This window comes from Haemaphysalis longicornis, unplaced genomic scaffold, assembly GCF_048455015.1.
Source record: "Haemaphysalis longicornis isolate Haplotype H1 unplaced genomic scaffold, Haemaphysalis longicornis Haplotype H1 scaffold_2, whole genome shotgun sequence".
Classification (NCBI taxonomy): domain Eukaryota; kingdom Metazoa; phylum Arthropoda; class Arachnida; order Ixodida; family Ixodidae; genus Haemaphysalis; species Haemaphysalis longicornis.
The window spans coordinates 133,770,054-133,911,445 of NW_027526295.1; the positions used below are offsets into that span (position 1 = coordinate 133,770,054).

The 141,392-nt window shown below is 48.3% G+C and overlaps 1 protein-coding gene and 1 pseudogene across 1 annotated transcript; one reads left to right on the forward strand and one right to left on the reverse strand.

Moving 5' to 3' along the window:
- Positions 1 to 8,325: 8,325 nt before the first annotated feature.
- Positions 8,326 to 9,657, forward strand: LOC144167393 (legumain pseudogene; annotated as a pseudogene).
- A 36,555-nt stretch (positions 9,658 to 46,212) lies between these two features.
- On the reverse strand, positions 46,213 to 107,776 carry LOC144167395 (4-pyridoxate dehydrogenase-like). Its single transcript, XM_077696667.1, has 11 exons — positions 107,463 to 107,776; positions 70,421 to 70,623; positions 69,143 to 69,329; positions 66,011 to 66,142; positions 65,734 to 65,858; positions 64,086 to 64,253; positions 61,479 to 61,626; positions 60,602 to 60,765; positions 56,477 to 56,654; positions 51,398 to 51,620; positions 46,213 to 47,198 (listed from the first exon to the last, which is right to left on the reverse strand). The coding sequence occupies exons 1-11, from the start codon at positions 107,647 to 107,649 to the stop codon at positions 46,943 to 46,945; spliced, it is 1,971 nt and encodes a 656-aa protein (XP_077552793.1). The 5' UTR covers positions 107,650 to 107,776; the 3' UTR covers positions 46,213 to 46,942.
- Positions 107,777 to 141,392: the final 33,616 nt, after the last annotated feature.

Below are 141,392 nucleotides of genomic sequence, written 5' to 3' on the forward strand. Positions count from 1 at the left end.
GTAGCGGAGGGCAAGGGGAGAGGATGAGCGCGTCGGCGTGTGAGGGCGCTCGCATCGCGGAGCTCGGGCGGAGTAGCGGAGAGTGAGTGGAGAGGAGGAGCGCGCTCGGCGTGTGAGGGCGCTCGCATCGCGGAGCTCGGGCGGAGTAGCGGAGAGTGAGTGGAGAGGAGGAGCGCGCTCGGCGTGTGAGGGCGCTCGCATCGCGGAGCTCGGGCGGAGTAGCGGAGAGTGAGTGGAGAGGAGGAGCGCGTTCGGCGTGTGAGGGCGCTCGCATCGCGGAGCTCGGGGCGGAGAGAGAGCTCGCGCGCGGGCTGGCGCGGGTCTCTCTCTCCTCTCCGCGTACCCCTCTCCGCTCGCTGCGCGTATAAATGCAGAGAGTGCGCGCCTCTCTCCGTGACTGCTTGCCGACTGGCGCCTTGATAGCGATGGAAGTCGGTGAAGTCGAATCCCTCGCAGCAACGATACCGCAAAGAAGAATTCGGTGCACCCGATGCATTCACATTTCCGCACGATCCCCTTCGGGGAGGTGGGGGGATTTTTTTTATTGCACCCTCACATCAAGAAATGGTGTTGTTGCTGTTGAAATAAACATTTTGGGTTTTTTTCTGTTAAGATGTTATTCGGGGGCACTCTTTTTATTTCTTGGGGATTTAAACTCCATCGACATATGCTCGGCGCATTTTTGTTCCAAACCAACGGACCAATGTTTCAAACAAAATACCATTTAAGGCTCTTTCTGATAGCAGCGCTATGACTAAAAGGGTTGTGTTAATTGTAGCTGCATAAGGAAAGAACCTATTCTAAGTTAGCACATGTCATCGCGCCAATATAAAGAAGGGGTGGAAAATCAAACAAGTCCCCGTCCAGGACTCCCGGCGGTTGGTCCGTTGGTTTGGAATAAAAATGGGCCGAGCATATGTCGATGGAATTTAAAGGGACACTGAAGTGATTTGTAAACAATGCGGGATAACGAGCGCAAATTGTAGTCCGGAGTCCCTAGGTCCTGTTTCGACCACTCTGAGCACGTTTACGCGAATTTATTTAGTAGAAAAATCAATTCGAAAATGCTGTCCTCCTCTCTGCACTGTCGCCTATTTTCTGTGGCGTTTTCGTGTGACGTCAGCAGGAGAGGAGCTGGCAATCGCCTGCGCTACTGCATGGCTCGCCGACCTTCCGCGACCGAGTCAGTCGGCCCAACGTTTAGTCCGCCGGCCGCCGACGGGTCGTCGCAATTCGCTCGATCAGTTGAAACTAAGCCACAACACGTTTGGGAATGGAAGAATGTGCCTTTCTTTACTTCGTTAGTTTGTACACTGTATCCAACTCCAAGTCAAGGTCGCTTCACACAAGCGCTGCACAAGCGCACATGCGACGCTTCGCTGACTGGTACGCCAGTAGGAAAATATAATGCCCCTTGAAGGGGGAGAAAAGTCAGCGAAGTCAATATAGGTACTAAGGAAATAAAATCAACTGATATTTTTACCGTACAGCGTAAACCTAGGGTGCGGGAAGCACTTTTTTGCGCTGGGCGAACAAGCACAGCGGTCAGCAGCACGACTACGCATCTGCGAACGCTTTTCCGTCTACGAAATGCAATTGCTAGACGTGAGATATTGTGGAAACTTGGGGGATGCTTACTGCACGAGCGCAATACAACAAATAGTCACCGAAGCTGCTTGAAATACTAAAACTAAATAAAAGTGTAAACTGGTTATACATTATATACCTTATATTTCAACCGTCCGGCAGCCCCAGCGCGTGGCCTAGTGGTTTTGAGCTCTAGGTGTGTCATGACAAGTGTTTTGCCAGTCGCAAGTTCGAATCCTCGCGGGTACATGCTTTTTTTTTATAAGTTACCTTTTTCTTTTTTCGCCGATGTTTTCTATACTGAGTTCATCTTTTTTTGGGCCGCAACGTTCATTGCTCCACTAACTAGTCCACAGAACTCGCGCAGGCTGGCACTGGCGCGCTAGCGAGTTCTCGTTGGCGTGCTGTTGCATAAGCACCGACTGCTTGCGGGCAGCGGGCACAGGCAAGAATCAAGAGACCCTTGGCCTGGTGCGAACAAGCTTTTTACGATAGAGGCATGAGTGAGGAAAGCTCCAAATATGGGGGAAAGCCGCATGTATTTGAGCGTCTGCGGGGATACGGAGGGCGTTCATGCACTGCGTAGGCCTCGGCTAATGAATGCTACGATTCCATGCCGTCCTTGGAGGCTTATCTTATGCGTTTTACAGCCGACAGCATGGCAGAAGTGCGGTACTACGATTACTGGGATATTGAGAATGCCCATCCATCGACGCCATCGGATGTCAAACATGTTGTTTTACAGAACCGAAACCAAAACCGAAACTTGTTTGATTGCTAACCTTGGGCATCGCCAATCACGGTGCCCCCTCCTCCCAACGTCACAGCTTAGTTGGTGCGGCCGGCCCAAACCGCTCATGGCAGTTTTTCTTCTTTCGCGCTTTGTAAAATAATTACCGATTTGTCAACCGGATAAACGATGAAAAGTGTGCCAATTTGAGCCAGTCTACGCAGTGCAAGCAAACACGGGAGCTTGACAAATTCACTTCAGTGTCCCTTTAAATCCCCAAGAAATAAAAAGAGTGCTCCCGAATAACATTTTAACAGAAAAAACCCAAAATGTTTATTTCAACAGCAACAACACCATTTCTTAATGTGAGGGTACAATAAAAAGCTGTTGATCTGCTTGGGAAGGAACGTACCGCGTGCGCAAGCTAGTGTAGTTGTAGCGAGTGCACGAGACATACGAATGCATATCGGTTGCAGTAACATACAAGTCACATGCTCGCGTAAAAAATTCACATGAATATACATATGCAGCCCGTATATACGTCCTATGCGCAGAAACAAGGAAACTCTTTATAATATTCGTGCCTGATTTGTACACAAATTGACCAGTCCTAAAAATTGAATGTAAGATTTCTGTTCGTGTTTTTAACCGAAAAATAAAATATAAGAAAACATGGCGAACCACGGAGAATGGTTGTCGACGACCAATCGTTTATCCATGCTTTAAAGGAGTACTGACACCAATTTTCGGCGTTAGTATTATTGCACAGTTCGCTTCCTTCACTCATCAGAATACCCTGGCTGAAATATGAACGGACTGCGACGCGAAGAACATACTTTAATTGGATCTAATTTATCGCGCCATCGGAGCAGCGCACGAAGCGGTGCTCAGGAAATGGACATCAGCGTGACATCATCCCGTGCAAGCCACACTGGCCACACTCGTCAAAAACTCGTGACGTCACTTCACGCGCGCGGCCCCGCGAGGGGCGAGCGGGTGTCGGCGCATTCACAAGCCAGTGCACGTAGCCAGAACTAGAGGCATAACCGCTGCCCAGAAAGGCACTGTTGGCAAAAATAAAGTACCACACACGGGAAATGAAGCGATAATATAGCCCAGAATCGCAATAGAAGTCGCCATCAGGACTTTTATTGAAAGCGGTTATCGAATTTCCGCCGCAATGGTAGGCCTAGCATCTTCAGGCAGCTCAGCCGTTCAGCCCCGGCGGCGGAGCGGTCGATATATCGCCTCCACCGGCCTCCCCTGTGTTTTGACGTCCGCACAAAGTGGTCAGGTCATGCCGGGATTCTGTCAAATGCGCCTTCCGCAATTAAAGCGCAGGAATTCAAAACAAACGATTTTCAGTCCGTTCACTGTAATTAACTATCGCGCGCTGAAATATTTAAGGTGTTGTTTCGGGTTAGCCAGACCATTAGGCATAGATAAAAGCAATAAAAGTGGAAAACGAAAGTTTCGTGTAGTACTCTTTCAAAGGAGTCAAAATTTAAACTGGTCACACAGCTCTACCGGGGTCAAAATAAGCTATGAACCCAGAACGTGAATAAAAACAGCTAAAAGATATGAAAATCAATATCCAAAAAGACGGAAGAAACAGGGATGGACAACAAAGAGGAGGACATACAAACAGAAAAAAGAAAAAAAGCATAGAAAAATCAGATTTCCGGCTTTTAGTATTTCGTTTAATGATCGATATAAAGGCTAAGCTAATTTTCGAGCCTATCTTTCTTACCTCTACGCTGTATCCATGCATCCTATAGCACACCGTGCATTTCTTTGTCTTGTTCAATGGAAATGGAATGGTGTGGCGGAGGATTTACGAAATAATTTTGGAAGGGCACATTTAAACTGCAGGAACAAATAGCTTGATACTGACAGTAAAACTAACTTATTGTTCAACGTGAAAAACGTTCATTGACTGAAATGTAGATAGACTGATATTGAAGCTTTTTTATCTTCGATTTTCCGTAACATGTATATTCAGTACGCTCACACCCTCTGCATGCCCCTCTACCAATTTTCGCCTGGTATGGCAATACACACGTTATATTTTACCATTTCTGTAGAGGCGCCGTGACATTTAGGAACATCGCTGTGAAAGGTAAGCGATACAATAATTCGGTACACCTGCTTCAAATTAGCGCACGAGTTAGCGAGTTTGGGCCGTTGTGACATCGATGATAAATCATGTTTATAGAATTTTCTGCGGGTGGATTTGATTAATCTTTGATATTCGTTGTCGCATGCTTTGTACCGTTGCCAGGATTCAGATGATTTATTTTTGTCAGCTGGGTTCGATTCCCGGCCGCGGCGGCCGCTTTTCGAACAAAGAAGAATTAATCCCCGAACGTACTGGGGTATAGACGCAAGCGACTGCGTAAGCTCAGTGTCCATTCGCAGAAATGCCTAAGGTAAAGCTAAACAAAACGCTCCTCATATTAGGAAGAGGCGGGTGCTCCTGAAATATCTATTGTTTATACTACGCGAATGAGAGGAGGAGAATGCGAAGGAAGGAGGCAAGTGGTTTTATTTTGCCAAAAACAACCACAAAGAAAGGTGGTTGGCATCCTCAGTTGAAGAAGCCGCAAAAAAATCCTTATTTGGGCACGCGAGAACGAACCATTCCTCCTCCCCTGTTTTTTACCCCCCCCCCCCCCCCCGCCCTTCAAAGGCAAAAAATATTCCTACAGTTTTCCACAATGACATCGACAAGCAATGAACGACATGCAAAACATGCACCGACAAGATCTGGAAGTCGCGTCACTCTGGCCAAGCGCTTCATCTTCGCTAGGGCTCAGAGTTGAATAATAAAAACAACTAAACGGCATTACTACGCAGACAAGCCCGCATTGGGTGAAAAGCAAAATATACACCGATTCGACCTACGCCATCGGTCTATCCTTATTATTCCACGCAAGTTGAGAAGCGTGTAACCTGAGAACGTGGTGTCCCGGATATCGTCAAAGAATGATGAAAACTGGATGGTGTTCCCACGAGTTCGCTCAGCACCCCCCACACTCATGTCAAGCAAGACGGAATAAAAGCCAAGACACACACAACAACCACAAAAAAAAACAAGCAGAAGACCACCAATAAATGAGCCCTCGGAGGTTACAATGATTTCAATCAGTAATATATTTATGCATTTAAAATGGTGTCAAGCCCACAAAGGCATTATAGAGGTTGACTGGTTACAAAAAAGGAAGTTTTACAGGCTGCAGGTATGCGTTGCGTATTAAGTAGAAGTTGCTAATTATCAATTACTGGCTGATTTGATTCACCGAAAAATCATAACTAGAGCGACCGTAAAAAAAGAAGAACGAAATAAACAGTTTTACAAGAACAATTTAAGTAATAGAATCGTTTGGTTACTGGTTGCTAGAATAGGATTTGGTTGGTTGGCGTACAGGAAAGCTCGCATTGCTCGGGAAAAGACATACGTTTTGATTCCTTCTTTATTGGCCTCCGCAACTCTGAGTTTTGAAATTATTTCCAGCAGCGGGGTACGGCTTTGCGAGACAAAATTTAACTTGAGACTTTACTCATAACAAGTAACAAACTTTTTATAGTACAAAATTAAAAAAAAAATTGTTGCCTTCCTATGTGAACACATCGTCGCGTTTTTTTTTTCTCTAAATCTTGCCAAGTATTTCGTCCTTAAGAAAAAATAACTTTTGAATGTGAATCGCTTACGTCTTCTCAAAAACGGCATCCTAGATGGTTATATCTGCCGACTACTAATAAAATCCAGGTTGAAATGAACGGTATGCAAGAAATAATAAATAAGCAACTACATTTTAACACGGCAATCCTACCGGAGTACTTGAATTAACCAGAGTTCGCTACTGGATTTTTCCGGGCAATCCTATGGGGCATTTGCTCTTGCCTCTAACCAAAAAATCGTTGGAACGCCGTACACCTGGCGGTAAATAAAGTTGACATTAAAATATTCACCATTTGTATGTCTGCAACGACTAATACGTTAACTTCCCAAGAGGGAGAAGCGCCGTTAAACTTTCTCATAACACCAAGCGCATTGCGTCATTTGCTGCAGCAATCCATTTTGGACCCCCTTTATTTCTTTGCGTAATTTCACGGTCTGCTAAAGCAATGATAAGTGAGCGTTAATTGTAGCGATGATATGAAATGACATGCTCATACTCATGGTTGGGAACAGCTGCACACCAAAGAATGAAACAATGGGTCGAGTGCGGTGTTCTGCTGAGCTGTGTCCCCGTATTGACTGGTGAAATGAGCCCAGAGAATAATAGGCTGTCAAGCACCGATGTTGATTCAGAAGTGCGCTTCTAAAAAGCGGACGAACAGGACACTAGGGGCAAAGTACGATGAGTTTTTCGCCAAGTACAATCACGCAAAACGCCAACTATTGGATTACTCATTGCGGAACGTGGCAGCTGAGTAGCTGGTTATCAAGCACGGAAGAATATTTTAACACATCATTACCCTGCTAATAGAGTTTCTCATTGAGGGTGCCATCCGCGGGTGTTTTCCGGCTTAGGTAAGAGCTGGAGATACGATGCCATACAAAAGCGGTATATTGCGTTTCAAATCATATTTAATTGGTACAATTTAGTGATGATTTATTTATCCTTGCCAGCAGCCGTTTTTGTTTATTTAAAATCAATCACCAGGATAGCTTGAAGAAATGTTGGTTAGTATTGGGAATCACCTACCGATCTTTGCAAGTACCACTTGAGCGCCGAACACATGTGCGGCGGCTACACGTCACCCTACGCCTTTTTCGCTCTCTAAAAGCGATTAGGCATTCCAAATTTTTTTTCGTCATCGCTGCCTGACTGATTTTCAGAGAAGAAAAACGCGATCGGAATCTCGTCGCTGTATTGTGTGGCCCTTTGCTGTTGGAAACATTCCTCACCTGTTACAGAAAAGAACCGTGTAAGTTTTTCCAGAGTATCTGCCCACCTTTGCAATGGCGAACTTAAAATACTCGCCTCGGAATGCGGCCTTCAGTGTGCAATGTATCAAAATTGGGTAGTAGAGACTAGACAGGTTCAGCATTTACCATGTCAGAAGTCTCGCTGGCACACTGTGCCAGAAATCATCTTTCCTTAAAAGAAAATGCCTTGTCAGCAGATACGACCATGGGTTAAAACGCGGTAATGTAACGACGGTTGACGAAATGTCGGTACAAATGAAACAAAAGAACGTTACCGGGTATTCTTGTTAGAAGTAGAAACAGGATGTCTGTAAAATCTGAGACAGCAAATAAAACAAAGTCACCACGGTATCCCTCAAAATGATAGAAGATAACCTAGCGTGCCTCGTAGAAGTCTGTCAGCACTTCCAAACCATATGCGACATCTCGTTGTTAGAAATAACATAGAACGGATAAAAAGGATATTCCAATCGCAACATTTGGCGGTATTCGGGATGAGTTATTACTTTTGAATGAACCGGTAGCAAACTAGTGTGAAGTACTCTAACGGTTTATGGGTATAATATAAAAGTGATGGTTTGGGATTATCACAACGTAAAATATTACTGACTGTATTGGTTTCATGTATGAAAACCAATAAAGCGTTCAATATAATCAAAAGCTATATTGATTCTAGAAATGGCGATAACAAAACGACCACAGAACACTAATTGGTTTTTGACCGCCCTCACAGAGCATCGGTATTTTTTGGTCCCTTTTTAAATCTTTTTTTGAAAACATTTACCAATGGTATTAAGCTCGAACTGAACGAAGCCGAAAGCAGCACGTAGGAAGGCATGGCAAGAATTATCGGCAACCCTTGAAATAGATCTCTCATATATAGCGGCCATTTGTATTAAAAACAATGTTATCCATTCCAAACAATTGAATCCACCCTCGCCGCGGCCGTACTTTTTCAAGCTATATCTCTTGCGTTATCGCTACCAAGCGGAGGCACCGTTCCAAGTAATGTGATATAGCTGATAAACGCATCGTATATAAGGACAGCAGAAACGGCCCTCTCTTGCTCACAATGTTGCTAAGGTCGTCAATGTCCACCGCAGCGCTGCTGTTTTTCGGGCTCGCTGTTGCCTCCACGTCGGGAAAGTTCGCTGTCGCCAACGATGGCCAAGACGACGAACCAAAGCTGTGGGCACTGCTAGTCGCTGGCTCCAAGGGGTACGACAACTACAGACACCAGGCAGATATATGCCACGCGTACCATGTTCTTCACAACCACGGCATCCCCGACGAGCAAATCGTAGTGATGATGTATGATGACATCGCCAACAACCCCAAAAACCCAACACCCTCTGTCATCCTCAACCACCCTAACGGAAGCAACGTGTATCCAGGAGTTCCCAAGGACTACACGGGAGAACTGGTCACGCCACAGAACTTCTTGAACATCCTTCAGGGAAAGCGAGTAAGCGGGGGCAGCGGAAAAGTAATTGCAAGCGGACCCAATGATCATGTTTTTGTCAACTTCGCCGACCATGGAGCTCCTGGCTTAATTGCATTCCCAGACGACCAGCTGCATGCCAGACAGTTTGTGAACGTCATAAAAAAGATGCACCAGCAAAAGAAGTTCGCCAAAATGGTCATCTATATCGAGGCCTGTGAATCGGGTTCCATGTTTGACGGCCTGCTACCCAACAATATCAACGTGTACGCCACAACCGCCGCCAATCCTGTTGAGTCGTCTTACGGCTGCTACTACGATGATTTCAGACAGACGTGCCTCGGCGATGTCTACAGCGTGAACTGGATGGAGGACTCGGACAAAGAAGACCTGCACAAGGAAACCCTTATCGACCAGTATAAGCTTGTGAGGGAAGAGACGAGCTCCTTTAGTCACGTGATGGAATATGGCGACATGAGCCTTGGAAAGCTTCCGGTGAGCGAATTTCAGGGAGAGAAGGATGCACAACCGATTGTGGTTCCAGACGCGCCTCTTGGTGCTGTCCCGAGCCGTGACGTCCCCATCGCGATCTTGCGGCACAAGCTACGAAAGGCTTCCAGCCCAGCAGCCAAACGTTCCGTTAGGCGTAAGCTTCAGCTAGCCCTTCGCAAGCGGTCTTTTCTTGATGACAAAGTGTCTAAGATTGCCAGTATAATCTCCCAAGACAGCGAAGGAAGCACAAATGCATTACTGAGGGACAAACGGCCCTTGAGGCACTTCGACTGCTACGAACGTGCTGTGCGCCACTTCAACGCCAACTGCTTCAATCTCTCTAAGAACCCCTACGCCCTGGGACACCTTCGCGTACTGGTTAACATGTGCGAAGAGGAGTACGACATTGAGGACATTACTGATGCAATGGATGTGGCTTGCACGCACAAAACTGTAGCGGGAATTGTATAAAAAATAATTCTTTTGTTAGATTGATAGACTTTGAAACTATACGTTGATTTTTGTTAGTCTTTTGTGTTTTTTTTTCAATACTTGCAACGCGCGGCATGAAGTGACGTGCTACTCGTGTGTTATCCTCATGTGATACAGAATTTCCTTCGTGCGTTTTTGTAAATGACTGAGATATTACACAACTTTGTCATTGTTTGTATTGGAACGGTGAACTTTCTGGGGTAAATTATCACTGTTCACCACTGTCGCCCTTCCAGAACATTTAGACTGTAATTAGTAAGAAAACTACCTTATTGCGAAAGCACTTCTAGGCTATCGATTTCGATGTTGCCCTTTTCTGTATAAAGTTTTTCTGCTAGTGAAAATCGAAAAAGTTCCTCCTTATCTTCGTGCTTTTATGCACATTTTGTCGAAAGACGATGGACTGTTCCCTGCCCTGCCGCTCAACGCCCTCTCCTATCTCGTCCATACCTCCACTGATTCTGTTCCGCCCTCTCCTTCCTTCTACAATGGATGCAGTTTGCTCAGTTAGATATAATTATACCGCGTTCTCAGTGCTCGGGTGAAATCATATGAAAACGTTTGTTTATATTATTCCGGGAACAGCTCTTACAGACACTTTTGTTTTATGATTTACTAACCTGTGACTTTTATTGACACCGGGTTTATCGCGTGTTTTTTTCGATTTGCAACAGCAAAAACCAGTCCAACACGCAATTTCAGTCTGCATAATGCTGCTGCGACGAGCTATATGCAGTGATCATATGCCTCAGATATGCGGAATTTTTTTTTGCGGGAAAAATCCACACATTTATGATGCATTCCACCAGTTTTCGTATTCTGGAAAGCTTTTGCTTCTGTTGAGCTGCTGACCATGCCTTCGTTCGAACTTGAAGAGCACACAAGAGGTTATACGGTACGGACGCGTGCAAATCTTTTTATTTTTAACAGAGGGAACAGGTGCAGTCACTGTCGTTAATGCAACGCAGGAACAAATCAACTGAGAGATTAGGGGGAAAATCAAATAATCGGACTAAGTTTTTATGGTGATTTCACAACAGGGTGCGTATTATAAATGCGTCAGCAGGCATGTTATCATATTGACTTTCCAGGAATACCATCTTTTTCAGTACGAAACACTGACTAATATACGTTATTTTCGACGACAATTCTTTAGAGGAATTCCGGGACTCTTGAGACGTCGAATTCAGTAGATGTCGTTAAGAGTGCATTAGCATCAGCTGTTCTACGGTAGGTATGTGCTCTAGAGTGAGTGCCCTTGTCGGGAACAGCGGAGTGCCGGGGTCGTAGCGCAGCAACAGAGGAAAAGCACCAGCGTGGCAGTCTTTCTTCACCAAGCTGCCTGTGCTGTGCTGGCCCACAAAGCTCACGGTGCTCGTGACATTATTTTGCTCGTATTTCGTAGCCGTCGCCAAGGCGTCGTCTTGCAGTGCTGATGAAAGGGCACTACAAGTTTCCCCGCCGAGACGAAATGTTGAATTTCGCAAGACGGCGAGGCAGATAATTCCTTCACTTTGGATGTTATCAGATGAGGCGTGAGGCCTATGATTTTTCAACGGAGTTCGTTGGGTTGCGTAGCGAGGTACGCTTGTTTATAGCGGTCTAAGGAGACGACTTATTAAAGGCCATTCGATAGGATGGTGGTGGCCGTCGGCGTCTTGTTTAAATCCCGTCAGAGGCCATTGTAGGAGGGTGTAAGAGGCAGAGTTACATAGTCTCCCCTGAAGAAACCTTGTGTCGAAGAAGAAACGTTGCGATGCAGAAAGATGCTGTGGTCAGACGTTCGAGGCGGTACTGGGCACAAGTTCCGAATGCAGTCCTGTAGGAAATGGAGGTGCTGCAGCGGCTGCAATGAAGTGCCCTAGGGGATAACCAAGTTACCAGGAAGCCGCAGGGGCTGCAGACAAAAGATCCGCCGTTTAACGGCGAGGTCCCGATGTGGGACGGCCCGGAGTGCATGAAGCACTATATAACGGTGATACACCCAGCGTTGGCGATACAGGAACGTATACAGTCTTAAAGGAGCCATGAAGAGAAAATACAACTTCGTTTAATTTGAAAGAACTAGGATTCAGTATCTCACTCAGCTCCATTACAGCCACAAAAGATGTTTTTTAACGAAAAAAAAGCAAGAAGTATTTAAAAACTTTCAAATTTTGCGCCACAGTGACGTGTTATGAGCAAGAATGACGTCATACGGGCCAACAATAAAACATAATTTTCCGTGCGTTAACTGCACGTTAGCATTCAAGTGATGCGGTCAAATGGAACTAGAGGCCCCATTACAGACGTCCAGTCATGTGTCGTCGCGACAGGTGAGTTAGGCGGACGCCAATCGCACAAACAAGGTTCCGTGACGTCATAGAAAAGTTGCGGGAAATTGGCTAGGGGGTCGCGTCTGCTTCAAACGTTTCCTTTAATATCTCCGTTATTTGTTCGAAGATAGCGATGATATCGGTATCATTGTTACCGGGACTAAGCAGTCTTTCTAATAAACCCAACTTGTATTTTGTCTTCATGGCTCCTTTAAGCTGGCCGTGGAACCGCCCAACGATGCCGTTGTCATAGGGAGTTTTTGCCATGGTGCGGCAGTGTTTAGTGCCCAGCAGGCGCCTGAGGAAAGTGCCGGAATACATTTGAAGTTGCCTGGCTTGATACGTGGCAACAGTGCCACGGCAACCGAAGCAGAATACCAGTGTTGAAAAGGCTTTGGCGACGTTTCTGCAGCGATCTCCGGAATGGGCACAGCTTCGGGGCCTACGTGTGACGCGGTCAATCACTGTCAGAATGAACCGGCATTTATAAGAGAAACGAAGTGGCTGAAGTAGGAACGAAGTGGCCGAAGTAGAAACGAAGTAGGAGCGACAGCTAACTGGTAAAAAGCCTGCGTGGGAGTATGTGACGGGTCATTTTGGTGGCCTGACAAGTGAGGCACTTGTAGGCCTACACACGAATTTTTTTTCACCCTTAGCAAGCGTTAGTGTCGATAATTTTTTGCATGCTTTTCCCCAGCGTGATGGGCTTTCGCGCTGAAAAATCACGCTTCATAAGCATGACTAGCGGGATGCGTAACGCTTTGGAAGAGTGAGTTTTTGCACGCCTGTATTAGTAGTGGTCAACTAGCATGCTAAGCGCTGACGCTTACCATCCCTGACTGGTGGCGTTACTAGCGCTTAGTGAATGTGAAAAAGAATATTTGTATTTACCTTAGGCGGCGTCCTCAAACTGTGAATAAGAAGCCTCTCTGTCTGCCAGAAATTATCTGAAAAGAAAGCTTAAAGACACAATAGTTGCTGTGCCGTACATTTATGGTCAGGGTAGCTTGGAGCACCCACCAAACCCATAAACACTACAAAGCAAGCATTATCGCATTTTAGCTTCTTTTATCTGATTTGCGACGGTCGGAGATGCGTCTTATAGCGCTTTCCATTGGGCGAACAGGAGCACTTCTAACTGCACCCAAAGTGCTCTCGCGAGTTCTGGCGTCTTCCAGTGGTCGGGCAGCAGCAGGGGCGTTGTGTTCCATTGGTCGATGAGGAGCACTTTTTTGGCGCCGAGAGCAGCCGAGAGCAGTTCTCGGTGCTCCGTCGCCAGCGGTGGAGTAACAGGGAACGCCGAGGAAGTCACATGACCTTTTTTGCGTCATTTCTGGTTTTATCCCCGGGTGGTGTAGGAAAAATGACGGAATCCAGCACCCGCGATAGTCGCTCAGTGCGTACGGCAGCAGCTAAGCGCGGCCGTCTGGACAAGGAATTGCTGCTACTTTTAGGTGATGAAAGCACCACAGATTCAATTCGCAAGCTTATCATCGGACAGCAGCAGCAGCGACGACGACGACAATTTGACATTGCATGAGTTTATGTTCGAGCCACTGTTCACCCCGCCGGAGCAGCGACCGAAGGAAGAGTCGTATCTGGAAAAGACGGCGGACGCTGTTATCGTTCGCAGCTAATTTTTGGGAGACACGATGGTGACCCCTTTATCATGAACATGAACATCCGCTCGGCTTCTTCATCCGTCGCCATGCGGAAGGCAGACACAAAACCACCGGCACGTATCTGGCAAAACTGGCGAGGAATAACTGCGTGCGGACATAACGAGCGCGCGAAATGCTCCGGGAAGCGGGCGCGGGAAACGTTTGGTCACATGACTCTTGACATCTCGCCCTCCCCCTCTTTTCACTGCTCCCGGAGCAGCGGGAATGTTTCATTCGCGGAACGAAAGCACACGTCCCCGTTACTCCCGTGTGCTGCTCTGGCTGCTCGCTCCACTTGCTCCTGTTCGCCCAATGGAATTCGCCATTATACACAGCTCCAGGGTGCCGCATCAGGTAAGTAGAAATCCTCTTTTTCGCCTTTACTAAGCGCTAGGACGGTCGCCAGTCGCGCAAAGAATGTTGCTGCGTAGAGATTTCTGCGAGAAAGGTTCTGCGATTTCCTTTGCAGCGCTGTGCCGTTTAGTTTTCCTAGGCCTTGGAAGGAATCGTGACTGATGATTGATGCGGCCCAGGAGAAGCTTCCCTCTATCGCAGTTTCGGAAGGGGAACTTGTCCGATTTTGATATCTCCCGGCTTGCGGCACAATCGCGAATGCTGCCGTCACTTTCAAGTTGCAAGTGCGACTTCATCCAAGACTTTCGTATCTTTGTGAAGAATGAAGCTCAAAACGGAAACTAATTTTTAATAAAGTTTTCAAAGAAATGGGTTTTTTTCTTAAATCGTTTATTTCGCCACAGGGACGAGATAAGGCGTGTGAGTTGATGATGAGGAAAGTTGATGAAATGAACATGAAAATGTTCGCTTCGCGAATTAAGTCTAGGAGGGAACGATGATGGGGCCCATATATATATTCATGCGTTGTATGCGGGTACGGCATCTACACGGGGGCCCGTCGCAGCAAGATGTCGCAGGCTCGTGGGACAAAAAAAATTCCCCGCATTTCCCCGTGGGGAAGAATGTGAAAGTGCGAATGCATGAGTTGAATTTGCGCGGTTCGGTAACGTTCGCGAAAGAGAGATCACACACACACACACAACTACAAAGAAAGAGAGATGCATTTATTCACAGACACCTATTTGTGTTGTCGTTGTACTTGATTGCTAGAGCGGATCTCAGCTTTGAAATTTCGTGTCAGTACTCCTTTAAGCGGGTGCATTAGCCCTTCTCACGCCCGATTGCTGGCCAATCCCCCACGTGGGTATGTGCCATGTCAGCGGCCAGGCAGCGCGGGGTGCATTAGCCCTTCTCACGCCCGATTCCTGGCCAATCCCCCACGTGGGTATGTGCCATGTCAGCGGCCAGGCAGCGCGCGCCCATCTCCCCCCGTTGCCAAAGAAGACGAGGAGATTCCTGGCCAATCCCCCACGTGGGTATGTGCCATGTCAGCGGCCAGGCAGCGCGCGCCCATCTCCCCCCGTTGCCAAGGAAGACGAGGAGCGCGCGCACCCGCAGCTGTTGCTATGCGGACGGCGGCGGACGCTTCAGGCTCGCTTAAGAAGTGCATTCGCACTTAAAAAGCGAGGCAAGACCATAGCAAGTGGTATACATCGGGTATTGCATCGCTGCGGTGGCAAACTGGGCAGCCGGGGTGTTATATTCGCGCACCTGACTTAAATAATTAGCACCACTCGGCAACTAGATATCGTTCACATGGGATAGCGTGTTTGCAGGTATTGCGTTTGTTTTCGCGCCAGCCGAGATGACTTGGGCGCGAGGGGCGGGTGGGGAGAAACCGCGGCAGCTTCTTATTTGTTCACCGCGCTATTGTGTTCACCCGACGAGCGGGCCCGGACAGGACTTATACAAATGCGTCGGTCACACCAAAATAGTTTAACGCGATGCTAGCTTTCGAAGAAGGATTTCCTTTCGTTCGTTTGGTAAAGCGGCGGCGAGGGACCATTGACATCCTAACGACCGCGATCACCCTCATGAGGAAGGCCGAAGCAGACGGGAACGGCAGGTCAGTCAAGGGGTCCAAGGTAGGAAGATGGCACCAGACGTTATCTCTACCACGGTTACTGTGCTCAAAGCTACTGGGCGAAGTTTTCATTCGCTCCATGTCTGGCACTGGCGACTCGGCGGCTGGGATGCGTCATTGGGTGGGCAATAAGGCTTTGTTTGGGGCTCCACGTGTGTAGAAAGCAAAGGAATTTTTCCGGCGCGGGGCACAATTATAGGCGCCCACGGTATGGACAATTCTTTAAGATGAGCCGCCCAAGAGCCGATGGCCGTCGTTAGGTTTTCTTGTAGTTGGTTGGTTTTTAGGGGCAAAGCTCCTCTTGCTCGGGCCCTGTCCCCTCCCTCGTAGCGCCGTGTACATACCGCTGATGATGATTGTGACAGGATGCCCCTAGGGATTGGCCAACCAAAGATTGCAAGAAGAGGTCAAAACGTTCAACGCGTTCGTTGCTACCGAACAAGGAGGAGAGGAAGAAGAAGAGGTTGTCGTTCGTCGTCTGCGAGCTCAAGACACGTACCTGGGGTACGCGACACAAGACACTCTGCAGAAGGCGACGGCAAAGGTGGCTAAAATGTCACACACCAAATTTGCCAACTTACCCATCGTCCCAAACAAGCCCTACATGATCACCACAAACATCGACGTCGTCGACGGGCTTGTCAATGGAGCGGTGGGAAGTCTCAAGCTTTGCCGGCGAGGAGGGGTGGTCTTGACGCGGCGGCGCCCGGTTTCGATTCCACGACTCTGCCGCGACGGGAGGTAGGTGGCGCTCTTCCCACTGCGCTACAAACCGAGACGCGAGCATGGCTACGAACGCGCCTTATATGTCCTTCACTCATTCACATGGTGCGCGCCATCAAGAGGACCTATAACAATGTGTCGAGTCCTTGTATGATGTGTGGGCGAATGTTTCACGGTTTTACCGATAAGCATTTTAGCTTCGCCCCTCTCATCATCATTCACTTCGTGGGGATGGCGGGATTTTTTATTTGTGTTATGTTTGCATTTTACTGAACACCTCCGGGTTACTGTATGAGAGTGAGAGAGGTGGGTCACGTGGCTATATTTTTCCCACCTCGGTCTGTTTGTCACAGTGGCCAATCAGTGGCCTAGTGTGGGTTAATCAATGAGCCATCCTCACTCTAAAATTGTGACGTCCTATTTGTGGGTGGTTTTTGGCGGTAAAACCGAGGAGTTGGATGTTTTTGGCTAGAGGAGAGAGGACAGCCGCCTTGGATGCGGGCATTGCCCGACCACGTTTCTGCGATAATGAGCCTTGAGAATTGTAAATGCCTACGGTAAATAAAGTGCACATATTGTAAATCTAGTTTGCTTGGAGTAGACTGTCTTCGGCTAGGTGCCGTCGGCCAACGAGCCAGCCAGTCGTCGTTTCATCGGATCATCGCTTTGTTCCTCGGGCGACCGATCCACCTGTTTTATCTCGGGATTTGCACAACTCTCTCGGAAGTGAGGCCATTGGCGCTTCACGGCGGGATGTAAGGCCACCCCCACCAGGATCCTCCTAAGCGCAACCTCCTCGGCATACGTAAGACCGAGAGGGGGGGGGGGGGGCAGCACACTGTGGAATTTGAGCACGCGACCGGCACCGGAGGTGTTCCTTTCTAGTCATCAGGAGAATCGCAGCATTGAGCTCTAAGGGAGGAAGTCGGAGGTGGAATAGAGACTGCTAGCCGAGCTGCTACGTGTGCCTTGCAGTGGACTATCAGTAGGTCACGCGGAACCCATTCAATCAGAAACCTGTGAGCACTTCATTCGGCAACGTGGTGAAGGCTTTAGGCCAGCATAGAGCTACAGCGAACTATCCGTAGTAAGGCGACTGCTTGAAGGGCATCGGTGGGAATTGCGATTGGAGCCCCGGGTTGCAAAGTGATTCCCGTTACAGCCAGCAGAGACTCTCTAATGGCTACAAGTTCCGCACAGAACGATGACAGAGGCTCCGGGACCTTAAATCTGGATGGCTTACGGGGGCTGGATGGCTGGTGCATTGAATGGCAGTGACAAAATCATAGTTCCTTCAATACTGGCATCTATATATAATACGGTGGAGCCGGGTGGAAGTTGGCTAGCCGTGTCATATATGCGTTGTTGAAGGGCAGTCGCCGAATTGTTCGACTTTGGGCGACGAAGGTCAGTTGGCTTGTTGCCAACCGGCCTTTCTTATGTTGGAGGGCACTGAAGGATCCTTTGGATGTTGCAGACGACGCGGGGACCGTGAAAATAAAAACCCTTTGCGATACGCAAACGTATCGCAAATGGTTATTATTTTCACGGTCCCCGCGTCGTCTGCAACATCGGAATAATCCTCCAGTGCCCTGGGACGTATGCAAAGTTGCTTTCCAAGCCCGTTTATGGTGCACTGATAGCCCCTTTGAGCTCGGCCTCCTTAATTGAGATGTTTCTTGCACGCACGTTATGCAGGTACGTCTTGCACGCACGTACGTTTAGCACAAAAGGACAGTATTGACCACTTCCAACGTCACTGAAGAGTGGATGCTCAAACTGTAGACTTAATACGTGTCATTGTTGAGTTCCAAGAATATTGATGGCTAAATAGAGTATCGTTTACAAAACCTAAAGAAAACGTCGCGAGAAGCACCGACGTTTGTCCCTCCTTTTCAATAATTTGTCTCGCATGGCGAGCCAGGTTGTATCCCGTTAATATTACAACATATTAATGAGTCCGTCCCATACTCATCGCTCGCAGAAAAGGAGTTCTTTAATATACTGGCATAAGTGATCATGAGAACTATTCCTTACATATGATTCGTTTTGCAAACCATGTACTCGAACTAATTATAAAAGTACACGCTTGAGTTTCAGATTCCTGAACTGAAACGGAACACTACACATCGATCTCACATGTGGTATATTTTTACATAGCGTAACTTTATTTCAAATGATCTGTGTATTTACTCGTTTTCTTTGTCGATATTTTTTGGGGGGCTTTCATTTGACGCCAAGGATGTGCAGATGTACTTTCATGGTAAGTAGGCGTGTTGAAAGATGAACTGCCGGTTTGTACGACCCTTGTTCCCTGTTACTGTTTTCATATATTTGCAAAGCGTGCAGTGCTCTTTTTACATTGATAAAGAAAATGTATAAGGCCTGGCATGCCTCCGCTGCCTTGCATATAGGATGCACAGTTGACATAAAAACATGAGCTGGCTTTTTGACTGCTCTCCAGCGCTTGCGATGTTGAAAAAAACTTTAATTGGATATTTTAGTTTTATGTCGGTGATTGGGGGGATTTTGTCGGTCTGTCAGTCTGTCCTGCACACGCATGATTGCTAAAAAATAATGATGATGACGATATCTACGGTACGATTTTTTTGCTGCCCCAGTAGAAAAATAGTTCCGACGCCTCTGCTTACACCAGCAGTACCAAGCACCATCTGCGTTTTCAACGGGACGAATAGGAGCAGGTGTTTGACGAGGATACACGCACCACGCTGTCATTTTCAGGCCTGTATTGACTGCGAACGACCAGTATTGCTGACATATGTCTATATAACGTAACAATAGTACAAGCATACCCCCTCTGTTCCAAGCGGTGAAACGTGAGTAACCACCCTCAGCTAGATCGGCTTAATATTCCTTTTGTTACGTTTAAGTGTTCAACTCCTCTTAATACCTTTATGCAGCCGGCTCAATATCATTCTGGGAGTGCGTGATGCGTGTCCGATTAGACTTGGGGGCAAGGACCTGGAATAACTGTGAACGAACGACTTGTTGACCCAGATTGCGTTAGCGGCTGCAACCGCGTAGGGGCTTCTTTTTCGGCGACCATCACAATGGGAGGCGGACAAGCTTCGAACGTTGCGTTGTTAATTTCCTCACACGAGGCGATGGTTTGTGTAGAAGAAAGAGAGGAAGATGCACCGACCATAGATCAGTTGAAACGTCTCTTTTGTGGATTCGCAGGGGCGCAGTCCTCTTTTTTTATTACTTTTCTTTTTTCTCCCTTGTTTCTCTTTCTTTTGTTTTAGATGCAACGCATCTCTTTCACCCGCCTTGTCCTTCCGGCGTAGTCCGGCGTAGTCCGCATCCCTCCCTCATTCTCCTCGCCGCGCGAGCTGCGCGCTAGCGCCGCTCTCACCGCAGCGCTATCTGCGTGTTAGCGCTCGGCTGCGCTCGCTCCGTCGCCGTGCCAGCTGTGCGTGGGTAGGGGTTAACACATGCGCATGCGCTGCTCTGCGCTGCTCTGCGCTGCTCTCTCTCATTCCCCTCACCGTACATATACACACGGTAACTGCGCCGCTCCGCTCAGTCATTCCGCCGGCGCTCCTCCGGTGACATCCTCCGGTGACCGCCGATGATTTGAAATGGAGACTAACAGGCCTGATATCGCGATGGTCGGCGCAACCGTAAAATTTACACCATCTTCCCGCGAGGGGAACCATGGGGTAGATGCGACGCATCGGGGGTGAACATGCTGCGTAAATAGGACGCACAACAACAGCAATCCACACGCTAACATAAAGGAAACGCAACGGCAACCCCCGATGCGTGGCATCTACCCCATGGTTCCCCTCGCGGGAAGATGTTGTAAATTTTTGTTTCTTTTGTTTTATTTCTTTTGATTGTTTCTTCTTTTTTCTTTCTTTGTTTTCCTTTTATCCTGTTTCTTCTGTTTTCCTCTCCGGCAACCAGAGCAAAACTGCTGCAGGTGCGGGCTGATGCCTGCTCCGGAAGAAAGCATCACCCCGACCAATGAGGGTAAACTAGATAGGTGCAACAACTCTAGGAAGACTCCTTGGTACACACAGCACTTCTTCACCAGAGAAGGATCTGGCCACCCTGGTGTAGTAGCTGGCCCCCCACCTAAAATGATTGAACAACCTCACTCTTGGCCATCAGCCCCCAGCAGCTGTAAAGCAAGAGACCACGGCGGCGGTCAGGCCGGCAATGTAGCAGAGGGGGTTAAGAATCCCTGGGTCCGGCTCTTGAACTTGAACCTAGCAACGTTCAGTGCGCGATCCCTGTATAGGGAGTGTATTTAAGCTGTAGTACTAGAGGAGCTCTAGGATTCAGGGAGGATATCATAGGGTTAAGTGAAAATGGAAAAACAGAAGAAGGCTTTATGGAGCTTACTGGCGCACACACCCTCTCCTACCGAAGACCCCAAGGAAGGAAAGAGCGCAGAATGGGTTGTCTAATCCAGAGGAAAATGGCAAAAAACTTATAGGAATTATTCTGCATTAACCGAAGTATAGCAGTCATTGGGATCAAGCTAAACAGTACACGTTAACGATAGTACAAGCCTACAAGCCAGCAACTAACTACGATGACAATGCCCTAGAAAGTTTCTACGAGGAAGCCTAATTACCAGTGAAAAATAAAACAACACAGTTCATTTTTTGATGGGATACTTTGACGCATAAGTAGATAAGAAGGAGGTAGGAGAAAGTTCAGTGGGAAGCTTTAGAATAGGAAGTCGCAACAGTCGAGGACATGCAGTGGTGGAATTTGCGGAAAGGAATAAGCTGAAGGTAATCACCACATTCTTCAGCAAACGAAAAAACAGGAAATAGACTTGGAAGAGCCTCTATGGTTCAACAAAAAATGAAATTGACTTCATTTGCAGTTCATTTCAGGAATGGTGCAGGACTTAGAGGTGCTAGGCCACATTCGGAGCGGCAATCATAAGATGGTTAGATGCAAAGTAAGGCTGAACCTCAAAAGAGAAAGAGGGAAACTCGTAAAAAGTAACCAATCCAGCATCAGGTCAGTCAGAGATAGGACGGAGGAATATAAAATAAGCCTCCAACACAAATTTCCCTTTCTAAACACGGACAAAGAGGATAGGGCAGACAGGCTAAAGAAGAACCTAACAACGGCTATAGCAGAATGTGCAGCAGATGTAGGAGAAGCTTGAATATATAGGAAATAAACCAGAAAACTAACTCAGAAAACGAAGGAACGAATTGCGAAACGTCCATATATACAGTACAGTGTCGAGTAATGTGGAACCTACGGCATTAGCACAGCTCTCGAAATTGGTTTCCAGATGCAAAACTAACGAAGTTCTTGCGTAGAACATGACAGTGATCGAGGAAATGCTGGAAACAAGATAAAACAAAAAACAACTAAGAGAAAGATAGATATTGGCAAAGAAGAATGTACACACTCAGAGACAAATGAGGAAACATAACACACACCATGAACGAGATAAAAAAAAGTCGCAGAACTATTCTACATCATTTTTAACGCCAGCGACGTTAGACCAGAAGCACAAACTGAGGGTACAAGTTTAGCTCGCGAAGACCCACTAATAACCAAAGACGAAGCTGAAAATACTCTCAAGGGAATGAAAAGAAGAAAAGCTGCAGATGGCGATGGCAGAACCGTAGTACTCGAAAAGCTTGCTGCATTATTCTCGGAATGCTTAAACTCAATAAAAGTGCCCTTTTCCTTCAAGGACGCCCACATAATTTTGATTCACAAACAGGGAAATAACAAAAAACCTTAGAGTTGCAGGACCATCAGTCTGTTCTCTGTTGTACAAAAACCCTCAAAGTACACCAAACCCCTTTTTCATGGGATTTACAGACTATGAAAAAGAGTGTGATTCAATAAACACCGTAGCAGTGCTCACAGCATTAAAAGACCAGGTAGTAGAGGAAGCGTATATAAGATTGTAGTGCGGAATACTGCTGTTGGGCCAGGGTTACATATATTCTCTTCGGGGAAAAATGTGGTTCCACGCATCCAGGTGTTACATAGTGGCCGTTTTGCGCGCGTGGGGAATACAGGTTTCTTTATATTTGGTTTGTTTGGTCCAAAAAATTAGTTTGCTTGGATAGATACATTATGTTGCTTCCTTGTAATGCGTAGCATTCTTTGCCGAGTACCCTCCCAAACAGAACCATGCAACGCCCTGCATTTCTACAGAAAACTGCCTCCACCTCCCCGAAGGGGATCGTGCGGAAATGCGAATGCATTGGGTGCACCGATGAGTGCGCTGCGGCAAGCAGTAACGGAGAGAGGCGTGCGCTCCACTGCATTTATATACATTTTCGAGCGCAGCGAGCGGAGAAAAGTTACGCGGAGAGGAGAGAGAGACCCGCGCAACACGCCCGCCCCGCGCGCGAGCTGTCTCTCCCGCCGAGCTCCGCGATGCGAGCTCCCTCACACGCCCGAGCGCGCTCCTCCTCTGCACTCACTCTCCGCTACTCCGCTCGAGCTCCGCGATGCGAGCGCCCTCACACGCCCGAGCGCGCTCCTCCTCTCCCCTTGCCCTCCGCTACTCCCACCCGAGCTACCACCTGCTCCGGTTGCTAGGCGCGCCACAGCTGTTGCTAGGGGCGAGGAGGAGCGCGGAGAGATAACACCTGCGGGCGCACGCCGACGGAGCACGACAACCCCCGACTAAGAAATGCATTCGCATTTACGACGACGACGACGACGAAGGCAGAACTACGAGGCGCGCGCTCACGTGCGCTTGCGCTGGAGGAATGCAGGCGCACGCCGACGGAGCACGACAACCCCCGACTAAGAAATGCATTCGCATTTAAAATGCAGATTACGTGGAACTAACACCTTTCATATTTGTAATAGCATAAATGCCCTTAAATGGTGCAACATAATTTTGAAGAACGAGAAAGAAATAGAAAATGGGATTTTAAGAAAAAATACTGACACAATCAAAAATATGGAAGCACTTCCACTGCACGTGAAGGCTGTCGAGAAGTATGGAGCCCACCAAGAGGGCTGTGGTGCCCTCTCTTGTGTAGTTTCCCTATCAGCCTGGCGTCGATTCTAAAAGTAGTCAAGAGAGGACATGACACTTTCTGAAATGGCTTACGAAGATAAAATGAATTACATTGCATTACTTTGGGGTAATTACTACATAAAGGCATGTTTGGGCATTGGAAGTGTGCTGCTCTGATATTTATCAGTGGAAGCGACAGCATCATGTCTGTATGCAGTGTGTGAGAAAGCGGATCAATCTTCCTGTTTCTTCTACCCATCCAAACCCATTGCAACTATCCCCTGTGAATAATCATCATCACGACCGGGAGTTTCGTTTCTTCGGTGGCCTGTGTCCAGCACCCGAAATAAAGTGGTCCTTTAGCATCTCGGAACACGGTCTCGCAAGTGGTGGATTCCTCCGCTCGATTCCTTCGTCTACATCTTCCGGCCGCAACACTGGAGCTTCGATCAGGTCGGCGATTGACAGTGGCAGACATCGCCATACAGCACAAAAGCAGCCGTTCTGCTGCCAACGCAGCAGTTTCTGTTCAGCCCGCATTCACTATAATCAGTCGCCAGCGTGATCCACCGCAATTCGCTGGCCTACGTGACGATGATGTTGAAGAATGGCCCGACCACTGCAATGGAGTGAGTTCGTACAACCGGCGGGATGACACACTCAAACTGAAGACCGTTTCTTTTTCCTAACCTAAGTAGCGAAAACATGGTTCCTTAACAATGAGGGCGCCATCGACGATTGACCGAGTTTCATCCAAGGGTTACGCAAGATTTTTGGTACATCCTCCGCTCGCTCGGAGGCAAGCAAAAGGAAACTTGGAAACTCTTGCTGCCACTCTCAGTTTTGACGTAACACCAAACCAGACAAAACTATTGCTTGATCTTATGTCCAAACACCGTGCTTCGTATGACGTGCGTTCGCCCGGCCGCACACAGACCATTTAAGCAGAGCCTGGAATCGAAACAGATGGATCCGCTGTGATTCGACGCAGACCGTATCGTGTCCTCGTCTGAGCTCTGAGCCCAGGATAATTTCATCTCCTGGGTTTCATCTCAGGATAACTTCATCTCTTTCGGCTCATGAATGGAGTGTTATGCCGCGGAAACCACCACCCTACCGGCTACAATTGGGTTACTGTACTTTCCCGTCAACTTCGCCGTCGCATACTCGGGGGGGGGGGGGGGGGAGGGGGGGGCTTCACGATGATGCCTCTTCTGGACATCTTGGGATAGAGAATACATACGATCGCGTTGGTAGTTGGTTTTTCTGGCCCGAACTTTCTACCAGTGTCGCACAGTACGTGGCGTCTTGCGTTTTATGCCAGCACGCCAAGCAATCAACGTCACTCCGTGCAGATTTGCTTCAGCCAGTTCCGTGCCCCTATGCTACGTTCGAAGCGGGTTGTTTAGGCTTGTACGGGCCCTTACTACCAAGAAGTAATGGTTTTCGCTGGATTGTGACGGCTGTTGATCATTTGACCCGATACGCTGATTCCGCTCCCCTACAATGTGGTAGTGCTCAAGAAGTCCACACTTTTTTTTCCACATCCTTGCGGAAGTACTTCGGGCTGCCGATACCTTCAATAAACCCTCTTCTAGTTAACATACCCAGAAAAACGGGCTAACCGAGTGTTTCCACCGCACTTTGTCTGATATGATCTGCATGTACATCAGCTGGGACCACAGCAACTGGGACATCATCCTACCCTTGTGACATTCGAGTATAATTTAGCGGTCCAGCGTACCAGCCGTTATTTGCCCTTCTTTCTTGTTTACGACCATCCACCCTCTTTTGCTCTATAGACACCCCCTTTTCCTCGGTTTCGCTCCCTGCTATTTCACCCTTTCACGAACGGTTCGCCCTACTGATCGCTCACTGTCTACACGTGGCCAGAGACTGCACCGAAAACAGCCAGCAAGAACGGAAGGCCCGGTACGACTAAACACACCGCCCTGTTCAATTCTCCAAAGGGTACGAGGTCCTTCTTTGGACCCCTGTTCGTACTCCAGGACTTTGTGAAAAGTTTCTTCGCCGCTATTTGGGCCCCTATCTTATCATCAAACAGACATCACCAGTTAATTATCGCGTGTCACCAGTGGATATTTCAGGAGAACATTGGCGCTGCGAAACCGAAATAGTGCACGTGTCATGGTTGAAACCCTTCACCCATCGGCAGCTCTAACCGCGTACGGCCAGGCGCGTGCCTTCAGCCATGGGGAGAAAATGCGTGGGCATTGGGGGTGTGCTAGTCTGATATTTATGCGCTGAAACGACATCATCATGGCTATATACAGTGTGACAGACATCGGATCAACCTCCCTGTTACTTCTACCCATCCAACCCCATCGCCACTATCATATGTGAATACTCGTCATCATCCCCGGGGGGATTCGTTCCTTCGGTGACCTCTGCTCGGCAGATTAATGAAAGTGGTCCTTAAGCATCTCTGAACACTGTCTCTCTCATGATATTTTATTTTATTTTGCTGTATACTTACCTTCCGTTTAGCAACGGCGGCGTTCGTGGCAACAGCACAGCGCAAAGACCACCCCTAACCTTTGGCGTATGAGTAGCGGGTGTCTATGTGCCGACATGCACAGATACACCCATTTGGCGAAAGTAACCCCTTTTTTCGTTATAATAGCGTAAATGGAGATACATAGTTTAGGAGAATTTCAAGAAAACCAAATAATAAGAAACAGAATAAGATTTTCACAAAAAGTATCTCAGAAAACAAAAAATATGCACCTTACACATCTTTCCGAAAAACCCAAAACCCATCAAAAAGGTCTGTAAAAGAACGTTGGAAATAAGAATACAAAATAGCGACAACGGATCAACCCTGCATGACGCCTTGCATCTTCGCAAAAAAAAAAAAACGCTTAGCGAAGTAAATCAGTTCAAATCAAAACAAATTTGCGTATTATTTCACCAAAGTACAAATACATTGGGGTAATACAGTAAGAGGTCCCAAAGTGAAGCACTGCCGAGTAGACTTCATATTATTGAATGTGTCACAAGTGATAAAAAGTAGCGGCTTAGCTTATTATAAGCGTAAAATTTATAAGCAGATGCACCAAACTGGCAGACATACAACCAAAGATTTTACAAACCAGTGTTAATTTTGTGGTTATAATTGAAAATATTCGCATCATTGGCGAGACAAAACAAATTTTAATCTGAAAAGAATTCATGGCGTCGATACAAGGACCACATCATGGCCCCCTGCTCCAATTCCTTCTGGAATCCGGGGTGTATCTGTACCGTTAATTTCCCCTTGTGCTGAATAGCAAACTTCCGCAATAAATAAAAGAATATAATCATACAACGCTTTTCGCTACCCATAAGGATAGTTGCCTGTCAAGAAAGCACACTCTCCGCAAGCGGCATAAGAATGCTGCTGTGCATCAGTAGACCATTCTGTGAATTTATGCACATTTTGAACATTTATTGAATTAGGTTGCGAAAGTTTGGTATTGTGATTAAGGAAACAGCAAGAATGTCGCTTATTAGCAAAATCATTTTTAAAGGGGCACTGACACAATTTTGCAACTTCGTTTTTTTTTGTTACGACAAGTAACTAATGACCTACTTATCAGGTGTGGATAACTCATTTGCTTCAGTGTGCGGCGGTTGTTTATTAGAGACGTTTTTATTGCGGTCAGTCGCAGTTCCGGTTTCAGCGGGTGGCGCAAAACGTGGGATTTTGTGTAGACAAACAAAAGGCTATCACCACCCTCCATAGAGGAGTAGCGGTAGGCATTCTTTCGTACGGAGGGACACATAACGACCTCAACTGCGCCCAACGACGCACGCTACAAGTTCTTCACAATTCCACCCTACGCACCATCACTGGCCTCCCACGTCATACAAAAATTGCAAACCTCCAACAAGAAGCGACCTTCCGACCAATTGACCCCACCATTCAGGAACAAACGGATCAATACCATTTTAAAGGACAACTCACCCACCAAGGCGCACTCCTCACCATGTGGGATGAACGAAGTCATATTCCCCTACCTAATTTTGCAACCCCCCCACCCCCTGGCAACGGCACCTCTTCACTCAATCCGTCACCTCGCAACCCGTCGAGCGCAGGAAGCTCGAGCTTTGACAGCAACGCTGCCGACGTCTTGCCTCCACTAAACGACCGGGTGAAAATGACGTCTACACAGACGCTAGCCACATAAACCTACACGTCGGCACAGCATGGATCAGCCGAGACAATTTATCCATTATGGGGGCCCAATATCACCGTATTCCCAATATTACTTCAACGGACGCGGAGCGCATGGCTATCCACGATCCTCTCGACTACTTCATGTACGATTACCATCTCCCTATTCCCTCCAACCTTCCCATCCTAACGGACTTATATGGAGCTCTCGAAGAACTTTGTCATCCCAGGTCCGCATACCCTTCTGTCCACTACATTATTCATCAAATCACTGCGCTCCAAACATCAGGCTGCCAAGTCCGAATCGACTGGACCGCAGTCAGGAACCAGCCGCTCCTGGGAACCAAGCAGCTCACGTGGCTGCACAGGAGGCCCTTCTCACAATAGCCTCTGATGGACCCCTGGTGCCGTTCTTCTCGGACCACCCCTGGCCCAACTGCCCTGACGATCACCTCACTTTCGCTCCAGCAATGAGGCTCCGTAGATTCAGGCAACTGTAACAACAACGCGTCAACGCACCCCCCCCTTCAGGCCACCTCGCCTCCTTCCCCACCCTGACCCGAGCACAAGAAATCTTCTTGAACAAGTTCCTCACCAACACCTGTACGGCACCAGAGACCATTAAGCAATGGTATCCACAGCACGCCCCCTTTGTCCCTACTGCCACCACTCCTTGACAGCCGATCTCCACCGCCTCATCTCGTACTGCCCCAAGTTTTCTCGCTTTCATACATTCACTACCCCTCACCACGACACCTCAACTTACATCGACCCAACATCCCTCTCATACGACATGCTCTTCTAAATCCTCATTTATGCAACAAAAAGCGGCCTAGTACGGGCAATTTAGCAGGGGCATGCACGACTTCTGAAGGTATTTCTTGAAGACGACGTCATAATAACTGTTCTCCGCCCTCCTCATTCTCTTCCTCCCCCCACCCTGGCCTTTGCCCTTCCTTTTTAATGAAGTTACCACCAACACCAACAGATAAAGCTGTCCACGTGACCGTCCGATGGATATCACATAACAGAGCTGCCGTAGCACTGTCGAAACCACGTCGCCGGGAGTTTGTGAGAATTCCCCTACGTATTGGTCGCGTCAGGCGCCTAATTAAAAAGCGACTGCAGACATTTTTAAAAAGGGACCTGCGCACGAAGGTGCTGCGAGTGCAAGTTGCTGCCGCGGCTAGACAACGATGCGTGACGCTCGAGACAATGGGTGGGCGCACGCGTGCTCGGAGCAGCCGGCCAGTCTGCCTACAGGTCTGCCTACAGATGCGTGAGGCTTGACACTGCGGTGGATATTCGATGGCCGCTCTCGTAAGCGGTGCAGATGACGATTTTAACATGGAAGTGTTTTATGCCGGGGCACAAAAACCTGACCGACGTCATATCAGTCACGGAAATGAGTCATCAACAAAAGAAAAAGCTGCATTGGCGCTAGGTTTCGAGGTCATGATCACTGCGGCCGCAAAGGAAGGTGTGAAAAGCTCTTCCGACTGAGCCATGAATTCACGCCCCGGGTAGCTATTTGCGGTGAGCGCGACCACGGGCGGCGCTGCGAAGCGCGCCTCCGTGACGTCAGCTTAGGCATTCTCATTTTGTCGTCTGCTTCACTCGGGCTCGCTCTCCCTGCGGTTTCTTTGCGCTTGATTGACGTCTGATGCCTTTGCACCAGATTTTGCGCGTGCGTAACTTTTTATTATATTAATAAACTTAAAATCGAATACACTAGCTTATAGCGTGACTTGAAGTATAGTTTTGGATACCGCTACGGAAGAAAGGTTGCCGGCGTCACCACATTCCTTGCGAAGTCGGTCCTAAATGAATGAAACCACGTTTATTCCACATTATAATGGGCCGAGGGAAATGCGGTGTAAAGGACTACGGGCGTGTGCGGAGCGCGAAGCGTCGGAGCAAGCCGGCAGCTTCTGTATTAAGCAATCTTTCGAACAAAGGTAGCAGCCAGCTGCTAGTAACCGACCACGGCGAAAATGCAAGACCAAAAAGTCCCCCGCATTTCCCCGAGGGGGAGAATGTGAAAGTGCGAATGCACGGTTGTCGGCCCGCTTGCGGCGCTTGCGCTCGGCACCCGCAGCCCACCGCCTCGCCGCCTTCTCTTCCATCTCTTCCATCGGGTTTGTAGTATCACGTGTACACCACGCAGTTATCAAGCCGCTATAACGCCGCTGAGTCGCCAACGCAACGCCGCTGACGACGTAGTTTGAATGCGTTAAAGATATAAGGAGCGTTCCTAACCCTGAAATCAGCGTGCATGTTTTGTACCAGGTTTCGTTGTTGGTACTTTTTCTTGTCTGTACCGTGAGTGGTTATTTATAAATGACCGGCAATAAAGAAAAAAAAAAGAAAGCTTCCGTGGCTTAGTCGGTAGAGCGTCGCGCTGCGGCCGCAATGTCCTCGGATCGAAACCGGGTGCCGGAGGCTGTTATTTTTTTATATAGTGCCTGGCTGGCGCGCCTAGAGAAGGTGTTGCGAGCTGGAGAGTAGGCGAGGGGGGATGGGAGGCGCTACGCGAGCGCCCTCACCGTTGGCGCTCGCGTAGCGCCTCTGAGGGCGTGAGCGTTGGCGCTCACGCCCTCACCGTTGGCGCTCGCCGTTGCTAGGCATGCTAGCTAGCTCCGTTGCTAGGCTGCGGACGGACGGACGGCGGTGGACGCGTGATTCAGGGTCGCTTAAGAAGTGCATTCGCACTTAAAAGAAATTCCAGGCCTTCGGGGCTGTCAGTTTTGGGACAAGGCATTACGATTCCCGGTTCTAATTTGTAAGGTAAAACTGTTTTTGCAACCTTGACGAACGCTCCAAAGTATTATATCCAATTACTTTAAGTTTTCATGGCATGTAAGTATGCCGACATGCACTATGGGCCGCAAAAAGTGTAGGTTGAGTACCGAAATGAGTTCCAAATTGAGGTTGAGTTCAGTGGGCATGGTAGCAGCACATCGAACGCAATGACAAACCCGTTTTGTCTTATCGTGCGGGTCCTCGCTGTTTTGCTTCAAGTGCAACCACTGCACGCATGCGCCCGGTTTGGACTGATCGGACAAGTGCTTCATCTGGACGACAACTCATCCGCCCCACATGACCACTGTGCCATCAGCGACGTCTTCTTGCCGCACATCACCTCTTCTGCGCTTGCGCCCTCATCGGCGACGTCAGACAACGTGGCTTCACTGGCGCTTATAAAGAGCCGCCTTTCGACGGACATTATCAGTGGGCTTGGCACCAGCACATCGGATGCAATGGCAAAACCGTTTTGTCTTATCGTGCAGGTTAGTACTTACTTGCCTGCAAAATGTATTCGTAGCGACAATCGTTTTTTAGTGTTGCTGCTTTGCCCACTTGATGTCGGAAGTGTTTTACTCGATGTCCTGTATTTCAAAATAAGTCTTTTAACTTGTGGCGAGAGAGAGAGAGATAAACTTTATTTTGAGGAAGTGTCTCGAGGAGAATCGAAGTCCGAATGGTGGCAGGTAACGGGCCGAAGGCCCGCCCCGTCCTGTACGTCTTCTCCTTGGCTTAGGTTGGGTGTCCCGTGGTGGCCATAGGCTGGCGCCTTCTGGCGACCTCTTCCGCCCTCTTGACCAGGCGGACCTGTAGGTCCGGGTCGGGGCTGCGAAGCGAGGCCTCCCACCTCTCCTCAGAGGGTATTTCGGGGAAGGGGTCCTGGGGGCATGCCCACATAATGTGGGCCAGGTTGGCATGGGCGCCACATAAGGGGCACGCCGAGGTTGGATAGAGGCTGGGGTCGACATGGGTCATGGTGGCCGGATTGGGAAAGACTCCCGTCTGGAGTTGGCGCCAGACGTGGCTTTGCTCTAAGGTCAGGGATTTGTCCGCCCGAGGATAGATCCGGCGGGAGAGGAGGTAGTAGGTGGTAATATCGTGAAAATTAACTTGTGGCGACGTTGGGGCAAATCCGGGTCCTGCAGAGAATGAACTTTTCCTTCAGCTTCTTGCAGGCCAAGCCACCATGACTGCCTCAATAAACAACGTACTGGAAAAACAGGGAAAGGTAGAAGCAGATATCGCAGGAATAACTGATTGATTGAATGCTCTTGGCGCCCAAATGGCGGCCCTTAATGCCCTGAAAATAGAAGTAAATAACGTAGGATCGACGGTCGCCAAACTTGAAGGGCACATGACAGCTTTCGCCAACAAAGTTGACGAACTAGAGAATAGGAGCAGGAGAAACAACTTGATTGTGTTCGGTTTAGAGGAAGAAAGTAACGAAAAACCTAAAGACCTTATCACTGCCATTAAAGATACATTGTTTAAAGAAAAACTCGAAATGACCACAGACAGCACTGAAAGCTGCCCCAGATTGGGTAAAAAGAGCGGCAATAGCCGCCCTGTAATTGTTAAGTTCTTCGACTTCCGTTAAAAATTGGCACTGTTAATGGCTTGCCCCAAACTCAAAGGAACTACTTTCTCGATATCGGAGGATTTTTCTTACAATATTCCAGAAATTAGAAAAAAGCTATGGCAAACTTCATCCGAAGAGCGCGAACGGCGCAAAGGTCAAACTAGTCTTTAACAAATTAAGCGTGGACGGGACTATGTTCATTTGGGATGCTAAAAAGAACAAGCGGTGCAAAATCTCCAAGACTGTTAAATTACCTTCAAAACAAAACAGGCGAACCAAAGAAGCCCTTTCCATTTTAAATATCAATACCCGAAGTGTACTTAATAAAACAGCCCAGCTAGAAAGTGTGCTACTTTCCCACCGTCCTGACATAGCAGTGTGCTCACAGAAACATGGTTATATGAGGATATATACGACAGTGAATTTGTGCCAAAGTATTACAATGTTTTTCGTAGAGATCTGGGAGACGAGGAGGAGGGGTCGCCATTCTTTTAAAAAAATCCGAAAATCCGTAAAGGTCTTGAGATTGCCTGATGTGGAAGAGATGGAAAGTGTGTTTTGCAAAGTGTTTATAAATAATGTTGCATGTGTTCTTGGAGCCATTGATAGGCCTCCAAATTCTTCAAATGATATTTTAAAACATTTAAAAGATTACCTAAGTTGCAACGTAAAACAGGACGATAGACTTATTCTCACGGGGGATTTCAACTTGCCAAACATAAATTGGGCCGCGCTGTCATCCCGCTCAGACAGAGTTGTAGAAAAAGAAATCCTGAACATTGCGTTTAGCTTTGATCTATTGCAGATTCTGAACGACCCTACCAGAATACAAAATGATTCAGAGTCTGTTCTGGAACTGTTTTTAGTGAGCGGCAGTATAAAATAACATGTTTTATGCGAAATGGTGCCAGGTATCTCTGATCACAAAGCAGTTGTACTAACTTTAACCGCCGTCACAATAACTCGGAGCAATGCCATTCATAATTTCCCAATTTTTTCCCGTGCCGATCACGAATCCATCATTGATATGTTACATTTACACTACGAGAATTTTAACGATAACACTTGCAGTGTCGACGCATTATGGCATATATTTAAAGGCATTGTTCGTGAGTGTATTCAGCGATTTGTCCCTATGATAGGAAGAAAAACCACGAAACACAATTCCTGGGTTACTCGGGATACATTCCACCTCAAACGAAAGTTGAAGAGACTGAAGAAAAAGTCGAGAAAGAAAGATGGTAATGAATTAAAATCAACTATTGAAAAAAAAATATCCCTAAAATTAAAACAGCAAGTTACGCAAAACAAAGAAAAGTACTTTAGCACTCAGCTTCCATCTTTTCTTAAATCCTCCCCAGAAAAGTTCTGGAGAGCTATTAGCCCCCGCAGCAGCTCTTCTGATTCCTTTTTAATCGATGGAAAGCTTGGGAATGACCAAACCATAGCTTGCTCGGCTTTTAACAGTCATTTCAAAGCAGTGTTTACGAAGGACAATGCCCGACTCTCGCATTTCCATATTTCCATTTCTGATATTCTGACCCGATATTTCCATTTCTGAGCATGGTGTATTTAATTTGTTACTGAAACTTCATGTTAAAAAATCCACGGGACCTAATGGTATTTTCAATGCCTCCTTGAAGTAATATGCTGAGTGGTGCGCAAATTATTTATGCATCCTGTATACCAGATCTCTTAATGAAGGTGTTCCACAGGAAAACTGGAAAACCACTAAAATAAACCCTTGCATAAAAATGGGGACAAAGCATGCATTTATAACTACCGCCCTAGTTCCCTGACATCAACAACGTGCAAATTACTGGACCATATTATTCATAAACACCTGATTCAATTTCTCGACGAACATATTGTCTTGACGAATGCACAACATGGTTTTCGGCGCGGGTATTCCACTACGACACAATTAGTTGAAACTGTTCATGATTTTTCACAGGCAATAAATGAAGGTAAACAGATCGATGTTATATTTATGGATTTCGGTAAAGCATTTGACAAAGTCTCGCATACTAAATTACTGCACAAATTAGGCTGTATAAATCATAAACGAAAAAATACTAACATGGATCAAAGCCTACTTGTCGAACCGTAACCAATTTGTTGTTCTGAATGAAGTTTGTTCAGGCAAAGTAACAGTTGATTCCGGTGACCCTCAGGGATCGGTTCTAGGCCCGCTCTTATTTTTGCTGTTTATAAATGACATTGTCACAGAACTGTCAGTTCCAGTTAAACTATACGCTGATGATTGTGTATTATATAAGAAAATTAGTTCCGTTGAAGTTCAGGCCAGGCTAAACGAATTCTTTACGAAAGTAATTTCTTGGTGCGATAAGTGGCGAATGTCAATAAACTTTGAAAAATACGGTATTTATGAGAATAAGACATAAAAAGCGACTGCTTTTCTTTTGTTACACAGCAAACAACGTTTTATTATCAGAAGTACATGAGTACAAATATCTCGGTGTTTCGATTTCAAATGACCTCTCTTGGACGAAGCATATTGATGTTGTAACCGCAAAATGTCTTCGGAAACTTTTTTTCTTAAGGCGTTCGTTAAAGTCCGACACACCCGATATACGCCTTCTTGCCTACAATTCAATAATTTGCCCGATAATGGAGTACGCAGTCGTCATTTGGGACCCTTTCACTAGGAATAATATAGAAAAATTAGAAAGAATACAAAAGAAAGCAGTTCGATTTATATATCACTCATATGGTCGCTCCTCCATTACTGAACTCCTAAACAGAAGTGGGTTCCAATCAATTTCCGAGAGAAATCGCATCTGTCGCTTAAAATTTCTTTTTCAGTTAGTCAAAGGGCACTACCGTGTAGATACGTCGCACATTTTATCCTTTCTTCAGGTCATGCTACCAGAAAACGGCACTCCCTTATGATTACACCACTTGTTCCGCGAAATAACTGTTTTAAATATTATTTTTTCATACGTACCATTGTCGATTGGAATTACCTGGCGAATGATGTTGTTTCACTAAGTTCATTATCTTTATTCGAGTCGTACTTGCTTTGATTGTTGTTGTTGTCTTTTGTTTCTATTACCTGCCATTGACTATGTTTCTGTATAACTTTGTGTCATGTTATGTACTCGTTACAAAAATGTAACCCACCCAGCTAAGGTCTCGTTACGAAATCGCAGTATCTACAAATAAATAAATAAAAATAAATAAAAACCAACTGTGCGCATAGGCGCGTGCTCGTTTTATACCAGGCTTCTGACCAGTACGGAGGTTTATTATTCAAAACTAGTTACGTCTACGCTAGATGTACGGTAACACAGTGTTTGCTCGGACCTGGGGAGATATTTCGGTTTCATTTCTCACAGCCGCCTCGCCCCAATATTGCAGACGTGTTATAGGAAAACTGTACTGAAGAGGAGGAGAGGAAGGAGGAGAAAACTTTTTTAACAGTAAAGTCGAGCTGATTAGTGGGCCGGGTCCTCACTCCAGGACGAGAGAGTAAGACTAATTTTCTTCATTTCATAGAACGCCATCCCAAGCAGACCAGGATTTGTTCTTTACGCCTGGAAGGATTGCAAAATAATAGCTCTACTTGGAAATATTCATCGGTTTCGATTATTGTAATATTTGCACGTATATTTACTGCCTTCGTTACTGAGTGTGTCAAGGTTTCAACACCATAATCATTTCATTATTGTTCGGGTTTAGTCACTAGTTTATGATATAGATGGTTACGACAGAAATTCGGAGCACAAAAGCAGCCTTCGACTACTCTGGGCAGCGTTTTCTGTGGCGCGACGGCGGTGGCGTAGCACAAACATTCTCATTGTATTTGCATGTGAATAAACAACGCACGCTGCGGATATGCATCTTCTTGCACGCAGCCATAGCGAAAGCCACTTCGTGAAGAAGGGAATGTATGCCATACAGCCTGAAGAAAATATCGCTATCTTCGTAAGCATCGAAACATCCCCAAACCTACTATTAAGACGTTTGTGACGGTGCAGAAAAATTAATGCGTTGGGCACAGAAAAAAAAAACATTCTTCTGGTACAAGTTAACAACAAGAAAGAAATAGAAGACAGCTGCTTTATTTCCTGCTGTGCGATGCGCGTGAAGGGCCCCGCTGCTTGGTACGTAGCATTATACCGTTGAGTCATCATAAGAGCATCTCATAAATTCTGAAGGAAGCCTGCGTATTTTGAACACCTATCGTGGAGCTCTGAACGCTGAACCTCGTAAATAAGCTAGAATGAACGACTTACACAAGATCTTCTGACTGATGCTCTGAAGAAAATTGTTCTCTCTCTCATCTTGTGTTGCAAACTTGTGAAGGATACATCTTGAAATTATTCAGATGTGTCAGAAGCAGGCACAAACAACCGAATTGCTAAAATACGATTTTTAATGCACTAAAGCATCAAAGCGGGCGATTTCTCACAAGCTTAGTGCAGCAGACGACAGCGGCGCGAGTCTCTAAGCCGAAGTCAAAGCCAGAGGGCGCCACTCAAACCATAGAGTTTCTCAGTATAACCAGGGTCCGTGAATGCGCTAGCGTCAACGTGATTCAGCGAAGGGGCTCTACGCCTCCATGAGTGCCGCCACAATGTGTAGTTCGGCCGGAAGTTCGGCGTGGCATGGCCGGCAACGACTTTGTGGCTACGCAAATTGAGTTTTAGATGCGACTGCATCTCTTTCACTCGCTTTGTCCCTGCATCCGGCGTCGGCGTTGCTGTCGGCGTCCACCCCTCCCCCATTCTCCTCGCCGCGTGAGCTGCGCTCTCCGCCGTTCACCCCCTCTCCTCTCCAATAGCGAACACTCTCTCGCTAGGGGCGTTGGATTGGATTCGAATGGATTTGCTTGGCTTGGCTTGGCTTGGCTTGGCTTGGATTGGATTGGATTTGGATTGGATTGGATTAAAGTGGATTGTGTTGGATTGTGTTGCGTCATAGCCGAGGCAGGCGCACTGGCGCCGGCGCGTCTCCTCACCGTTATGCGCGCTATAAAACGCAGTGGCTGCGCCGCTCCGCTCCATCGTTCCAGCGCCGTTCCTCCGCCGTCCAACGCTGCAACGTGAACCCCCATGCGTCGCATCTACACAGGGGTTCCCGCGAGGGAAGGTGGGAGTTTTTAAGTGCGAATGCACTTCTTAAGCGAGCCTGAAGCGTCCGCCGCCGTCCGCATAGCAACAGCTGCGGGTGCGCGCGCTCCTCGTCTTCCTTGGCAACGGGGGGAGATGGGCGGGCGCTGCCTGGCCGCTGACATGGCACATACCCACGTGGGGGATTGGCCAGGAATCTCCTCGTCTTCGTTGGCAACGGGGGGAGATGGGCGCGCGCTGCCTGGCCGCTGACATGGCACATACCCACGTGGGGGATTGGCCAGGAATCGGGCGTGAGAAGGGCTAATGCACCCGCTTAAAGGAGTACTGACACGAAATTTCAAAGCTGAGATCCGCTCTAGCAATCAAGTACAACGACAACACAAATAGGTGTCTGTGAATAAATGCATCTTTCTTTCTTTGTAGTTGTGCGTGTGTGTGTGTGATCTCTCGTTCGCGAACATTACCGAACCGCGCAAATTCAACTCGTGCATTCGCACTTTCACATTCTTCCCCTCGGAGAAATGCGGGGAATTTTTTTTGCTTAGAAAATTGCTGCCAAAAGTGCCGCAGTTGACAAATTTTATTTTGTTTAAGACACTGTGTCAGATGGCTTATGTTTCAAAACAAATTTGGGGGTTACAAAGAAAAAAAAAGCAGAAGTTCTGCCTTTGGCTCACGCCGCCAGATACAGCGGGCCGTACCTGATTTATTTTTAAAATATTACATACTCCAAACTGGGTGAGGTTTTCTTTTATTTGTTGTAATATTTAGCTGAAAAGAATTATTTAGATTGTCTTAAACTGTGTTCTTGCCTCCTCCTAATACAGTATTATTATCGTATGCTAGGCGCTTTGGCAGGCGGAGCAGATGCAACATAGAGATGCAGGAATGATGTAATTCATTCTGTGTTGGCGGCTGACGGCTTTCGGTTCGATTTTCGTAATTACTGGGCCAATAGGTATTCTTTACAGCATAAAAACTGAAAGCGAGAAATTTAGTGTCAGTGCTCCTTTAAGTGCTAATCACGCTGTTATTTAGACATATCTGTGATAGCCATTGAATGCCAGAAAGTGGCATCCCGAAAACGAAAAAGCACGCCTAAAACAGAACTAACAAGCACTTCAGAGCCGAGAATCCTAATTCATAGCCCTCTGTACTAGCCACTTGCTGCCAATCCGATTCCCACACTGCCCACAATTCCCATGGCGGCGTGCGATCGCAGCGACACATTCCGCTCTAGGTGATATTGAGAAACTCTATGACTCAAATATCTCACCGCCAATACGAACGCACCTTACGACCCTTGCTCTAACTTGTCCATTCAGATGGTGCTGCCGTCTAGGGGAGTTGAAGCGAAGTTGTGCGTCATGACGCTAATAATGAGCGCCGATAGTTGGCGCCGTGATAGGCCAGCGTGTAGCAGCGTGTAGCTGCTGTGTTTACGCGACCGCCGCCTATGTTACAGTGTACTAGAACAGAGAGGCGCGTCTTTCGGGGCCGATTGGGGGGTCCCTTTTGCGATGAAACTTGCTGCTCAGAAACTCATGTTGTAAGCAGTGCCCCTGGCGGCCGGTGATTACTGGTTAGTTTCGGCAGCTTTGTTTCGTAAATTGGTCGCTATTTATTGCTCTATATTGTGTTATTTCTTTCTTTTATGGTGCAAGGTTTTATGAAACCCGTCAAATAACTGTTGAGTTTGATTTAGAAACTTACAGGGGGCGCTGGCTGAAACAGGAGGTTTTTGGGGAACGCCTGCCCTCCACACATTTTTTTCATTGCAAAAGGGACCCTCGCGCTCCATTGGTTTTTTTTCCCCGAACGACACACCTTAACTTCTAGTACACTGTACCTATGTGAAACGACGCTCACCTTGTCCAACGCCGCCCCGCCACGTTCCACAAGCTGAGCTCGCCACAACGCAAGCGTCTGGCGTAGACGCCACGGAGCAGGACCAATGTGGTCGCACGTTTGCCTAAGTGACCCGTCAGCAGGACGTCGCTCGCTAAGCACACCCACAAGACTGCTGCCCACCCGCAAATCATGCTCTTTTCGCTGTAGCGTACTCTGACTTCACCAAACGATTCGCTGATAACTCATTCGGTTTCGTTCCCACGGTTTGCGAGCGCCTGGGGTTTCAATCGGATTTCCGCAATGCTCCGGTGCGTGTAATCCAGTGTCAACTGTTGATGCGTCTAACGGTGCCATACCGACGAAATATAAATAGCGATATGCAAGTTTATACCGATGCACAATAAGCATTCAAATGCTCCTGTGAAGGTACATTTGACTTTCGTATTTTACCGATTTCTATGAAAGAAGGATTAACCACATGTTTTGTACAATCCCCTATCGCATCATTAACTCCTACCTCGTATGTGCTGCCTTGTTTGCCACTCGAGACCCATTTCGTGCAGCGATAACAAGCTATGGCTCGGGATACCTGCGCCACTACGCGGCCGTGGACGCCGCCTGTGCGGCGAACGTGCTGCTCGCTCAGTGCGCTTTTCGTGCCCCCGGCGCGTTTTCGCGTGCAGTGTAATAAAAAGCAATGAAAGAAGACCGTCTGGAATCGCAGTAAAACTTAGGTCGCGGCCTGATGCCCTATGAGCCAACGAAATCCCGGTTCCTCCGCCGCCAACGATCGGAACGTTCGTTAATCGGCACTACGGAAGCGGCCGGCAGTGCGAAAGCGGCCAACACAAACTCGTGACGTGTTTGGATGTTGTTTATTTACCCCACAAGCAGGGAATGTCGTTTGCGCGAGGTCCTCCGCTGGCTGCTGGGTTGCGTTTTTTCCACTTTAAAATTGATTTTAAATATGTCCTAGGCGGTATTTTCCGCTGATATTTTGCCAACGATGTATGTTATTACGAATCAACCCGCCACTCTTCATCACGCTTTGCGCAGCACTCCTCGACTGTGTGGCGAAGCCTCGACTACGTGCGCCTTCCAAGCACGCCCTCCCTGTCGGTGACTCACGCTTGCAGCTGACGGATTCAAACACGCCGCTACATGCCTGGAAAAGTGGGATCGCTTGCGCCTCGCAACCGGCGTGATTCAAACTTCGGTGGCGGCCAACGGAAAACGCAGACTTCTCCGAAGGACGCGGAAGTTGTTGAGGAGACCTCCTTTGTTCCCTCTCTCGGACTCAGCGTGCACCGCTACTACCGGCCGCTCACGAACTCTGCAAAGATTTTTGTGTGTGTCTGTGCCGTTCGCGTCGTGTACACGATCCGAAGGGAACGCTTGTTTGACCGTTAGAGCTTTGGGTATAAAGACCGCCCAAGCGCTGTAGTTCATTCCTGTTTGAGCAGTGGATCAACACTGTCACTCTGCTCGAGTCCTGTACTGTAACCTTGCCCGTCGGGGCATTGTTCTTGCCTGGCTTTGGCTCATCTCTCGCCATGCAGTAAACAAGTTATGTTTGCCTTCCGCTTCCGGTCTTCTTCAAGGCAGCAAGATTGGCTGGCCGCTCGCTTCACCACGCTACCGCACTCATGTTGCAGGCGACGGAGCTCGGCTCGAGTACGCCTTTCCGTATGCAACAATGTGTGTTCACTCCAATCTATCTCCGAAGGTATCTTGCCTTCAAAATTTCATATTAAATTCGGTGGTCTGGTTGGTCAGCCAAAATGCGAATATTTCTTTCTCTCCGTCAGTCGCTCAATTCAACAGAGCCGCCAAACAACACTTCAACAAATTCTTGAATACAAATTTTACATAGAAAAGGCTGTTAAAAACTACTTAAAATACTGGCATGGCTCATATTTGTCCCCAGGACGGACAGTCAGAAATCGTAAACGACAAGGTTCCTTTCGGAAATAAATTTTAGTGGGACCAATTTTTTTCTTCGCAATAAGCAAGAAAAAACACTATAACATAGGAAGCTCAAGTTCTAGTTTAAGTTTATTTCACTTTCTTGGATAACATAAGCGGGTACAGAAACAAAAGAGGTCCCAAAGTTACGTACAGTCGGTGGGACCAGGTAGGAAGTGTTCAACACAGGGACGTGGGCAGTCTAGCGTCGGATAATGGACTTCTGGGCGGAATTATTTATTTATTTTTATTTATTTATTTATTTTTAATGAATAAAAGGCCCCATAAGTCGGTATAAATGGGTGCATTCATTTTGAAGAGCTCTGTTTTTTCAGAAATATCCAGTTAAAGGAATAACACAGAATATTAATCCAGGGCAGTCTAATTTTATAACACATTTTTTCGCAGAGATTCTCTATCTACGTTATTGTCACATTCTCTGAAAGAGACAACGAATGACGGCGAAAATGGATTTTCTTGTTTAATCATACGCCATACAAGTTAGCTACGAAGGAGAAATTTTATGCAAAGCCACCCCCTGTTGCAACGGGGCGGGGGCACCCGATCCGTTCTCCGTGGCCTCCGACATACCAGGGGTAGCGTGTATGATGCGAGCGGCCAGCCGCTGTTGCAGCTGTGAAGAAGTCCAGAGCAGTAGGATAACGTAACTGTTTACTTCATAGCGAGAGGTGAGCCGAAGCCAAAAAAACATACAATGCCCCGATGGGCGAGGTTATAATACAGGACTCGAACAGAGCGACCGCATGGATTCGCTGCTCAGACAGGAATGAATTCAGCGTTTGGGCTGCTTCTATTTATACCCAAAAGAAATAATGGACAAATGCGAACAAGTAGTCACACGCCACGAACATCACAGACACACACAACGCTCTTTCCACAGTTCGTGAGTCATTGATGGCTTCGTTGCACGTGGAGTCCGAGAGAGGGGAGAGAGTGTCCTTGAAACGTGCCGGGGCGCGCTGTCGAATGTTGATCGCGCCGATAGCGAAACGTCTGAGCCGGGCATGTCAAGGCGTGACTCACCGACGCGCTGGCACCTGACGGCGGAGGGGCGCACGTCCGTGAAGAATGCCTGGGCGTGCCGCTGGCAACCGCCGGAGGCGCGTTGCAACGCGAGATGTCTGACCTTTCATGTCGAGACATGAAAGTATGGTTCACCGACACGCGGGCGCACGTGGTGGCTTCGCACGTCGAGGCTGATGCGGGAAAATACGGCGGCGTTGGCCGATTCGTAACACCCGTCAAGCCATAAAACTCCCCTTGAGCTCCGGTAATATGATGGTGTGAATGGATGAATATGCCAGAGCCCTTCATGAAAGAAGTAATATCTGTAATACAGAAATACGCTGATTAGCCTTATAACCACCGATCATTATTTCATGCGTCTCAGTGGTTTTGTCACCTTCTCGACCGAGGCGATGCCCCGTTCTTCTTGAAAGCGCCTCCGAAAGCTATGGATTGCTATGCATAAGATGGCCTTGTTAGCGTTTGTTTTGTAGCTTTACAGCAACAATTTTGCAAGAACACGCAAACGGGTTTTGTAGGTTAAATCCGCCATCCGCTCTGATATACGACGAACGCCTTGAAGCAGTCTTAACTATTACACACCAATGCGTCACAGGAAAAGGATTTTTTCAGGCAGTTTAATACTAATGTAGGACTGGTGTATAGCTTTACATAAAATGGTTTGAGAAAACGTCACTTTCAGTAATTAAGCGCAGTAAAACGAGCCCCTTGATGTAGGCTACACTGCATACACGAAAGTGTTGCTGGATTGACATATAGGAGCCCTTAACCACACATTTTAACCGCGATGTGGAGACGTATTTTCGCGTAGCGTAGAGTTTAAAGCACGTAGCCGCACGGCTCACTGCCATGGTTGCCAGAACTCGTTTTGGCAGAATACGCAAGGTTGGCTGGTCTAAAACTTCCGCTTTCCGATGTACTAAGCCATTGTCAGGGAAAACATTTTGGTTCAAGGTGCAGTAGACATTCGATAAACGGCACATCAAGGGACAGAAGAAAATAGCTTCGTTTAGCAGGAGTTCCGTTAACTGAGATAGATGTGTGAAAGTGCAAATTTATGTGCGTACTAATACCATTTCATGAAACTGTAAGCACCAGAAGGTGAATGTAGCTGATGGTTTCGCAGAGAGCAAAAAAAACTACGAGAGGTTCAGGCACAGCATTCACAAAATTGATTTGGCTACATTGAGTCGCTTTGTACTACAAAAAGCATCATTTTTTTGTTTATGTCCTTGCAACTGCATCTTCACGGAGGCTAGAGGCCTCAACTTCGTGAGTGCTTAGGAGCTACCGAATTTAGAAGATGCTCACGCGGTAATAAAGCGCGAATAGCTCCACGATGGCACGAACGAGGTGGCAGGAGCTGATCACTGTTACCTAGGCGTCTTGAATCAAGACCGAACGACTGGAACAAGAACTGCAATGTTGCATTCGTTGGGCTAACACGGCTGACCACTAACGAGACCAGGCTTACGAGGCCAACGATGCTAAAAAAACATGGAGGAAGAAGAAGAAAAAACGAAACAGCTGGAACCCTGAAAAGGTGATTCTCATGCCAATGGGTTTCACAAGAAGTTCCATTTATGGTTCCGTTTACACGGTGATGTGGAAATTTTAGTTCCGATTACCGAGAGTTTTTTTTACGTTATCTGAATACAGAACCAACCAACTTACTGGCTACTGTTCGGTTTAAGCGGCAATTCCGTTTAAGCGATTTTCGTTTATCGAGATTTTACTGCAGTTTAATCGATGCCTTTGCATTTGGATTAGAGAGCGTATACTCCACAACAATCGGTTGTCTGTTCTTTTATGCGTTGCTGCAGGTAATGGGAGATTTAGTAACCGTTACGATGTTGCAGATGCCGACCGTATACGCCGAGCTATTTAAGCTTCGATGTTCATACCAAAATATTCCAATAACAGCAAGGATTGCTGGCTTCGCCCACACCGCCGCATCACCATGCAGTGTTCTTTCAGTCGAACCTAATCAACAGCACACCGCCTTAACCACCTTGAATCCAATGAGAGCTTTCGCGTCTGCTGCAGTTCATGGCGGTGAGATACGTCAGTGGGCCCATTGGGACGACCCCTCGTTTTCCCTAACGATCTGAAAGCTATTGATCTTCTTGTACATTAGTAGCTGCAGATTTGAGAACTCTAGCTGTCATAGCACACGTAGTATGTGGTACCCTCACGATGGTACACTCCTTAGCTCATTTATGCGTGCGAGGCGGATAGAGGTATATTAAAAAATTCCCCGCATTTCCCCAAGGGGAAGAATGTGAAAGTGCGAATGCACGAGTTGAATTTGCGCGGTTCGGTAATGTTCGCGAAAGAGAGATCACACACACACACACACACACACAACTACAAAGAAAGAAAGATGCATTTATTCACAGACACCTATTTGTGTTGTCGTTGTACTTGATTGCTAGAGCGGATCTCAGCTTTGAAATTTCGTGTCAGTACTCCTTTAAGCGGGTGCATTAGCCCTTCTCACGCCCGATTCCTGGCCCATCCCCCACGTGGGTATGTCTCCACGTGCTCCACGTGCGCGAGGTATCTTCACGTGCGCGGACATCGCCGGTGGACGCAGGTTCAGGGTCGCTTAAGAAGTGCATTGCACTTAAAACAATATGTCATACATCCATATTGTATCGTTTTGCCATAGGCAAAGACGGGTTTCTTTGCTTAGAGACTACGAAATAAACAACAAAGTTTCCATGACTCCCAATCGTTCGTGGCACGGCCCTCCTGAGAAACGGCAGTGCAATTCACACAATGGCGAAAATACAAAAACGTTTTGACAAACTGGGTCACAGTGTAAAGTACCTAAACAGGGGAAGTGTAGGAGTCAAAGATGAAGACGTGGGAGAGAAAAGAAAACAAGAGAACTGTCGTAAGACTGCTACTGTTTATTAGACAATGCTAAAGTACAAAACCTTTTTTTTCTGCGATAGATTATTGGCGTTTTCGCGTTCAAAATGCTTCCGCGACATTGCTAGTCCAGTTATTGAAATTCTTTTGAATGAACTTCCTTCTCGAGTAATAACCGCGTGCAATGGCACTGTGTGCAGTAAGAGGTTTAGGGAGAGAACTACGTTACTTGCAGGTGATCCGAATGCTGAACCCGGAGCCGAATATTCGGACGTCGGCCCGCTTTGCCAATATAACAGCACCCACACAAACTTCTTTGAATACAGAAAATTAGGCTTGACACCACGCATTTCCTCTCCCATTTTTACCGGTCGATTTTTTTTTCACGGCCGTTAGAACGTATAATCGACGAACTATATGTAGCCCTAGAACAAGCAATAAGAAAGTGCAACGGCATATACATACTAAAGATATTTCAAAAAAAAGTTTTAGCGTGAAAGGTTTGGCTAACCTTTTAAAAGCAAAGCTTTCTATCTCTACCAGCCAACGGTTCTTTCGTGAAGTGCGGGACATCAAACTCCTAACACGGCGGAGGCGGCGGCGTGGGGAAGGGGGTACGGAGGGTGGCGGAGGGTTTCACTCAGGGAGCACAATCTAGATGGCGCGACGAATTTACCCAGCGTTCCCCGCGCGGAAGTGCCTGCTCGCCTGCGGCGGCGTCTGCGGTACGGCTTTGTCGTCTGCTTTAGCGACGGGTGTTTTGGGCCTGTTTTGGCGCAGCTTCGCGTCCATTGCGCGCTTCCTTCGCACGGCTTGGTTAACTTGTTCTATAGCGCCTCCAGGGTAACCCTCAACCTACGGAATTAAGTGGTCGAACGGCAAGCTACGATAATGATTGGTTTGCAGGGCAGGAAAGCAAATTGTATACAAACCATATGCAGACATCTGGCCGCTAGAGAAACGCTCTTTTGCGAACTGCTTTCCAAGAATGGGACTTCGTTTTCTAAATTGGTAAATAGCGATTCGGTCGTGTTTTAAGAGGTATTAAAAAAGGCTAAAGTAGCAACTGGTTTTGATGAATAGCGATTATAAGAGTTCCATTAGCTTTCTCGCAATTCTCAAACTTACTAAACCAACTAGTTTATACCGGTGTAAATGAGAATCACTAAGCTCACATGCTGAATTCTTTCGGTGGCTGCGCCTGTGTCGCGCGGTGGTGTAGCCTTCAGCTAGCACATCACGATGGCTAGGTTCCGCTGCATCACCCTTCGAAAGACGCTCCGCTCCGTTTTCTTTCTCCGGACTCACGGCGGGGCTACAGCGGCGGCGTTCGCCGCTCTTGCCCGGGTGTAGCCGACGCTGCTGCTGGGTTCGGAACGCCCCTTACCACCCCCGCCCCCCCCCCCCCCCTCCGAATTCCAGGTAACGGCTGGCAGCATCTCTGGTTTCACTCTTTGTAGAACCACGTGTGTGAATTCAAGTGATGTCACATGGGCAATTCTTGTGGGTGTCATTTAAAGCTTCGCTTTCCAACCACCTTCACTACGTGGATTGGAGCCAATCTTTTTCGAAATTGCCTCCTTTTTGCGCTGTGTACGACGGTGATATGGTTCTGTGATTACTGATTAGTGTTTTTACTTATTTTCTTCCTAATGACACTGGACAGCAGTCATTACGTTAGTGTTAATCAAGTGCACTTTCAAGATTTTCTAAAAAAAATATCATTTCGGTGCTGCATTGGCTTCCAACCTTAAAACCTCGCTCCTAACAGTTGGCACTGACGCAGAAAGCATAGACTCCTACTTGGGCAAAACAGTACTATAATATTGGCCGCAGTACCATGACAAGTAGAGCGAGTGAAAAAAAATTACGCAAGAAACTCTTACAAACCGAGAGTATTACCAACTACCTACATGCATGGCGAAGATACAACACAGCAAGGAACGGCGACTCACTATGGCAACATCCTAAGCCATCATCCCAAGTGCCTATTATGTCTTGTTTTTGTTGTTTTCAGATTTTGATAGCACGCTACATCCTCTAGGCACGAAATCAAGTTCAGAAAATTAGCAGGACTGCTAAAAATGGGCTTGAACATCAGGTACGATCAGAGAAGATTGTAAGAAGACGTTCCCATGTTATCGGTGGTCCGCATTGTTTCCACCCTCGCAAATGTCACAACTCCGTACGCAATTGTCCCATCCCCGCTTCGGCGTGTGCCGAAACGTCGACTTTCGTAGGTTTTGTCGACGGCTTTGCCTCCCGAGCAAGAACACCACTATCTCCGTGCTCGGTCCGGCCGTTGTCCTCCAGTATCATTTCCGCCGCCTTGCTCCCGATCATCATGCAGGGCGCATGCGTGGTTCCACTCGGGATATCTGGCATCACGGAGGCGTCGGCCACTCTGAGGCCAGTCACGTTACCACGGACCCTGCAGATACGTATGCGAAGACAGGGGCGTTAGGCCAAATTTGGTAAAAGATGGTTTCCCTGCCTCAGTTGGGCGGCTTCAGCGAGTGCCAACATTTCAGGATAGAACCCTAAGATATCGAGTGCGCAGGTGGCCGCGTGAACAAACGGCCACGCTTCGATCGCGAGCACGGTTTGGTGTGCACTTAACGTCTCACAAGCGGAGCGCATAATCATCGACGTCAATGAGAATGGTTTTGTCCGTTGCATTTTTAATGTTTGATTGAAAAGCAATTCTTATGTCATTGTTTCACTGGGAGAGTGAAATCTTCGCGGGGTTATGTTTTACATGTGTTTCAATCTAATCATCATCATCATCGTAATCCGTCTACGCCCACTGCATGGCAAAGGCCTCTCCCATGCATTGCAAATTATCGCGATCCTGTGCTAACTGCGCCGAATTTATCCCCGCAAACTTCCTCATCTCATCTGCCAACGGAATTTCTGCCGCCCCCTGCCATGGTTGCCTTATCTCGAGGGATCCACTCTGTGACCCTTAATTACCAACGGTTATCTTGCGTTAGCATTACATGCTTTGTCCACGCCCATTTCTTCTTCTTGATTTATACTAACATGTCCTCAATTTCATATGGTCTCCGAATTACGGACGCAACATTGTAAAGCAATGCGATTGAATACCCGGTGTGAGACAAGGCACTGCAAGTAAATAAATATTTTGTGCTGTTAAAGACACCGGTGTAAAAACCAGCCACCCCGCAAGATGCAGGGTTCATGGGTATTACCAAACTGTCAGGAGGTTCGAATAGGTCGTAAAGATGGCATTACAACTCTCATCGTATCTGATCTACACCAACGCAACAGGCTGCGATATATAAGCCTATGGAAAAAATTGCAAAGATAAACCAGAGATAAGCGGGCTTACTTCCTACAGCAGCCACAGGCAGAGCGAAAAGGAGTCGTGGCAGAATAAACATCACGTTCCGACAGGCAGTCGCTGTTCATCACTCGACTCCGCTTTTAGACAAATGCCAATTTTGTTTCTTGCGCTCCTTTCCCCCCACTTTAATTTATTCCCATGAATTACGGGTTAAGAAGGGCTTCTTCGGCATTTTTATACTGCTTTAAATGCCTGTTTGGCTAAATGCCTGTTTGGTTTTCGTGCCTAAATGCCTATAAATGCAGATTTTAACAATCAGCGCCCATACCAACACTATTTAACCTCAAGTTTGCAGATACGACTGCATCTCATTCACTCGCCTTGTCCATGCAGCGTCGTCGGCGTTGTTGTCGTCCGCCCCTCCCCCATTCTCCTCGCCGCGCGAGCTGCGCTCTCCGCAACTCACCCCCTCTCCTCTGATGCCCCTCTCTCGCGAGGGGCATTGGATTGGATTCAAATGGCTTGGCTTGGCTTGGCTTGGCTTGGCGTGGATTGGTTTGGATTTGGATTGGATTAAAGTGGATTGTGTTGGATTGTGTTGCGTCATAGCCGTGGCAGACACACTGGCGCCGGCGCATGTGCAGTACTCTCCCTTCCGCGGTCTCCTCTCCTTCGGGCGCGCTGCGCATATAACCGGTGTGCCGCTCACCGGCGGCCTTTCGGTCGACGGTTGCTCTTTCCCGTAAAACCTACTCTTCGTCACACAAATCGCTACCGAGAGATCAGGAAAGTTTATTGCGTGCCCGGCAGGTCAACACCTTCCCGCATCCCACCAGATTACACCTCTTTGACCGGACACACGTTTCTCCCCTTTGCCGCTTCTGTGGAGAGCCCGGGACTCTCAGACACATAGTGGGCGGCTGCGACAAGTCCACCCTAGACCCCCCTAACATCCACCTTTCCACAGAGCTTTGGGAGAGAGCCTTGGCCAGCTCCGGCCTCGAAGATCAGCTGCGCCTGATCGAAAGGGCTGTCGACGCGGCCCGAGCTCAAGGCATCCTGGAATGAGGACGCCTCTCTCAAGCAGTTTCTGGATTAATTAAAGTTTATTCTCTCTCTCTCTCTCCGCTTGCGCTTGAACCCCCCTCAGCGCCGCATCACACCAGGGTTCCCGCGAGGGGAGGTGGGCGTAATTTTTATTTTGAGAACAGTTTGAGATCGTTGTTCATGTTACCGGGCAGCATTTACTCGTATGGCACTCCATAAGGTTAAACTTCGACGCCTAGTTCAGCACACTCCCAGAAAAAAATCCCTAGCTTCATTTGAGTGGCAAGCTGATTTTCAATGACAAGAGACGCAATTTTGAATCCAGAAACCAGGAGACGGTGGGAGTTTGCCATTGTTTTAACAATTTTTGCGCTGATTCTTATGGCCGTACTCAGCGTCTATCCTCCACTCCATGTGCTTCCTCGCCTCGGCTAGTTGGAAGATTCCGCAATGTTTTTACGTGTGAAAATCGCTTTGACGGATCTTCACGAATGTAGGATGGAGTAGAGGAGGGATTCAGAATACCGGAGTTAGACAACCATACGCGCGCTGTACGAACAGGCTTCTTCAAAACATGTGCAGTCGCATCCTCATTTCTAGAAGCATTCTCAAATCTAACTGCATTTCCCCACAACGGTTCAGCATTGAGCACGCCTTTGTTAGCAGATTATTCTTATTTGAAGAGGCAACGCCGAAACATCATTCAGCAGCTGCGTTTCCTTACGCATTAACATTTGCACACCCGACGGGTTCTAAAACACGCCTTTCGATGAAAAATTTGTTCGGCTGCCAAACATGTTTTCAAAAATGCTCTTCAAATGTGTAGAAGTGTCTTTGCCCGTGTCGGGATGTGTTGCCTTAAGAATGCGGATAATGTCACGGCGCATAAGAAAAGTCCAAGAGTTGTACCTAACAGACGTCATGGAAGGTCATCTTAACTTCTTGAAAAATCGTCGGCTCTCTTGTAGTTATTATTTAGGTCTGTTTGTTTGTGTCGTTATTAGATTTCCTCATCAGACATAAATAAGTGATTTTTAATTACTATTCTCGGCCCTCAAGTACGATATTCTGTGCATGTTTCATTATATGCGATGTTCGCGCAATCGACGGTGGTCATTGAACATGATTAGGAATGGTGCGTCTGTTGAATTGAGCCAGTGAATCCAGAAGTTTTGTGGGCAGTTGAACGGCTATATTCTACAGTTGGCACCTTTGTGCCTTCATAAACAGTAACGTTATTTTCTTTTCCAGTCGTAGATACAGGTCGCGCATGTCGTCTTTTAAAATTATTGGTATTTAAGTAAGAAGTTATAGTGCCCACATTTACAACGTTAGGGGCCTAGAACGTTGTTTTGCCTGTCTGTTTCCGGCACCTCAAACGCCCTTTTTAATGCTTAGAAAACCCGCCTCTATTCATCATAATAGATATAGGAGTATGTTCTCATTTCTTGCAATATATGATTTCTTGTAATATATGATGCAATATACGATTTTTTCCCTGCAACAATGCAGTGCACAATGAGAAAGACCTTGAAGAACCGGGCCATGTTTAAAAATCCACCAGCAGAACTTAAAAGTTCACGGTGACATGTAATTGGCATATTCGGCATGTAATTGTCGTGGCGAGGTGTGAACAGCCAGATGTTCTCTAATGGTTGTGATCATTATGAGGGTGGGGGTGCAGCGACCGTGAAATGTTACAGTGTGTAAACTGGAACATAAAATACGATGAATATAAATGAGATAACGTGATAGGTTGGCGAATAGTAAAGCAAGGACATGTTTGATTAATATCAGGGAGCTGTGAAGCAAGGCACACGAGGTAGAGGTCGGGAGGTCTGAATTACGGGCACTTTCTTAATCCCAACGGAAGAAAACGGGGCAAGGAAATAGCAGCACAGCAAGGGAGCGCGAAATTTCAATGGAACGGGGAAGTAAGAAAAATTTATGGGATGGTGCGACGTTACGCATCTAGCCTTCCCAGATGCCGCTACCACTAGTTTTTCCCTTTACACGTTACCTAAACAGGCTTAACGGCGTCTTGAGCCAATTTTAGCTGTACTTTTTATGATTAGACGTAGAACTTGGACCGCGACGCCATCTCCTCAAACCTTTTCATAGAATTGGACATCTGCTCTCCATGAAGACCCTCCTGGAACGCCTCCACACTGTCTCCGCACCAACTCTTGCCTTCAATTGCGCCTACAATGAACGCATCCGTCCAACTCACAAGCAAGATGTACCAATGTCTTGGAAGACCCGAGCAGAAGACTTGCCTGAGACGTTCGTCAACTACCGCTTCCGGGTGGGAGCCCATCGGCGCCGTGCAGCACGTGTGCCAAGACATGTGCGCCACGTGCCGGTACAAGCACTCGATGTACTCCATGCTCCACACGGCTCCCGCATGGGTACACGCTGGAAACGGGACGTGCGAGGCCTGGGCGCCGATGCTCCGCATGGCGTCCGTGCTCAGCATGCTCTCCACAAATTTCTTGGTACCTGCAATGCACAGGCAGCCCTTTCAACTTTCGCCCACGCACCTTTCGTTGAGTTTATTTTGTTTACTCAAATACATACGTTCTTTTTATACCTGAAATTACTGCACGCCTCGAGGATTGCTGGAACAAGGCATTCCTGAAATTTTTGCATGTAACCGCCTTTGTGGCATTCTATAGTTCGGTCTTTAGCGTTCAATGCTAACAAATCGGCCAACTGTATAATGACGCGGGCGTATCTTTGCGTAACCAAAGTGACACGAATACACCGCCGTTCTTATTTGTATCCTCATCTGGATACGTATCAGCTAAATGTAGTATGAAAGCCTTGTACAACGCAGTCAATTTAACATGCCAAGTGAGGTAAGGATATTTCAAGAAATAAAGTATAAGTGTAGGCCACATCCTAGCAACCTTTTGGGCAGCTACAGCAACTGGCGCCTTTCATACTGTCGCAGAAAATCTGAACGCAGCATTGCTATCATGTCCCGGCGTACTGCATGCATTATAATCTCCACGTGGGCGGTGATACGTTATCTGATGCAAGTGACCCCATACCGTGAACATGGTGTACGCAGAGAATATTCAGCGTCGTGGGTACACTTGGCGGCTTGGCAGCCACCGGGATGTGCGAGGCCTGTGCGAGTTCACCCGGCTTGCACGGGAAATCGCCTCTATGGAATGGGGCGGCTGCAAAATCGCAGCAACTTTTTGACTGCAGCGATGGCTCAGAGGTACAGCACTCGCCTCGTATGCGGAAGGTACTGGGTTCGAATGCTGGTGCCGCCGGGCACCCACCGGTTTCTTTAATGGGTACAGGCGTCCCTGGTCGAGTGCGGACCCTTGAAAGGGGAATCCACGCCTGGAAAGCTGCCTTTACCCTATCGAGGGGCCCCTGACCCTTGTCCATCTGGCGGGGCCCCCGGCCATCATGCCGCGTTGCGCCATTGCCGGGGGTGAAAGAGTCTGGCGGCTTGTCCTGCCACAGGCGGTTGCGAGTTGAGCGTCCATCGTGGCTGTGGAAGGCACCATGTGAATTCGTGTTCCTTGGTGGCGCCGGGCACCTACCGGTAAAATAGGTACAAGCGACTCCCCGGCCTGGCGCTCGGCCCTTGTGTGGGACTACAACGCTTGGGAAGTTCACCCGGCTTGCACGGGAAATCGCCCCTATGGAATGGGGCGGCTGCAAAATCGCAGGAACTTTTTTTTTTTGAACTTTTTTGTTCCGCGGGCGCACTCCTATGGTTTCTCAATTAAAGTGGGCCTTCTGCGAAGTGGTCAAATGTCGGGCAGAAGAAGCACAGGGGACGGAAAGAATACACAAGGACGAGCGCTCGTCCGTGTGTATTCATTCCGTCCCGTGTGCTTCTTCTGCGATACATTTCGCCACTATGAAGTACCAACTATCCCAGCCTTCTGCGCCTTTTGCAAAACATCGCAGCCTTGTCTTGATAGGACAAATAAAGTAGCACGCGAGGTGGCGCTACTGCGGCCTATGAGGGTGGAAAGGTGTCTGGAGGGGTCATGGTACCAGGATTAACTTTCGCTAATTCGGTTCTGTGCATGAAGCCAGAGACCCAAGTGGGCCTGGAAGTAAATCAGAGGGCGGTAGGCAGATTGACCCTAGGGACCCACAGTAAAACTACAAATGAAGCGGTACAAGGGGATATGGGCTGGTCGTCTTTCGAGGCGAGGGAGGCGCAGAGCAAGATAAAGTTTGAGGAGCGACTTCGTGACACGGAGGACGAAAAATGAGCCGCGAGGGTGTTTAAGTTCCTGTATTTGAGGAGCGTGGACACGTGGTGGAGACGGAGGACCAGACAGCTGACCAAGCGGTACGGAAAGTCGGTAGGGGACAGCGGGGTTTACACAACAGTTAAAAAGCAGGTAAAGGCAGCAGAGACGACGAAGTGGGCAGAGAGAATGGAAGCGAAAAAAACCCTGGAGACTTATAGGGCAGAGAAACGGGAAATTAGGAAGAAGGGATTCTATGGCAATACGAGAGGCAGTGCGTTGCTTTTCGAGGCACGGGCAGGGTGCCTGAGAACCCGGGCATACACGGGTAGCTACAGGCAGCAGGATGAAACGTGTGCATGCTGCGGCAGTGATCGGGAAACTATAGACCATATTGTCAGGAGCTGCACAGAGATACCGCCACCGCGGGGTGAGGGGGAAACGACGCTGGCGGAGGCTTTGGGGTTTGGGGCGAGGGGGAACCTCAACTTCAAGGCCATAGAGGTGACGAAGAGGCGACTGGAGTGGTGGTGAAGGAAAAATAGGGAAGGGATGGGTACTTAGGCGGAGTAATCATGCGGGCGAGAATTTAGAACAGCGAGGGGAGAAAAAAAAGGGGGGTGGGAGCGATGAGTTTAAAACAGAAAAGAGGCAGAGATGGGAGGGAGGAAGCAAATCTATAGGTTAGCTGGGAGTAGGGCAAGTAAACGTAATAAAACAGGCAAGTCGGTTGCTGACAACCGACGCCCCGATTCAAAGGGAAAGCCACTAAGCATCATCATCATCATCAGGGTTTCTTTTCATAGCCCGCTCACTTAAATACATAGGATCGTCGCAATTCTTACTTTTGAGTGGAGATCCACAGCAGTGTCATGTGCTAGAGCCCTGGTTTCCCAACTCCTCAGTCAAACAAGAACTTTCCAGTGACCTGATTCACGAAATGGAACTTCAATCGTTGAGGCTTCTGATGTACTTCGAGCTACGGAGATGGTCATCCCACATTGCGCCGCTCCAATTGGTGAGGGTTTGCCATGGAACGAACGGCCACAGTTGACACCTCTCCCCTCCCTCCAGCCATACCTACCTGTAACCTGCTTCCAATGTGCCGACGAACAACCAACGTCAGCCGTACCCCCCCCCCCCCCCACCCTCCCCCGCTCGAGATCCGAGGGCCACAGCAATCTGTATGCGAAAGACACAGCCGGGGCGAACATGACACTTCCGCCACGTTGGCGGGGCCCATTAATTTTTCACAGCGAAGCGGTTGACCTCTTGTTGGTGGGAAAAGTTAGTGTCGTAGACAAAAAACCTAGGCAGGACTCAGCAAATCTCGCCCGAGACGCTGAGAGCATGTGTAACCCAAGGCAGGAGCCAGCATGTGCCACCAAAGCCCAACGCGATATTTCTTTGCAATCAGGCGTACAGCATAGACTTCAGTATTCATTCATAAAACAATAAAACAACCATCGAAACCGCACGATGGATGATAATGCGCCTGTGAACAATGGGACCCCCCATGTGCTCCTGGTAAATACAAGGTTTGCAGCTGCTCGCGAAAACGGGGGCTGAAGCTATTCGAGGGAGAGCGCATAATTCAGGCTCTGCCGCCAGAGAAGCCGAGTGCAATTGACGAACCCGACGAGATTACAAGGAACATTTCATACCCTTCTACAACAGCATGTGTACTGGTTTAGAAAAGCTTCGCTGGAAATCCATTTTCGCCGGGCGGGGTGGCGGCCATTTTTTTTATCTTGCCCAATCACAAAACGCTTTATGACTGCGTAAGCTCGGATGCGAGATTCAGGTGAGAGATTTAAGTCTGTCCCTCCGCCCATCCATCATCCGGGTCCTTCCTTCCTTCCTTCCTTCCTTCCTTCCTTCCTTCCTTCCTTCCTTCCTTCCTTCTTCCCTCAGTTTTTCATAGCTTTTTCCTCATTTTTCCTTCTTCTCTCTATTGCTTTGTTTCACGTCTTTAATTTAAGTAGCGGGAAAGCTTTTGGCAGACAAACTATTTGCATTTGCGCATCGTAATGCTTTCGGGTTCAGCGTAGAAAAGTGAAGCTAATCCAGTTGAAATAGTTCTTCGCCAAAAAAAAAAGCTCTATACCACTTCTATAACCATAATTTAAATTATCTCTGCTGCACTGACTAAGGTTTGCCAGGGTCTCAAATGACTATTGCGTATGTGACGTATATTGCTGTTACGCAGATATGTGGATATATTATTAATCGGGCATGTAGAACATAACTGTGATTTTTTACAGGATAGCACGAATGGGGGTAAAACGAGAGGGGACGCAATACCATCCCTATTCTCGTCTGCCCGTTTGGTACTCGTGCGGTATTTTTACGCTGCTTTTTTTTTACGCCCCGCACCACCTTGTTATGGTTACCACCCTTCGACAGTGCATGCATGTCGTTTGAATGCGTGTCCGAAAAGGTTATTCCTCACATCATGGCGGGCGCTCCCACAGCAGAAATAATGAAGATACTTGCGATTTCTGTCTACCAGGACTAATTGTCTGGTGTGACATCGATATTATGCTAGGCCGTGGTACTGGTATCTTTCGCGCAAAGCGAATAAACTTGATGGGGTGGCGTTCTGTTTTTATTGTGCCGCATTTTTTGCGTTTCGTTTGTTTGGACCAGATGGTAGGGTGTATAAAGGCCAGTCTATGAAAATAAATATTCAGTTGGAAGTCACCGCTTGTCCCGTCATCTTCTTTGCCCACGAGTGGTAATTACATTCTGGGACCCACTAAATCGCTAACCAATACACATTGCATGTTATGTTGCGATCATCAATACCGAGGACGAATGTTGGGATTACGATCTAGCATGCAGAAAAGCATAAAGTACAGCAATCTTTTTTTTATTTTCCCGCGCCATAAGATTTTCGTCCGTATGGGCAGCGCACTGCGGCGTATTTTTTGTCGGAAAGGAATAAAAAGTGCCGGATCGCTGCAGCATAGCAAACTGTTATCACGCCTGTTTCCGCTGATGTGTTATTGGTGATTCTTCAGTGCTAGCCACTTCTTGCATACGAAATCAAAATCAGTAAACCATGGAAAGTAAAATTTGAAAAAAAAAATGAAAATGTGTATGTACTGCAAAACAACTACACACCCCAAGCCATGGCCTTGATGTCGTCAGGGTGCTCGAGTAGATGCGGGTCTATGAGTGGGGAGTTGTTCGGATCTCTACTTTGCAGAGTGATTCGACCTCGGGACTTTGGCCGGTCGAGGATGAGTCCCGCTCGGAAACCCGGCTGATCCGTTAGCGGCCCCAGGTAGCTGTCGTAAGCCTGCAGTCAATCAATTCGAGCACATTCAAAGTGACGGCGACGGCAAATAAGTGGGAGGTCTTTAGGCAAGAGCCGCTCTCTACACCTGACTGCCCTATTTGCCAGTAAATGATTTCAAAAGTGGATTAGCTTACCCGGACATGGCGGGGTTTCACGGGCCTGGCTTGCCTAGGTCCCTGTCAGATACTTTAAGACCGCACTGCACCCTCAGCGACCTTTTCAGTTAACTCATCGCTGTCATTGTCTTTTACAACCCGTCATCGCCGCTCGGCAGAAGACAGAGAAAAGAAAATAGACGTTTCCGAACATCTTTTAATCCCTGCTTTTTATCACTACCCTCACCAGTGGCCCCACGGTAGTCCTTCCCGTTTACTTATGTACATGAACCTTCATAAAATTTACCGAATTCATCTCGTTTTCAATACAAAACTTGAGTGCGTCAACAAATGTTTCCACACACGCAAACACTGCACAGATTTCGAATATTTGTTCTGCCGCAAGAGTGCGCGCTCCACTCTAAAAACGAGAAATAAGGATTTCTTTAAGCACTTCTAATGCACATAACAAAGTTTGAAAAATTTATCATGGTGTTGGTTCCACCTCTACGTAGTAAAAACGAACAGGCCGATCGTGCCGTATGTTACGATTAGTAGATGAAAATAATTATGAAAGCAGAATAGAAGCTGGCGATCCCGCTACTACTGTGTGGACTTTGCACATTTGTCGCCTAACCGAAGCCTGATTGGCAGTAGCAAGCAATAAAAAGCAAAATGGGGTGAAGGGCTTCAATAGAAAACTGTGCTTGCTAATCAAAACAGTGCTTATGCGCCAAGCAAACGAACGGATGAATGCTGGACTTATGTTTGTGCGAATCTGGGGATGGTTAGACGGTGATGTCTGTTAACGGCAACCCCTTAGCACATGCTGCATCTCCCCTCAACTTTAGGGAAGCTAAACTCTCGGCGGCCGTTTATCTGTTGAGAAAATCCTGCGCTACTTGCCTTCTTCGTCATCTACGCGCAAGGCGAAAAAAACACTCCTGTGCTTCCTAAAAACAAGGAACTTGTACAGAAGACTCTAGCACAAAAGGCTACTCTCTACGAGCTCACTGACCTTCATCGTCTATAGCGTCGTAACGCTGGGCCCAACTCTTTGCGCTCTGTTCTTACCTTTCCCCTTCTATTTCTGTTTTCTTCTTTGCCACCAATTGTTCCCCTTTCCCACATGTAGGATAGTGAACTAGGCCATAGCCCGGTTGCTTCATTCGATTAAATCAAAACAGAAAATCAGTTTAGCGTGCTGGAACGTGGCTGCCTCCTAAATGCACCTCCCAGTTTGGTTAGAACATTAAAGGGACCCTGCAACACTTTCGATTAATGCTTTCGCTCTTTCCTTCGCGTATGGAAGCACTGCAATACCTACAGTTATCGCTACCATAGAGCAGCACTGCGCGGTTATCTTGTCGCACCAGATACGCGTTCCGTTTCCGCTTTGTTTTTGCGGCTTGATTTTTAAAGTTGCTATCGAAAAGCGTTCATTGCTGCAACTGAAGTAAAAGCGGCCAATAGCGGCTACATGGCCTCAGGGACGGAATTCGGGGCTTCGAATAACGTCAAAACTGGTAAAGAGAGAAAAGTCTTTTGAACGAGTTTCCAAGTTATCTGATGAGCATGGAGCAGTAATTTTTGGCTGAGGTACTTTGCGACCCCCTAATCGAAGTACTGGGTGTCTTGGGTGACTACGTTCTGCAAGCATTTAAGATTTCAAAAAGACTAGAAAAAAGCGTTGCAGGGTCGCTTTAACTAATTGTTTGTGTGAAATTGTTGCATCTCAGGTTATTATGTAAATATATCGAGAGCTACCGTGTTTAAACACAAACAACACCCGATGCCACCCCGTTACACAAGTCATCGGTGTTACCACGTTTTAGTAAATTTAAACAAGTTGCAGACTATGTTCCAGTTGCTCTTGACTGCATTGTTGGGTGGGCAACCAGAGTAATGACTATCAATTCACAGTGACGCCATTATTTCTACTTAATTTCACTCGTTCCTTCAGGCGCTTCTCAACTGCAACGATGGCTGTTGGCTTTGAAATCGATGCAATCAAAAAATGCCTTATGTCTCTACAATAGTTATCTCCACTTCGTTATCGCGCAATATGTGCACTCAGGGTTAAGATAATGCTGCAGGCGCTGAAGAAGATTGCTCATCAACTGGCCTCATATGCTCAAGGTGCTGCGTCTGCTTTCTATAGATTTCTGCCAGCTTCATTTCTGTCAGTACTGCACGTTGTTTCTGAAGTAGGCCAAATGACGTTCGATGTAGCAGGTAGTTTACAAGCCACGTCGCAATCTGGCACGACAAGGCGCTCGCAGCTTGATATTGTGCTAATTTAAATGTAGGTACGTAGGCAGGGCAGGTTAACTCGAGAAAGAAGAAAATTTTCGTCACGTTTACGAAAGGCGGCACCGTTGGATGACGTTTCTAGTGTTTGTGGGTAGTTGTTTAGGTATGATAGTTGCGGATATTCTTTGCAAGCTGACTCTTTCAAGGGAACTTTGCAAATCTGTTTGTGGCTTCCTTTTTTGGACAATGTTTGAAGTGTGGTGGCTAACTGTCGAACCACATAAATTGAACATTATTGCTGTTGTGGAGTTCTCTCTGCGTTTGTCGACTGTTAGTATGATTCTGAATACCACCAATTCCGCGACCATTACGCTACTCGTGAAATCCTGCGTGTTGTGGATCGCGTATTGAGTTCTATTTTTGAAGAGCGATCGTTTTTGCGGCTTCAGTCGCTTGGCATGAAACCTGATGTTACACGCAATTACGTCTTACTTTTAGAGGCACTTTTGAGTCCTGTAGCTCGTGCGTCGAGAACTCGCTATTGCTGCCGACTCCAAACCCGATTCACGGAAACGTAGGCTAAGGGGAGGTTTTCTTTCCCTGGGTGCACTTGGCGTGTAAAACTGCTAAGTTATAATCGAGGAAAAGGATGCTGTCTTCGAAAAAACCTATTCTCGAAACTGAGTGGCCCTTGTTTCCTTTATTTTAAATGCAGAGCATTTCAGTAACTCACGATGTCACCCGCGTTGACGACCGTAGTCCGCGCCGCACCCCTCCCTACTATATAAAAAAAAATACTATCCGGCGCCCGGTTTCGATCCCTCGACCCTGCGGGTGGAAAGCAATGTACATGGTGCTCTACCCACTGCGCCACAAAGCTGACACAGATCTGGACGCTACGAACGCGCCTTATATCGTTGACTCATTCAAATTACTGCTGACGAGCGCTCTCTGTCAGCAGTTGCCACAAGTGCAACACCATTAACATAACGCAAACTACTTAACGTCGTGCGCCCCCGGAAATGCTCTGAATTTGATCGTGCCCCTCGCGAGGGGGATGTTTCACTGCGTCTTCTCTCGGTCGCGGGACCCGTGGCGCCATCTGGCGGAGGCGCTGCACAACTCGTAGCACTTTCTTTGAAAAAGCGCCTCGAAAGCGCGGCAAATATGAAATAGGGATGACGCGCTTTCGAGGCAATCCGCCGACGCGGCTTCTTTGTGTACAGACTCGGCGCCGAGCGTCCCGGGATTCTGTTTAAGGCGAGCGCTCTTGCTTCGCGTGCCAAGGGTGCTGCTGAACTGCTGTTATAGGGGAACGGCCGGCGGGTCGGCCGCCGAGTCCGACGCACCTGGCCGAGGCGAGGAAAGAGCGCCGTCCTGGCCTTGGCTTTCGTCCATGGCGTGACTGAACGTGGAGTCGTACTAGGAACGCCGCTCGAGCTCTTCCAGCGTTAACTCTTCTGTGTCCACACCGCCACTTTCGAGTGTCGTCGCGACATCATGCCTACGCAGTGTGGCGGGACAAGCGCTCGCTTTTTTAAAACTTTTCGTATTAATTTGCGTTGAAGGAGTTGTTTCTATTTACGCTGCGTTTCCCACCTGCGGTAAGAAGCCTGTGTTGAGCATTTCTGCCCTTGCGAGATCATTAGCCGGGGTTGACGAGATGATGCCGACCAAGATGTCGGGGGAGTCCGGCTTCGTCTGAGTGTAGTCAGAGTTCAGGAACTGCAGGACCTCAACGCCTGCTGGGATCGAGATGGGCCCTTGCACAAAGAGTGGTGGGAAAAAATGCGATGTTAGAGGGGTCTAAAACTAGCTATATAGTGGTGTTCATCCTTAGCGGCGTCGTGTGTGGAAGTTTATTTAACGTTTTTGAATACTGCCACTGTCTAATGCATCGAGGTGCCTTTTAATTGTTTATCACAGTAGGCTGTATTCTCGAGTGAAAGCAAAAACCTGTCTGCGCGTGCGTATGCGCACTAGAAAAGACCGATAGCCCTTGTCAGATTCATCATAGCCAGGAGCGACTCTTCGTAACAAGAGCAACAGACCAAACAGCAAAAGTTCAATCCTACGCTCTATTCCCCCTGCCACTCTTTCTCTCTCTCCTCTTCATAAAGTTAGGACACGCGTGACAGGGTGTGGCGAATGTAGAAAGTAAGGTAGTAAGACCGGCCATTGCCTTCCTGAAGAGTGCAATCATCATCATTGTCCAAGAGTCATTTATTTGACAGCCAACGATGTAAGGCGCGGCTTCTTTTCAGAAAGAAAGCGAGATAGGATTGCTGCCTTCACAACTGCCGTCAGTCGATGTGCATACGGCACAATGCTCCTTCCGTAAGCTTCAACCTTGAAAGCTTCAACCTTGAACTCAATCCTCGAATGGTCTGTAAACCGTACTTCCGTTTTCCATCAGCCAAATTGTAATCTGAGATTAAAAGTCACTTACAAGAATACCAGAAAGCCATTCTCTTACCAGCTCTGTCACGAGCGAACCGCTCGATGTCCTGCCGACTGACTGGCGGTATGACGACGTACTGGTCGGTGGTGATGGGCACCGCGTTAAGAGAAATGACGTGGTCCTGCAAGCTTCGGCCCACAGGGAGGTCGGCCACCACTGGAATCTGTCATGTGAAAGATCAAAGTTAGCATGAAGAGGAATTCAGGCGGTAATTAAAGGTTTGATGTTCTGTCTGAAACATCACCTCTCCAATCTCAAACATCAGCTCCCTCATAATAAATGTAGGGGATTTGAACTTGTACATTTCGAAAAAAGACAACTGCTGGTTTCACACATTCTTTTCTGGAGGCCTTGAGCGGCCGCAACAAACATGTCTCTCTTTAGGAACCATAAAAAGAAAATAACTATGAAACCTTCCCTTACACGCAAGGTCTACGTAACAAGCTATAATGAATCAATGTTCGCGAAACGCGCATTATTATTTCTAATGTTTTGTAAGTTTCTCAACCACCAGTATGCACTAACTTCTGTTCTTTTCTCCAGAAAGGCGTACCACACCGATTCTGTGTTTAATCCCTCTCCAAAGAGTGCAAGATAAGTAGGTAGGGAATATATGTATTGTTCCTAATTTTCATAGTGTTACTGCTGGTTTTTTCCGGTTTATGGTGTCTTTTCGCCTATAACGGCTTATGCTGAAGTTTAGGTATTAGTAATAATGTTTGGAAGCATTAGCCCATACCCTGCTTTCTATTTCGTACAGGACATGTCTTACTATTCTAAAGAGTTATATAATGCGATATCGTACTCATGCATTTATGATGCCGCGTGGGCCACTTGAAAGATATTGGGCGATATTTTGTTTAGCTTGACGACAGCGTGCCATGGTTTGATGTTGCGTTCAGCACTTACGCATCGAGCAAAAGAGGTGACACTTTAGCATTCGTTGTACTGATGTGCTTGTCGAGTTCTTATGTCAGATTGAGCCGTACCAGTAAATTCCCATGTTTGGCAGCGGGTACAAAAGGGTTAAATGACCTTTCTTCTATTGGCATGGCCTATGTTGATGTATATCATTTACCTCTGCAAACGTCGTGATGGTGCGATGTAACGATCTCATGAATGATTGACTGGGGGGGGGGGGGAAGTGAGTGAGTGAGTGAGTGAGTGAGTGAGTGAGTGAGTGAGTGAGTGAGTGAGTGAGTGAGTGAGTGAGTGAGTGAGTGAGTGAGTGAGTGAGTGAGTGAGTGAGTGAGTGAGTGAGTGAGTGAGTGAGTGAGTTAATAAACTTGATAAAACAGCAAGCGCCATCTCCCGGTGACAGGCGTCCTGAGTCCAGAATACCTTGGTGCTTGCGAGACGGGATCTCTATCGACATGCGGTGGACGGCTAGGGCCGAGCTCGTCAGCAGCTCCCCCCACTACTGTGGCGTAATGTTTGGAAGGCGGAAGTTTGTGTGTGTGTGTGCGCATGGAACAGCTATGCGGAAGAAAGTACCTAACTGGGGCCAGTGACATACGGCTGAGTATTGTGTGGGAAATGGCGTGAAATGGGTCTTGTAACGATATGTCTAGGTCCCCAGTTTTGGGAGGGTGGCAGCCTTGAGTCGAGAGAGCTGTGGGAAGATATGTGGTGGGATGGTGGGAAGATATGCCGGGGCACTCGGTAGTGGACGAGAAATATGTATAGGTGAGAAAGGAAGCAGTGGGTGAGGGTGAGGGAAAAGATTTGTTGTCATTAGTTGGAGGGTCAACTGCCAGATGTACGTTATCTCGGGCCGTACCATGAATGCTTCTTTATCACGCAGGCCCGTGGGCGACTGGCGACTGGCGACTGGGAGTTGGGTTGTCGTCTTAGAATGGAAGTGCTTTAGTTGAGTCGCGGCATAAGAGGTAACATTAGAGGTAACGGCATAAGAGTGGAGTGGGTCAGGGAGCAAACTGGTGTTAAAGACATACTAGTAGAAGTTAAGAAGAAGAAATGGACGTGGGCAGGGCATGTAATGCGAAGGCAAGATAACCGCTGGTCATTAAGGGTAACAGAGTGGATCCCTAGAGAAGGCAAGCGTTGCAGGGGGCGGCAGAAAGTTAGATGGGCAGATGAGATCAAGAAGTTTGCGGGGGTAAATTGGTCACAGTTGGCACAGGACCGAGGTAATTGGAGAATAATGGGAGAGGCCTTTGCCCTGCAGTGGGCGTAGATAGGCTGGTGGTCATGATGATATATGAGGTAAGGCGGGCTGTTCGACAGTCCGTAAAAATTGTGTTGTACCCTTCACGTGTGCTGAGAGCAAAGGCTATGGCGGCTTCTTCTGTTGTTTTGGATATCGTAGTTAGGATGATAACAGCAGTGACTTTTCTTTCCGCATTGTCAGTCACGGTGGCGACGTTGCGCTGTGTAGACTACAGGAGAGGCAAAAACAATTTTTTCTCGTACCCGTTGCTAACTCTGTGGAACCAGAACCCCTGAAGACTACTGAAGATCACAGCACTACTTTTGTGTTGAGCTACAGTGCACTGTAACGTCACTAATTTTTGTATTGGGCTACAGTGTGGATGGTAGTTTAAATCGGAGCAATATTAAACACTGTGGGGAAAGCTAGAAAAATTCTCAAGAACATCTCACCTCAAGTTTCTCGAGGTCCTCTTTGGGACCTATACCGGAGAGCAGCAGGAGCTGCGCAGAACCCACGGCCCCCGCTGACAGGATCACCTCGCGTCTGGCCTTCACGATTTGAGGCTCTCCAAACCGAGTGAAGGAAACACCCACGGCGTGTCGTCCTTCGAAGTTCACCTGCGCAGGAAGCGCCGTGGAAAAGTAAACTTACATGTATATCTCGGCATAGAATATATCAGACCGAATCTCTCGCTCAGCGCGGTTACTCTACATCAATTAAACGCTCCCCATTTCCCATCCGTGTGTATGAAAAACATGATGTTGTTCTTCAGCTGTGCAAAGCTATTCAAGGTCGAAGCCCTCATTTTGTTGGGACTTGCAGAGGCATCATTGTAGAGGCTTCCTACGCAGTTTTGAAAAAATCGCGGTCAATATTTTTTTTTTACTTTTTCACAGTCAACGATTTTTGACACCCGAAGTGAAATGCATTTGGAGGCCCAAAAATGTCTCAGGAGAAGCTTGTCAATGATGGCAAAAGGCGCATAAAACAATGTTTGTTGTCGGATTCCGGGCACGTCCTGCAGCTGTCGTGTTCTTTGAGCATACAGTGGTCCTGGAGCGGAGCAAGATCTTCGCACACACCACGGGGGCCCCTATTCTCCATCACATGGACAAAAAATGTAACCCCACCTAACATCTACTTTGTGCGCAATGCTGGACCACGAACACCGGGTGAACTAGTGATAGGTGCCGTGTGTTCAGTGAGGGGGCATTTTTCGAATTCCTTCGTTCCCTCGCTCCCACCAATTGAAGAGGCACTGACTACTCCCTCACTCTGCCATGCGATTCCTTGTGTGAAGCTGAATCTCTCCATCACCTTTTCTGTCAGTGACAATTCTTACCTGCATTCGCGCCACCCAAGTCTGTAGGAACTCGAATTCGACAGATCACCACCTAGCATCACTTAGTCCGCACTCTCAGCAGACATCAATGTTAAGGTACATTTCTTACATTGAGGACATGGTCGCACACAGATTGCAGGGAATGAGAGCGGTTATCGGCGTGTCTGAGAAATTCGTTCTGGAATCTCAAGACGCCCGCGGCACAGATTCTCCCCTTTCCACTATAGCTGTCATTCTCAGCTTACATAGCATCTTCCCTACTCTCCATGCCGGCTTGCACGTTACGAGAAAACGTTCTCTTGAGGGGAACAATCCAGTTCAACACACGCGTTCAGCCATCTCTATTTGTTTCTCTAAGCGCAGAGACCCCCCTCCCACACTGCCTGTTGCTCTGCCCTTTCCACCTAAGCACATCTGCTCCTAAACTCACCCCGCTACCCGGTGCAACCGCAGAATTATACCTGCGCATGGCCGAAAGGAGCGACATGCATCCAGAAGCGACTGAAACTGGAGGCGCACATCAGGGCTGTGCACGGCTGCCTAGACTGACACAGCTAGCTCATCCTCACCAGCCGGGGTTAAATTAACCTTCGGTCTAGTTGTCTATCTACCAAACGGGAATTTCGCTGTCGCCATCTCGGCCGGGACCCCTGTAAGCTCGGCGCTGGTCACGAGTTGTCGTTTGTCACTCTTGCACCATCCCTGCTCCCGTAGGCAAAGCTATGGCGAAGAATGATCTTAGAGTATGCACTTACCTTTGTGGCATGGCTGTACACGGCTACATGGAGGTTCCTGCGAGTCTTAAGGATGGGCTGAATGAAGGCTTTGCTTGCGCTAACACGAACTCCATTTCTCATGTTGGTCTGCAGCCGGGAACAGCCTGCGTTTTGTTTCAAGGAATGTTGCGTGCACTGCTCGCAGTTCACACAACGTCATCATGGGAAAAAATGAACAGCAAAAATTCCAAATACTTTTTTCAGGTCATTAAGGGGAAAGCGTACTATTTACTGGTCAAACCTAATGAGAACTAACCTGACTGCGTGTGTCCGTTGTAGTCCACGTTGCTATAACCAGCCTGCTCGCATGCATGCAGGAAAAGCTCGCTTAGCGGAGTCGTGGTATTCGCGTACTCCACTGGCACCTCTCCGGTAGCTCCATGATAGTCTGTTGGAAGAAACAAGAATAGAAAATGAATGCAGAACAGATGCTGATAATACTGTCCTTAGTGGGAGCAGCGCTTCAGGCGTAACGGTCAACAACACAAGAATGTAACCGGCTGTGTACAAGCAGGGAACTGGCTCTAGTGCAGGTCGATATCTTCAAACACAAGCTATCTCATCAAGAAGCAGAACATCCCAAGCAGCTGACCGGAAGTGCCCTGGTGTCTTAGAAACAAATCCGTAGGTCCAAGGCTTAGTGACCGCTGACTACCAACGGTAGCCGGTCAGCATGTGTCTGCAACATCATCAAATTCCTCCACCGCAGCATCTCACTCCGTAGCAAACTATCTAAAAGACCGACATGACCTGAGGTCCATAGAGGTGTCTCTGAAGTGCTCACTTTAAAAAGGCATTGTTGGCCGATTCCATGACATAGGTTACATTAGACGCGTTGCGAAAGATGCCTAAGATGAACCCGCATGCTCATTGGAGAAGTCACCTTCTGTGGACACCGATAGGGAACACGCTTTGGGGTAGAGCAGGCTAACAACTGAATGTGTTGTAAGAAAACTTGCCTTCCCAGTTTTCCTAATATTTAGAGGTTTAAGAGGTTTCTGACGTTAAGACGATGCAAAGTTAAGGTGCTAGCCATATAAAACGTACTTTACGCCATCTCTCTTCTGGACGTTAAAGAACAAAATGTCAATAAAAGTGTGATTATGTAGGCTACTAACTGCTATACCCGTTGCGCCTGGTTTGCTATACAACGAAGCATACGAGCGAAGCTGCAACTGGCGATCCGACGATTGGCGTGATACCTGAAAAATTGTGAACTGGTTCTTTCTCCTGAAAAATGCGCTGCGATGGCATTTACAAGACGCGACATGACTCGTTATGCCCTGACTGTAGCAGGCTCCACCATACCATATGAGCGATGTCATCGATTCTTAGGCATTGTATTTGACAGGTCAATGTCATGGACTTATCCTATTCGATGCCTCAAAGACAAACTACAATCTTTCGTGCACATCCTACGGATGCTTGCAGGCACTGCATGGGGTTGCTCGGTTGCTTCACTCCTACGACTCTACAGGGCATTCTTTATTGGTCTGCTTCGCTACAGCCTGCCTACCTTCGGTTCCCTGTCCAAGAGCAACGTCATAGAGCTAGAGGCACTACAGGCGCAAGCTCTGCGTATTTGCCTGGGACTCCCTAAGTGCACTTCAACGACCAGGACAATTTGTGAAGCGAGATGCCTCTCAGCCAGGGTACTATTAAGACAAGAAAATATCTATGTCTGTCTCCGCCATGTTAGCGGTTCATTTGCCCATCCTTTGGCAGATAGCTCCAGAAGTAATGTGCAGGAATTCCTGCCGGTTTACTATCAACGTCCAATTAGACCCGAGTTACCACCTTGGCTATTTTCTACGTGGTCAATAACAACACCAGTGCCTGGAATCGGGAAAAAGTCAGCGATGCCTCCACCGGCCTTGACCTACTACACACTTCAGCATATATCTCGCTGTTATGGCGGGTATACCCACGTATATGCTGATGGGTCTATGACTTCTGAATCTTCCGCCATAGGTGTATGGGTGCGATCTTCGGGGGTCTCTGTGAGCCAAAAGCTCAGCCACAAGAAATCGGCTACAAAAACCGAGCTGGCAGCAGTAAGAGCTGCGCTGCAGATTGACAGGGACTGCCCTCCAAAACCTTGGGTAATTTTCCTGGACTCCCGCTCTGCGCTACAAACGCTTCTCAAGCGAGGAAGTAATCAAGTACGATTGATGCAAGAAATCAACGTCATACAAACTGAGGTGCTCCGCAACGGGCACACTATTTCTTTGCAGTGGCTGCCAGGACACTGCGGCATCACGGACAATGTGAAATCGGATGGGCTCGCACGCGAGGGCCATTCCACGAGCTCACCAGTACAACTCGCTTTATCCAAGCAGGACATCAACGGAATAGCCACAACTCTTGGATGGCGCATGCAATTGCAGCACTGGCGGAACTCGAACCTGCAGTACGCCCCCCTTTCTGCTATCGACCCGCAGTGTACTTTTCGTATACCTCACGGTTTATTGAGGCAAACAGAGTGTGCTATACATCGCCTGGGCCTCAAAGTAGCCTCTACAAAAACCTTTCTTAACAAAATCAGTCTGATGGCATCACCTCTGTGTACGCTTTGCGGTGTACGAGAAGACACTGAACACCTGTTCTGCGTTTGTCCACGTCTTAACTCGGCGCGAACGATAGCGGGAGGTTTATTACGGGCGAGAACTGTCAGCATGGAGGACTTTTTCGGCCCCTGGAACAGCGAAGACAGGGCGGTGCGGGGTCTTAAAGCTCTTGCGCGTTTTCTCAGAGACTCTGGATTCGACTCCAGTCTGTGACTGCCTCTGACTCATTTTTTTATGTGTGTTCATGTGTCTGTCTAGTAGAGTTTCTTTCGTTTTTTTTTCTTTTTCTTATCTGTAATATTCATGTAAGCATATAACCCTTATCCCATGTTCACCAACCATCTGAAGTAGCAAGCCCAGCATTATGCAGGGCTGACCTCTTCGGTCTCATTAAAGAATTTTCTCTCTCTCTCTCGCAGCCTATGGACTCGTTTATTCCAGTTTTCACTGTTCAGGAAATTGCGAATGAGATATTTCCGGGTGCTATGATTCGTCGAAAACACCGAGGGTATTGAATTGTCTTATGAGAATAATTTTAAACTAACAGACCAAATTTGGGGAAAGTGGTTTCGTATCAAATGAATTTTCCTCAGCGGTGCGGAGTAAAAGTTCTGCGTTCATAATCACGCGATAGAGCAAGGCCAGAATAGTGTTCATAACCACGGTTTTTGAACGGGTACCGGCTCTCAGCGATATACTAAGACATTGCTACAAGCATTCTGCTGTATAAAAGGTATGTGCAATTTGACGTTACGGCTGGGCATTACTGAGCCGAGAGTGCAAGAACCCTGGTTTACAACAGGCGTGATAAATGTACTCACCGTCCGGCGTTCGCCCATGAAAGGCCTCGATGTCTTTGAAGTGTGGTAGCACGTCTTCGTATGCCCATCCCCTGGCTCCGTACTCCGTGGCCCAGCGGTCGTAATCGTGGCGGTTGCCACGCACGTATACCATGTAGTTTAACACACTGGTGCCTCCAAGCACTTTGCCTCGTGGCAAAGGAGATCGCTGCGCATATGATCCTTTAATGGCGGTGAGCATGAAGCCTTCGCTGTGAGGTTGCTACCGGATTCACAAAAAATGGCAGCCCGATATCCTTCCTGTAGTGTTTGCCCCCTGCCAGATTATTTCCACACTGAAGGAATAGCAACTCTCCATGCCTGCGAGCACTTTCATGTTGTTCCCCTTCCTAAAACTGTTTATAAGTTACTTGAGTAGGAGTGGCCATTAAAAAGCTTTATACAAGTTACTTTCCGTATAGTAAGATCTGGGTCGGTGGTGCCCAAAACGCAGCTGGTTTAGCAATAAAGCTAAATAGCATTCTGTTGTGTGGACCACCGAGTCATAGGCTTACAAGAAGGCCCCGCTGCAAGCATTTAATACCTAGTTACAGTGCAGGAACACCTTTTTTTCCGTTCAACATCACCGGTACCCGTCTAGGCACTCCTAGGCTGCAGCGAAGAGTCTGGCCTTCTAGACGAATCACATCACCAAGGATAAGTGCAGTCTAGACGGTGTTGTGAATGTATACACAGTATATCATAAGGTGATCTCATGGCATACTTATCGTTTTATGCCTTTCCTAAGAATAAAGTATCGTCACGCGCCCCATTACGCGCGCACTGGGAGCGCCTTTAGTCGGCCAAAACAAAGGAGAAGTAGAAGCGTCATTCCATCGCGTTTCTCTCGCGCCCGGGAAGCCGGCGTTCAATTCCCCCTAACAACTGAACCATATTTTCTTTCCAGAGCCTAAATATTCTTTCTTTACAAGAACCTTCCTGAGAAATCTGACGTCATTACGAGCTTTCTAGGCAAGTTTTTTGCGCCGTCGACCATCTTTTGGGCAACCCATTCACACCGTCTAACGTTTTGACTCATGACCCATACTTTGATTGCGCATTTATAATGCTTCTCCTTCACGCAGAGAAGACCCCACCTACATTGCCGCTCATTGCACCGGGCTTCTTCCAACTTCTAAATAGAACGCGCATGGTCACATTTCGCCTTCCTAATAGACATAAATTGTCCGTGAGGTATGAAGTATAGAAAATTGGTGTTAGACTCCCAGCGACCACTGCTAAGGGATGGGTATGACTCACCTGTTCCCTGAAGGACAGGCAGGCGTTACGCTGGGGCACCGACCAGTAGGCCCAGTCGTCCAGCCCGCCGAGGTTGTAGGGTGCCAAGAGGGGAATCTGTCGCGAGGCCGCCTCTGGTCCCCCAGCTTCCAGGAGCAGAACGCTCACTCTGGGATCGGCCGACAGGCGGTTGGCGATCACGCTCCCCGCTGAGCCGCCGCCAACTGCACAGAATGCACGGACATGGGCATCATACACACAGGACGCGTAGAGCACTTGAGGTGCGTTTGTAACCGCTATATTCTCAGAAACTGTACTGGGTGAACGATCAAGCGTTGCAGAACATTGATATAATTTTAAAGCAAACCTTTACTACTTTCGTACAGTGGCATCACGGAGGATGCGCAAGTTAACCTTTTCCTCGAAACGCATCGCGGGATTCACCGGGCCCGCTGTCGGCGCTCCACTCAAGGCCCCGTTTTAAGTCGTTCTGCTCACGTAGCGGCTGCGGCCGGGACGGAAGCGGCCGCTCAGCTGATCGGCTGCCGACCAAACTCGCAGCCTCCTTCGCATGCACCGCTTAGTCATGCTGGGCTATGTGACGCATCTGGGCTATGTGAACGCCGCGTTCGCCGAGAATGAAAGCAATGCCGGGCCTCCTTCTGTGAGCATTGCACGGAACTTAACGTCTTTGGGGCGTGGTGGGCAATACAGCTACATCAAAAAATAACCAAGCGAAACCAAGACTCAACCAGATTAAGACAACCTTTTGTTTTTCATATCCAAGGTTAGCTGAGCTAAACCCAATTCATTTTTTTTCTCTTTGATTCTGCGAGACTGCATGCGGCCACTTAGTGGGTAGGGTTGGGTGGAGGCATCTACACTGATGCAGCGGATCATACTGTAAACGTTACGTGTTGCTCGTCTAGTGCACAAACTAAAACTCTTCCGATGGCTTTTGAACGGCCGCGTCCATCTTGTGCTAATCCGCGCAGCCGGCTTGGCTTGAAACATTGTCACGCCGCCCGTTTCGTTTACGTTGGCGTCCTTCTGCTTTTCACCTGACATTCGGCGCAAATTGTGTTTCCCCTGTCCGCCACGTGTTCTTCGTTGCATTACACGTCGTGTTCGACCCGGTCTCTCTACGGTTCCTATGGGCTTCGAAATGACACTCCGGTTCCAGCTCCCGCGCTTTTTCAACACGTTTGGAATAACAGACTGGACCTGTATTCCGGAAAAATGGCAGCAGTCTCAAATTATGCTAGACCCTGATCGAGGGAGCTTTGCGCTGACTGGAATATTTGTCTCCATGCCCCCATCCTATTTAAGTAGCAACCAGACAGTAAAATGTTAGGTAGGTTTTATTGTGACACGGCAGTGAGAGGTATGGCGCGATCTTCTGGGGTTCCACTATGTGTTTTTTGGGGTAGAATCAGAGCGACATAGGGGCCGGGCATCGAGCGTACGTGCTTGTGGTTGTGTAGGTGCCAATACAATATGTGCTCATTTTCCAAGTGTTAACACATGTAGAAGTGGAGAACCCTGCTCCATTGCAGTATTTTGTCACATCGAAAACATGAACATTTTTTTTATTTCTTTACGCTACGCACCTCCAGTTTCTGCGCATGGGGCCCACAAAAAAATGAAATAAATCCCGTATCTCTACAACAACCCGACGCTTCCGTTTTATATAGAAGTGTAGTCGCTGTTAGTAAATGCAACTGCAATTATTCCATAGGGACAAAATCTCCTATGACCAGAAAATATAGTTCATATGCACTGCAGTGAGCTTTGCTGTCCCCGCACATCTCTTTGAAACGAAGGTAGAGCTGAAAGCCTCAGTAATATGTTCTTGCTTGACTCAAGCTCCGTGCTGTACCTCCTACCTAACTATGTACGAATCCGCAAAGCACAAGCTCTGGAAGGTATTTGGTGCTGTGGGAACGGTGGCTTGCAAAAAGTTCGCTCTTGAAACTTGTGGTCTGGTTTCGAACGGGCCCGAGAATTTAAGGGCCGTTTGCGCCGATGGTGAAATTCAAGAGATTAACTTGAAGTAAAATACCCTCGCTGTTCTTGCTCTTATTAAGATGCCAAAGAAGGTTTCTAGGGGTGAAGCCCCTTAGGGGATGGGGCTGTTGGCGTCTCCTATCGTCGTCATCGTCGTAGTCGTCGTCGTCGTAATTGTCGTTTAATGTGTTCACGGGACTAAAACACCGCAAAACTCGTCTACGCCTTCCGCTAGAACGTAGCGCGTACTAAAAAAACCCAGGGACACTTGTCTACGCTTCGCGCTGGAGCGCTTCGAAACACGTAGTAAAAAAACGCCGGGACAGACGTTTACGCGTCGCGCTAGAGAGCTTCGTGGTTCAAATACAAGAGACTTTTCCAGCAATGCTGTATACCTATCCCACCAACGGTTTCATCTCCGTTAGCAAAAACGCCAAGGCGCCAAGAATACACTTATACACTGCATGCTTCGCCCTTTCCAGGTTTCACGTTAGTGGATATGGGCCGGGATTTTGTCAGACAGCTCACGGCTAACATTCCAATCAAGCCAGCCTGCCTCGAGCTGCTTCGGTGTAGTCAGAGTGGTTACCAAGTGTGCCGTGAGCTGCGGAAATTCTGCAGCAATAAATGGCCTTTCCAGCGAGACCTACACCAAGAGGTAGGGCCATTCTAGCAGTTTCTCCATCAAGTAAACGTTGAAAATCACATCTTCTAGCGCGTAACAAGAGCAGTAGTTTCGGGCGCCTGCAACCCTCACACCTTGCGCGTACTGCATCAATGAAATTTCGAAATTTCAAAACGCTTGAAAAGCCCAATGATGAAGCTTGGTGGCGGGGCTAGTCAAAGGACGTCGAACAGACTGTCCGCAGTGGTCCGAAATGCGTGGAGACAGCGATAAACAGAGAAATTCCCCGTCAGCCGACAGCTTTCCCGGAAAAGTCCTGAGAGCAGTTGGCTATAAACCCGTTATATCAAAGCAACAGGGGGCGGTTGATCATTGTTGACTGCTATCCCACATACGCCGAAATCACGCAGCTGGAAAAACTCACTGCAGCTGGCGTGGTCAACCACGCCAAGTAAGTCTTTGCACACCATGGTATAGCTGAAGTAATCGTTTTGGACAACGGCCCGTAGTTTTTGTGCTTGTATGGTTCCCTACCCTGTAGCGTGCTGGGTCCAGGATCCTGGTGAAGCACTTTTTTTAAGTGGGGCGTTCGCGACATTTATCTCAAGGAGCATACCTCTCATGATGATGATGTTTGGATATTAATGGCGCAATGCCGACTAATGGCAAAGAGCGCCATACAAAAAGCAGCATACCTCCCCTTGCGAAAAAGGGTGGATGGTAGAAAATTACAGGCAAAAATAACAAACACAAAGCCAAACAATGCACCCAACCCGGATTAAAAAAAATAACTTTGGGCACCCGCGAGCGCCTTCCACATAATCTTGTGGTTGTTTTTTATTTTTATTTTTCTCGTAACTGTTAAGAAATGGGGGATTCTGGCGGTAGATATCGAAGGTGCTGAAGGCATAACACAATGCCTCCGAAAATAAAGACATTTATGCGTTATCTAAACTCTAATATAGGCACAGCCAATTTCCCCGCCCACTCTTACTTTGTTTTCTTTGAACCTGAAAACTTAGGTGAAGAGGGTGAGAAACGCGTCCCCCGAGACCCTTACTCGGTGCGCTTTGATGTATGGAAGCCGTGTTTCCAGACATGGTCTTTCATGGGGTAAATCTTTTTATTTGTTTGACTTCTTGTTCCCTAAGTCCCCGTAGGGGGTGTTCACCACAACGCCTCATAATTACAAATAATATAGCCTAGTGCAAGAAATCGGCGTGTAACCAAGCACAACATATTCGAACAAAAAAGGCGCGTGCGCAGGGGCGATACGCAAGACGTGCAAGGCGTTTTGCATAGAGCAATGTGCCTGGGCAGATACCATTTGCCACTCAAATTATATTATCGACATCGTTAATTGCCGAATTTCCCCACTAGACCACTCCAATTGGTCATTGTGGAGTATTGAGACGAAGACGCCCTACGGGGTATTTAATTTAAAGTGTACGCTTGCGAACATGTCTTCGCAACAATAGTCGAGCATTGTTGCCCGCATTGCAAGTTTCCACGTGAACCCCGTGACTTCTTTCTCATTGCTACAAAGACGGAGTATCAGTGCTTAAAAATTGAATTTGGAGGATATTCACCTCCAGAAATGTGTCCCTTGTGTAAGTGAGCTCTATGAAGAACCGGCTCTCGGCCAGCCATTAGGCATGCAGTGACTTTTTTACTCATGAAGAAAACGTGAAATTCTTGAATCAAGTCAAATACACGCCGGGAAGGTTTCCTCGTTACAGTCCCCGAAGGTCGCAGCAGGAGACCGGCGTTTTTGGCTCAACGCCTATCTCACAGAGTGGCAAGGAATTTCTCTTTCAGTGGCCTCACTTTGACGTCATACACCACGATGGTGACGAGCGACGACAAAGAAATTAGTGTAGTGGACACGTCTTTGAAGCGAGTGCGTCATGAAATATCGTGCGCGGAGTAGAACCCACCAAGGGCCTTTTCTCAACAAGTGCTTGACAACCTTCAAAGTTCTCCGACATATATTTTCCTCCATCTGCACATACTGCCACACAGTCGCTGTACCTGATGCAACTAGCTTGCTCCAATTTGGAACAGATGTTGAGCAGCCGGTTTGGTGACAATTTTTTTGCCACAAAAAAGGTCGTCGCATCCGCCTGTCTGCGACACAGCACTACATGCAGTGCCGCTAACAAGCGGACAACAATTTTTAAAAGAAAAAAATTGGCGCAGCCTGCACTAGTGGTGCAAGGCTGGAAAAACAGTAAAACTGGGGGTCGCCCCAGTTTCACCCCACACTGACAGCGGATCTGAAGAGAGAGGGAGCAGCCGGACCCCCCCGGTGCAAAGCCGTTTCGGACAGCACTGTAAAGGGAAGACCATTAAATTATGTACAGTGTTTTAATCAGTAGCAATCGTCACCATCCCTTTCGTCGTCGTCTTCTGACGGCCCAGCGTCGCAGGACAAAGCCTCTTGTAGCCAGTAGTCGACTTGGGAGGCCTCCAGTGCTTCATGAGCTGGTCTGGTGGCCGTCTCCACGTGTGGATCGTGAATGGATGGCTTGGCAGATTCATTGTGATCGTCTTCGGCACGTAGTGCCCGTGGCGCGCCTGTTGCTACATGACGACGACGAATGCGGGTGCTCCTTATGTGGCGTAAGCCCACGTGCAAGCCTGGACGACACAGAGCGGACGCCGCGAGGCACGAGATCATGTGGGCTTGGGGTTTTCTGTGTACGCCGGGCGGAGTTGTGGCGCCATAAACAGCTCTCCTATTAAAACAGACTGAGTCCCGAAGTTATTGCGCTGTTGAGAAAAACAGTTCTCATACCGTTTTGAAGAATCTGGTGCTCAGTAGCCTCACACGTATGATAGGTGTGACGGAAAACAGCGCTCTTCGAACAGCAACATTTTGGAGTTTTACTGCACTTGCTTCTTTAAATATGTTTATAGGGAATGGATGCTGTTTGACGACATTACCTTCTCACCAGAATTGGTGGAATTTAAAGTTAAGCCGGACGGGCCTCAACTACAATATCTCTGAGAGGCCGCTGCTGCGCAGAAATGTCAGCACAGCTTTAAATGCCTTGTGGGAACGCTTGGCGTCTGGCCAAGGTCCCAGCAGCACTTCCTCCGACACCACACGACAGTCCAAACGGGCCAATGTTCTCGCTAATTGTTCTCGAGGATGCGCATAGCGTGGACCGTGGGAGATAACATGCGAAATAATCTCTGGTACATGGCATGTCTCACAGTCAGGGTCACTCGTAAAGCCAATGAGGTGCTTCTAGGTACGGGTAAATGCACAGTATCTGTATATGCATCTTCTATACATAGCCATTTAATTTTTTTCTCCGCCATCTTCATCTCTCTCGTCCTCTATCCACGCTATTTCCTCCCCTTTCCCTTCCCACACACAGAATAGCTGGCCAGATATACTACCATCAGGCCGACCTTTTTGTAGAAAATCAGAAACTCAGAAAATTCGCTACTAATGCGCAGAGTTCTCCTGCCGCTCGTCTTCATTGCTATTTTTAATGCCAGCCATAGTATGAGCCACCAAATACTTTAGGTTGTCAAATTGTTTTTTTAGTTTTCGTTTGGTTCTTTTCCCAAACGGTGTACATTTACGCAGTTATGGCGATATAGCACCTCAGCTTCGCTAGTTGCGTATTTTTGTGCAGGTACAAGGCGCGGTGCACACGCTTTTCACAGTTTTTCAGCCAAGGTTCTATGGCTGTGATAAGACACGTCCACGCGCATGGAAAATGAAAAAATGAAGCAAGCTGACGCTATCGCCCGAGACTTGAAGATGGGGAAGCTGTACGCAACCTTCACGACCATCACGAAGGTTTAAGTCCACGAATGCAGCCGGTTCGCTCCTTTTTCGCTTTACTCCATCATTGTTGCTATGAGTGTGAGCTTGTCTTTTTTGCAAGTGACAATCATTGGACATCATCTTGGAGACATGTACTTTATGAAGTATCTTTCTCGTTCTGGGCAAGTGTTGCCCGATTGCGGAGAATGCTGGAGCCTTTTTCGTTCCGATCACGTGTTGCCACGATTAGGGTGAATGCTGGAGTTGTTTGCTTATCTTGGCCAATCTCCCTAAGTAGATATGCTTGCTTCGACAAACATGCGCCGGTGACGCTGGTCAGTCCCCGCGAGCCACGCACGCACGAGGGCTAGACATTTCCTCGGTTTTTTAACTGCTGGGCGGTCGCCGCAATCTTCGCCTATCTCCCTAAGTCGGTAGGCTTGGCTCGACAAACGTGCACACATGACGCTGGGCGGCCGTCGCGAGGCACGCACACACGAGTGCTAGGCATTTTCTTGGTTTTGTTAATGGCCTTGCGGTCGCCGCGGGTCCCGCGATCACGTGTGTGTGCTCGGCAATTTCTTGGTATTTTTAACTGCGGACACGAAAAATTACGATTTCCTGAACAGCGTCGCTGTTACAATAATAACCAAAGCAAAGGCGTATCGCCGCTCGCGTCGGACCGATGTGTCTCTGTGAAGGCATGACGTAGTGCGGCACGTAGTGCGCCCCTCATAAGACGACCAAGTGCAGTGCATTGGAAAACCCACATGCCTGTGTGTCCGCTTTAGAAAACTTTAACCACCAAACTCGCACACCGTTGAAAACACGATTTCGATTTCAAGCTTACACTTTTTATCACCTGATATGCATTTGGAGTACGTTCCTCATCGTTGATAGGCACCATTTCCAAGATCAGTAAGTCAACATAAAAGTTCCTGTGGTCACGTATGTGTCCTTTTTAGTGATGAGCGCCCTCAATGCTCGAGAGAAGTCAAATTTTCTCGCACCTTCCAACTAAATTCTGCGTCATCTCTATGTCGTTATCTAATAGAGCTTCGCTGGTCATTCTATTTTCCAAAGCTGAAATGCCGAATTAATTTTTTCTTTGGGTTTCCGTCCTTCCCTTCATGAATTTTTATTTCTTTTACGATGAAGCAATATATGTCTAAGACCCCCAGGTTTCGTCCCGGTGAAGCCGATTTACGCGGCGCCGCTGCGGCCCCCCTCCTCGCCACCGCTAACATCACTTTCACGACTGTTATCCCCCTCGCCACCCCCGATGTCTCCTTCAAAAGCTGCGAATTCAGCTGACAACCGCGATAGTGCCCTTATCAGGCGTTACCAAAGGAACTTGCCCGCTTTGAACGCCGACGTGAGCCCATAATTCTTTTTCATGAAGAAAGGCTTTCCGCACAAGATTTCCGCCCGTTTATTTCACGCCTAAGCACGCGCAATCACCGGTTGCCCGTTTGAGCATTCACTGGTTGGGGGTGGAAGCAGGGGTCGTGCAAGCACAGCTAGTCTACTTGCCGCTACCGATCACACGCGCGTTGTACTGGCGGAAAATGTAAACGTGGAAGTCTGACGGCTCAATGCGACCTCTCAGTTGTCCTCAATGGTTGAGCGGTTTGGGTTTGGGAGGTGTGTTACACAGACAGTCACATGCCTACGATGCGGGACTGAAACGGATAGCCACATGTTTGCCCGCTAGAATAAAGCTCGAGATCTTCAGGGTGTTTTGGAGGAAGAACAGCGGGAATCAAAGGAGCGGCTGCAGGAACGAACTCGCAAATGGTGGAGAAAACAACCAAAAGCCCCTGTCACCGCCGTTTTCACCGCAAGTTCCAGTTCGTTGAGTAGCTGGGAATCTCTGCCGCCTGAACAGCAACGTCGACCTGAGCTAATATTTCTTGCTCAGCTTGAAGGGCCTTCAGGGTGACAATATTGGCGCTGTCTTTCACTTCTAAGCACGCGCCCATAAATGGTTGACAGTTTATCAGGCACCAGTTGAGAGTAGAGGAAAGGGGGGGGGGGGGCGTACACGCAGATGTAGGTTTCATGCCTTCACACGTAACATGTCCGTTGTGCTGGCAGGAGGTTTAAACGTATACGTCCACCGCCCCAAGGCGAACTTTCCCGTGTCCCCAGGGGTCGAGCGGATTTGGTTGGTATGTTGGGCAGGGAGTAAGATGCTGACGACGCCGAAGGGAAACCGACAGCTTCATGTTTGTCCTGACCTTAACACGTCAAGAAGACATGAATACAAGTTTAGGCAGATAATATACACACAACCTAGAAACCCGCACAAACTAGTCACCAAAAATTGAGCTACCAGATTCCTGACTTCTCAAACAATCAACCCGCAATTCTAACCATTCGAACAACCATGTAAAAAGAAATAGGGCATGTACTTTTTAGAACTACAGTAAAAACGTGTATTGTGATTGGTTATTTCCTGCTGAAAACTTAGGGGTAATTTTTAGATGCGGAGCATCTCATGCTCGGTGCTGTGTCCCTCCCTCCCTTGTCGTCGTTGTCCGCCGTCCGCACACCCACTGTGCATACCTGGCCAGGCACCGCTGATGATGATTGTGGCAGGATGCCCTAGGAATTGGATTAGGTGCGAAGCAACTCATGCTTGGGGCTGTGTCCCCCCCTCCCTTGTCGTTGGCCGCCGTCCGCACACCCACTGCGCATGCCTGGCCAGGCACCGCTGATGATGATTGTGGCAGGATGCCCCTAGGGATTGGCCAACCAAATAATCCATCACGAGATAGCTTCGCGTTCAACCACCGTCGTCATCTTCCCTTAGGGGAACCCTGAGTACCACACCCCTACTGCGCATGCCTGGCCAGACACTGATGATGATGATTGTGGCAGGATGCCCCTAGGGATTGGAGTAGATGCGAAGCAGCACATGCTCGGGGCTGTGTCCCTCCCTCCCTTGTCGTTGTCGTTGTCCGCCGTCCGCACACCCACTGCGCATGCCTGGCCTGGCACCGCTGATGATGATTGTGGCAGGATGCCACTAGAGATTGGCTAACCAAAGAATCCATCACGAGATAGCTTCTCGTTCAACCACCATCGTCATCTTCCCGTAGGGGAACCGTGAGACTCTGAGTAGTATGCAAGGCATTCCTCCTTTTCTCTCCTACGCTCCTCTTATCTCCGGGATTGCGCAACGAATGGCAACAGCGTCGGCTCTGCGCGCGATAATGCGAAGCAGCTTAGGGTTACAGACGCGACGGTAGCCGCGGCATACTCCTCTGGGGGCGCCACTGTAGCTCCGCGGTATAAATGACGCGCGCACGCTTCCGCTCCCCTCATTCTCCTCCCGTAACGCCGAGATCGAACTGAAAACTAATGGGAACTTGAGTCGACCCCATGGCTGCTTCGCATACTACTCAGGGTTCCCCTACGGGAAGATGGTGAAATTTTTTGGCACTATAAAATCTTGTATTGCAATTACTCTTTCTTTGAGAAAACTGAGAACTGCTTTCTTTTCTTTCTTACTGTGAAATATTTAATACTACTATTGTTTTCTACAATCTGACATCTTATGAGTTTTTTTTCTTGTGATGTTTTTATTGTAATGATTGTTTCTTTCTGAAAACTAAAAGCTGATTTTCTACGTGTATAATTGCGTACATTCTTCTGTTATTTTATATAGACATAAAGGACATGGCATTTCCGCAGAGTCGTGCCAAAACGGGGAGGGGGAGGAGTAAGAGACGTCGCCTGGTCAGGCTTTTTTTACTTTTTGTGACCTTTTTGGCCGTTCCCCTCGAAAACTATGTAGTCATTCCCTCACATGTTTCAACTAGAATAAATCTCAAGTCCTTCAAAATGTCTTTCGGCTAAGTTCTAATTGATTGTTCGCAAATTTCAAACAAGCGTGTTTTGTTTCGTGCATTTCGTATACTGCGTCAAGCTTTGAAGGTCATCCTTCTTTACAGACTGGAAGGGCGCTACTTTTTTGCGTTCGTTTTGTGAAGAAGATGTATTAAACGCATATTGCCGCAAACCATGTATGGGTTTGTTTATTTATTGTTTGTTTTTACTGCCGGGCCACGCCCGGCTGTTTTATCTGCGTTCCAAACGAAGTGCGTCTTACATCTTTACTTTATGCCGCACGGGCTATCACATTCAGATAACCAGACTGTTTGCCCTAACGTCACTAGCCCAGAATAATCTTCTGTGATCTACAATGTTGTGGATGTGAATCGAAGTTTCCAGAAACACTTGCGCCGAAAGATAAAAGCCTGCAGAGCAGACGCCGCGGCATTCATTCGACGACACTCGCCTGTGCTAGTCACTTTGTTGACCGCTGCTTCGCCGCCTCTGTATTCTTTTGAGTTGTTAGGGGAGCACAAGTTCACTCCCATAAACTTGTTTCTCCTTCAAGACAACTGCGTCGTCCTTGGCTTCGTGACATCTGGTGGAGGTGCGGGTTACTATGCCTTTATGCTCTCTACGACATCTGGAAGCCGCCAAGCCAGCCCAACCAGAGAAAGCCGCCGACTGCAAGGATTGCTACCCGAGTTCCGTCTTCTGCCAGAAGGGCCCAAGAGAAGGAACGCTGCAACCAACACAATGGTGCAAGAAACAACGTCGGCAATCATCCTGCAGCAGCCCCGAGAACCGCCATCGTTCCGGGGAGCCCCCGCTGAAGACCCCGAAGAATGGTTGGAGAAGCTAGAGCGCGTCCGCATCTTCAACAGGTGGGACGACGAAGAAACTTTCCGGCATGTCTTCTTTTACTTAGAAGATGCTGCTCGAACTTGGTTCGAGAACCATGAGAGCTCTTTGACCGACTGGACTCAATTCAAAAGGGAGTTTCTTAAGATCTTCACTACCGTGGTGAGAAAAGGACGAGCTGCCCTTTTGCTTGAAACTCGAACTCAGCACCCCAACGAAGGGGTCGCGATTTTCGTTGAAGAGATGAAGCGACTTTTAAATGCGAATGCATTTCTTAGTCGAGCCATGTCATGCGCCGTGCGGCGTCCACGCGCCCGCAGGTGTTATCTCTCCGCTCTCACCCCCTCTCCCATAGCAATAGCTGCGAGCGCGCGCGCTCCTCCTCTCCCTTAGCAACCGGAGCAGGTGGTGCGGGCGGATCAGCGGCGAGTGAGTGGAGAGGAGGAGGAGCGCGCTCGGGCGTGTGACGGCGCTCGCATCGCGGGAGCTCGCCAGAGCTCCCGCGTGTGTGGGAGAGTGTAGGCGAGGGTAGGCGCGGTGCTTCGGTGCTTCTCCTCTCGACGCTCGCCCCACTCTCCCACGCCCACATGCTTCTCAAAGACCCTTTGACTGTGCACTTTACCGACCACAAGGCAGTGATCGTGGCCGTCAAGTACAACGACAACACAAACAGGTGTTAAATAAATGGTTACGCTACAAATCACCGTCTCCTCATTAATTATGAATTCCGCGCAATCTCGCGCAAAAGAAATGCATTCGCATTTCCTCACGATTCCCTTCGGGGAGGTGGGGTGAATTTTTTTTTGCCGTGCCGACCCTGAAATGACTGAAGAAAAGAAGCTCAGGTTTCTAATGCGAGGAGTGAAGCAAGAGCTTTTTGCTTGTCTAGTCCGTAACTCTCCGAAGACAGTGGCGGAATTCGCGTCTGAGGCGGCCGCGATGGAGAAGACGCTAGAAATTCGAACGAGGCAGTACGACCGCCCTGTCAACGCACTGTTCTCGGACACCATCGGTGCCGCAACTGTAAGCTCCGATACATTGCGGGAGACCATCCGAGCAGTGGTCGAGGAGGAGCTTCAGACGCTTTTTCCAACGACGCGGCAACCTCAAGTGGCTTCCCTGACTGACGTCATCCGAGAAGAGGTTCAACAGGCGCTGGGGACTTCTACGCCTTCAGAAGCACCCCGTCAGCCCCAAGCGATGACCTACTCCACAGTTCTTCGTCAACCCCGCCCTGCTCCAACCTGTCGTCAAGAGGTTGAGCCATTCCGCCGTCCAATGCCGCCCGCCCGACGCCCTGTAGACCAATACCAGACGCAAAGGAAGACCGACGTGTGGCGAACGCCCGATAATCGCCCGCTGTGCTACCACTGAGGAGAGCCCGACCACATCTACCGTCGCTGTCGCTACAAGAGGCTCGGTTTGCGAGGGTTCTCCGTCGACGCCCCACGCCCCCGATACGGCCAGCGCCCTGCTGAGATCGAAGACTACCTCTCCAACACCAACCGAGGACCAGTAGGCTTCAACCGTTCACCGTCGCCCTACCCGTATCAGTCACCGAACCGCCGCAGCACTGCTGACTTCTCACGTGGAAGGTCCCCCAGCCCACGCGGGGGAAACTAAAAGCAGCAACTTCGGGGGGTAAAGTTGCACAACAGCGGCAAAATGAAAATCCTCCAACGACGCAGCGACTCGCTGAAGACCGTGATTCAAGACATGCCCCGACCCCGACGACCCAATCTAACCTGACGTGACTCCCGACGACGACGACAGCAAAACGGCGCGACGTGTACCTGACATGACCGAACCTGCCGATGAGAATACCACGAAGACCACGACGCACAGTGCCCTACCGTCAACACGCAGAAGCCGAGATACGAAGCCAGGACGCACCCGGAACTCGAAGAAGGCAGCGTCCGACGTTCAGCCGTCCATCGACGGCTTTGAAGTAGCCGCCATCATAGACACGGGCGCCGACTACTCGGTCATGAGCGGGGCTTTTTCGTCTAAGCTGAAGAAAGTTATGACCAGATGGGACGGTCCGTATATTCGCACAGCAGGAGGCCACCTCGTGACGCCAAGTGGAACGTGCACATCGCGCGTCACCATAGACGGCACAACGTACCCTGCGGCGTTCGTCATTTTGCCTAACTGCTCCCGGGACGTAATTCTTGGAATGGACTTTTTGACGGACAACGGTGCAGTAATTGATGTACAGACATAGTCCTTAACATTTTCCTCCGATCACTCCATGACGCCAGAACCGAACCCCGAACACCGTGCTGCTTTAAGGATCGCCGATGATCATGTCACACTTTCCCCCCTGCGCAAGCTTGATGATCACCGTTTACTGTGAAGATGCTGTTCTTGACGTCGACTCTATCGTGGAGAGTTACCAAAGGTTGCTCTTCGACCGTGGTGTCTCCGTTGCAAGAGGCATTGCACGCTTTACGCAACGCCAATCCCAAGTTTTGGTCACTCATTTCAGCGAGGAATACCAGCATTTAAACAGGGGCGCTGCAATTGCATAACTCGAAGAAACGCAAGAAGCAAGTGACGTGATCGCGGTTGCCGACTTTGAACGCGCACCCGAAGAGACCTTCAAGCTTCCGAATCTCTTCGACGTGAATCCGGCGTTACCGCAAGAACAGAAGAAATTATTGGATTTGTTGTATCGCTACAGAGAGTGTTTTTCGTAGAACTCAATACTACGTCAGACACCTCTGGCGAAGCACCGAATAATAACCGAAGATGGAGCCCGACCTACCCGACAGTCACCGTACCGCGTCTCTTCACACGAGCGGGAAGCCATCCGGACTCAAGTCGGCGACATGCTCAGCGACATTATACAGCCATCGAAAAGTCCCTGGGCTGCCCCGGTCGTACTCGTGAAGAAAAAAGAGGGCACATAAAGGTTTTGCGTTGACTACCGGCGACTGAACAAAATCACCAAAAAGGACGTGTACCCCCTCCCCCGAATCGACGACGCCCTCGACCACCTCTGCCACGCGAAGTACTTCTCATCGATGCATCTGAAGACCGGCTACTGGCAAATTGAAGTGGACGAGAGAGACCGAGAGAAGACTGCATTTATAACCCCGGATGGTCTGTACGAGTTCAAGGTGATGCCGTTCGGGTTGTGCACGGCGCCAGCAACGTTTCCACGAGTCATGGACACGGTGCTAGCTGGCCTGAAATGGCACACCTGCCTCGTATACCTCGACGATGTTGTGGTATTTTCCCGGACTTTCGACGAACACCTTGGAAGGTTGCAGTCTGTACTCGATGCCATCCGTGCGTGGGGGTTAACGCTGAAGCCTGAAAAGTGCCGCTTCGCGTACGAGGAACTCAAGTTTTTGGGCCATGTCGTCAACGCCGCGGGAGTCCGGCCTGATCCGGCTAAAACTTCCGCCATAGCGAACTTCCCAAGACCGAAAGATACGAAGGGCGTGCGGAGATTTCGCGGACTATGCGCATACTACAGGCGCTTCCTCGCAAACTTCGCCCGCATTGCAGAACCACTCACGCGCTTGACGAAAAATAGCACCCCTTTCAGCTGAGAAAATGCCCAAGAAACATCCTTCTGCGAGCTGCAACAATGCCTGCAAAGCCCGCCTGTGCTCGCGCATTTCGACGAAAATGCCAAAACGGAAATGCACACGGACGCCAGTGATATAGGCTTGGGTGCCGTCCTCGTACAAAAGCAAAGCGGGTGCGAGAAAGTAATCGCTTATGCCAGCCGTGGTCTGTCCAAGGAAGAAAGAAACTATCCAGCCTCTGAGAAAGAGTGCCTCGGGATTATATGGGCCATTTCAAAATTTCGCCCATACGTGTATGGAAGACCATTCAAGGTTGTGACAGACCACCATGCGCTGTGTTGGCTCGCCAATTTGAAGGACCCCTCTGGCCGTCTTGGTAGGTGGAGCTTGCGCCTGCAAGAATTCGACGTTACAGTAGTCTATAAATCCGGGAGGAAACACTCCGACGCCGACTGCCTGTCCCGTGCCCCCATCGACCCACCACCACAAGACTCCGATGAAGACAGCGCGTTCTTCGGATTCGTGACTGAGAGTGACCTGGCCGCCCAGCAGCGTGCCGACCCCGATCTACACGTCATGATCGACTACTTCCAAGGATGCAACGTCGCCGTGCCCAGGGCGTTCAAACGCAACTTACCTGCATTCAGACTGAAAGGAGCCATGAAGAGAAAACACAAGTTTGGTTCATTCAAAAGATTGTCTCGTTAGAATCATACTGATACCACTTTTAACGTAAACTTCGCTCAAATAAGCTACATAATTAGGAAAAACGGGAATGGTCATGCGACCCACCAGCTCATTTCCCGCCACAGAACCTGTGATGTCACATGGGCTAAGCTCTGCGATTGGCGGAGGCTGGCAGAAGCAGACGCAAATTAGGTAGAGCTTACAAACTAGACGAACGAGCGATTTGCGCTTAAATTTAGGGCACATTATTTACAAAGCAATAAGAATGATGGGACAAACAGTGGAAGTTACGAAAGCACATGTAAACATAGAAGTACTGATGCGTTCTGCTGTTCGTAGTGCGCACAGCATGCTTTGGTTTAGCTGCACAGCACTACGGGGCTTGGGGTTGTCTCAGACGACACTGGCCGATTGACGCAAGCAACGGTGGCTTACGTGACCCATTTGTCGAGCGAGCACTGTTTCAGGGAACGAATATTTTCTCCCAGAACAAAAACAAGCCAGGTTTAAATGCGGGCAAAAACAAACCAAACGCTTGCCACGGTATGGTGGCGCCATCTAGGTTACGGAACGTAAAGAAACGCGGGAACAAACCAACACCGCTTTACAGGGTGGAGACAACCTTTGAACGGTCCCGTGCCGCCGCAATTGGGCCAACGGGCTCAACGCGTTTTTCTTTTCGTTTCCCACGAGACCTAGCAACGCGAAACAGACAATATGATTCAAACTTCTTCAGTAAACCGCGTTGCGGCGATAATTTTAGCGCGGTTTTGACACAATGACTTGCTTCGGCGGCGAGCGAGCAACCGAACATGGCGGCGCCAGCGTTACGTGTCTCTACCCTGTACGGCGGATGCGTGAATGAAGGTACTCTAGGCTGCAGAGCGGTCGGTTCCCGTGATGTCACTTGGGACCACGAAAACGCACGATTGAGCGGGAAAATCAAAATTTTAACCTAAATTGTTTAATTTCTCAGTGAATAAAGCACCGTTTGTATCCGGACAAGCGCTGGGGGCACTATAAAACACGAAATCTTTCGAATAAAACCAACTTGCATTTTCTCTTCATGGCTCCTTGAAAAACTCCGTCCTCGTGAAGAAGAATTTCAGCCCCGGAACGAGAGCAAATTATCTTCTTGTGAAACAGGAAGATCTTCGTGACGAAATTTTGGAAGCGTGCCACGACGACCCGTCTTCCGGACATCTCGGCACAGCTCGCACAATTGCGAAAATCAAGGCGAAGTACTACTGGCCCCGCCTTGCATCCGACGTCACCCACTACGTCCGGAGCTGCCGTGACTGCCAGCGACGGAAAACGCCACCGACGAGACCCGCCGGACTTCTGCAACCGATCGGTGTCCCATCTAGGCCGTTCCAACAGATTGGAATGGACCTTCTGGGCCGTTTCCTACATCCCGATCCGAGAACAAGTGGATTGTTGAAGCGACAGACTACATGACGCGCTACGCAGAGACCGCCGCGCATCCGAGGGAGACTCCACAAGAAGTCGCCAAGTTCTTCATAAGCCAAGTTGTGCTGCGACATGCAGCCCCGGAAGTCCTAATCACGGACCGCGGAACGGCCTTTACTGCGGAGCTGATGCAAGGGATATTACGCTACAGCAACATGGATAACCGAAGAACGACGGCGTACCACCCCCAAACGAACGGACTAACGGACCGCCTGAACAAGACAATCGCGGATATGCTGTCAATGTAGGTCGACGTTGAACATAAGACTTGGGACGAAGTGCTAACGTACGTCACCTTTGAGTAGAACAAGGCTATCCAGGAAACTACGCAGATGACTCCGTTCGAGCTTGTCTACGGAAGACGGCCTACTACGATGCTCGACGACATGCTTCTGCACGTAGAAGACGACGACATCAACGCCGACGTCCAAGGATACCTTCAGCGTGCGGAGGAGGCCCGCCAGCTGGCTCGAGTTCGTACAACGGACCAGCAGCTGGTGGATGCCGGGCGGTACAACCTCCGACGCCGAGACGCTGAGTACCACCCTGGGGATCGTGTGTGGGTTTGGACTCCCATCCGTCGACGCGGACTGAGTGAGAAGCTTCTGCGACAGTATTTCGGCCCCGACCAGATTCTACGACGTGTCGGCCAACGTACCTACGAGGTGATCCCCGATGGTGATTCCGGAACATCACGACGACGCACGCGGCCCGAAGTCCTCCACGTAGTTCGCTTGAAACCTTACTATGCAAGATGACGGACTTTATTTTGTTGTTCGTTCGGACTGTGTTTTATTTTAGCATCGGGTCGATGTACTCTTAGAGGGGGGTAATGCCGCGAACCATGTCTGAGTTTATTTATTGTTTGTTTTTACTGCCTGGCCACGCCCGGCTGTGTTATCTGCGTTCCAAACGAAGCGCGTCTTACATTCTTTACTTTTATGACGCACGGGCTATCACATTCAGATAAGCAGACTGTTTCGCCCTAACGTCACTAGCCCAGAATAATCTTCTGTGATCTACAATGTTCTGGATGTGAATCGAAGTTTCCAGAAACACTTGCGCGGAAAGATAAAAGCCTGCAGAGCACACGCCGCGGCATTCATTTGACGACATTCGCCTGTGGTAGTCACTTTGTTGACCGCTGCTTCGTCGCCTCTGTATTCTTTTGAGTTGTTAGGGGAGCACAAGTTCGCTCCAATAAACTTGTTTCTCTTTCAAGACAACTGCGTCGTCCTTGGCTTCGTGACAATATTTTTGGTATGGTTATTTCACTTTAACGTTATTTATTTCTTTACTTTTGTTATTCTACTGTTCTTTATTATGTCTTTTGACGAATCCACTCCATTTCCGCTACTACAACGATAAAATGTCTTAACTCCAGCAATTATATATTTTAAGTGCGAATGCACTTTATAAGCGACCCCGAACCTTCCGCCGTCCGCATAGCAACAGCTGCGGGTGCGCGCGCTTTTCGTCTTCCTTAGCAACGGGGGGAGATGGGCGCGCGCTGCCTGGCCGCTGACATGGCACATACCCACGTGGGAGATTGGCCTGGAATAAGTGCGAATGCACTTCTTAAGCGAGCCTGAATCGTCGCGCTCGCATAGCGCCTCCTCTCCCCCCTCGCCTACTCTCCTAAAGCCCCTTTACTACTCTCCAGCTCGCAACACCCTCTCTCGGCGCGCCAGCCAGGCCACTACACTATATAAAAAAAAGAACAGCATCCGGCGCCAGGTTTCCATCTGCGGACTTTGCGGCCGCAGCGCGACGCTCTACCGACTAAGCCACGGACGCTTTTTTTTTCTCTATTGCCGGGTTTCAACTCAAACCATAACAGAAGCCACACAACACAGTATTCACTACATTACAATGCTAAATTGCCAGCCCACGGCTCGTTAGTGCTGGCGGGTTAAAATCTCTTGAGATTCACCAAGGCTTCTAGGGCCCATAACCATTCAGGTTGTTCGGTCTGGGCTTTATATACATCTCTAACAAATACAATGCTCTCAATAAAGTACTCTCTCGCAGGGCGTGCATTGGGGTCTGCATGCCGTACAGCCATTCGAGTCTTCCACACACTATGCAGGCTTAAAGCCATAAACATGTCATATGGCACCCCTTCAGCGTTGTCAGTCGGCAAGAATCGTATGCCGTAAGGCGTGACAGGTAGGGACTTTTTTAAAGTGCGTTGGAGAATGTCCCAGTGAAATACAGCATCTTCACAATCTAAAAAAATGTGCTCCACCGTCTCCGGTTTTCTACACACGCGACAGTTAATACCTGAAGGGACAAAAAAACCTTTTTCTTCCAGCCAAGGCATCACAGTCAATGTGTTAGTGTGGAGCTGAAAAAAGAACGTTTTTACCGATGACCGTACTGGCATAGCCTTGACTCTTTTCAATACGTCTTTGCCGGACCCTGAAGAGTACATTGATCGGTACATAGGCGTCGGCATTGTAATATCGACGAAGTCTTTGTACAATTTCTTACGTGTTACAGCCGTCAAATAGTCCTTCGAGAACCGTACTTTTAGAAAATTAAAAGCCCAGACCACCTCCGGCAGGAATCCTCGCACACTTGCTCCTCTTGTGTGATCCGCCGACACGACAAAGTCCGGCAAGGCATCTCGAAGTCGCACTTGCAACACTGTACGCAGAAAATGGTCACGTTGATCTCTCAAGAAAATAAACCTTGAGACGACTTGTCTCAAGAAAAGATGAGTGAGACCAACCCCGCCAGTCCTAACTGAGCGAAACAAGTTTGTGCGGCTCGTCCGTTCACGCGACGTTGATATCAGTGTTAGTAACGCGCCTTATATCTTTACCGCATTCAAACTACGTCGTCAGCGGCGTGCGTTGGCGACTCAGCGGCGTTATAGCGGCTTGATAACTGCGTGGTGTACACGTGATACTACAAACCCGCTAGTTCTGCATTCTCTCACGTGACTGCGCCTCCTCTCCCTTCACTCCGGTCGGCGCTTCGCAGCTGCGGTGCGCTGGGGTGCGGTGCGCTCCTCCTCTCGAACATACACGTTTATTGACCAAGATTTCCGCAGAGGGACAAACGAGGCGTGTTAAGCCGAACGTGATCACGAGGGGGTGTTAATGTAACTAACGGGCAAAATGCCACCAAACTTCAACAAACTCCCCCTCATAGCATCACCCCGTGCTTCGCACTTCCTCATACTCCCCTTCGGGGAAATGCGGGGGAATTTTTCCGAACGTCCTCGGAGTCGCACAGGGCTCCACACCCAGACTTGGTCACCGGGTCGGAAAGTTACTTGTCGGTGCCGTAAGTTGTAGCGGCGGGCATCAATCGTTTGTTGGTGACGGATGCGTTGTTGCGCAAGTTGTCGGGCAGCTTCGGCGCGGCTAGCGTATTCCGTGGCGTCTGGAGTAACCACATGGATTTCATCCGGAAGCAGCATCGCATCCAACATAGTTGTCACTTCGCGGCCGTGGACCAATCGGAAAGGAGTGAAGTTTGTCGTTTCTTGAACTGCCGTATTATATGCAAAGGTCACGTACGGCAGTATGTCATCCCCGTTTTTGTGGTCAACATCAACGTACATCGAAATCATGTCGGGGATGGTCTTGTTCAGCCTTTCGGTCAGCCCGTTTGTCTGGGGGTGATATGCAGTGGTTTTGCGATGGTCGGTATGACACAGTTTCATGACGTCTTGAGTAAGTGCTGCGGTGAACGCTGTGCCTCTATCGGTTATGATGACTGATGGGGCGCCGTGACGGAGCACAATATTATGGACGAAAAATCGGGCAACTTCAGCCGACGTTCCTTTGGGCAATGCCTTGGTTTCGCAATAACGGGTAAGATAATCAGTAGCGACTACAATCCACCGATTCCCAGCTGATGACGCAGGGAATGGCCCCAGTAAATCCATGCCGACCTGCCTAAATGGCCTGTTCGGTGGATCAACAGGCTGAAGGAAACCAGCTGGTTTAGTGGGCGGTGTCTTTCGTCGCTGACAGTCACGGCATGTTTTGACGTGGCGCTTGACTGTCGGAGCCAACTTTGGCCAGTAGTACTTCTGACGAAGCCTTGCGAGTGTGCGGGTGAAACCCAGATGCCCCGACGAAGGGTCGTCGTGGGAGGCGTGAAGGATGTCGTCACGTAGCGCTGCTGGCACAACAAGAAGGTGGGTTGCTCCTGTAGGGTCAAATCCTTTTTTGAAAAGGACTCCGTTGTGCAGCAAAAATGATGACAGCGAGCGCTGGAAGAGCCGTGGAGGACGCGAGCTGTGACCTTCGAGGTACTCAATGAGCGGCAGAAGTTCTGGGTCCTTCTTCTGTTCTTCCGCGAGGGCTGATGGTCCCAACGCTCCGAGAAAGGGTGTATCATCTTCCTGGTCAGCAGTAACTCGCTCCAGGGGGGCTCGTGATAGGCAATCAGCGTCGGTGTGGCGTCTTCCGGACTTATATACGACCGTCACGTCAAACTCTTGGAGTCGCAGGCTCCACCTCGCGAGACGTCCTGACGGATCTTTTAGGTTGGCAAGCCAACACAGACAGTGGTGGTCGCTGACCACTCGAAACGCCCTGCCGTGTAAGTACGGGCGGAATTTTGTGACTGCCCATATCACGGCCAAGCACTCCTTTTCGGTCGTGGAGTAGTTTGCCTCAGCGCGTGATAACGTGCGACTTGCGTAAGCAATGACGCGTTCAGCACCATCCTGCCACTGGACTAGGACTGCACCGAGACCCACGTTACTCGCGTCGGTGTGAAGTTCGGTGTCGGCGTCTTCGTCAAAATGTCCTAAAATAGGGGTACTTTGCAGGCGCGCCTTCAACTCATCGAAAGCATTGGTCTGCTCAGGGCCCCAAACAAATGGCACGTCGTCCTTTGTCAGACGAGTGAGTGGCTCAGCTATCTTGGAGAAATTGGCCACGAAGCGCCGGTAGTAAGCGCAGAGACCCAGAAATCGGCGCACGGCGCGCTTGTCAGCGGGCGTCGGGAATGCGCTCACCGCCGCCGTCTTGTCAGGGTCGGGGCTGACACCCTCAGGACTAACCACGTGGCCAAGGAACTTGAGCTGTTGAAATGCGAAGTGACATTTTTCCGGTTTGAGCGAGAGTCCCGCTGAACGGATCGCGTTCAACACGGCATGCAGGCGATCGAGATGTTCGTCGAAGGTCCGGGAAAAAATGACAACATCATCCAGGTAAACTAGGCAGGACTGCCATTTCATTTCAGGTCCGACAGCACACTGTCCATCATTCTTTGGAAAGTCGCAGGGGCAGAGCAGAGACCGAATGGGAGCACCTTGAATTCGTATAACCAATCTGGGGTGATAAATGCAGTCTTTTCGCGGTCGCGCTCATCCACTTCGATCTGCCAATACCCGCTGCGTAAGTCGATGGAGGAGAAGTACCTGGCATGGCGTAGTCGGTCTAAGGAGTCGTCAATCCGAGGGAGAGGGTAAACGTCTTTCTTCGTAATTTTGTTCAACCTCCTATAGTCCACGCAAAATCGAAGAGTGCCGTCTTTTTTTGTCACCAGAACCACGGGTGACGCCCATGGACTCGTCGACGGTTGTATAACGTCGTCTTGCAACATTTCTTTGACTTGGTGACGTATTGCATCTCGCTCTTTTGGGGAGACCCTGTACGGATGTTGACGAACAGGTCTTTCCCCTTCCTCTGTCACTATGCGGTGCTTAGTGACCGCTGTCTGCCGTACCTTCGACGAAGGAGCAAAACAGTCAGCAAAAGAAGAGATGACGCTGTGGAGTCGGCGCTTTTGGTCTGCCGATAGGTCCGGGTTAACCTCAACATTAATGCCTAAGTTGGAAGCGGCCTGAGGGGCTGCCGTTGTCGACGTGTGCTGCTGATCGTTTTCCTCCATCGCAAAGAGCGAAGGTTGTCCGGTACAGTCATACTCTTCATCCAGATAGGCCACGGCAGTCTTCTTCACTAGACGTTGGTGTGCGTTACCGAAGTTGGTTATCAGAACTTCGGTCCGGTGGTCGCGGAGCTGCACAACTCCTCGAACTACGCAAACTTGCCGGTCTAGTAAGAGGGACACGTTGCCTTCAGCGATCCCGCAGGTGGCGTCGCTTTCACATTCTACCATGACGAACAGGCTAGCTCGGGGCGGTACTGTTACGTACTCGTCGCAAATGCGTAACGCCGCCTTGGGTAGTTCTCCTTCGTTTCGGACAGCTCCCTGTGTCGAGAACGTTACGAGTAGCTCTCGAAGGTCAACAATCGCACCGTACTCATGGAGGAAGTCTAATCCCAATATTAGCTGCTTGGAACATTCCCGCAGCACTAGGAAGCAGCCAGGGAAATGTACGCCACGTATCTGGATCCTGGCGGCACATACACCGATCGGCGTTACCAGATGACCACCAGCCGTACGGATCTGTGGACCGTCCCATGGTGTTGTTACCTTCTTCAGTTTGGTGGCTAGCTCGCTACTCATCACGGAAAAATCGGCGCCGGTATCCACCAAAGCCGTCGCGTGATGACTATCGACCATAACTGCAATATCGGCCGAAACTCTTTTACTGTCGTGATGGCGCGCCGACGGAGCTGGTGCGGTCAAGTTGTCAGTGAGGACCGCTGAGGTCGAGTCGGGTTCTGAACAGGCTCCGGTGAAGTCGTCGGTATGGATTGTTGGTGTCAAGTCGGGTGAGCGGGTTCGTGGGAGACGTGGAGGATGTTGACCTTTCTGAGCGGCGGCGGTCCCACCTCCGGAGGACGCCGTCTTTAGTTTCCCCGGTTAGGACTGGGGGTCCGGCCGCTGGTCGTCCCCGAAGAGAATGGACGTCTAGGTGACGTGAAGCGTCGGGGCGAGGGCGACCGAGACTCACGGCGTTGTGCGGGCGGAGAAGAGCGCAGGTGGGCGGCCAGGTACTCTTGGATGTCGTGGGGACGTTCACCGTAGCGCGGTCGTGGAGCATCAGGCGAGAACCCCCGTAGGCCCATCTTGCGATATGGGCAATGGCGAAGAACATGTCCGGCTTCTCCGCAGTGATAACATAGAGGCCTGTTGTCCGCCGTGCGCCAAATGGTAGCCTTCCTTGCGTAATGGCCTGGTTCAGTTCGCGGAGCACCGTCGGAATACCGCTGAAATAGCGGCCTAGGCTGGGGTTGTATGGGCCGGACCGTGGGGGCGGTTGGTCGTGGCATGTCCGTGTACGCTATGACGGGAGGGGCTGCTTCATAATACGGAGCAGGAGTGCTCTGCGATGAAGTAGAGGTTTGCATCGCCTGGCGAATTTCGTCGCGGACAACGTCGGAAATGGCGTCGACGTTTCGCTGGTGAGCGGCGACGTGGAGCTTCTGCAGCTCCTCCCGCACGATGCTTCTGATAATCTCTCGGAGATCTGCTGTGCTGCAATTACTCGTGGACAGCGAATGGCAGTTCGAAGTTGCCGGTTCAGTCTGCCGAACGTATTGGCGAAAGCGCTGCTCCAGTGCGTGCTCCATCGTGGTCGCTTCCCTGGTGAAGTCAGCTACGGTGGCCGGGGGATCACGCACAAGCCCCGCAAACAGCTGTTCCTTTACGCCGCGCATTAAATGGCGCACCTTCCTTTCTTCGGGCATGTTAGGATCGGCTCGCTTAAAGAGCCAACACATGTCCTCAACGAACATGGCAACCGACTCATTGGGCTTCTGCACTCTCACCTGGAGAGCGAGCTCAGCCTTCTCCTTCCGCTCGCTGTCACCGTAGGTGGCGAGCAGCTTCCGCCGAAATTCTGGCCACGTTTTCCTAGAAGCTTCATTGTTTTCGAACCACGTCCTGGCGTTCTCTTCGAGAGCGTAATACACATGCTTGAGCTTCCGCACCTCGTCCCACTCGTTGAACGCCGCCACACGTTCGAAGCTGTCCAACCAATCTTCGGCGTCCTCAAACCTCTCACCGTAGAATGGTCTCGGAGTGCGCGGGGTATGGAGCACCACTGGCGGGGCTTGCATACTTGTCTGGCTCGCCGTTGAAACCATCGCGACCCTGCTCGGCGCGGCCCTGGTTGGCGTAGCAAGGCGGCCGAACTCAGGCTGAAGGCCACGCAGGCGCCGGCTGGTCTTGTGGACGGGTGTTGTGTCCACCGAGGCCGAACCAGTAGCGAAGCAATCGTCCGGGTCAAAGTGCATGGACAGCTACCCAGCAGCTCCACCAAAATGTCACGTCACAAAGCCAAGTCCAGGTGGAAGGGGGGTTTTAATGATGGAAGAGCGGCGATCAGAACAGCCAGCAGCCGCAGGCCAGAAGAGAGAAGAAGAAGAAGAACACAGAGCAACCAGGCCGATCTCCTCGCTCATAAAGCCGTGCAGCCGCTTGGCGGCGGCAGCAGCTTGCTAAAAATGTGAGCCCCCGTATACCATGTCATCGTGGCAATATTATGAAAGGGAATTAAAAAACAAACATACCAACTGAAAAGGTAAAATGAAATAATCAAACAAAATTTTACGCTACCCGCACACGCTCTAAAATACAAATTAAAACTTCCGACATTACAAAGGCAAATAAGACAAACATTGTGAAAACAGCCACAGTAAATTGTTAATATACGCAACAATGCATCATTGATAGAATTGACACATTTGTTATAATACTGTGCACGTATATTATATGAAAGTGGAAATTTTCAAATTCAATAAAGATACAATAATCATGAAATACAAGCGTTCCAGCGAAATAAAACAGGGAAGTTTATAAGCCGCCATCACACACTTAAGGCCAAGATAAAAACCACGTAAAAGAAACAAGCAACCAAAACAATATTGAAAAATCAGTGCTCAGACCCTAAAGCCTTGCATCTGCCAAAAATTTTATGTTTGTGCCCTACACATTTATTCGTGATATCACAAATAATGTTTCTTGGTACCTTCACTTGCTTACCCTCGAATTGTTATCGCTATCAAAAAGCAATAAATTCAAGCCCAAATAGCTGAGCGTAATCACTGTTCAATTTGCGCTAAATTTTTTGTGATTTCAGGAAATCGTAACGGGCGGCTCTTTCATTGACGAATGCCTCCAAGGAGAAACCTCCGTCATGTCAACGTAGCGTAGTGGCGAGCGGCCTGCAAGAGATTTGCCTCCGTTTCGACAAAACAGAGCCAAGAGCAAAACTTAACTTGCATAATGCATTGCGAGTAGACAATAGCGACGACACAGGAAGCAGCGCACCAACGTGCTACCAAACATGACAACTTCAATGGGCAGAGAAACGTCTCCACGGTGTCCCAGCACGCATTGTTCGGCGATCACGGGAAGCGTCTATTCATAACCAGAATGGTGACTCGCGCGCGGCCCGACTGGCGCCGCCAGCTAGTCTCCGGCCTGTCGAAATGTTATGACAAGCTAGCTTCACCGTCATACACGACACTTCCCAGCAATGCACAAAACTTGGCCGGCGTATCACGCCCGTGCAAGGTAACGACGAAGCGCATCGTGCCAAATCGTAACACAGCCCATAATCTATACCTATAAAAAGAAGTGCCCGACTGACTGACTGACTGACTGACTGACTCATCAACGCCCAGCCAAAACTGTTAGGTCTACAGACTTGAAATTTCACGAGTTAATTTGCGTCATTGAGGAGGTGCTCACTAAGGCGGGTTTTTCAGAAATTGCCCTCCTAACCGAAGGAAAGGGCGAAATTGTGGTTTCGCGAATTCGTGATTTTCTCGGTCACCCATTCAGATGTCGAAGCGCTTTTTGCTGATATAATTAGCTCCTAGGAATACCTAAAAAGTAGTTTTTGGATTTTGCACTAACCTACACCAGCGAGGTGATTCCGCATTTCGGAACTAAAACGGTGTTCCTAAAGATTCTGAAATAAATCTTTCACCGATTCAGTGATCGAACTGATTTTTGCTAGAATATGTTACTCATACAAATGCACAGAACCGTTTTTAAGGATTTCGCTCTGCGACGCCGCTAAAAGGGTCAAATTGTTTTTTTACAGATGACACGGCTGATGAGCCAAAAAGGCCTGACAGGTTATGTACACGCCTAGCCAAACTGCTCTTTCAGACGGCTACAGATTGCAAGGGCACATTCTGATTACGGTGTTGGAGGTCAATATTTCTTAAAATTTTAAAAATTCCACCATGAAGAGAATGAAAAGCGGTAAAATAGTTTTTCAGATATTAATTTTTTTACCGCCCGCCATCTGAGATATCGAACTGGTCTTTGTTGAGATAGGCAACTTACTCACGTATCTCAACACTGTCATACAACATTTTTCAATGACACCCTCCTAATAGAGGCAAGCGGGATTTCGGGAGAACACTGTGCTTTTACACTTTCGTAAATAACCACCCAGCCAGTTGATATCTCCCATTCGTTTTTTCTTGAAAATGCTGCCCATTTAATTGCCCAAAACCCCCTTTCAGGATTTTTTCCTAACATGCGGATAAGAAGTCCAGCGAGATGTTTTAATCTGCATCCTTTTGGACGTAAAATTCAGTTGAGTTTTCCCGCGTTCGCTTAGCGGTCACCATCTGTTGACACCTTCGGCAACTACGCGTCTCCCGTAGGAGAAGGTGTCATCTATACGTTTAAAAAGAAGTGCCCGACTGACTGACTGACTGACTGACTGACTGACTGACTGACTGACTGACTGACTGACTGACTCATCAACGCCCAGCCATAACTGTTAGACCTAGAGACTTGAAATTTCACGAGTTTATTTGCGTCATTGAGTAGGTGCTCACTAAGGCGGGTTTTTCAGAAATTGCACTCCTACCGCGGAAAAGGGAGAATTTGTGGTTTCGCGAATTCGTGATTTTCTCGGTAACCCATTCACATATGGAAGTGTTTTTTGCTGATATATGTAGCCCTTGAAAATATCTAAAAAGTAGTTCTTGGATTTCGCCCTAACCAACACTAGCGAGGTGATTCCACATTCCTGAAACAAAATGGTGTTCCTAATGATTCTCAAATTAACCTTTCGGCGATTCAGTTATCCAACTACTTTTGGCAGCATACGTTAGTCATACAATTGCACAGAACCATTTTTAAGGATTTCACCCTGGGACGCCGCTAAAAGGGCCAAATTGTTTTTTACAAATTACACGGCTGACGAGCCAAAAAGGCCTAACAAGTTATTTACAGTCGAACCTCGTTATATCGAACACGGGTATATCGAATAATTGCTTATATTGAACTATTGTTAGTTTTTTTAAAAGAATTACATGCATTTTTAATTTTCTGTATCGAACTCGGTCGGTTAAGAAATGGATATATCGAACTCAGCGCCGGCCGAAAGCGCGCGCTCCGGAGACAGGTGGCAGGCTTTCCCGCAACGCAGGGGAGAATAGCGGTGGCGCAGCAGGCGTTTGCGACTCAAACGCATCCCTGAGGCGCCGGTAGCGCCATTTAGGCTAGGCGGCATACGCAGTTGGCTGACTCAGGCTCAGCCGGTTCACCAGTTGGTTCAGTCGTTGTTCATCAGCTTCAGTCATCGTCTTGTCTTGTTTCAGTCGATAAGCTCAAGCCTCAACGCCTTAACGAACTCTTCAGCGTCGTGCGTGGTTTAAACTAGCGGACACTGTTCGCGCAGTTACGTGACTGTGTTTGCAAGGCGCTGTGTCAGCCGCGTGCGGCGTGGTAATGGCGGCAAACGTGAAGAAACGAACGTCACTAACGTTTGCGACCAAGCTGGAAATCATCCGCCGCGTCGAAAAGGAGAGCAGAAGTGCAGCGTAGCCGCAGCGTACAATATACCGCGGAGTACGTTGAGCACGCTGCTCAAGACGAAAGGTGACATCAAGGCGAAAGCGGGACAAAGCCAGCACTACGGTGCACGCCGTGTTCGGAAACCAGCCTTCCAAGACGTCGAAAGATCGCTCCACAGGTGGTTCCTGGACGCCAGAGCCAGAAACATTCCCGTGTCGGGGCCTATGCCCCAGCACAAAGCGAAGGAGTTCGCATTCATCCACCAAGCCGAAGGCTTTGCCGCAAGCAGTGGATGGCTGCAACGGTTTAAAGCTCGCTACCAGATCGTCGGCAAGACGGTTTCTGGCGTAAGCGAGGACGCCAACGACGATAGCATTAAGAAATGGCTAGACGAAGAATGGCCGGGCGTTCTCGCAAAATACGACCCAAAGAAAATATTCAATGCAGACGAGACAGGTTTGTTCTGGCAGATGCTCCCACGACAAACGCTCGACACCCGAAGGGAAAAGTGTCATGGCGACAAACACAACAAAGCCCGCATAACAGTCCTCTTGGGCGCCAACATGGAAGGCAGCACAAAACTGCGGCCCTTTGTCATCGGCAAGTTGAAGACGGCGCACTGCATGCGCAACCGCTCCGACATTCCTGTCACGTACGCGTGGAACAGGAAGTCGTGGATGATGCGCGACGTCTTCGAAAAATGGCTCAAGGATTGGGACACGCAGCTTGTGGAACAGAGGCGCAAGGCGTGCCTCCTCGTCGACAATTGCTCGGCACACCACACGGACGTGCCGCTCAAGAACATAGAGCTCAAGTTCTTGCCGCCGAACACTACATCAAAACTACAGCCATTGGACCAGGGTATAATTCGGGCGTTCAAGGCGATCTACAAGCGAAGACTGCTCCAAAAGTTGCTCCTCAAGCTGGGAATGGGCCAAGACCTCAAGATCGACCTTTTAACTGCCATTTAAATGCTCACAGGTGCGTGGGATGACGTAAAGTAGGAGACAATCATCAGCTGCTTTAGGCACGCTCGGTTCGTCGTCGGTGCCGAGGAATCATCCGAGGAAGATGAAACGTCTGAGGATTTCGAAGAACCTGTGCTCGAAGAGACGTGGAGCGACTTCTCACGTTTTGTGGGTGCTGTGCCAGAGAGCATGACCATCAACGATTTCGTCGGCGATGATGAAACGGGGACAACGGGTGAACTAACCGACGTGGAAATCGCCGCGGAGGTCACCTGCGAGCTGACTTCAGAGGCGGTGAATGGCGAACCTGGCCCTTCGACCACTGAGGACTCCGCTCCGCTCCCAACTGCGGGCGAAGCTGTGGCCGCTGTGGAACTTTTACGCCGCTACTTCGGCGGAATGGAAGGTAGTGGTCTCGCGTTCGTGGACTCTGGAAACCATGGAGCAGGCTGTGGTACGACATGCAGTCAACTCGAAGAAACAGTCAATGCTGCTGCAGTTTTTTTCCCCTGGGAATAAACAGTTCACTTTAACGCTTCATGTGAGTAGTCATTCTTGTCGTTGCCTTTTTAGGGATTGAATCGCGCTGCATTTTGACGCGTTTCTGATCAAATTTTATATATCGAATTTCGGTTATATCGAACTATTTCACGGTTCGCGCACTGTTCGATATAACGAGGTTTGACACGTCTAGCCAAGCTGCTCTTTCAAACGGCTACAGATTTTAAGGGCACATTGTGATTACGGTGTTGGAGGTCACTATTTCTGAAAATTTGAAAAATGCCACCATGGGGAGAGTGAAAAGCGGTAAAATAGGATTTCAGATATTAATTTTTTACCACCCGCCATTTGAGATATGGAACTGGTTTTTGTTGAGATAGGCAACTTACTCACGTATCTCAACATTGTTCTACACCACGTTTCAATTACACCCTCCCAATAGAGGCAAGTAGGATTTCGGGAAAACACTGTGTTTTTACACATTTGTAAATAACTACACAGCCAGTTGATATCTCTCATTCGTTTTTTCTGGAAAATGCTGCCCATTTAATTGCCCAAAAATCAATTTCAGGATTTTGTCCTAACGTGCGGACAAGAAGCTCAGCGAGATTTTTCAATCTGCATGCCTTTGGACGTAAAATTCACTTGAGTTTTCCCGCGATCGCATACCGCTCGCCATCTGTTGGCACCTTCGGCAACTACGCGCCTCCAGTAGGAGCCGGTGTCATCTATACCTATAAAAAGAAGTGCCCGACTGACTAACTGACTGACTGACTGACTGACTCATCAACGCCCAGCCAAAACTGTTAGACCTAGAGACTTGAAATTTCACGAGTTTATTTGCGTCATTGCGTAGGTGTTCACTAAGGCGGGTTTTTTTTACAAATTGCCCTCCTAACCGAAGAAAAGGGCAAAATTGTGGTTTCGCGAATTCGTGATTTTCTCGGTTCCCCATTCAGATATCCAAGCGCTTTTTGCTGATATAAGTAGTGTAAAAGGAAGAGGAAGAGGTCGACGAGGAGCCGGGCAGCAGCCAGAGGAGGAGGAAGAAGAGGAGGTGAAAGGACGAGAATCCGACTGTTGTTTGTCTACTTAGTGAACTCGACCCAATAAAGGGAAACGTTACATTTGGCGCAGCCGACTATTCCGCACAATGTGGGTGTTGTTCAATCTGACCCAGCGTGAAGATGGTCTTCTGGTGGTCAACGGTTACCAAGAGGACGGGGATGATGCGACCGTGATCCTCCCAGAAAAGGTCAGCACACCTGACTTCATAACTTTCCTTGCCACGAAAGCTAAACTGACGCAAGAAGAGTTAGCGTTGAAGAGTAACATCAAGGTGAACATGCGCATCGCTGATTTTAAAGCTTGGATGATTAAGCCAAGTGAATCAGTGAACGCAAGGTCAGACCATCCAGAGGGACTCACGCGTATCATGGAACACCTTGTGCGTTTGCAAGAACAACAACTTCAGCAGCAACAGCAATTTATGTCTTTCATGGAATTGAGTCGTTATCCGTCCCGGTACAGACAGGAAGTTAAGCCTGATTGTTTTGATGGTACCACCTCAAGTTCAGCGGCATGGATTCAGTTCTACGAATACGCGTGCTCCAACAATTACTGGATAACAGACTCTGCTCGGATAAATAACCTACGAGTATACCTTTCGGGGAACGCGAAGAAGTGGTATGAATGGCGGATGGCAGGGAACGCTGACAAGCCCTGGGCCGACTGGCGAGCCAGCTTCATCCACGCATTTGACTTGAACCCCGTTGAGCGTTGGGATCAGGCCATTTTCTTCAAACATAAGGAGGGGACGTTGGTGGATTACTTCTACGAGAAGCGAAGACTCCTGCAGCTTGCCGATCCTAATCTCCCCGAGTCGTTTATTGTACCACTCATCATCCATGGTATGACGAAAGCCGTTCAACGCCAGGTTCTTCCAAGGGCTCCTACCACAGCGGAAGGACTCCTCCATGCGGTGAGGGACGTCTGTGTCGACCTTCTGCCACCAATAGGCAAGACCCGACAGTACGACACTGCTCGGAATGCCCTACCATCGCTCGGCACGCCTAGTGGTGGTCATCAGCCAAAAAACGAATAAAAGAGTGTGATCGGTCCCACCCAAAGACCCCAAGCGAGACTGTATACTTAATTAAATCTGAATCCATTTTGCTGTATGCACCAATGTATGTCAGCGGGCGAGTAGAAAACGTTTTAGTGGACACAGGAGCATCAGCATCATGAGTACAGGACGTGCCTCGCCAGATGACATATTTCCTGGTAGGGTTGTCCAGGTACATGGCTACGATTGCACTGCTAGGGTGCTTGATACATGGACGCGCGTCGAAGTCAAGTGCCAAGGAAGTAAAGTGCTCATAGAAGCATTACAATAGACGACGCGAAGTTTAATTTCATCCTAACCCGTCCTGACATGAAGAGATTGAGGCTCAACCTTTCTTGGAAGGATGAGGTGCTTGTTGACCATCCCACTGAGACGATATGCGCGGAGACAAAGCCGTCCATCAGGCTGGTCACGAATAGCGAGAACGTCTGTTCACAATATGCGGAACTTTTGTGTGTAGGCACTTATCCGCCAGCCGCAGCAGTCATGGAAGTGCCGTTTCAACTGCGCGTTATAACGGCTGTACGAAAAAAGTATATGGCATGTCCTACAAAAAAAGGAGGTGGCTAAAAACTGAACTGCAAAGTCTGCTGGAGTATCGTATTATCCGACCTTCCGTATCAACATTTGCGTCACCTATCACAACGGTTCTCAAGGACGATGGTACATATAGACTGTGCACAGACTACAGGCTTGTGAATCGCCAGACTGACCTGTTCCCGTACCCAATGCCAAGAATAGACGACATCATCAATGAAACCGGTGGTTGCTCTTGGTTCTCTCGAGTCGATCTGTGTAAAGGGTATTGGCAAGTACCACTTCAGGAGGAATAGAAGCACTTCACTGCATTCGTGACTACTTTTGGTACATATGAGTACAACAGACTCCCCTTCGGATGGAAGAATTCTGGAGCATGGTTCCAGAAAATGATGGACACCATCCTACAAGAGCTCATTGGACAATTTCGTGGAGTGTACGTCGACGACATAATAATCTATTCCAGGAGCAGAGATGAGCACATATCACATCTCTCACAGGTGCTAGACGCCCTTAGTAAAGCTAAACTGAAGATTAATTTCAAGAACAATGAGTTTGTTAAAAATTCTGTCGTCTTTCTGGGAAGAGTTTTTGATGGCAATACAAAAAGCACGAAAGTGGAATCCGTCAAGCGAACTTTATAGCTATGCAAGCCCCATGATGTGCATTCTCTACGCGTCTTCCTAGGACTCGCCGGCAACTTCAGGGCATTCATCAAGGATTGCGCCACTAAGTCGAAATGCGTCACAGCATTGACGCAGAAGGATGTTCCCTTTGAATGGACCAAGGAATGCGGCAGCGCATATCACGAGCTTACAAATATAATATCGTCGGACCCAGTGTTGACCCTCCCAGTATTCACCAAACCGTTCGAACTGACCACAGATGCATCGCATTACGGAGCAGGGGCGATTTTGTACCAAAGGGATGATAAGGAATCACCGAAAAGACAGCTCAGGGCCGTTGGTTATTATTCTTACACATTTACCAAGGCAGAGATTAATTACTCTATGACGGAAAAAGAGGCCCTGGTGGTAGTAATGGCGCTACGTTACTTCTGAACGTACTTGGAGGGCCGACGCTTCAGATTATTCACAGACAATCAAGCCTTGACCTATATACTGAATTTGTCCCATCCAAAAGGGCGGCTGGCCAGGTGGGTAAGTGAACTGCAGCAGTTCGCATTTGACATTGCCCACAGACCAGGTGACAAGCTACTGGACGCCGATGCCATGCCACGACTCTACATACCTGCCCCACGTGATGATCACCATGTGAGCGCGCTCTTATGGGATGGCACAGAGGCGATGGCGCTGAAAGATGGTCGTTTACAGGTACCGAAGAGTAGTATACCAAACCTCTTGGCTCTTTACCATGATTCACCTCACTCTGGTGGACATGACGGATTTTGGCGCACATACTATAAAATCAAGCAAAGATGTCATTGGAATACCATGAAGCAAGACATCTCTGAATACGTACGGACCTGTCACCAGTGTCAAATCAGCAAGGCCAAGTTCAAACCCAGAGGTAGTGCAATGATCATCGCAGAACATTCCAAAGAACCATTCGCCACGATCCACCTTAATTTCGCAGAGCTCAGAAAAAAAGGCGAGGGAAGAGGCAGCACGCAAGCGTTCTACTGGCAATGGATCAGCGCACGCGGATGGTCGCGTGTAAAGCCGGAAAAGAAGATGCAAGTAGCGTCATCTCTCTTTTGAACTGGGATATGTTTAAGGACACCAAAACAATTGTGGCCGACAACGAACCAGCCTTTCGGAGCGAGCAGTTGAAGAATTGGGCTCTCCAGCGCAATGTGAAGCCGTGTTTCTCAGCGCCGTACCACCCTGAAGCCAACGGGTTAGCTGAGAGAGCTATACGTGACATCAAGCAGTTCATTTCCCTCTATCCAGATTTCAAAGGGGGCTGTAACTGTGCTCTAGAAGCCGCTGTTGCACACCACAACCACTCGCACACAGAAGCTTTAGTATGCAGTCCATACTTTGCATATCATGGGAAATCTGAGTGGCTGCATGCCGATCACCTCCTAGAGATTACCGATTCAGTAGTACTCCGTGAACAAGAAAGGTGCAAGAGAGAAAATGAAAGATACCGGATCACAATGAAGAAGCATTACGACCGTCTTCACACGGGCAAGGTTCCGGAAATTAACGTTGGGGATTATGTCCTTGTCCGGAAAGGCCTGCAGGGTTCAAAGGCCCATTTCTCAGGGCCCTACATGGTTGTGAAGACTGCTCGCAAACAAGGAATTTTGAAGTACATCTGCTACAATGGACCAAATAACATCGTGGAAGCTGTGTCTATGTGCAACGTAGTGCCGTATCAGCCCAGGAGGGTTGACAACAGAGGGGCGACCTGTGTAACAGGGAGAGGAATAGGTCGACGAGGAGCCGGGCAGCAGCCAGAGGGGGAGGAAGAAGAGGAGGTGAAATGACGAGAACCGGACTGTTGTTTGTCTACTTAGTGAACTCGACCCAATAAAGGGGAACGTTACAAGTAGCCCTTAAAAATACCTAAAAAGTAATTTTGGATTTCGCCCTAACCTACACCAGCGAGTTGATTCCACATTCCGGAACTAAAATGGTGTTTCTAAAGATTCTCTAATAAATCTTTCACCGATTCAGTAATCGAACTGATTTTTGCTAGAATACGTTACTCATTCACATGCACAGAACTGTTTTGAAGGATTTCGCTCTGCGACGCCGCTAAAAGGGTCAAATTGTTTTTTTCAGATCTATGACACGGCTGATGAGCCAGAAAGGCCTGACAGGTTATGTACACGCCTAGCAAAACTGTTCTATCAAACGGCTACAGATTGCAAGGGCACATTCTGATTACGGTGTTGGAGGTCAATATATCTTAAAATTTTAAAAATTGCACCATGGAGAGAGTGAAAAGCGGTAAAATAGTTTCTCAGATATTAATTTTTTTTACCGCGTGCTATCTGAGATATAGAACTGGTTTTTGTTGAGATAGGCAACTTACTCACGTATCTCAACAGTGTTATACAACATTTTTCAATGACACCCTCCTAATAGAGGCAAGCGGGATTTCGGGAACACACTGTGGTTTTACACTTTCGTAAATAACCACACAGCCAGTTGATATCTCCCATTCGTTTTTTCGTGAAAATGCTGCACTTTTAGTTGCCCAAAACACCCTTTCAGGATTTTTTCCTAACATGCGGATAAGAAGGCCAGCGAGATTTTTTAATCTGCATCCTTTTGGACGTAAAATTCAGTTGAGTTTTCCCGCGTTCGCTTAGCGGTCGCCATCTGTTGACACCTTCGCCAACTACGCGTCTCCCGTAGGAGCAGGTGTCATATGTCATAAATGTAAAAGGGAAGATGTACCACTAAAAAGCGCAAAAGTTAGCCGTCGGTCGGCATCTGCTGGGACTTCGTACAACCTCGCGCCTCTCGTAGGGAGCCCTTGTTACTTATAATAAAACTTTACCGATGAGCATCGTTCATATTTCTGGGATAGCTCTTCCTACGAGGAAGAATACCCCTCACTCAGCCGGCCTCCATCATGTGTTCCCAGCGCAATCTCATGCCGAATTCAAGTTGTGTTTACAACCTGGCACTCTTCCTCATATCATATTAAGAGTGCAAGCAGACCAAGCTCCTCCTTCTTCCATCCACTTTTCCAAACCTTGAGCTAACTAACCTTGTGACTAACAGTGATCTGGATGTCCAGACAATACTTCCTCCAGAGCGAAGGCTGCCCACTCATCACATGGCTTTCTGAAATTGGGAACCACTCTCACTTCGCCGGCTGAATAAAACCTTTTTCACTCACTGACCCATTCGCTCAAACGCGCCATCTTGGTGTAATTTGTTAAGCGAGAGTTGGAGTAAAACACGAGTACCAGTCGTTTCACATTACCACGACGCGCCTGCAGTAGGAGCCTATGTACTGACAGCAGGCAGGCGCTCCCGAGTGTGTACCACTTCCCAATGAAGTAGCCTAATATGGCGACTAACAAATGCCAATTGCTGTCCTTTTTATAATGGCCCACCCGGGCACCGCCGGGTACTACTGCTAGTATGTCATAAGTCATAGCTGGTAAGTCTCCTGTCCATTTTCTGTTTTCATCGTTATATAGCTTATTTGAGTGAGCTTTACGTTAAAATTGGTGACGGCGTCGCTCTAACAACAAAATTTTCCGAATGAACCAAACAGGTCTTTTGTCTTCATGGCCCCTTTAAGCGAAGCACCATCAGTAAATTGAACATTCAATGGTAAGGTCCTTTTGCTCCACGTCTTTCTCGGTACTTACGGAGATCTGGGGATGGGCAAGAATAAGGTGTGGGACGGTTGCACTGGGACTGAACTTTGACAAGTGAGCGTAACATGACCATCAAAAACTGCAGAGGGTGTCCTAGCTTTCTCAGCGCCATTTCCCGGTGGGCCATCTCGGCTAAGTATTCCTCCAAAGCCTAGGACCCTCATCGACAACGTAGTCGTACTCGTGCCGCAGATCTCCCAGCTCCAAGTCCAGGGGAGAAGGCAAGTCCGTGAAGGGAACGTGCACCAACAGGTTTATCAGAGCCGTCAGGATTGCGATCACGTTCAGCGGTGCTGCTCCCTGACCCCATGGCGCCGGCCTGAGAGCGTCGATTTCGAAGCTCATAATTTGCTTGCTCGGACTTGTTTGCTCCCAAACTTGAAATTGCTCTCGTGTGACAAAGGATTCCCAGGCTGTTCAAAAGCTATGATAAGTATCCGGGACACGAACAGAGGTAGACAAAGGCCGGCTCTTTAAGCGCTGCTGCTGCATCAGTAGTGTGCTCGTAAAATGTTCTCTCTCTCTCTCTCGCTCTTTGTCTCTCTCTTCTCACAGCAACCAGCGAAGGTTCAGGGGAAAGAGTGTGTGCGATAACTGAATAAAAAAACAAGCTGAATCGACAGAAAAACAGCAAAACCAAGGCAGTCCGGAAACACGCAGCGATCTAGTCTCTAAAACAAGAGAAAAAAATGACAGCAACCATTCCGACCGATGCCATTCGCCTACGCTAGGTGTGCGACAACTATTGCACAAGCTATTTGCGCCGGCAAGAGCTCCCTCCCTCTCTTTCAGGCTTCCGCTCGCATATCCACCTTTACAGCCCCATTCGCGAGTAGGTTAAGGGATTGACATTTCTAATATTTTTATTCCTTTTTTAGCGTGTTGCCTTTATGGCGGGAGTGATTTCCACGATGCGACGAAAGTGATTATATTTCACCATACAATGTTCGGCTGTGCTGTTGGCAGAATATCAGTGTAACAAACGTTCATACTTAAATCATTGATTAAAGTTGCTCACGAAAAAAACTTCTATTTAAAATTCTACGCATGACTCGCAATGCGTTACATTCCAAATGCTTGTATACGAGCTTCAAGGAACTCCGCAGGAGCTACAAGACAGCTACTCAATGGATAGGTTTTATCCTATCCGCTATCCGGCAGCTTCAGAGGCGGTAAATTCTTCGGTGCCTAGAGGGATGGCACTACCTGTGAACGAAGAATATACCGCAGTTTTTTGGACAAGTAGGACGAGGAGGTGGAGGAGGAGGAAGAGGAGAAGGAGAAGGAGGAGGACGAGGATATGGACGAAAAGAAAGACTGAGAGGTTCTGGTTGGTCCAGGCGTAAAGCCCGTTTTTCTAGTCGGCACTGGGGAAGGAGTATTGAGGGGATGAAGAGAGGGCAGGCGAAATGGGGGGATGAGAGCGGGGACGCGCACGCATTTTAGTCCCTTCGTGCGCACTATAGTCGTTCATCTAAACTTGTGTCCTTGAAAGAACGTAGAAGGGCCTTTGTTGCGTTCTGCGAAGTCGATGGATGGGATCGACGTCCTATGATGGTGTCCGCTGTGGAAGGTTGGTTGTCCAATCGGCTGAGTTCAACGGCCAACACGTGTCTCTACGATGAATACTGCCGGCAACGACAAAGAACATTCTCGATTGCCTTTTCAAAACCACAGACGTCACCGTGGGGGCTGCTGGATATCCCGATGATGAAGGAGTAGGCGTTCAGGAACACCACTCCCAAGCACAGTCTACAAAGTATATTAGGCTGTGATCGAGACAGCCCACAAGGAAGACGGCGCTAAAGTAGAGGGTGCTGGTTGTGGAGGCGCGGGAGCGCAAAGTCCAGTGTATCCCACTGACTAATGACGGCCTTGCGAGTGAACTGATGAAGCAGCCAAGCGGCATCGGTCCTTGAGAGCGGACGCAAGATGGGGCCGTCACGGTCATGGCCTGCCCGGACAGCTGCATCCACCAAAAAATTGCCGGTGACTCCACAGGGACTTGGAAAGCCGCTGAAACAAAATATTATGGCCCATTATGATAATCTGGTGAAATAATTCTTCAATTTCTCTCACCAGTTGGTGGAAAGGACCGTAGCGCAGGGCTGCTCGTACAATTTGCAGTGCGCCTTCGCAATAAAACAAAAATAGACAACTTTATTGGGAGCAGCTGCAATGATGTATGGCAGAGCCCCACGAATGGCTGTAAGTTCAGTAGCCGTCGGGCTTGTGGTATCGGCAACAAGGAATCGAATTTTGGTCAATTCCCGTGGTATGAGCACCGCACCTGCCGAGCTCGAGGATGCGACAGAATCATCTGTGTAGGCATATGCTTCCGGTCATTTTGTTGCTCGCGCACTGACTGCAATGAAAGGTGTTTGAGGGCCAGCGGTGGCACGTGGGCCTTCTTTCCAATGCAAGGAATTTGGAGACGAATCTTGATGGTTGCCAGGTACCACAATGGAGATAACGGTGGGACCTCAAACGTGTACTTCCATGGCACTTTTGTCCTGTGCTCTGGGATAATCGCTGTAAATGAATGAAATCTGGAAATGCGGGCAATGACGGTGAGTTTCTTGTGAGAAAGTCACATGTGCGCTCCATGACATATCCCTGTCGATGACCACGCCAAAGAATTTGTGATTCCCGGAGTGAGGTACCCAGGTCCCATTGATTGTTATGGGATATCTGGACATGTGTTTGCGGATAAATGCAAGCACCTTGCACTTGTCCTTCGAAATTCTCAGTCCTTGCTCAAACATTGGCTGCTTTTCGAAGTCGAGCTCGCTGCTGAGGTCGATTGACAACTGAAGCCCCGAGGCAGATGTCATTGGAATAAATGGATACACGGTCATTTTTCGGGAAAGCGTGTACATGCCCGATTGAAGTTTGGAGTCGATTACGTAAAACGCAGCAGCCGACCAACTCTGCAACTTACACGTTACTTCTATACTCGTGCAAACCATGCTGGTCTAGGATTTTCTTGTTGGCAGAAGCTGCGACACGCAGGTACATCTGCATCTACATCTTGTGATCTGGTATCGCTCCTACCTCACACCGTTAGCATCTTTAGCCCTATCTGTCTTCTTCAGTATCCATCTCTGGTGCCAAGCTCAATTCCTTCGGCGCTACTCCTCTTACCCGAATTTCACCTGGGGTAAGACACACAGGGAAAAGCGCGATGATGATAATAAGAAGACACTAAGGCTACCGCATTTACTACATCTCAAGAGGTGCTTAGGTGTCATCGTACTTTTTTGTGTGTGAAGTAGGAGAATAGGAATGTATGGGTCCTCCCTGAGAAATTTACGCACCTTAAAGAGGGTCGTAAACAGAAAATGTATTTGCCTTTTTTTTAATTTTAGCTGATTGAGCAACCTTCTAAGAACATAAATCCAAAATCGTTTCACAATTCATCGCTTCTGGAATTTAGGAGACGCCTTCAAAATGTTTGTTTGAGGCGCATCGCAAGCGACCATACGATATGGTCGGTGGGCAGCGCAACTAGCGGTGACGCCATTTTAAGAACATTTAAAAGCTGACTGGCAGTTCGGCCATGTCGGCTAGTCGTATCAGTGGTCAGACATCTCCCGTTCAGTTGCGGCTGAATTTCATCATGGCGACGATATTGTAGCTGTATCTGATTCTTTGCGAGCTCGCTCTACGCTGACGTGTTGTGCAGACCATAGCGTTTAATACTATTATATACTAGAGAGCAATCTGGCGCCACTGTCTAGGGGAGCCATGCTTCAGCGAGCATTCCGTCATGTACCTGGCAGGCGCGTTCCAATTGTCCTTAGCATGGCACATAAACAGGCTGAAGCGTTGGCTCTGGCTGCTAAAAAGCAACAATATTACTGTAAAAGGCTCATTACATTTGTTTTGTTATAAGAAACGTGATCCTCCAAAAAGATATAATTCGTCATTGATTATTTTCAAGCTTCATATACGATGAACAAGAAAAAACTGTTACCCTTTTTCGTTGATTTTGGCTTTGAGACAAACAAGAAGCCATATCCCTAGCTTAGCCAAGTAGGCGAGGAATGTCGCTAGCGGCAATGGCGTCGCCCACGGCGCCCCGCGACTGCAGCTACAAATTTCCCTCTAATATATATTAGTATGAAACTCTATGGTGCAGACAAGGGTGAGCTATGATTGGCTTCACTTGAGGAGGAAACTTCGGTGAAACCGTAACTGCATTTTTTACCTATTTTCCGATATCGTGCAACGAATCCACTATGTTTGTTTGTTCATAGTTTGTTTATCAAGGTTCCACAGTTCTAAATACCGATACGACACGCTTTTTTTCGAAATCTCTTCACGACCCCTCTAAAGAATCACAGGTTGAATAAGTTAAGTTTAAGTTAGATGACTTGACCATCATGCTCTTTGTGTCGCTGAGGTGACCACGATAATCCCTTAAGCGAGGTGTAGCCTTCAGCGAATAAAGAACAACTGCTGGGTGACTAGTATGAATCTTAACACAACAACACATTGATAGGTGTACTAAACGTTAATATTTCAGAGTGATGTTTTTATACTCAACCCTCGTGAGCATTAATTGCGATTTTCTCTGATCATTTACTCGTCACTGCTTTTGGTTTTTCTTGAAGCCAAATACAATTGTGGCTTAGATCTCGCAGAGTTTGACCTCCCTTTCGGAGGTACTTGCACGTGGGACGCAGAATTTCGTATTTTAAATGGTATTTATCCGCTGCCTGTTCTGTAAACACGTGGTGTTTTTAAAGCACCACGTATCCGCGCGAAACCAATGCGGACTCAAAGCAGAAAAGAAACTAATTTGTACAATTCAAAGGGCATTCCACGCTGCACATACGCAATTGTTACGAGCTAGGCGCTTTGTGCACGAGACAGGTGGGCAAATTCTTATCGTCACCGCTGTCGGTGTAAAAGGGCGAAGGCCGGCGCAGAATGCACGACGTCGAAGGAATAAAATGCTGTTTTGGATCAAGGTAGCGGTCGAGCCAACTGCCGTACTGTCAGCAAATTCTAACACGCGTACACGTACCGCTATGCACTTATTTGGGGCGGTAGTTGGTCTGTTAATTTCGCTTTAAAATATTCTCCAAATGTTGGCAAAGTAAACGAGAGCCTATGTGGTCTACTGGTGACCTTTTCACTATTACGCAATAGTTCTGCCGCGACCTCGTGTAGGTGGGTATTTGCATTCCAAGGTGCCGTTATACTCGCAGTTTCCAACTCAGCGGTTTCCAGGCCACCACTAAAAGAGAAAATTCACCTTTATTTACCTCATTCGGGTTCACTTTCTTTTCATGGCACAGACTGCCAGCATTTGTTGCTTGCTGCTTCAACATGATAGATGTACCATTTCATTCTTCCTCTGAAGAAATAAAGACGAATAATGAACAAGTTACAAGTTTATTCTTTCAATTCTAGCAGCAAACAGGCGTATTAAAAACGAAATGAAATCAAACTCGCTTAATTGCAACATTGCTGCTGCTTATGAGTCGGAACGCGATAAAAAGGCCTATTATTGGCTTTACGGGCAATGTTTTCCCGCATTTTGCAGAAAATCTAGAGAAATCATTTAAACCGTGCAGTCAACGGGAATACTACTCGCTGTTTTACATGCGGTGTTTAGATTTCGAGGCCACGCCGGCCTCATTTTTCCCCCGTGCTGTGCACATGCTCCCCCGGTGACCTAGATCGGTTCGCAGAAAAATGCTTGTTAACAAATTGGCTTCATGCTACCTTCGAAGGCACAAACGCGAAAGAACGAGCACAGGCGCTCACACACGCGCCCACAGACACGCACACGCATCGGTTTGTTGCGGCCGTCATGTTATTTAGAGGCAGGTGAAACGCCGGTGTTTATCTTGCAGCAAAATCTCAGACTACGTCTCTTCACTGCACCACCTCACTCTGCCTTTTTATCACTCCTTAGCTCCTCCCTGTTTAAATTAATTATGTTTATCCACTGCGCATTTATCCCATTATATTTTTTACAAACTCAATACTGACAAATCATTCTACATTGATTTAGATTAGGCGCCGTTTGACCTTACATTTTCTTGGGCCATAAGCTTTCACATACTACAAGGGCTACTACAGTCAAAGTCAAGTCAACGGGGACCACAAGACAAAGTCAATGGGGACCACAAGAAACTTCGAGGTAACCGAACTTACGATTAAACAAAGAGCCCGAGGACAGAATTCTTGCACGTCCACAGCACGTCTCCGTTCTCCATTTTGTTCAGAATATTGACTATCACTTTTAAGTCGAGAAAGAGATAGAGTAAACTTCATTCAGGATCAGGCGGTGCTGATCTGAACAGCCCTGCAGGGTTCAAGCGCCGTCTTGGTGTGGTTTACCAGAAGGGGCTGGTCAGAAAAGGAGGCAGCCTGAGTCAGTCACGTGGGACCCAGAAAGATGCGCCGCTTTCTTTCTGGTATAGACTGCGGCTATTTCGGAAAAAGCACCGGTGCGTCCGCAAAGTTCGTGGTTGGCCCTGGAAAAGCTTCCTCAGCAGTTGCAAGGTGGTGGTTCAGTCCTATCTAAGTTAAGGGATGTGTAATCTGTACAGGACGTGTAGGGTGTCTGGGTGTGCCAGACGAAGTAGTGTGCCTTGACTGTTAGGTCATGGTAAGGAATAAGAAACTCTCTTGCATTCAGTTTTAACTGCTTAAGTATTTTCGGAATAGGCTAGATCTCCGCATGAGGAATGCCAGGTGCGAGGATTTTCACCTTACGGGCGAGCCACTTGGCGCTTTCATTTCCATGTATTCCGGTGCTCATATGATGTCGTATGTATGTTTATAACTTCTTTGTCCTTTGTTACTGTGATTTGCATAATTTTCCTGCACGCTTCCTTTTAGTTCATGAATACGATAACTTGCATAGCCTGTGTGCTTGAATGTTGTGGAAATTTTTCGTTGCGGAAACATATGGCTCTGGCCATAGCCTGATCCTACATGTCTGCTGCTGTGGAGAAGGTGTCCATATTACGAGCAGCTAGAACGGATCGGCGTAGATTCCGATTCCCGACCACTATGCTTCAGGTGACCCCGCCTCTTTCCGCTTACGCTCACATCAACATAATGCATTGCCTGTCTAGGGCCCGTTCGTTCACATAACTTATTATTGAAGGTTGTGTGTTGCCTCCTCTCATTATTTTGTTGAGGGCCATGTTTCTAGGCAATGGTACAAGTCTTACGTTTTGTCTTGTCCCAGTGGTCACGTGGGTTCACGTAGCCATGAAAGGGCCGAGGCAAGGCTTAGAGAGAGCTGTATACAATCCATCTGCCTTCTGAGGATGCATGGAGGCTTTGAGACTTGTAAGATTAACAGTTGTTTTTTCGTCTATGGTGTGACACGTGCCTGTTTTCTCTAACGAGCGTACCACACGGGTTCCATGATAGTTGAGAATTATCCCTAAAATCGAAGCCTGCAGCGTCCACGACCCCAACGGCACGCATGGCGCTGTGCGCTGCAAAGAAGGTTCAGCAGTTCAGAGAGGTCCGTCAGCGAGGTGGGCACCCGCTGCGTGATACAGCCGCTTTATCAACTGTGGCCGTGCCTCAGCCGTGATGGCGCTGGCATCAGTAGAAGACACGATAGTATTTTCGCGTTAGAAAATTTGGAACTTTATCACGAAATGACGGTCATCGAGATGATTTTATGAAGAAATAACTTTCCGCCAACCGATATAATGAGTTTCGGCTCCAAATTATTGAGCAGTTACTTCCATTGGAAAAAATGCAGAATTACCGGTACCAGGATATCACTTCTAAGCGACCAAAAATTGCCCCAACTTCAATGACCGAACGTCGAAAACGCTGATATTCAAAGCGAAGCTGTCTGGCGTTTCCCAACCGCAATGTTAAGCTTCATACAACTTCTCAAAGCCAGCAGATCGATTCCCGCTCGTGGGAATTTATTTTGCCATTCTGCTCACGCCGTCTACTCGAAACTCTTGTTACTTTTCAACTTTGAAGACTGACTGCCATGAGGAGGGGCGCGATCGCTTTTTGTTTTTTTGCGGTATATTTTATTGGCCAATCCCCTGAGGCCAATACCCCCTGAGGCCAATCCCCTGAGGGGGGGATAGAGTCGGGCGACCGTTGTCTGAGAAATTCGGATCTTAGTCTTTCAAGTTATCGGCGGAGTACCTGCCACTACTACCGAAAGGTCAGTGAAGTGCTCGTGCATCACCACGGAGCACGTTTATCGACCTAGGTGCTCTCCATTTCCAAGGCGAAGCTGAGATCTTCAACCGTGGGAAGGTTAGGCCTAGAAGGTGCTGGCACCGCTGCATCCTGTAGTAAGGCAGCGCTATCTAGCCAATTCAGTTCAGCGTGGCAGTCGCAGTCCAATATGCACCACTGATGTAGTCCTAAAGAGGAAGCTACGAGATGCGCTGTGCACGCAGGAGTCGCCGTCAAGCGTAGGAGATCAACTGATGACACTGAACGTGCCGCTAAACTGCAAGCATCTTGGACAGCACGATAACCCATGCCGGAGGATGACGGGCCATGGGAACTAGCTACCACGCGTGCACACCGCCGAGCTAAACTCAAGGAGAATGGGAACGCAACAACCACTACTAAACACCAGGAACGTGAGCTGCTCGGCACTCATGTGATCCGCAATTAACCTTCAGGGAGATGCGACATGTCCAAACTTGATCCTGCCGAGCTCCAGGAGATCATCCATTGAATGGCTGAAGACCCGCAGCTAGCCAAATACTTGGTACTTAGGCTGAGTAGGTCGTCCAACGCACTGATTGTGCCAACTTGCGACATAAAGCAAGCGGTGCGTATCCTGCGTATCCAGAAGCTGCCGCTGTCATCACGGCCGCACTTGCCTCTTATATCTCACCAAGTTCCAGCGAGCGGTATGTCACGTGGAGTAATTTACGGCTGCAGGCCCTGTGAAACATCCAAAACGTTGATGAAAGCTCTTGGCGCTGATATGGAAGAAATTGTTGCTGCGCGCCCGATGGGGCGCCGCGGGACCATACTTATAACGTTTGCGTCGCCATGCCCACCAAGAGAAGTCTTTTATTGGAGTTTTCGTCGCATAGTCCGTCAATACGAGCAGCGTGCTTTGGTTTGTCTTCGATGCCATCGCCCAGGTCACAAAGCAGCAACCTGCCCCGCAGGTGCTGCCGTGTGTGTAAAGTGTGGTAAGCAGCATGGCGAAACGCCGGATGGTTGTTCGAGTAACAAGGAGAAGTACTGCGTGCGTTGTAAGCATGTCGGTCACCTCGCTATCGAGCCTGAGTGCCCCGCGAAAGCGAATTACCAGAAAAATTGCAAGAAATGCGAATTATCCAGAACAGCTACCTACTCCAGTGGCCGGTCAAAGTACCAACATCACACAGGGCGAAACCTTCCCAGAGTGGACTCAGCGAGCGCAACTCCAGTGAAATACTCCGTGGGTACAGTTTGCACAGAAGAAAATGCGGAATCAAACGACGAAGTGCTTGCGACTTACGACAGAGAATGCACGGACATGGAGCAGCGATGCAGAGATTTGCAGCGTGAACGGCAACATAAGCGTGCTGCTTTTGAGGAACGGCTGATTCAACTTCAGCAACAAATAGGTCAGCTCCATATTGGATACAGCCATTGGGAAGAGGATCAAGAAAACCTCCTGCTCACTGCCCAAGATAAAGCGGCTGAGGTTCACCGCAAACGGGGCGAATATGTGGAGCATTGCAAACTTGATGCCCAGCGTTAACATCCGGACATCTCCCTTCAAGTGAAACCGAGCATACAACCGGCAAGCAGTGCATCCCAAACCCAACCACCCAACCACCAGAATTCCCAGGTGATTCATTCCATTCCTGTGGCTACAGAGCAATGGTATCAGCTTGCAACTACAGTTACAACGAATAATACAACGGTAGGGGAGCCTCCCCCTTGGGTGGACCGACTTCTAAAGGCGCAACAACAATTACATGAGCAGCAACTCAACCATATAGTTCAGCAGATTACGCAGCTCATAGCACAAAGCATTCCTCAATGCGTAATACAGCAAGCGACGACTACCACGACACCAGTTCCACAACATGCCACAGAGATCAACCAGCAGGCATCAAATGCAACTATCCAGTAAAGCATCCACAGAGGGCACACCTCCGGACCTACTACAGTGGAATTGCCGCTCTCTTCGACAGTGTGCAGCCGAGCTCAATGAGCTCTTCCGTAGTGTCGGTAGGCCCATCGCACTCCTGTTGAAAGAAACTCGGGGAGATACACCTGGTATTTCCGGATAAAAAGGCTATTTCCAACCCACTATTGAACATCGTGTGCCCAGAACTCAACAACAATCAAACAAGGGTGAGGCACAAGCGGCTGTGTTTGTGCGCCAGGATACTCCCCAAGCGCAAATCGATACTGCTCAATACTTCAGTAGCTTCCAAGAGATCCTGGGTGCACGTTTATACATTGGAAGAAAGACTATGCTCATTGCGTCGTATTACGCGCGTCCTGAGCCCAGCTGCTGCCGCCGCGGGTCTCAAGGGGGCAATGTCGGGTACCAGTGGATGCTCGACATGAGAAAACAGTACCCAGCATACCGCTTCCTTGTGGCAGGAGATCTTAACGTACACCACCCAGACTGGGGATACAGTACGGCGGACGCACGTGGCAACAAACTTCAGGAGACTACTGAAGCAGCCCGCCTTACACTCATCAATGACTTGGAATACCCTACGAGGAGCGGACTTCACGCGAGACAGCGCGATACCACCGTAGATCTCACTTGGGCAGATCATTGCGTCGTTAAAGAGTGGCGCTGCGGAGCAGATGCAATGAGCTCCGACCACTACCCCATATGGCTGCAGTTAAACGCCCGAAGTCTCCGACAGTCCAAGCGTACTACACAAACAGTCGATTGGGATGCCTTCCGCGCTGCTATGGCTGAATATGAAAGCACTCTTTCCATCACTCAAAAGTTGAAGCGCGCAGTTCAGGACTCTACACGCGTAATCCAAGTGAGTGAAGACATGCCGGTACCGGACAAACACCTTGTCAATCTCCGGAATACGAGGGAACAACTATGCATTCAGTACTTGAACAATGGAAGGCTGTTTAAAGATCTTCTCAGGGTACGAAAAAAGGCGGCTGAGGCTCGACGGTACGCCAAACGACTAGCGCGATCGCGGTGGCTCGACCACTGCGCCTCCTTTAGTGAAAAGACTGGTTCAACCAAGCTATGGCACACATATCGTACCCTGATAGGGAAGGCCAAAGCCGCGCATATGGGGCGCAATATTTGCCTGGCAACCAGCCTTTCTTCCGCAGAATTTGAGGAGGAGGCCGCTCGCACATTTTCCCGCAACCCAGCATTCCCCCGGCACCGACTACGTATCAATGGCAACCACCAGAGAATGATGAGGCCCAAAATGCGCCGTTCACTCCACAGGAAATGGCAATAGCTCTGGGGGCAATCAACGTGCGGAGCGCGCCCGGTAAAGACGGGATTACATGGCGCATGCTTCAAAACTTGGATGAAGACGCCAAAATGCAGTTTTTGTCGGAGTTAAACGCTGTGTGGATGTCCGGTGAGCTGCCATTTGACTGGGAGATAGTCTACCCCATTCCCAAGGCAGGAAAAAAGATGAATAACATCAACAACATGAGGCACATCTCCTTGAACTCTACACTTTGCAAACTTCTTGAGCGCATGGGTTTCACCAGCTTAACCTACATTCTTGAGCACGCTGGCGCAGAACCGTACTATGAAGCAGGGCAAACTGGATTTCGACAGCCTGCTTCTCCTCCGCAACTTGATCGGCAAGAAGCGCCGACATGGAACGAAGATCCCCGCCGTGATCGTGGCAGTCGACCTCAAAAAGGCTTCCGACACCGTCCGCCACAGTGCCATTATTGGAGCTCTCCAGTACTGTGGTGCGGGTACGCGCGTAATTCATTTTGTTAAAAGCTTTTTAAATGGCCGCACGTTTGAAATTAAAACGGAGCTAAACCAACCCCGCGTCTTCACCAATACAACTGGTGTACCGCAAGGACCCATCCTCTCGCCCACGCTGTTAAACCTAATGATTCGGAAGATTGCAAAACAACATCGCAACATACCACAACTGCAGCACTCAATGTACGCTGATGATATAACTATCTGGGTTGACCCTCGATGCACTACGCTGAACACGCAGCACGTCATCGACACAATTCAGCTCAGACTTGATACCATTGACAGGTGCCTGCCTCCGACTGGAATGAGTCCGTCCCCACAAAATACAAAATACCTCGTCATTGGAGGGCTTGACCATCTGCAGGCACAAATACACTTAACGCTGAATGGTCAACCCATCGAGCGTGCTGCCTACAGGTGGCTCCGGATACTTGACGTGCCACTCCACGAAGACGGAGGGGCCAGTGAAGGGATCCGGCAAATCACATGTGTTTGGAAGCAGCAGCATCATATCATCAAGAGAATTGGAGGCCGCTTCAGCGGGGCAACAACGCAGGTCCTGCGCACACTTACACAGGCCGTCCTGACTTCCAAGGCGTGCTACGGTGCTCCATGCTTTGCCCTCACGAAGACGCAGTATGACCGACTGGAGACATTACACCGCGAAAGCCTCAGAGTAATTACTGGTTTACCTCGGCACACCCGCGTGGAAGAACTCTATCGCTATTCCCAGCTGCCCCCCCTACGCGCTATCATAACGGAGAGGGTCGAAGGCCACAACAGGAGGCGCGCCGCAACCTGCGCGGGGCAGCTTGTCGAAAAATTGGCTTCCGATCAGAGCGATTCGCTTTTCCCACAACTGCCGGCTGTTCTAGCCCCTTCGGAAGATGTCTTGGTTCGTGTGCCAAAGCCTCTATGTCGCCTACGTAGCCGAAACCATAACCACCATGAGTGCGCCGCTGTTGCTGCACGCGCAGACCTCCGAACCGGCGCCATCTTTACAACAGCAGTCCTAAATGAAACAACATTGCGCGCTTCACTTTCCTGTATTGAGGGCCAAATGCCCATTTCCCGCACAATTCAATTTCTTCGCCCTCCAAGCCCATGTCAGACCCGTCTTGCGGCAGTTCTTCTCTCTGCGGAGCACATTTAGGAAACTTACGGCGCCGGTGACAACCACCAGTTTACAATATTTACGGACAGCCCCCAAGCCCTCGATCGACTTGGCCAAACTCCATACGTCGGAACCACCTGCGACCTCATCAAGACCATTTGTAGCAGATTGCGGGACACACGCAATATAGTCGTTCGGGTAGACTGGGTCCCGGGACACGCAGGCGGCATCGGCAGCGAGACCGCTTGCGCGTGCGCCAGCGAGCACTTTGAACTCCGCTCCAACCCGGCGTTGCCCGTCCCATTTGCACAATACGACCCCGACCCCTCAGAAGCAAAGGCGGCAGCGCAACACGCGTCCAAACAGTCGTTGCGGAATTTGGTTGCACCAGACCCCGCCCCCTGCCCGTTGGATTGCCCCGTGGCGCACAGGTCCTTCTTCACAAGACACGGGCTGGTGCCGCGCTAACCGATGATGTGTTGGCCAAGTGCCGTGCGTATGTGCCAGAACGTCACCAGCATGCCGTCGAGGTTGCACAATCTGTGGCCCCAGTTACCTGCACATCTTGCTCCACAGGAGCCACGCCCACTGTACACCACATGTTGTGGGACTGTCCCGGCCTTCAAACGCTCCGTTTACAGTATCTTCCGCCCGGCGTCCAGCGGCTTCTGGAATGGACAACCCCGCTACAACCCGCCACTGCAAGGCAGATGCTGCTTTCTCTGTGGGAGTTCGCACGCTCCTCAGGCGTCGACCGCCGAATGTAACATTTAAACTCTCTCCCCCCCCCCCCCCCCCCCACCTTCCTTTCTTCTCCATGCTGAACGACGCGTCCACCTTCTGTAATAAAGTTTTGTTATGTTATTACTTGCTACCGCAAAAGCAAAAGAGCCACTCCTTTATTTTAATTATATTAAAAATTTAAATATCACTTTTATGGATGTCTTGCCTCAAATAAGCTTATTTTTTTCTTTTTGCTCAACAACGTTTACAAGTGTAAATAATACCGCCATATTTAGCACTTCAGAAACAGTTTGGCTGTATAAGCCTCTCGTTCAAGCTTTCTTTTGACTTGCTGCATGCATGCTTCGAGCTTGCACTCTCCCTCGGGAGGCTATGCCCTCTCTAAATCACTGCGATCGCGTTGCCACATTTCGTCCCATGAAAGCGTCGGCTAAGAACATCTCCGCTGTTAATATTTTTATTACGTGACTTGTGATTATCGATAGTCGACTCTACTCTTGAGGGGAATGCCAAGAATGCACTCTCCAGCAGATAGAACAGCCCTTCCGCCCCCTGTTAGTTAGTTGTGGTAGTGAGGAACGAGATGACTAGGGCTGGGAGTGGTATCTTTATCACCTTCATCATTCTCCTCCACCACGTCAGTTTGGAGTGGCTCATCGCTTCCCCCGAATGTTGAGATTTCAAACCCAACTTCAAATCAAACTACTGCTCTACCGTGCATTGATATACTCCATTCTGCAATACTGCAGCTTAGCTTGGCGTATGACAAGAATCATTAACTTAAAAAACTACACCTGCTTCAAAAGAAAGCTATTCAATGCATTTCAAATATACCCTTTCTTTCGTCCACCAGCCAGCTTTTTCTGAAATATGACATTCTTCCTGTGTTTTCATTATATAATTACCGGGTACTAATAACGTATAGGTCGTTCACTAATAAAAATAAGGACTTCATTACATGGCTGTCAAAATTGACAGGAAAAAAGGGGCCGCCACCTGCTCCTTACAATGCAAATGTCGACAAAAGACGACAGTCTTTATCGACTTTTGCCAAGTAAATGCCTCCCTTTAGTTTCCCGCTCACCTCTCATGTTGTTCCTCTCGCGTTACGCTAATGCCATGGTAAAGATGCCAAAGGTTTGCCTAAATAATTTTAAATTTACCACGTTTTACTGCTCCAGGAGAAGGAGGGAGGGGGGGAACGTTTATTAGATGCGACGCATCTCTCGCTCTCGGGTATGTCCCTCCAGCGGCGTTGTCGCGGCGTCCGCACACCACCTGCGCATGCGCAAACTCTCCGTTCTTCTCGCCAACAGCTGTGTGCAACGCGCTCTCTCTGTCTCGTTATCATAACAGCTGCGCGCGCTTCGCTAACGCTTCTCTCTCGCATTTGCTCTCGCTGCGCATGCGCAACTCTCCTCCGTTCGTCTCCTCTCCTTCAAGTGCTGAATATAAAGCGGTGAGCACGCTGCGCCGGTTCAGTCAAGTGCGTTCGCTTGACTGCGCCTGACTTTGCTTGTGCTTCGCTTGAGGACGACGACTCCGTTGCTTCTTCCGATGTAGTGCGATGGAAGCAACAGTCCCGTCAGCGAGTGGTTTGACACAATCGAGTACCAGCGTCAATCCAAACGCTGATGGCAACTCTCACATGTCGCGTATGCATGTGCATGAAAAGTAAAATTACGCCCATCTTCCCGCGTATGAGAACACCCGCATGTGATGGAATGCATCATACGCGTTCACAACACGTTTACGCGATTTAGAGAATCAACCCAATGGAAACGCCAATTGACCCCCCCCCCCCCCCCCGATGCGTCGCATCACATCAGGGTTCCCTCGCGGGAAGATGGGCGTAATTGTTATATTTTTCAGCGTTTGGGCGGCACTCCACCGAGGGCTCGTGGCCGGGTGTCTCGATGTCAACGCTGCCGTACGGCGGAGACGCACGTGAACCGAGGCGCCCTACTTCAACGTTGATAGAACCACGTTGCCCTATTCCACGTGCGTTCCAAGCAGAACGTGGAATCTATCTAGTGGAACATTTCGTAACTGTTGCTGGTTTATTCCTTAAAACGGCGCCAGAAGCTTTAGTGGCGCAGGCGACAGCAGGCGACGGTGGAGTGTTTTTTTTCTGCAGTTGATGAAGTGTTTAATTTCGCAAAAATCAAGCATGTATGATTTTTTTATAAAGGAACGCTACAGATATCACTTCCGTATTAATTTTATGTCTTATATTTGCGTAATGTCTTTTTCTCCTTGAAATATGTGGACAAGTATGAACATTACACCGGACTTAGACGGGTAGATTTAGCTGGGACTATATAACACTTGTTTTACTTTGGCCGGGTGGCTGAATCGAGTTACAGACAGACAGACAGACAAACAGACATAGAGACAGACCACAATTTCTGGATTTAAGTAGCGCAAGAGAGGCTATCGAATTTGAAAGTTAAACTCGCCCGACAAGGCACGCAGAGAAATGGTTTGTACCTACTTCCCAGATCACTTATGACACACAATGGCTAACCTATAGTTTGCCGGTCCTGCTTAACAGGCTGAACTTAGAAAAGTTTGATATAACTTACCATGCTGACTCGCGTATTAGACTGCATTGCCAGCAATTGTGCAGCACCGTTTGAGATAACGTGCTCTTTAGACATCAGTGTGCTTCTTGGATTTCTCAGAATGATTTTTTATTCTGATGCTCAATACCTTTTTTGTTGCAGAGAAAGCCCGTGAACTTTTTTTTAAAAGCAAGAGTGTTTAATACGCCTGTATGTGTATATGCCTTTGACATTTTGTGGGAAACTTTATGTATTATCAAAAAAAAAACAGTTTCATGCAGTTCTGCTTACGATATGTATAATAAATTTTTTGGTTACGTTGGCTGTGTTTTTCTTGATTATAGTTATTTTAATTGTTTTACCTATGACGAGTGTCGCACTGCCGACAGTCATGTCATTGTATACAAGGCTGGAGGCTCTGTTAAGCTGGATCCCCAGCTTTTAGCTCCAGGCCCCTCCTCCCCAAAGAAAATAAAGAATTGAGGTGAATTGAGCTGAATTGAATTGAATTGAATTAAATTTACTGTCCGTATTTATTGGACACATCGCACGCCAACGTCGTTCCCCACAACGTGAGGTGGCGGCGTCTCTAGAGACGTGCGCTGCACAGGCCTCACGTCCAGTACTTCGCTTTTAGAGAACACGCATCAGGCGTGGAATATTCAGTGAGCCATCGGCTTCGCAACAAAGAGGCCCCAGGTTCGCCGCCAGCCCCGCCAGATGGTGACTTGCACAAACAGAGGTCAAATCAACCCTTAAAAGCGAGGAGCTGCGCTTTCACTCTGAAACATCGGCACATGCTAGCACTTCTGAAGTCTCTGTGCGTTATAGGGCGTAGATGTCGGTGCAGCTCGAGTGCAGCTGTGGCGATAAATTTTCAGCTCTCTCGGCTTGTTTCCGTTCATACTCGCGATATGAGGTTTCCTGCCGACACGGGATGTGCTGTTTCAGTAATGCCAGAAAGCAATCCTGGCCCGACGTATATTAAAGAAAGCACTTCGCTGTCACGCCGCTTGGGTGCCCCAGTTTCTTGAATAAGGGATTCAGGAGTTTGTAGGGCGCACGTGCATAGCTACTGCCGCTGCTTGACATCAGAAAAAAAAAAACGCCACGCGTCTGCTTTCTTTAATGCAAATGTCTTCAGAAGACACTAGTCTTCGGCCGCCCCTGCCACGGAACCCCTTTATGAAAGTCTGCACCCTTCTTACACAAGGCTTCATTCCGAAACCAGCTTTGAAAGAGCTCAAATACCTTAAAGCACGATAAGGGTACACTGGGTGCCGGGGCACACACGTTTGGCAGGAAACGAAAGACTCAACCTGCTCGCCGGCGAAGCGCTTCTCCGGGCACCTGCCAACTCTGGCCAAACTCAAAATCCCGTGACCCCGGGAAAATTACAACTTAAAGAATACGCAGACAGCAAAACGGAACTTCGCTGCTCCGCACAAGAAATTGTCCAGGCAATAGCAATCCACCATAAGGCTGTCGCAAACGCAAACGCTACTCACACCACCTTCAAAGTATACATGTACAAAGGCTGTATAAACACCTCCCCGCCACTGCGTGGTGAATGCCACGTACCTATCAATCAACAGCACATGTTATGGCTATGCCCCAAGGTAGACAGAAGCATTATCCGCAGGGAGTGGCTGACTCAACTGGCCACGCTAGAAAAGCAGCTATCGCTGGCAGGCTTTGTCCAAGAGACCATAAGCACCCCGCCTTCCGGCAAGACTCCTGGAAGTCCCACCAACGAGGAAATCCAGTGGACCCCTGGAATGAGGAGGCCTTAGCCTAAAGGGCTAATAAATTTTGTCTCTCTCTCTCACCCATCTCTTACCCGTCACGCTCTTCCTGTCTCATCTCGCTCCACTCTCGATAAATTTAATGTTGGTTTTTTCGATGCTCTTAAACTTTTCCTCCTTCGTACTGCCCACGAACCACCTGTTAAACACAGCGCTCACATTTCTCTTTATTTTTTGTGTTTTTCGTTCTACATGTAACAATGTAACAGCACGAGCCCTAGACCGCTGCTGTTCCTCTTATTTCTTACTGTTGCACTCGCTTGAGCCTATTCCGGCCATTTTTAACGCCTTATCATTTTTTTATTGCTTCGATTTCTTTGCCGAGTACCCCCATAGCCAGGACCGTGTGTCACCCTGCATTTCCATAAAAATCCTGATTTTGGAGAAGTACCACGTTTAATCGCTAAAACAGCCTAAACGGAGGTAATTTGTCAGACAGAATTTTGGAAAACCAAAAAATAACAATATTACAAACACCAAAATTCGGTGAAGCTTGGACTCACGCGCAGGACTTGAATGGTGAAGCTGTGGTAGGGAGCATTGCGAGCCAATGGTCAAGTTCCAGTATCGTTGTTTATTTGCATAGTTGCGGTGCTAGTAATAGTCGCCATGTGCATCGAATAGGTCGTAGTCTTCTTCGCGGCAAGTGCTGGATGCAAAGTCATCCTCAGCCTTGCAGACTTCAACCACGCTCAACTGGTGAAGCTTTCACTAAGTAGCGCAAGGCTTTAACTATAGCGAAGCTGTACTATTGCTTTATACGCTAGCACTGAATGACACATTGCCACGCATTTGTACTTAGTGGCTAGGGCGTTGCGCTGCTGAGCACGAGGTCGCGAGGTTCGATTCCCGGACGCGGCGGCCGCTTTCCTGAAGGAGGCGAAAAGCAAGAACGCCCGTGTGTGCGAGATTTCGGCGCACGTTAAAGATCCCCAGGTGGACAAAATCAATCCGCAGCCCGCCACCACGGCGCGCCTCATCGCCTGCGTTGCGTCACCGCGTTAAGCCCTACGATCAATCACGCATTTGAACAAGTTTGGAATTGTTTATTCACATGTTCCGTCAGTGCTTTGCACTGTACTCTACGAAACTCTACGCTTGGCAGCAGCCACTATCCACGCTAGCACGATTCGTCTCGCCATCGGTGCGCCGCTGCAGCACTAATCGGAGCCGGTCCGTAAAAATACACTACAGTCGTCGCACTGCTATGATGCGAAGGGAAGGTGCCGCAATAACTCCCAGAAAAATGCGAAAACCAATCGTCGCTGCAAGCTTGGAAACCATAACGAAACCGAGAAAGCTTGCGGCGGAGCGTTCGAGCGCCATGTCCATGCCTTGGGAGATAGAACGTCAGAGGTGAGATTCGGCTGGCAGCTCTCAGTGAAGGTTGCTTTTGCGCATGAGATCTAACTCTCGCCTCGATTTTGGCGGCACCGGTGATATTTTAAGAAACCGAAACTGGAAACTTGACGCGTTGTTTTCACATGCGGTGAGCGCAACGGTGGCGGCCGACGGAACCATTGAATGACAGCAGAGCAGTTTTGTTCAGCACCTTCGGCTGGCTCGGCTTCTTGTAGAGAACACGTGTGCGATGAATGCGGTGCAGTCCACCTGTGCGAGGTGCTCTTCCGAGCTGGCGTGTTCTACGAGTAAAGGCGAAGCTGAAGCGTCCTCCACGTTTCTGTATTCATCGTTATACAAAAGAAGAGGTCGCGGCGGAAGGCGGATCAAATGTGCGCCACAGCACCTGCCTCATTGGCGTCCGCACTGCCGCCGTACTGACAAGGCCGTGCCCACCCGGTGCAACCTGCCCGAAAGGCTGCGGCTTGCTGCGTAGTTATTGTTCGGCCTTTGACCTCCGAGGAAGCACGTTCCGCGGAAGCGATAGAAAATTGAGCAGCTTATAGGAACAGTGGCACAATAGCGGCCTGTGGGTTTTTATATTAGCATCAGCGCCCTAAAGCCTTGGCATCAAAAACATTAAAATCCTAGCAATGGAATGGTTACAGGAGGAACGCCGTTCCCTCTGACGCTCCTTCGTAAACCTAACGAGTTAAGGTTACAGTTCCACCTACCTTTAATGGAACGGTGACTTTTCTCTGTTCCTCCAAGAAAGAACTAATTCCAGGAACGCCTATCCTTGAAACGCCGTTCCATGGAAAGGCGTTCCGTACAACACTGAAAGAATCCAAGGCCTGTACTAGAGCGTTTCGCGCTATCCAAAGTACTAGTTGCGGTCTTCCAGCTGGCGGAATACGCGGCCAAGCATTACGACCTTCTTGCCATAGTCTGACAAAGCGCCGAGCCGGAATCTCGCTTTCGGGTGGTTACGCTCAGCAAAAAAGACCGATAAAGCTTATGTAGTGTCCCGTCGGCGACGGCCCTAAAGGTCGAAGCAAAGAGACCTGTGCTCATGTCGAAGGGTAGGACGGAACAGAGTGTTTATTCAAAATGGCGTCACTTTTAAACCTTCGGCGTAGCCCTCTGGTGCAGAACCACCAAAGCGCCGAAATGCGAAAACCCCGATACTACAAATTTCCTCCTTGGATACAAACTCTCCCTTGGGAGGAAAACACAGATACAGGAAACATGAAGTAACCAGCGTGACCAACACCCACATGCCCAAACAAGGCAACTTGTGCAACCATAAGATACATTTCTCGTTCGCCTATAATTAAGAATCCCTTAGCCAACACATAAAAACGCAACACAGGTATAGCAATCCCAATACCGCCACACAGCCGAACCCAAAACCAAATACACGCATACCTATATATACTCTGGATAGAGAAAATAGGGAAAACCATGGCACAATACTATTTGCACCCCTTCCTTTTAGAAGATGGAGGAAAAGGGTTGCTGGGCCAAAGTCCGAACCACTGGGTTTCACTCAAGATCACAAAAAGCCACCAGTGCTTTTTTTTTAGGGGGGGGGGGGGGCGCTGTCTTTGACTTCATTTCTCCGGGCACTTCACCACTTCACATTCACTGCACGAGTCACGGTAAAATACTGCATCAGCACTTCCCCGTACCGTCACAACAACTGCAAATACGCACCTTCGTTCAGGGTAACACATATTTCCCCTTTCTTTCGATTTTGTGTATCTTGCTTTTGAATGACGGCCCTACATAGCTCTGCCGGCGTGCCAGCAGCTGCGTTTCCTCGGTCTCGTTTTCGAGGCTGTTGCAGCGTTCCAAAAGTTCACTGTCGTCTTGGTCTACTGAAGACGATAGTCTTTCTTGGGCTACTTCAACCCAGAAATTTTGGTCTGTCTGTCTGTCTGTCTGTCTGTCTGTCTGTCAGTCTGTCTGTCTGTCTGTCTGTGACTCGATTCAGCCACCCGGCGAAAGTAAATCAATGCCTGCGCAATAGTCTTATTTAGTCACAGCTAAATCTACCCGTCTAAGTCCGGTGTAATGTTCATACCTTTCAATATTGTTGAAGAAGAACAAGACATTACGCAAATATAAGACAACAAATTAGTACACATGGGATTTTTGCAGTGTTCTTTTATAAAAAATCAAACATGCTTGACTTTTGCGAATTTAAATACTTCATCAACTGCAGAAAAAAAAAATTAACTCCGCTGTCGCCTGCTGTCGCCCACGCCACTATAGCCTCTGGCGCCATTTTAGGAATCAACCGGAAACAGTTACGAAAGGTTCCACTAGAGGTTCCACGTTCTGCTTGCAACGCACGTGGAGTAGGGAAACGCGGTTCTATAAACGTTGAAGTAGGGCGCCTCGATTAACGCGCGTCTTCACCGTACGGCAGCATTCGCATCGAGACACCCGGTTTGGAGCAGTTGAACGCGGGAAATTTAAAATGATTTAAGCAAACCTTTGGCGTCTTTACCTTGGGAGGAGCGCGACGCGAGAGGAACAACATGAGAGGTCAGCGGGACAACGAAGGGAGGCATTTACTTGACAAAAGTCGATAAAGACTATCGTGTTTTGACGGCATTTGCAACGAAAGGAGCAGACACGCGGCCAATTTTTGTGATTTCAACCACTGAACATTCATCACCAGATGTAGTTGTCTCTGCCGACTCTCTTCTAGCTTGGACGCGCTCATCTCCAGTTCCTTACGAAGGTCCCGGGCCTCCCAAGTCAGTTTTGTTACGTGTTGATCCACCTGCAGCTTCTATGACTGAACCTGTTGCGTTAACTCCAATTCTCTGTCTGCTTGCTTCCCTCTTGGATGCGTGAGCATGTAGTTTTCGGCGAAGTTCTTCAAGCACTTTGTCCAGTTTGTCAACTTCATGTTGGCTCTGTTCCGCAAGGCGCCTCCTGTCTTCAATAATTTTTCGAGTGGCTTTCGTCGCTCTACAAGAGTGCTGTAGTCATGCTTCGTTTGGTTAAGATTTAGGAGGGTTGTAGCTGTTTCACAGGATCGGAGCGGTTCTTCAGTGCCAGAGTCAATCGCTGAGCATAAATGGCATCAATTCCAAGGAGAAATCGGCCTTTTGGCACAACATAAACTAAGAGGGGTTCCTGAATATTTTGAAACCGGACAGTTGCTGTGAAGCATCCACACACTGGTATCATAGACCTGAGTAGTGCCACACGGTACCAGACGCCCCACTGCAATCGCCCAGTCAGGTTTATTGGCGTTGGGTTTTGTCGGCGGCCACCTATCCAACCAATATATTGTGACGTCATAGACACAACGGCGAAAAGTGGCTGACATTTGGCGCTGCCTTACATGTTTTATTTAAAGGGGTCGTGAAAAAAAATGTATTTGCCTTTGCTCCGTTGTATTTTCTTCAACAACCTCACAGGAGCATAAATACCAAATATTTTCGCAATTTAATGCTTTTTGAATTAAGGCGACGGCTTTGAAGTGATCGTGTTGAGGCGCATGGTGGGTTTGTTTTAAGTGTATATAAGGCGAAACGTCTTTTTAATCCTTTCATGTTCGTAATAAATACGAACCAGTGAACTTGTTTGGACTCACCGAGAAAACGATTCGGAATATCGTGAAACGCTCCGCTACAGGCATGCCATCCTTACTCAACTGAAGCTCTGGTCAAGCCCCTTCCGGCGACTGTGCGCCACTAGCAAAGTAGAAGAACAAGGGGGCTAATCTCGTGCTGCAATGGCACGCGTTGTTGTTGTTAACTTTATTATAACGGAAGGCCAAAGGCCAGAGGGGAGGAAGAAGATGAGGTGGGGGACGGAGCAGTTCTTATGACGTCGTCTTCAAGGGATCTCTTCAGAAGTCGTGCAGATCACTGCTAAAGTGCCCGTACTAGGCCGCTTTTTGGTGGCACACGTTCAGCTACGAATGCTGTAAGCCCGTGGCACTGGGCCCGGGCACTTAGTTCCGTTGTCGATTGCCCGTTAGCTTACATTGTTTCCCTTTTGCGGCGACGTATGGAGCCATAGCCTTTACCAGGCCCGTGATCTGGCCACGGCAGCGACACTACCGGCCGGTACCGCCGGGTCCATGCCTCTGCGCCGACAGACTTTCGAATCGCACCTTCCAGGAGATCCCGAGCACGCTGGTGTGGCCGTCTTGCGGGGTGCCGTACAGCTGGGTCATTTCCGCAGGAGGCCGTACTCGGACAGTTGCAACTGGCAGCCATCCCATTCGCGGGAAACAGGAGCTATGGCTAAAAGCATCCTTATCCTGTCCATGGCCTAGAAGTCCGCCCCGGAGAGCGGACGCAGATCGTCGCTCTGGCCACTCGTGCCGCCATCAACTATCATGCTTTCGGTCGTCTCTGGGGATATTGAAGGAATTTTCTTCCCCGTGTTTTGTTGTTTATTACTCCACTCGTTATACCGTTCGGCGCTCCCGGAGTATGAAAAATAATTAATTCGTGTGTGACAGTGACATGCCCGTGCTACCGGCCGCTGGTCCCCATATTTATTGTGCGTATGCGCTTTCTTAATTGGCAGTATTTGTGGATTTCAGATTCTAATAGAGGATGGCAGTATTCCCATCAAAGCACAAACCACCCACACCCGAATCCGGAACCCTCAAAGGTTACCTTTGCATTGCACACACACACAAAAAAAAACGATTTTCCAAGCGTCCATTCCATGCAGGCGATTTCCGGTACAAGTGCAGGGTGCCAGGCCGGGGAGCCACTTGTACAATTTTGTCCGTAGACGCCGCCCGCTAGGGGCTTATGCAGGATTTCGGTTTGGAGGCAGGCGAGCCCGCCAAGAAAGAGAAGACGAAAGCGACAAAAAGGAAAAGTAACCAAACCACCAGAACAAAACATACAACATGAATAGAGAATTTACGCTCATTAATAATGCAAAGAATTCGACATTTATGACGTCGTACTCCACAAAATTTTCCGATTTGTTTTTTACATTTTTTCTCTGTGAAATTTGAAAAGTGCCGAACATTGTGGTGAGAACATATACCGAACCCACATGTGGTTCGTGTGTTGCTCACCCCCACAGAAAATTGGGTGTCGACTACTATACTCCCTAATTCGAAATTTGAGCGCAGCTATTTCGATTTTGCAAAATATGTCGAAGCCAAGAATTCCAGACAGATATATATGTATGGTTACAGACCATTTTTGATCTTCCCATATTACTCCTCTCACTCAGCGCTTTGTTTGCAATATGGTATCTGTGGACGCGCTGGCTGCATGCCTTAATGTTTGCGTTATCGGCGAACACACAACGGCGCGCTCTACTCTTCGCAATTTCGCTGTGGGTTACCGCTACGTAGCAGGTCTCCCGCAGAACCCGCGGCACTACGCTTCCCTCCTCACACTTTCGACACGCTCTCCCCATCCGCTTTCCGTCTGGCTGTAATACTCGGAAGGATATCCAATCGCAGTTCTAAAACTATTTAAATGTGGCCCGATTCACGCCTGCATTCTGTCATCTAAGGCATGTGTAAATTCATTTTTTGCGGTACTAGTTCTGTGTTTACTGTGAAGATGGCCTCTGTCGGTTTTCCAATGCCAGCGCGAAGGGCTTCAGGCAGGCAGCAGTCACCCGAATACTTAAATCGCAAAGATTCCGCTGGTGCCGACTAGTCTACACGTCGCCCCACCGGAAGTTCAAGGAACAGGATGTGCCTTCAAATATCGCAAACGTCAGCATGGACATTCTTCATTAAAGGATAGATAAGCTAATCAGCAGCAAATCCTCTTTCACCCGGCCTTTGTAAAACGGAGAAAAGGAGACGAAGCATGAACAATTGCTCCGCCAGATTTAATGATGGCATTCCAAATGTTTCCTTTAGCAGTGTTGAAAACCGAGGAGCGGGCGACGTAGAGGGAGGACCACTTTATTGTGCCAGCGGCCAGAATTATTCCTAAAAACCTAATGATGACGGCACGCGCCACCTCGTTGCCCCCATACCCGCAGTTCATGTCAGGTTCGTCGTCCTCTTCTGGTCCCCGTCGCTTTAAATATGTAACAAGCAGAAAGGTAGACAGCACTTAACTTTCGTGGCTCGAACTCAAAAGCCCTAAAAACAGAAACAAAAAAATTCAGGACACGCACTTAAAATCTGATGACATCATGCCAATATCCAGCAGAGATGTGTATGCGACCACATTGTGGTGATCATATCAAAACCTCACTTCCGCAACAGATATTTTTCTCAACCAGACAGAATATTCTGAGAATTTAGACTAATGAATTATGCAGTTTTTCCAAAACACAAAGCACGAAACGACTTTGGTGAAACTCTTTAAAAGCTCTTGACAGCTTGCATCAATATTTCTGCCAGAAGGACATCATTCATAGAAAATTTCTTGTTTTGATACATAGCGGAAATAACATTTCCACTTCCCTGAAAATACTACCACGAGCGCGCAATTAAGTGTTTCGGAACAGTTAGAAAGTATTGTTAGACCTCTTTTTATGCATTTAAGGTGGAAAACACCGTGCATTTTGGTCAATATATTCAAATAGCTCAACTAACCCCCCACCCTTTAACCTTAACGACTCAGTGCCCGGGACGCCGTATCCAATCCCTATATATTAACACTCGATGCGTCAGAGTCTTCCTGAAAAACGTCAAACATGCCCTTAAAACTTTAGGCCGCTTGTTAACTCACCGAATAATCCGTAGTTAGATTAAAAAAGTTTCAGTTCCCTCGAATTTAGATAATACAATGCCTCTCATTTCTTGCAAACATGAACTTTGCGTCACAGTTTGCATCTCATGTGAACTTTGCGTCACAGGCAAACGTTCTACTGTTTTGTATCAAGGGGGGGTTACTTCGGCAGCAACGCACATTCAGCAATTTCTTTTAAGGTGTGTAATTGACATTCAAGTTTAGAACTTCACCGCACAATTGGCCGGTCATTCTCACGTTCACAAGTCTTAATCCGAATACAAACTTGTTGCAGCAGTTATTTCTCGCAAGACAACACTAGAGAAGCTTATAATGCTTTCGAGCACTTTCATTTTTCACCTTTTTAAAAAATCGCCGTGTAATTTGTACTCCTAAATCTTTCTCCGCGTAACACCCGTTACGAGGTCCACATTCCTTTCATATTTGAAATGTGTACCCCGCTTCTATTTTCAAGACACTTTGCAAGCATTTTGCGCGTTCATACTACGTGCCTCTTTGGGAGGAAATATATATTTAGCATGTTTTAAAGGGTTTCCAGTTATTTTACGTCTGACACTTTCTGCGTAAGTCACTATTCATATGCTCCTACTTCCTTAAATATGGACAGATTCACTCGTTCTATTCTCACATGGCATCAGAAAACACGCGTGTGATGATGTTGACCGCTTCTATTCCCAGCGACAACGGCCCTGTAAGCAGTTCTGTTATTTCTGTTTACGTTATTCACAGTTTTATCAGACACTGTTAGAAAGCCATGTTCTACGCAACACAGCCTGGTGAAAATTTAAAGCGCAACAAATTTAGACAAAAGACGAATGACACAAGCCTGGTGATTCTTCTCTCGCAATGTTCAGGAAAGGACGGAGCTGTTTCCTCCAGCTGTTCGAGGAACTTCAGAGCAACTACACTTACACAGCATAGTAAAAGGACAGCGGAAAAACGACATACAACGAAACAGAGCAGTCGTAAGACTGCTCAGCTTGGTATGCAAGATTTCCAGTCCTGTTTTGTTGAATTATATTCCTTGCCTTCCTACCTTACCTTTTTCAAGCTTAGGTAAATGAAAGACAAGAATTTACAAATACAGTAAGCATCGTGCTTATTCGTGGAAAATGTTTCACTCCACCTTGATTCTGTTTTGTTTCGGGTGCCTGGACACTCTTTAAGGTACTAAAAAACCTTAATGTATTGTATTTTGAGAAACAAATGTATGCGCAGTGTTAGAAATAACTTAAATGAAGAGGTTTGCAGTGTAATACATTATATTTATTATATTTCCACGCTCGTTTTTTGACGTCCGAAGCAAGGAAACTGGGGACCAATTTCAAGTTCGAACACTCTATTATGTGCTACAGGCGAAGAGTAAAGACGTGGCTAACTACAAACAAATAACACCACTTCATGGCTTTTAAAAGGAACAATCAAATTTTATTAATTGATATGCCCACACATTTAGTACGGCATTTATACAAAGCTCTGAACAGCAACAAAGAAAAAATATTACGAAATTGTGGTTTTTCAGTGTTACCAAAGAAATATTCCAGCCCATAAAAGAATCCATGCTTTTCACAAAGAGGACAGCATCATTGATTCGCGAAGATAAAATGCCGCACTAATTGTGTTAGACTCTAGGTCACGCATGCAAGCGTGCTTGACGCGGGCCTTCCATCTCGGCGCACTTTTTGTACCATTTCATCGTTGTAAAGATGCAATACAAAGATAAGCAACACAAACTTTATTTTGTAATTTTAGTGGAGAGCCGTTATGAAAACGGACTTTACATGTTATACATTCTTTGTCAAATGGCGGTCCACTGTCAGCTCATGCCTGTCTCCTGTCCAAGCATTTGAAAACTCGGTCATATTCAGTCATACATTACTCCAGACGCAGAAGACACACATTGTTCATGTCCCATTCTTCTTCGAGTGTTGCATATACTCCTATCCGCTTACGGTAGAAAGAAAGCAGCCGAACATTTCCACCACTCAGATTCATTATGAGGCACACTCACCGATAGGGGTCGCATTTCATTGATTTTGACGCTATCTACAGGTGCAAAAAACGACCACTCATAGACTATAAATAAGTAGATGATCAAACTAGTACTTAAACATAGCATCTATCACTAAATAAATAAAGAAATAATAAATATTTTTATTGTATTACGAAATGAACACATCATAATAAATAAACAGCACATGACTTGTAAGGAACCATTCCTAGGTGGTGAATTGTCCCTACTCATCGCTGGGACGTTTTCGTTTGCAGCGAGTTGTGCATTGTTCTTGTTTCGGTTAAAACAAAGGAGCCCGAATGGATATGCAGGGTGATCAGAAAGAACTGTAGTTAACGAGTATAGAGTGTAAGGGCGAGGAGAGATGTACCGAGAGTAGAAATGGTAGGGAGAAGTAAAAAGGCTGCAAGGCCTCAAATTCCTGCTCGGTGGATTCGTACTTGCGAAAATGTGCGTACTACAAAATAAATTTGTAGCGAGTAAACACAACAACAATCAACTACTTTCACCAAAAGCCACAAAATTATATTGAGAAATGCAGGCAACATTAAACTAAGAATGCCTGGGCTTTTGTAAGTTTTTATTGTCAGAAGCAAACCCGTGAAGATACATTTTCACACACAGCTTTAATTGAAATAAAACACGACTATTCACTGCAACTCCAGAGCTTATAGGCAAACATCTGGGCAAAAACAAATTTTTGTACAATATTGTCTTTTTTGCTTTAATCACTATAAAAAACGCTGGAAGCCCATTCATTTGTAACCATAGTCGCAACCTGCAAACAACTGTGTGCAAGTAATACAAATATGCCAAATTCGGTGGTGTCATTACCTATTTTAGCAACAGCCTCTAAAATTGAGGCTCTTATTATGCAAAAATTGCTGAACACGACTGTTCGTCGCAACCGCGTTATCGAAAGCATCTACAAATTTTCCCTACACAATACTAGTTAATAAATCGGAAAATATCAGTCATACGCGCATAAAGATTAACAAAATATTAACTTAGAAATACCAGAAAAAGCACTGAGGTGCACCAAAAGATCTTTCACCTTCTCTCGGTCACAATTCTTTGTTGCCGGGATGCTCTAATAAATAAGGGTTAACTAGTGTAAACGGTGGGTAGGCCTCGATGTAACATTGGGTACACAGATTACGATCTGTGTATCATTGTACACTGCCGACCCCACATCCTTATCGTAGCCTGTATGGCTGGCGAGTCACGAAGACTACAGGAGAGAGCTAGGTGGTGAAGGCTTACCCCTCAGCGGCGAACTTGATTATCCTGTTATGTGCGGCTTGCTACATCCAAAACTACGGGCCAATAACACACGTTCGTAAGCCAAAACATCGTTTCTGCTCTCTTTTGTTGTGCTTACGATTATCGCCTCCCTGGCAAATGGACTCAGACCGAAAAGCACGACGGTCAGCTGGCGTCTTTTACTACTGCCAAAGTGTCCTCTGCGTTGCGCTATGAAGGTGTTCTACGTATTTTGACAGCGGAGCTGTTGCACAAGCCGTAATTTCGGTTTAGCAGGAAAAATACCAGGAACATGCGGAGCTCCCCTGAGCGCGTGCCTCGCAGCGACCACCGAGCGTTCCCGGCATGCGCAGTATCTATACCAAAAGAACTGGCAAAAAGCATCAGGAGCGAGAAAACGCCAAGCGCTGGTGAGCGCATGCCTCGCGGCGACCGCCGAGTCTCGGGCTCGCGCAGTGGCGTTAGCAAAAAAAACCCAGCTCTATCGTCAAGCGCTACCCCGCATGTAATGCTCGGTATGAGGAGTATGACGATATCGATGCATATAACGGTCACTGCTACTAGAACAGTTCAAAGCAACTACAGAATATGGAAATAAACAAATTCAAACTTTTAAAAATGCGTGGTGATCTGCCCTTCAGTGCTCACGTATAAAGAAATCCTGCAGTTTAGCTGTGGTTCAAGCCTTGCGCGACTGAGTGCAAGCTTCGTCAGTGGAGCTGGTGGGAGTCTACAATGCTGAGGGTGACTTTACGTCCACCTCTCACCGCGAAGAAGACGACGACCTCTTCGATGCATATGACGAATATTACTAGCACCGCAACTGTGCCTATAAAGAATGATACTAAAACTTAGCTACGCATCCGACAATTCTCACGTACAACAGCTTCGTTATTCAAGTCGGGCGTGTGAGCACAAGCTTCTCTGAATTTTTCTGAAAGTTGAATGTCACCATTGTTTTGCCATGCAGCGTTGTGAGGAATGTATCTTCATTTTATTCCAAAAATTCACAGAGCAGAGAATAGCAAACAATGACAAAATTTATCTTTCGAAAGACAGCCATGATAGCTGCACGAGCAGAATAAAAATGGAGGTATTTCAATGCTTCAGGCGTCTAGAGAAATAGCTAACCACAAGCATGTATGTACGAAGGCGAAGGTTTGGCAAGAGAGTGTTTGGACGCGCTGCTCGGCAGAGCTGCGCAATTGAACAACCCGCGTCCCAAACAACAACTGACTGTTTATTACCAGCCTGCCTTTCGAACATAACTTTCTATTGCGTGCGCATGCGCGCTTCGCAACACACACGAAAGCGCCGCTTTGCGTCGCCACAGTACTCCGCCGCCCACCCCCCCTAGTGAGTGCGTGCACAACGGCCACACTCTGACGACCCACTGCGGTTCATAAGGTCATGCGCACCGGTAGTGTCGTACACCGCCCACTCCGCGTGAACCGTTTGAGTTATTGGGGCTGCGCTATGTGGTCAGCCGGAGGCCCCTGCGAAGATGGAGCTCGAGGTGGCGCAGATTCTTCGCTGTCGGAGTCCACGTGTGCGTGTTTTACGCGGTCCAAGTGAAGCACGTCATGACGACCACCTCTGTCGATCATAATGTGTTTGTCTCCCCGTAGCAGCACCTTGAAAGGCCCGTCATACGGAAGCCGGAGCGGACGCTGTACAGCGTCGTGCCTCACAAACACATGAGAGCAGTAGTAGAGTTCACGGTGCACGTGGACTGGCCGGGCTGCTGGCGGACGTGGAGGAACAGCGCGTAGCTTGCTCATGATGGCTCGCAGTCGCGCGGCGTAGTCATGTTCGCGTACACGTTCTCGTCCCTACTTGCAGCAAAAACCTCCCCTGGGAGGTGAAGCGTTGTTCCGTACACCAGTTCAGCAGAGCAGCATCGAATATCTGCTTTCAGAGCCGTCCTAACTGCCAACAGAACAAACGGCAGTGCCTCCACCCAGTTGTGAGTTGCAGTAGCCGTCAGGCTCGTCTTCAGCTGCCGATGGAACCTTTCCACCTTACCGTTGCTTATCGGATGGTAGGCCGTTGCTCTGATGAGGGAGGTACCCAAGAGCCGGGCGACGCCTGCGAATAGGGCGGACTCAAACTGCGTTCCGCGATCCGTAGTCACAGTTGCTGGCACTCCGAAGTGGCCCACCCAGTGGTAGAGTCATGTCTGTCAGCAGTCATGTCTGGAATAGGCACGGCCTCCGGCCATCGCGTGAAGCGATCGATGCAAGCTAGCAAGTAGATTTTGTCCATGACACAAGGTCAGTGGTGCCACAATTTCAACAGGCACATGGGCAAATCGAGAGTCCGGCACAGGGAAGGATCCAAAGGGGGTCACGGCATGTCACTGAACTTTGCAGCGCTGGCATGCGAAGCACTCTCGTGTCCAGTGTCGGACATCCCGGTTTATTCCTGGCCACAGGATCCTCGCTGTGTATAGCCGTTGCGTGGCACGAACCCCGGGATGCGCCAGGCTGTGCAGCGAGTCAAAAATGCTGTGACAGATGTTCGAGGGGACGAACGCTCGGGCCCTGCCTGTAGAAATGTCGCAGCATACGGACCCTGTGGGTTCTGCCAACCATTGCAGTTTCAAGCCGTTGGTTGAAGACTTCAGCAGACGCCTCAATTCACCGTCACTGCGTTGAGCCGTCGTTAGTGTGGTGAAGTCCACGCCGCTCGGCAGACTGGTGGCATTCCCTGGACTGCACGAAAGAGCGTCGGCAGCATCATTATCCGTCCCGCTGACATGGCGTACATCGGTCGTGAATTCTGCGATCTACATTTGGCGTAGCTCACGTGCTACGTGCGCACCAGGATAGGAGTTCGCGCGCAATGCGTGGGTGAGCGGCTTGTGATCCGTGAGCACAAAAAATTCTTGCCCTTCTACATAATGTCGGAACTGTCGGATACCCGGTTATATGGCCAGGCGTTGTACCTTCGTTCGGACGGGCTCAATTTTCTGGAGAAGCAAATTGGTCGCCACACTCCGTTCACGTTCTGCTGCAACACGGCTCCAATCCCTGCATCGGAGGCGTCCACCATTACCCATTGAGGAACGTCTGGCTGCGAGTACGAGATCATGGTAGGATTTGCGAGAGCTTCCTTAATCATCCGGAATGCTTGTATGGATTGGTCGTTTCACTGAATGGCAGTTGCCTTAGATCCTGATGCCGCACGTACACTCTTAATCTGGTTCCATATAAGTTCCAGTTAGAAAGGGTGATCCATATATTTTATGTGGATCCAAACGAAAGAATAACTGGAACGAAGCATATAGGTGGGTCTTATCTGGAACCGTCAGCTCGTTTTCTTTATGTTCGTGGTTTTTATCTGGAACCGAAGAAATGGGGTCATGCGATGTCGGCGGTTCCGGTTACTGTTCCACTTATGTCCCAGTAAACGGTTGGGGAGAGTGCGTTTGTATATTTTTTGCTCGTGTCTTGTTCCACATAACTCGTGCATGGCAGTGAAGTATGCACTCTTTCATGCATCAACTGGAACAATGACCCGCATATACATTAGGTGCTTCTTGACCCAAGATGCACGTGCGCGTTTAATATAAACACGCACACCGCACATAAAATTTAATGAACTTCGCCGACATCTATGAAACTGCCTTGCAGCAGTGAACTTTCATAATACGGCTAAGGTGTAGTTTTAGTGATGTTCTTTGACAGAAAACGAAATCCCACTTTTTTGTCAACGCCGTACAAAGCATTAAAAATGTCGAGAGGAGGATATCTTAGGCAAAAAAGAAATTGCAGGAACCCATTTCCAGGTGTTCTGCGGCACCCAAACCGCTTTCGTGAACATCGTATCTTTCTAATTTGAGGCGTCAAGTACAAAATCACCAGTGACTTCAATTTGAGAAGGACTAAACGTCTTACCTTTCCCCGTCTGCCGTTCGGGCAAAGCCATAGCTGCTATAGCGCTGAAGAATTCGTGGTGCTTTTGTGAGCACCTTCATAACGAAATACTTGTTGAGGCTATTACATGTTATGCATCTGGTTTACAAAGCTTCGCAGAAACAGCAGTTTTTGTTCAACGCTCAGTCATCCTATCGCTGTGGTGTAGTACGCGCTCAATGGTACTTAGTCCACGTTACTTATGTTGTGATGGGGTGCATACATAATGGTAACCGACTGCGTCACATTTTACACCGCACACATCATGCTACGCATGCAGTTATATGCTTAGAAGTTCGTTTTTGTATTTTGTCTCGTCTCGGCTATTAATTTTCACAAGCAAAAACGAAAGCCTCTTTGCAGAAAGAGAACGACTCAAAACCTGGAGAACTAAATCTACCCCGCGGCATCTGCCTTACATTCTATATATTTATACTTAAATGGCATTCTTATTTCAAATTATTCATTGCAGTATCGGGAAATCCGCAGTGTTACCCTAATGTTGTTACTTGCCATAGTAATTCAAGTTCACCGAATGACCTGCCGTCTCCTGCTGCTCCCCCCGTTGCTGTTTTCCTGCACTATTGGTGTTCATGAAGAAAAACTGCTGGAAAACGGGCAGATGTATTATTACTCGCTAATTAGCTATGTCACACTGAATTCACTATACGGAAGTAGTTT

Bases quoted from the DNA above. Each gene is read 5' to 3' on its own strand.
- LOC144167395 (XM_077696667.1), bottom strand. From the start codon at position 107,649: ATGAGCTTCGAAATCGACGCTCTCAGGCCGGCGCCATGGGGTCAGGGA. The intron at 56,655-60,601 runs GTGGGAAACGCA...GATTGACTGCAG, and splicing joins ACACAGGCTTCTTACCGCAG to GCTTACGACAGCTACCTGGG. The intron at 51,621-56,476 runs GTGTGTAGTTGT...TGTGCATTGCAG, and splicing joins CATCAAGGCCATGGCTTGGG to GTACCAAGAAATTTGTGGAG.